At 40.9% G+C, this 144,179-nt stretch overlaps 2 protein-coding genes across 2 annotated transcripts in view; both read right to left on the bottom strand.

Moving 5' to 3' along the window:
* Positions 1-48,442, bottom strand: part of GNG2 (G protein subunit gamma 2) — a 57,008-nt gene extending 8,566 nt beyond the window's left edge. Inside the window, exon 1 of the mRNA XM_070931669.1 lies at positions 48,332-48,442. The gene's annotated coding sequence lies outside the window, so the exon portion shown is untranslated. The remainder of the gene's footprint in view (positions 1-48,331) is intronic.
* Positions 48,443-69,963: 21,521 nt separating this feature from the next.
* FRMD6 (FERM domain containing 6) lies at positions 69,964-132,911 on the bottom strand. Its single transcript, XM_070931668.1, has 14 exons — positions 132,746-132,911; positions 98,099-98,349; positions 93,829-93,919; positions 92,575-92,654; positions 89,778-89,854; positions 87,556-87,742; positions 82,489-82,644; positions 80,192-80,257; positions 78,142-78,210; positions 77,247-77,421; positions 76,056-76,394; positions 73,880-74,014; positions 72,554-72,645; positions 69,964-70,646 (listed from the first exon to the last, which is right to left on the bottom strand). The coding sequence occupies exons 2-14, from the start codon at positions 98,195-98,197 to the stop codon at positions 70,362-70,364; spliced, it is 1,851 nt and encodes a 616-aa protein (XP_070787769.1). The 5' UTR covers positions 98,198-98,349; positions 132,746-132,911; the 3' UTR covers positions 69,964-70,361.
* Between the last annotated feature and the right edge of the window lie 11,268 nt (positions 132,912-144,179).

The raw sequence follows: 144,179 nt of genomic DNA, 5'->3' as shown, positions 1-144,179 counted from the left end.
CTGATTGAGAAACCTTTTATGGAAGAGTAAATGTATTTGAGCAGAACTGGGAGATGCATGCAGATTCCCCATCCATTAAAACCAATTTCTCCCCCCCCCCAAGTTTTAGAGTTGACAGAAGAGGCAACAAGGATGGAATTCTGTTGTTCCTTATAGAAGTTAAGCTTCAGATAGAGGTTTGGGAAAAGCTAGTGTACTTCATTCAGCAGAAATACAAATCTTCGTACTTTTACAGCTTTATGGCAAGAACAAGCAATCTTGAGGCTACACAAGAGCAAAATCGAATTAAAAGATGGAGGAAGGAGATCATTGAGCAAGGAATAACATTAAAGGAGGATATGGCTGAAGGATCTGATCTCCCTTATACTACTTGGAGGACCCCAGTGGTGGAATTCAATTTTTTTTATTACCGGTTCTGTGGGTGTGGTTTGGTGGACATGGTGTGGCTTGATGGGCATGGCAGGGGAAGAATACTGCAAAATCCCCATTCCCTCCCCACTCCTGGAGGAAGGATATTGCAAAATCTCCATTCCCACCCCACCCTGGGGCCAGCCAGAGGTGGCATTTGCCGGTTCTCCGAACTACTCAAAATTTCCGCTACCGGTTCTGCAAAACCTGTCAGAACCTGCTGAATAGCATCCCTGGAGAACCCTGAATAAATTGAGTGTTAGAGCGCCTAAATGTAAAATTAATATGCTCAAGCGGAGGCTCATAAGCTATTTGAATGTGGAAAGACACAGAGCCCGGCTCATCTGCTGGTATGTTGGCTACTAAAATGTACCAATAATGGCTTATTTTTGGCCAATGACAAAGCCAAGAAGCCGGCTTCATTTTGGCAGTTTAAAATTTGATCTAGAACAGGGACGTCAAACTGGCAGCCCACAGGCTGGATGTATCACGTGTAGGCCACACCCATCTCAGCTTCGTGAAGGGAAAAACATCACAATACATCATGTGACAGCAATGTGACATGGCAAATTTTGACACCCATGATCTAGAAGAAGAAGAAGCACCCATGGTGTTCCAGATGTTAGCGATTTCCGGCAGGCCCTGCCAATGTGATCAACACTAAAACATATCTGGACAGCTGCAAGTTCTGTTCATCCAGTAAAAGACTTCATGAGAGATCACAGACTTTTCTGTCTTTTGGTACCTTTTAAATTTAAGTTAATATATTGTTCCAGCTTATGGATAGGTAATGTAGTTATCAGCTATGCAATAAAACAGCAAACACTTTTTTTTTTTAAATTTGATTTATATGCCGCCCTTCTCCGAAGACTCAGGGCGGCTTACAATGTGCTCAGCAATAGCCTTCATCCTTTTGTATATTTATACAAAGTCAGCTTATTGCCCCCACAAACTGGGTCCTCATTTCACCTACCTTAGAAAGGATGGAAGGCTGAGTCAACCTTGAGCCTTGGCGAGATTCGAACCCTGCAGTAATTGGGGTCTTAATAACCAGCTTAATAACAGGGTGCCTTAAACCCCTGTACTACCAAGGCTCTTTACTTTAGTGAACTAAATGTAAAATTATATAAAGTCAGGTTAATAACCATATAAATGATTGCAAGAGTAAAAGCATTATTTTCCTCAGTAAGAGTTTTATGAGGGTCAACTGTGATTTAAGCAAAACCTGCCATGGTACACAGGATAGCCATGTTCTGTGTTTTCCATAACAACTTAATTTTATGGGGTTTCGGCCAGAATACTTTTTTTCTGTATTCAGTACAGAACATGCAGCAGATAATATGGGCAATAAAACAGATAATGAGGGATGTTCTCTCAACTGCCATCCAGACAGGGACTGTGCATTTGGAAGTGTGAGATTTTAAAGAACTGGCTGTCACTTAGACGTTTGTTGTACCTGTAATCCTGTTAGTGCTAATGAGAGGCAAGGGACAATAATGCATTTCAAATATTGCTCGCATTCAAACTCAGTTTTTATAACGGAACAGCAAACAGGACTTTGCTGTTGGCAACTGAACTCAAATCTACTTGGACAATAATATCAAATATCCTGCTTTTAAATATCTGTGAAGGGGTCAAGATGTTCCTAGATGAAAAAACAGCTGGGGAATCTCCACTGGTATAAATGAGGCTCCTCAGCGTCCTGAACCAATGTAGATTATTCATTGGAACCTTCGCCATAGATACTGTAGTGTGCTTTATTTCATTTGGCTAAGAGTTGCGTGTTACTGTGAAAAAGCACCCTCCCTGGTTTAGTATTTGTGCAAACTGTGACAACTAGGCGTTCATTTTATTCTTCTGTTTAATTGTGTCCAGTTCTTGGACACTGCATGGACAATTCCCTGCCATTTTCAATCAATCAATCAATCAATCAATCAATCAATCAATCAATCAGAATAGAGCTGGAAGGAACCTTGGAAGTGATGAAACACCCACAACTTCTGGACACAAGCTGTTCCACTGGTTAATTGTCCTCGCTGTTAGGAAGTTTCTCCTTAGTTCCAGGTTGTTTTTCTCATTGATTAGTTTCCATCCATTTTCTTGGTAGGGTTTTCAGAAATGGATTTTCACTGCCTTCTTCCTAGGGCTGGCTCAGCGTCTTTGGGCCCAAGGCAGGACTAGAATTCACAGTCTCCCGGTTTCTGGCCTGATGCCTTAACCACTACACCAAACTGACTGTCATTGCCTTCATTACCGTTATTAGTTTACCTTCATTAGTAAACTCTAATAATTATAATTACCTTATATTAATCATATAATTATAATTGCCTTCACTTGTAAGCTATACTTAAGCAAACTTTGACTCTGCCCATTGTATGAGCCCAATCTAACTGCTGCATAATGAGCAATGCTTCAGCTTTGAATAATGAATTTCTGAGACCTTTCCAGTCATCTGAAACCTTCAGCAGAAGCTATTTTCCTGTATCTAAATTAATTATTGAATTAACTCTTTCTTGGGTTCATACATCAATTAAACGGCTGGATTTGCACAAAAATACTTTACCCCACATACACCAAAACCGAACCAATACTAATACTGTGCAAGTATATACATTAGGCCTTGATTAAACCTGGTTAAGAAAATATTTCAAATACAAAATGGAAGGCACTGGTTCAGTTTCAACACATGTGAAAACACTGCTAGGCACATCTTCAGAAGGAGAACAAATGCAGATAAAATAGGACTGTTTTTTTCCAGAATTGCAGGCTTTATATGCACAAACACATGTATAAATTGACATTTGCAAAATATAGGCTGTTAAGCAGACAACATTGTGGACCAGGACATTTGCAGGGACAATAATCCCCAAAACTCTTCTTCCATGTTCCCAAACTCACCTACTTACTGGATTTCCAGGGACATATCCTCATTATAATACCTATTGCCATTCCACTCAATTTACAAAAAAGCTCTTCAAACTCTTATCTATTTGTAACACTCTATTCATCACCAACTTCACACTGCTGACAAGTGCAAGCATTTAAGACCTAATCCCTTGCAGCCCCTTTACTTCTTCCAGGTGGAAGCACAATAGATACAGCTTCACTTTGTTCATCGACTGTGGAGCTGTTTGAATGTAACAATCCTTTCAGGTTCTTCTTTATTTAAACTCTACATATTTTCATCTTTTCAGTCTATATCACGGGTGTCAAACTCATGACGTCATGTTACCGTCGCATGACATTTCATAACTCTTTTTTCCTTTGCGGAGCTGGGGTGGGCGTGGCCTATGCATGATGCATCCGGCCTGCGGGCCGCTATATAGTTCCAAAACTCTGCTTTTTCTTAAGTAATTCCATGTAAGTTATTGGGTCATCCTCATTTTTTAAATTCCTAACAGCAAAATATCCTGAAATGTCATCCACAAGCTTTCTTGAAAGCGCAAGCACACTTATTTGAACTTTGTTTTTTTGCTTTGGAAGTTTGTGGTTAATTACAGCCGAATTGCTACCTCCTTCCCAGGGGGGAAATGCTCTGAAGTCTGCTACCTGTTCACTTCGTTACCGGTTCACTTCGCGCATGCATGCGCATTGCACACCAAACTCGCGCTTCACGCGCAGGCGCACCACAGGCACTACCGCACAGCGCTGATAAAGGAGGATCTAGAAGCCTTTTCTGAATCTTCAAAGGTAGGTAAAACAGCGAGGGGGGAGGAACAGGTGTGCCGCGCGATTTAGATTCGCTAGAAAGCAGGATTTCCTGCTTTCTAGCGAATATAAATCGCGCGGCACAGCTGATCGTAGAAAATACCGGTTTGCTTGCACCAATAGCATTTTTTTTACTACCAATTTGCCCGAACCGGTAGCATTTATTACTATTGGTTCGGGCGAACCGGTCCAAACCGGTAGCATTTCACCCCTGCTCCTTCCCTATACTTTCATTTGACACATTCACTCATAGTTAACTGAGCCATGGTTTACTCAATTATCCAAATTTTCTATTTGCATGACACATTAAAAAACAAACTAATCACAGTTTATAGCTCAATGAATTGTGTGAGCTAAACAGTGTGGTCTGAAGAACTTGAAAACTTGCATATAATTTTGGTTTGTTGTATAACAGAGTTGTTCTCCAATCTGATGCCTTCAGACATGTCACTTTAAGTGATCCATGATTGTCCCTACAGCTTCAGAAAGTTTTATCTTCTGGAAAATGAGAATTTTTTCCCTTTCATTTGGGAACTTTATGTTCTCTCTCCCTCATTCTATAACACACCTCTAGGCTAGATATCTCATTACACTGTAATCTCCCAATGCAATTTTCTTTTTCAAAATACTTGGCAATTGAGCATGCAGTTTCCTCTCACCACAGACAAAGAAGGACGTTTCTTTCTCCCTCCCCAATTTTCATCATGCTTCCAGTTCAACATGGAAACCATTCAAGCACTACGAACATGGATTAAAAACCAGTCCTCAGTATTGCACAAACAGACTGAGGGACTGATGGGAATTGCAGTCTGACCCATTTGAATGGTGCCACTTTGAGAAAGACTGTTCTTGTTTATTCGCATTTAGATTCCCATGATATACACCTGGAAAAAGATAGGAGGTGGGAAGGAAAAAATCTGCAAAGTAAGGCCAACTAATTTGGAACATTCTGTTTTAGAACGTGGACAAAGTAAAAGGACATTCTAAAAGTCTCTAAAAGTATAATAGCGATAGAGGAGATTTTCCATATTTTCTCCTGCCGAGAGGTTCTTAATGAAATGGATCTCTAGTAAACTCATCTTATATCAAACGGATCTTGTTCATGCAATGTATAAATTTGTTACAGAAATCTCTTTTTGTAATTTTTTTTCTGGTCAAAATGGCAGTGAGCATGCATGGCTTTTAGAGAAGTAAATCAGAAGAGTTAGCTGCACTGATGACAGTAGTGATGGCAGCTTGTTAGATAAGCCAGTTTACCCAATATGGCATCATCCATATGTGCTTCAATTGGGCCCAGTTCTGAGGGACACAATCCAATATTCCTGCAGGATGCCAGGTTGGGAAAAACTATACAACAGCTTTCAAGTGTGTTAAGCAAAATAAGTTGAATACTAAAGGATCCAATCTGGGTCAGTTTCTAGCACGAGTCTGAAAGCTCAGGTCCGCTGGTCCTGATGACCGACCCAGATTGGATCATGCAACATTATCCCAGGACACATATATCTGCCTTCACCTCTGAATACTACCCAGAGGGATGATTTGAAGAAACTGCTGTTCCTTACTTGGAGGCATTGTCAGGGTAATGATGATTTAAAGCTGACCAGCCAATGTAAGGCTAATGCAACTCTAAGTCTGATAATAATAATAATAATAATAATAATTTTATTTCTATACCGCCCTTCTCCCGAAGGACTCAGGGCGGTGTACAGCCTATTTAAAAACACAAAAAACACGACAACAATTAAAATTTAAAATCATTAAATAATTAGGCTCCAATTAAAATCCCAGAAATTTAAAATACCCCAATTTAAAACATTATGTTAATAGCCCTGCCTGGCGGAACAACAGGGTCTTCAGAGCGCAGCGAAACACCCGGAGGTCGGAAATCTTTCGTATTTCGGGGGGCAATTCATTCCACAGGGCTGGAGCTCCCACAGAGAAGGCCCTCCCCCTGGGTGTCGCCAGCCGACATAACTTGGCTGATGGCACCCTGAGGAGACCCTCTCTGTGGGAGCGAACTGGTCGGTGGGAGGCTATTGGTGGCAGAAGTCGGTCTCGAAGGTACCCGGGTCCTGATGAAATGTAAGGCTGATGCAATGAGAATGAATCAGCATTGGTATAGCCTCTAAGACTCTGAAGGGGTCCACACAAGTCTTTTACCCCTTTAAGAGGTGTTTATAAATTTCAGCCAGGAGAGGGTGTATTCTCTCTCCTTGTGTCCGGTATTCATTGCAGAGTCCTCTGTGTAGAGTTAAGAAGTTTGATTGCTTGTAAGATATTTTCCAACCACGTACATTTCTGTATATGTCTTGTATATAAACCGCTGTTAAATGTCTAAATCTGTGTGCTGTGTTTTGCTCCTGGGTTGTCTCATAATAGTAGTCACGCTGTAAATGCTCTGACATCTTCCTTGCAAACAGACTCTTAGAGCTTCTCTCTAATGGGGGGGGGGGATCAGTTTTACCTCAGTTTTTCCTATCTGACCTCTTCCAAATTTGCCCTTATTTGATTTGATGAAAATTGTAGACCCACATCTCTTGAGGGTGATCAGGAAAGAGAAAAGCTGCCTTATCATATCTGAATTTTGTTCTAGGAGGGATCATTTGCACTCAAAACCAGAGCAAAATACTGCTCACTGGAACAATGTTATGGGATTCCTGTGACGTATCTACAGAGACAAAGGGGCTAATTCCCAAGAAGTTGCTGACAGTTCTATATTTCTTTGTTTCCCCCTGATTTATACTATGATCTATGGTATAACATTTTGAAAACCAACACAGTCCAGGAAGGCTAGTAAAAATGAGTGGTAATGTGCTTGTTTCCATGGAGACAGCATGCTGGCATAGGATGCTGCTCAACGGAGGGGAAGGAGAGGCAGAGCAGGGGGAAAACCTTCTTAGCTAATAGGAATTTGCCCACAAAAACAGGATGTTGAATCAAGAGACATTTTGAAAGAAAGATATTTCTGATCCTGAAACTTGGGAGAAACCATGAATACCTGGATGGGAAGTGAAAGAAATGCCCTTATGGATATGCAACAAAAAGAAGAAAGTTCCATTTTTTAGAGTATTGTTCTCACAAATTAGAATATTATTCAAAATTCTGAGCAAGTGCAAATAAGGGTAAACTTTGAAGAGTTTACTGGGAGTCTGATGGCATATAAATGTAAGGAATAATAACACAGTGGGTTTCTTAGTGAGCTCTATTTTACAATTTGCATGATGGCAAATAAATACCCCTTTGAGTTGAACTTGATTTGCATATGTAGTTTTCTTGGCACCAATGTAGAAATGCATAATAAACTACATCTTGATTCCACTTTCCCTAACTCCCTATGTTAACTGACCCCTTTTGTTAAACAATTTTCGTAGGCACCTGTGAACTCATGGGATGGAGTGAAATTACTCATATATTCTGCTTTATCAAAAGGAATAGAACTCACAAACAAGCTTCCCATAAAAAGAGTTTTCTCCATAGATTTCAACTGTTCTGTTTTGTGAGAAGGGTGGTAAAAGTAAAAGATAATAAGCTCTGTGAGCACTAAGGACCCAAAGTTATTGTCTTCTGTGCAGTTAATAATTTAGAGTACATCAGATGCTATGACAAATATGGTGCATTTTCTTGACCATATGGCACATTTTCCAAACCCTCAAACGTTTCTTGCAAAAACATAGCAGCATGTATAATAACAATATATTCCGCTTCATAATGCTTTACAGCCCTCTCTAATGGTTTAGTCAGCATATTGCCCCCAACAATCTGGATCCTCATTTTACAGACCTCAGAAGGATGGAAGGCTGAGTCAACCTTGAGCCAGTCAGGATTGAACTGCTGGCAGTCGGCAGAGGTAGCCTGCAATACAGCATTCTAACCACTGCACCACCGCAGCTTTTATAATATCTGAACAAAATTGATGGATATTAATCTATTTACTAATGTTGTATATATTTTAACCCAACCATTAGGAAAGGTTTATAGGTTCAGTGCTATGGACTTTTCCTCAAATTAAACATTTTGTTTGCTGCTTTTTGCAGCACCTCAGAGACTGAAAAACATGCATTTCTGGAGAGGTTTCAATATAGGAAGGCTTTTCAAAAACCAGAAGGTCTCTTAACTGTTTAGCTGGCAAAATACAGTAAATGAAACAGAACTTTGCAACGGATGGAAGCAAGCTCCTAGCTAAACAAGGTCTGGCTAGCCAGCTAATTGATCACAAGCAAGACACTCCATATTGGAGCACCCAACAGATGCCTTTTATGCTATTTTCAGGCATTTGCAGATTTCTTCTTTGCATGTTGGCACGTAGCAAAGATTTTCCAGGCACAACAGTTCACAACAGCTTTGCAGAATTCAAAGGGAAAAACATCCCACTGAGACTGAGGGATTTGCAAATAAAGAAGGATTTTCACTTAAAAAAATCACCAGTGGCTTCTGCAGAGGAAAGGATACACAGTTCCTCCATCAACCCTCTCTGACAAAGTGGGCTATAGAATATAGTAAAAGGCACAAGCCAGTTTACAATGATTAAGGCACCAGGCTAGAAGCCAGGAGCCTGTGAGTTCTAGACCTGCCTTAGGCATGAAAATCAGTTAGGTGATTTTGGGCCCGTGACTCTCTCTCAGCCCAACCCACCTCACAGTTGTTGTTGTGGGAAAAATAGGAGAAGGGAAGAGTATTATATATTTTTGCTGCTTTCAGTTAGTTACGTAGTAATAAAAGTGGGATAAAAATCAAATAAAGTTCTTGCTGTTATTCAGGAGGCGTTCTCAAAAGCAGAAGAACTGAGGTGAGCTCCAGATGGCTTTGCTAAAGTAGATTATAGGGCACCAAGCAGAGGCCCCAAGATTTGGGGCAAGGCAGGACATCCAGCAAACTCCAGTGAACTAATTTCAGACATGTTCATGAAAACACAAGCATTTTCCAGTTGGCCAATGAAGTATTTTTGTGGGCTAGTAAGCAGGGAGGAAGAGGAAAGATTATGTGCAATATAGAAGAAGCATTGAGAAAGAAGTCAAGAAAAGAGGCAAAGCAGGAGGAGAGGAGAGAGGTAGATCTTGGGGGTAGAGGAGGGAGAGATGGTAGATAGAGAGGTGGGGAGGAGAAAGTTATGGTGGTGAAAAGTCAAACAGGAGTAGAAGTATTGCCTGTAACAATGCTCCAGCTCTAACCAGATCCTGTTCCCATTTAACTACCACTTGTGCAGGAGTCTGCAACCTTAAACACTCAAAGAGCCATTTGGACCCATTTCCCACAAAAAAGAAAACACCGGGAGCCACAAAACCCTTCCTGTGCCTGACTATTTCTTGAGCGGCCACAAAACTAGCATATGTAGTTGAATTAAATGTTCTCTTTTCTTCTGAAACTTTTTTCTTGGATTTATCTATGGTTGGCCTACTGGGGGTTGAAAAGCTCAATAAATCATGTGCCGACGGGTGTCGCATATTGGCGGTTGTGACACATATTTTGAGTAATAGGGAGCCGCAGCAGAGGGGTGAAAGAGCCACATGCGGCTCCAGAGCTGCAGGTTGCTGACCCCTGCACTTGTGGAATAACATTGGAAGACTGGGCCCACAGACCCTGCCTAGGGAAGTCAAGGTAAGAGACAATACAGCTCACAGCTGGATAGTAAATCAGGTAAGAAGCTCAGAAGAGACCCTCCCTAGTTCCTTGTGAAGGAAATTTGGAGGGGGGGAGAACTGTGTTTTCAGACTTGCAAGATTCTGTTAATGTAGCTTTACAAATAAAGTAGAATTAACTCATCTGATCATGATTCTAATCCAGAGATTACCATACCTGGTAATCCAACATATACTTGCCTGAAACCCATCAATTCAATGGTATGTACATTGGGTTAAAATGCTGTCTCACACTTATAAAAAAGAGGAGTAGTTACCAAGGCCATGAACACAATTAGAGGCAAACTTGCAGCTCTTTAAATCCAAAAAGTGGAAGATCATGGGCAAATGTTGTGCTGTCATAAATTGTTTACATATTGGAGTTTCATTTAAAGGGGAGCAACTTGCTGGAATTCTTGTGTTGTTACCTTAATAATTACTACAAGTCAGATTTATCCTTGGTTTTATGGTTTCCAAAGCAGGAAAACTGACACAGTGTGCATTAACACACACTCAAAATATAACCTGTTTTGGGGGAAAAGACCTTAAAAAAAAAGATATCAGGCCCTTCATGGGAAATCTTGCTAGTAAAATATAGCCCCAGTTAGCTTCAGGTTACTGTATATTCAGACACACAGAAAACCATTTCCTGTACTATCAGATGTACAGGATATTAATGGTTATTTGATATATATTCCTGGATTCTCTACATATAAAGGCAACATCATTTGTGCCTGCATACAAGACATGTGCTTACTTTTTTTTTCAAGAATGAATTTTGGAACTTTTATGTTAAATTCATGCCAACAATCTGAGAACTATCTAATTAGATTTTAAAACAATTTTCCTTAAATATTTTTTTTAATATGAAGATAAATACTACAAACTAAAATAAAGTAAGAAAAAGAAAAATAAAGAAATCGAAGGGAATACTAAAAGTACAAGAAAGGAAAAAAGTAAATGAAAAAACAGGAAAGATAGAAAATATATAAAGAAATGGCTTCCAATCTTTCTTACAACAGTTACACATACAATTAGAAATTTCCCTCTTATTCTATGGTTACAACTCTCTTCTTTCTATAATCTATCCTGCCTAATCACCAAAGGGTAATTAGATTCAAGCAAGTTATGTAAACTTATTTTTTTAAAATTTTTGTCTTTGTTACACTATTTTTAATAAAAAAAATTAAATTGATCCTATCCTGTTTCTGCTGTAATCCCAGTAGACAGTAGAAAATGATCTAAATAAAGGCATAAATATCTAAGTATTGTATCCTCCTTTTCCTGTTTTCCTGGCTGCTAATGTGAGCATGTTCTTGTCATAGTGAGAAATACAGACCTGCATTTCGACTACTTAGCCTGGTTCCCATAGTGACATCTAGAAAAATGACCAGAACATTGCTCCTGAACTCATGAGGAAAATATGAAACTTTCTAATTTCTAACAAAAGATTAGGATGAAGGATTTTAAGAACGTTCTCCTCTAATCCCAGCAATGGGAATATGAAGCTAGAGAGCAAAGAGAACTCTAAATAAATTTGGTCCTTCCTTATAATGATACTAGCCAGATGTGTTTTGTTATTGTTGTCGGACTTATATCCTGACTTTTCTGCAGGAGCTCAAAGGAGCTTATATTACGATCTTGTTTAAATGTGAAAAATATCTATTTAACTATGGCGGTTGTGATCAAACGTATTTTGCAGGTTTCAAACTGGGGAATTTTGGAAGATGATGATAGATAGATAGATAGATAGATAGATAGATAGATAGATAGATAGATAGATAGATAGATAGATAGATAAGAGAGAGAGGGAGGGAGATAGGGAGATAGGGAGGGAGATAGGAGAGGGAGAGGGAGGGAGAGGGGGAGAGATCAGTTATTCCTGACTAACACAGTGAGCTGAAGCCCACTGTAACTGGTCTGTTTCTCCATACAACTGCACCAGAGTCTTTCAAGAAATTCTAGAGCAAGGCTGTCAAACTCATGGGCCAGATGCATCATGCACTGGTCACACTCATGCCCAGTTTAGCTAATGGGAAAAAAGTCACAATACGTCACGTGATGATGCGACTTTGACACCTCTGTTTTAGAGCATGAAGACTGTGATACCATTCACTCATGACCCTGAATTAATGAATACTGGTTAAGAGCTAGTATTTCATAATGTGCAACAGATTTATTTTCCAAGTCAACCCACTTCAACTTGCCAAGCCATTCAGGATTACCAAGGGTTGACCCAATGCGTTTTAAGAATGGCCCAAAGACATAAGAATAAGAGAGGATTGAGGCAGCTACACAATTGAATCTAAGAGCTTGGTCCCAATACTGTCTCTTGAATGCTTTCCTGAATAAGCTCCTAATCAACTTCTTCCAATATTAAGCAGCTCCTGGTTAGGTCTATAGCTTTAATATTCTCTTCCTTGGACAAAGTTGCATCATTTCCTCCAGCTGCTGAGACTATCTTCAATCCTCTATTAATATTTTATTTTTAGAAACCAGCAAACAAAGGCAAACACACCTGGCCCAGAAGCCTGTGGGATTGGTTCCAGGATGACATCAGCCATGACAAAACAGTCTGAGTTAGTATCTCTCCTTTTAGCATGAAGCCTCCTTGACTGCTTAATTAGCAATCCATTCCACAGATGAATGAATTAATTAGCAATCGGCACCTGGAACCCATATTCACAAGAGCTTTGAATAGGGCAAAAAGGTCATGCATTCCCTTTTCACACATGCATAGCTAAGATTCTAGTTAGCTAAGTACAGACCGGGACCAATTTATTTTTTCATGTACCTAGAGTAGGTCTGATTATTTTTTTAGAAGGCAAAACTCCTGCCACAGAGAGGAGGGGGTCAAGCTATTTTCCAAAGCACTTGAAGGCCAGACAAGGAATAATGGATGAAAATTGACCAAGGAGAGATCCAACCTAGAAATAAGGAGAAACTTTCTGACAGTGAGAACAATCAACCAATGGAACAGCTTTGCCTTCGGAAGTTATGGGAGCTTTATCACTTGAGACTTTCAAGAGGAGATTGGACTGCCATTTGTCAGAAATGGTGTAGGGTCTCCTGCTTGACTAGATGACCTATAAGGTCCCTTCCAACTCTGTTAATCTGTTAAAAGAATCCATCTTTGCTTCTTTTTCTAGAGAGCCAATTTCCACATGGTTGCAAACAAACAACCAGATACCCCCCTACCTTTGATGAGTAAAATAAGAGACTAGGGAAAGCTACTCCTTCTGGTCTTAATAGTGTCTTCTATTACTAGCTCCTTACACTATGTGAGTAGGAAAAAGTTGCACAACAATTCCAGTCTTAAGTTATTATAAACATGGCTTGTACTTTGATATATTACAAAGTGCTGAAATGTACTTATAAGGTAGCTCTCACATCCTATGTTTCTAACTTCCCTCCAGACTCTTGCAATTTCTATTGGTTTTTTTCTCACCAGTTTCATTCATTTGAAGCTGCAAAGGGGGAACATAATTTATCCTTCCTTCCTTTTCTTCCTTCCTTTGATTTATAAGGCTGCCTAATTCTCATGCAACTCAAGGTGAGGTAAAGATTTTTTTAAAAAAATACAGTATAACCCAGAAGAACAGAAGTAATGAACTAGCATCCAGAGAATATGAAATGTTAAAACCCATACTATATCCATGAGTTTGCAAATTCCTCTGACTCAGAGCCAAATTTTTATGGTTTACCTGAGGGACATTAGGGATGAGTCTATATGGACCTCACAGGAAATGCTGTTTGAAAATCAGGAACCATAACTGAGAAGGCATGCTTCTGGAGTCCCATAAAGTGACATTTCTTCATGGAGGGGAACCAAACCATGCCAACCCTATCTGATTTATTAGGACAGTCAGATACAATTGAAAAAAAGATGTTCCTGCAAATAATCATACTGATAATGCAGTAGTATGAAGGAATAGGTGAAGTAGTATGTGATAGAAATCTTCTCAAGAGAGCATCTATTTGGCTTATTTATTTAAATTTATTGGTCACCCAACTCCAGTGAAGTCTGGGCAGTGTACAAAACTTAAAAACAACAAAAACAACATAAGAACAGCAGGAAATGTTAAATGAACGTTCAACAGATGCTCTATTAAGAAAACCAACAAAACCAAACAAAGCAGGGACCATTAAACAGTGACAAACATCAACCCCAGGACTGGGATCAAAGCCAGGTTCAAAGCTTTCTGAAACCCATCATTATGTCTGAGGGATGCTGTTCCAGGGTCCACAACAGAAAAGAAATGTTTCTTCGGGCCCACAAGATAGCAATATTTAATGGAGGGGATATGGAGCCCACCCACTTTGCTGGAACATACTAAGCGGGCAGAAATGATTGGAGATAAGCTGTCTCTTAGGTATTCAGGCCCTCTGCTTGCTTAACTTTATTGCAGTCATTAACCAGCACATCTGGTTCTATGCATAATGACCTAATCTACAACACTTGGTTTTTGGCTGTCACAAAAATACCAACTGCAAATCCCCAGCTCCCACTCATCCTTCCCTTGAGTTTCTGTGCAAATCTTTCCCCAACAGAAATTGCCTGAAGCAAGGTTGGATCGCTGATATAGAAAGAAGTTCTGGTTTATTTTTACTCACTTTCGGTAACTTTAACGGAAATAGGTTCTGAGTGAATTGATATTTTCCACACATGCAAGAGAAAGCATCCAAGCACTGTCATCTTTCATGTAAACAAAATTCCTGTGATCAGTCAACCACAGGAGAATGTATGATTCCCCAGAAAGGTGATGGGCTTCCCTTGGATGTGTTCCAACAGATGTTGGTTATTCATCTGTCAGGGATGTTTGTATTCTTGCATGGAACATGTTGTATTTGACGGCCTGAATGACTTCTTTAGACTCCATGATGATGCTAAGATGCTGCGATGTGTATTGTATTACTCAGGCCACATACCCATGATATACAGCACTTCGGTGGCAGCAACAGCAACAAGAAAGTAATTCAAACACTCATTGTAATAGGACTTTCCAGTCAAGTTATAATGTTAGATTCATAAATCAATAAACAAGTCCTATATTAGGATCAGGTCGTAATCTCTTTTGAAATGCAGCAGTTCTCGGTGTTTAGAACAGAGGTGCCACTTCCAGAAATCTTTATTGTAAACAGAGATGCTGATCAGAGGTGAACTGATTACCATATCGACCACTATCAGGCCTTGCTCAAGACTCATCAGGGCATCAGTGTCACAGGTCTCCATTTCCAGAGGAATAGCCAAATAACTTCGTTACTGCAATGCAATCTTAACCATTTTTCTAAAGGCTAAAAAAGCTATTGCTATTGTCTCACACACAGAGACACAAAATTTATGGAATACAGCTAATTTCATCCTTTAAGCACAGTATCACAATAGATGAGCATAAGATAAATATTTATTGGTGGGAGTGGTAAAAGGAAAGATTAAAGGAAAACGAAAGGTATCAGGTATTGACCGAGACTATTGCCTAGAGATGTGGCCATTCATAAAGCAGGACTTGGATGCCACAAATATTCTTGCATTGGTAAATGATTAATACAAGCTGGGACATAAAAGTAAGAAATGACAAAATAAAAATAAAAATTCTTAAGACATTCCACCCCCGTTATTTCACAAGGAAATTAATTTGTTTGCTTAGGATAGTAATCCTAAGGTCAATGATGGCAAAGGGAAGCTTGAAAATACAGATAGTCCTCGATTTACCACCATAACTGAGGCTAGCAATTACAGTTATAAATCATGATGGTCATAAAATGAATCATTGTGTGAGCAATCTGATTTTATGACCTTTTTTTGTGGCAATTATTAAGCAAACCCATTGTTCACTATCAGTATTTTTTGCCCGAGAAGTAAATGGCAATTTCTGTCAAAAATGTCATAAATCACAGTCATGTGTCTGTGGGCTGTAAATGCGGGCTGGTTGCAAGTACACAAATTGTGGTCATGTAACTCCAGTGGGGGTGGGAGGGTTAGGGTGGTAGCAGTCAGAATTTTGGAACCAGAATCCTAAGTAGCTTTGGGGCGGGGAGGTCTGTGTGTCCATCATAATTTCAAATGGTTGCTATCTGACTGTCATCGGTCAAAGATTACCTGTGACACAACCACAAATTTATGTATTTGTCTGCAATATTAGGTTATTCAGTATTGTGAACAGGGAGATCTCTCATAGCAGCCATCCTTTGAGAATTACAAATATGTCCTTGGCCCAAAATGTTACTGATCTTGAAAATAAGGCAATAATCAATACAATTCTAATCATAACGTCTTTAGTGCTTTTAGTATTTTTAATTGTAATATGTTTATAAAAAAGCATAACAAAGAATGTTCTTTCTGCGCCAACTCAGAAAGCTCAAACTGCCCAAGGAGCTCCTGATACAGTTCTACAGAGGAATTATTGAGTCTGTCATCTGCACCTCTATAACTGTCTGGTTTGGCTCTGCAAACCAACAAGACAGACACAGACTTCAGAGGATAATTAGAACTGCAGAAAAAACAATGGCTACCAACCTGCCTTCCATTGAGGACCTGTATACTACACGAGTCAAAAAGAGGGCTGTGTAAATATTTACAGACCCCTCATATCCTGGACATAAACTGTTTCAACTCCTACCCTCAAAATGATGCTATAGAGCACTGCACACCAGAACAACTAGACACAAGAAGTTTTTTTCCTGAATGCCATTATTCTGCTAAACAAATAATTTCCTCAACACTGTCAAACTATTTACTAAGTCTGCACTACTATTAATCTTCTCATCGTTCCCACCACCCATCTCCTTCCATTTATGACTGTATGACTGTAATTTTGTTGCTTGTATCCTTATGATTTATATTGATAGTTTCCTGATTGCTAATTTGTACCCTATGACTATCTTTAAGTGTTGTACCTTATGATTCTTGATGAACGTATCTTTTCTTTTATGTACACTGAGAGCATATACACCAAGACAAATTTCTTGTGTATCCAATCACACTTGGCCAATAAACTATTCTATTCTATTCTATTCTATTCTATTCTATTCTATTCTATTCTATTCTATTCTATTCTATTCTATTCTATTCTATTCTATTCTATTCTATTCTATTCTATTCTATTTTTTGAATTGTAAGATGCCCAATCAGTAGATGGCCAAAATGACTTCCCAAAAGCAAAGATTTTCAAATACTGTGCTCCACAGAGATGCCTATTTCAAGGTCTGAATCTCTTACATTCTGTGCTCTCCTGGTTCAAGGGCTGAATGGAAAAGTGGAAAGAACTAGGTGGTACCCAGCTAAGGTGGCAACTTTCTCCTGGGAGGCCTGCCAAGGTCTTACTCTTTACGTCTTCAGAATGGGTCTAAATCAGACCTGGACATTTTACAGCCACATTCAGCCTTTTGGCTGTCCCTGTCGGTCCCGCATGGATTACTTTTATTTTGAGCGCGACTGCTTTTTCCCCAATTTATATGTGTGCATGCCTTTGCGCCTTCATAGTTCTATTTACCATATACAGTCCTCCACAACAATCCCAGTTTCTCATGTAGCTCCTTGGAAAAATTAATTGCCCACCCCTGGTCTAAATTCTATTCCACATCTTCCAATGGATTTTTAAAGAATGCCAATTTCTTGAGATTTCCATTCTTCTGGGCTTATTTAATTTGTTTGTAGCATTTTGGCACTGTGCTTTCTTGTAATTCATATTTTTGTTTTTTATTTTTTTTTATAAGCAACCTTTTTTATCAGCAAATATGCCCCTTTTGATATTTAAGTAGGTTTCTTAAATATGCCCCTTTTTCTAATTCTATGCAAGGAGTGACCCATATAATGTCAATTAAATGGAATTAAATTGAATTACATTATACATTTGTACCCTTCAGCTCTTTTACTTTAAATACTTAGTTCATTTTCTTTAAAAGAAGCAAGCCATATCCAGGTCACCATCTCCCCACCTGGCCCCTTTCATGACTTAGTTAAAAGTCAAGTTTTTTCATTAGGCAAAGTCAGGGAAAGTATTCGTGTGTGTTGAAAAATCAAAATGGTGGCCAGTTTTGAAAATCCCACAATAGAGGAATGGATCATAAGAGTGGTGTGGTGACCTAGAGGTGAAGATGCTCACCTCCCACTAGGAAGGTTGAGAGTTGAATCCTAGGCAGCGACAGATGTTTCTCTATCAGGGCGCAATGACAAAATATATGCTGTGAACTCCACATAGACATTAGGAAGGGCATCCGGTCCGTAAACGCTCAGCTCCATTCAGTCACTCTGACTCCACCCTGAATAAAGGGATTACAGGGTTGTAAAAAAAAAAAAAGAAAAGAAAAGAGGAATGGATTGTAAAATATCAGAATTGGTGGACATGGTGGAAAGAAAACTGGCCTGTTTGGTTAGACAGAGGGAAAAGTGCTTTTGAAAATTGGAAACATTTTATGGACTTTTTGCTAAAGGAAGAAAAAAAATGAAATGATGTTGTACAGATTTAATTATTATAAAAGATGAAAATTAAATAAAGGGCTGAAGGAATTGCTGGAATAGTTAGGAGGGTAGGGAGATGATGGGTTTTTAAAATATCTGTTTTAAAAGTAGGTTGGAAGTCATTATATTTCATAACTATAGTTTTCTTCTTTCCTTCTTTTTCTTTAGATTTGACTTTTACTGTATAAATATCCTTAATAAATATAAATTTTAAAAAATCAAGAAGGTGGCTGTAATCAAAGCTGCATCAGTTTTAAATAGGAATCACTTAAAAGCAGAGGTGAAATTTACTTACCTTCCCTACAGGTTTGCCAATGTGCACTTTGCGTGCACTCGCTCTGCTTGCGTGCACTATCGTCTATGCATGTGTAAAGCCTTCTGCGCATGCACAGAGGCTTAAAATGTCACAAAAAGCAACGTCATGACATCCGCGCGGGTGGGCGGAGCCTCTATCGGTTCGCCCGAGCTGGATAGAACCGGTTGGATTTCACCCCTGCTTAAAAGCTTAAAGAGTTATGCAAAATCAAAAAGCGAAAGTTATGGAGGGACAAATGTTGTTGTGTGTCATGACATCATGATGTGATAACTTGAATTAGACTTTGTGATACAAATCCTAAATTGTAAATTCAACTTGGCACCCCCTTGTATGTTGAGATTGCACATTCCAAATTTCCCAATCAGTGTAGCAGACTGGGAATTGCACAAATAAAGGATACCAGATTGGGACAATGGACAGAAAGAAAAATCATACAATTACAGGTAGTCCTCGAATTATAAACATTTGTTTTGGGACCATTTAAAGTTACAACAGTACTGGAAAAAAAGTGACGTGACTGGGCCTGACACGATTGTCGCAGCATTCCCACAGTCACATGATCAAACTTTTAGCTATACAATTTGGGATGAACATTCTTTGAATGGTGTGGGAGTAGGAATGGATTTCCAGAGGAAAAAATTGCAAACTACAGAAACCAGGAGCACTACTCAGGTAACCCTGAGGACACAGATAAACCTCCAAGCGCTTCAATGACCCTCTAAAAGGATGCAAATGACCAGCTGTCTTCAAGGAATATAAATCCTTCCATTCCCCACTATCCTGTCAGAGCTGAAGAAGCTTCTTGGATGAGAAGCGAAATGTCTTCAAAAGAAAAAACAAGAAGGTCCAGTTGCCTCCTGAAAAAGCACCTTTGGGACAACCATGACCTGGATGACTGAGAATCTCTACAGATTCACATGATCAAAATTCGTTTGTTTGATCACCGGCATGACCTTAGTTGCAACAGCCGGGCGTCATTCCCAGCCAGCTTCTGACAAGTCAGGAAAGTCAATGGGGGAAGCTGGATTCACTTAACGACTGCATGAATCGCTTATAACTGCAGTGTTTTACTTAACAACCATGGCAAAAAAGGTCATAAAATCTGGAGTAACTCACTTAACAATCACTTTGCTTAGCAACAGAAATTCTGGTCCCAATTCTGGTCCTAAATTGAGGGTTATCTGCATTGTCCTCACATGGCTTATTACTTGAAAATCAACAGTTACTATCGGGATCATCCTCCTGAATATTCATATCATTCCTTCTGTTCTGCAGCCACAAGGCATTTTGTATTATTATATATTCTGGCAAAAAATCAGGCCATGCACCTGGAAGCAACTCATGCAGAGAGCTCATGAAAGTAAAGATTCTATTCTATTCTATTCTATTCTATTCTATTCTATTCTATTCTATTCTATTCTATTCTATTCTATTCTATTCTATCCCTATCCCTATCCCTATCCCTATCCCTATCCCTATCCCTATCCCTATCCCTATCCCTATCCCTATCCCTATCCCTATCCCATTCCCTTGCCCTGCCCTGCCCTATTCTGTGGCATCTCGGGGTATAACTTTTTCCCATGTTTATGAATGGGAAGCTTAAGCACCACTGTGCCTTAACCAGCCTTACCCAATCTGTTTCCATCTCACCAGCTAGAAACTAAACTGTGGCTATTCCAAAACAGAAGCTGCGGCCACCTCCAAATGTGTGTGATTTAGTAAATGCATCAGGCTTAATTAAACATTGCTGAGAGCAGTGGTGGGTTTCAAATTTTTTTACTACCGGCATGGCTTGGTGGGCGTGGCAGGGGGAAGGTTACTGCAAAATCCCCATTTCCTCCCAATCAGCTGGGACTTGGGAGGCAGAGAATAGATGGGGCGGGGCCAATCAGAATTTTTACTACAGGTTCTCCGAACTACTCAAAATTTCCGCTACCGGTTCTCCAGAACTGGTCAGAATCTGCTGAAACCCACCTCTGGCTGAGAGTCTTCAGTGGACTTTATCCCTGCATGATGAGACTGTCTAAACTGCTCATACCCCCACAGAAGCAGACATGTGACATTTTGGCAGAGCTGTGGAGCTGAAGCATCTTTTGTATACTTAAATTCAGCTTTTTTAAACAAGGAAGTCCACCGAAATTCACAGCATTTACAGCTTCTTGTGAGAGATCCTGTTGGTACACTCTTAGAATCTTCTGAGAACTCATTTGCTTGTACAATATATAGTAACTAGAAAAACAATTGCTGTGTTTGAAAGCGATACTGCTAAACCTGGAGAAAATATTACCTTTCTGGTTGTGGGGAAAGTTAAGCAAAACAGGGTGGTTTTTTTTCAGGTGGAAAGCAACAGAGGTTGAGTAATTTGTGTATGAGAAATAAGCTGCAAAGCGCTGAATTTGTCATAAATCTTTATGGTCACGTCCACATAGTTTATAAAAATTTAGTCTATAGTCTGGTCTGTGTGTGTGTAAGAGAGACAGAGACAGAGAGAAAATTTTTGAAAAGCTGCCCTACCTCATCACTTGGAAGTAATCTTTATTCTCTAAAAGCAATTCTAGCTCCATTTTATTACAAAAACCTAAGTATAACTTAGACCAGGTATGTCCAACCTGTGGCCCACAAGCTGCATGGGGCTCTGGATATCTATTAATGAGACCCCACAACATCGTAAACTTTTAACATTACTATGTGATTTTATATTACAAAACTATATTGTATATTTGATATGCGGTCCAAGACAATTCCTTTTCACTCAATGTGGCCCAGGCAAGCCAAAAAGTTGGACACTCAAGATCTAGATTATTGCAGATAAAGCCTAGCTTTTGATTTTGCAGTAGGAAACCTAAACCGAATCTAAATCAGAGGCTGAGCCTTTCCCTCTTGCACATCACTCTGTTCTAATGCCATTAAAAAATTTTTTTTCTATTTATTGCAGTAAAGACTGTGGTAAATGAATAACCAGTAAGAGACCATTTAGCACATGGTTCATGATGGAGCCACACACAGGGCTAAGAAGCGTAGTAGCTATTTATTCTGACAACTGGTGATTGTCTTGATATTGCCGCTGACAGCCTCTTTCCTGCCCCTCCAGCAAAACGTAGTTACTTTTTCACTTAAGGCACCAAGAGACATTATCTCTTGCTGCTCACGAATGGGTGCACAGATGGGAAATGATGTGAATGTTTGCCGGGAGGGGGGGGGGGTGTCCCTGTCCCCAATGTCTTTACTAAGAAAAGACAATTTCTGGACTACATATCAGTGGTGGGATTCTACCGGTTCAGACGGTTTCGGGCAAATCATTAGCTCCGACTTTTAGCCGTGAACGAACTGGTTCACTCCAATTTTGAAGTGGGCCTACCCAACCGCCCCTGCGTTATACTCACCTATATTTCCATTTCTGAAGCCCAGCTGATTGGCGCAGCAGATTGGGTTGCCACGCCTCAGCTGTTTTCCTTGGCAGCAATGCATAAGATGAGTTTTCTCCAAACTGCACACGTGTGCAAAGCGCGTGCTTAGCGAACCGGTTGTTAAACCAGTAAGATCCCACTCCTGCTACATACTAGCATTCTCAGGCAAAAACGGGGTTGAATACAGACACTTCTGGTGGTGTTAAACCTGCACGGTACAAAAACGTCAGATATCCTTGGTTTTGCGTCCAGCTCTAGTGACACTTTGCTCTGAAAAGAGCACACAGACGTGAACTCCTACTACACTTCACAGTCTTGGCATTTGCATTTTTCGCCTCTCTGCTAGACACCTACGGAATCGTTCTGCTTGTTGCCCCGGCAACAGCATGCTTTAAAATATAGCAATTTCTATCTTTCTGTAACTGTGCCTGTTCACCACTTGTATCAAAACCCTCATTCCTGATCACAACCCAGTTTCATGAGTTTTCAGTGTTATCCACCCAGCCTGAGATTTTGCACATGGGAATTGAAACGGGCTGGGTTGGAATTCAAGGGCACCATCCTTTTCAGAATCAGAGAATCAGGCTTGTAAGATGCAAAGAATAATAATGTATTTTAAAAGTCTGTTGTATCACAACGAAAAGGTGTTTACATGTTAGAAATAAGGGTTTTCTTCTGAATTTCTGGGGGGGGGGCGCAGTCAATTGTGAATGGAAGAAACAGGAGTTTGTCAAGAAAGTCAAGACTGTCAATCAACTTTTTATCAGAAGGTAGATGGCATCTACAGAGAGAAAGAAGTCAAAAAAGGCAAGATGGTGGCCATAATCACCTAAACAACTTTCCATTAGGAAATAGACAGGATGTCCATGGAAGAATATCAAAAGACTGAGCAGCTCCTGACCTTACACAATTAAAGCCCCAGCCCTTTTAATGTATGTTATGTTTGCAACGTATGAAAAAAGGGGTAAGCGTCAATCACACAATTGCAGCTGCCATTTTGGGTTTTTTTTCCTTAAGAAAGACTGAAAGTATTATTAAGGAGCTAAGAAAGAGAGAACTATAAGAGATGGATATGAGGGAGGGAATATTTTTTCTAATATTACTTTCCTGGGAAAAATAATAATTAGATGATTTTTATTGGACTAGTTGATCCTCCTGAAACACTTTATTCAATTGCGGCCCCCAGGCCACATGCAGCCCTGGACACCTAGTAATGTGGCCGCACAAGTTCATAAACTTTTAACCTTATTACGTGATTTACATACATTAATTATATTACACGTTATATGTGGCCCACGACAATTCCCCTTCACGCAATGCGGCTCAGGCAAGCCAAAAGGTTGGTCAGTCACCTATGCTTTTGATCAATCTTCCAATCTGATGCCTTATAGATATGTTACATTTCAGTGTCAGAATTCTTAAGCAGCATCTTGGTTTAGATTCTGAAGTTGGCCCAGTGCATCTGGAGGGCTCTTAAATTGGAGAAGATCTAGATAAATTTAGTTGCTTTTAAGGATTTTATTATCTATAGTCCAGGGCCTCTCGTTCCAGCCCAACTTTCCTAAAGCCCACAAAACCTTTCCTAAACTTTGTAATTAGCATTGAGAACACCAGCAGTGCCTTGGCAATCATATAATTCAGCACATTAAAAAGATTACAGAGAGAATGAAGCCAAGAACAGGGAAATTTATTGTGGCAAAATGGAGAAAAGAAAATATGGGGAAACAAAGTAAAGGAAATAGCTACATATACATTTACAGTAAAGTCGGTCTGACCTATATAGCTATAGTTTATCAACTTATGTAAAAATATTCCAGCAGATGTACAGAATTTTTTTCAGGAAATCTGTACTGAATGAATATAAATCTTTAGAGACCACATTTGGTTTTCTCATTTGGATAATTCCAGGAACTAAAAGGATGTCCCATATTTTGAAATTAGCAAAGCCCAGACTCTTTAAAAATGGCAAAATAGAATTTGGGCTAAACATGAGAAAAGCACCAACTCTGCAACAAACAAAACATTTGCTTACAGAAATTTTTATTTTTCTGAATGGTTCTATACTTCCATAGCAAAACGGAAGTTGACTTAGTTCTGATTTATTAGATCATTTTAAAAAAAACATGGTATTATATTTTGATGTTTGTTAGTCAAACAATTGAGTTGTAATCAGAATAGTCATAATTTTACTAAAAGTAGACCCTAAAGTCCAATGATTATAATAAAATTTAACTAAGCATGAATAATCCCAACCGACCAATCCCAGAATATTGCTCATTAAGGACATCTTTTCAGGAATGTTCAATCCAAAACAATATGAAGATTCAGAAAACCCGATTGCAGAAAATATGACTTCAGTAAGTTTCTGACTTCTGTAGTTTCTTCCCTAAATCCCCAAAACTTTAACCTTAAACTGTCTACTGTTGACCTCACCCCATTCCTAAGAGGTCTGTAAGGGGCTTGCATAAGTGCACCAGCTTGCCTACCGTCCCTGTCCTAATATTCCTTTTTTACTTACTCGTTTCATGTATTCAAATTATGTTTATACTTTTACCTGTTATCTTATATCTGCTTGACAAATAAACTTATGATATGATATGATATAATAATCACAAGGCATGTATCTCATCTGAAAAGCATTCAGAATAACTTGGCTTCTTTGGGAGATGAATAATATAAAAAAAGAAAAAGGTGGCGATTGTGTCATTTGCCAATAGGTAGTACCGTGTTTCCCCGAAAATAAGAGCCTGTCTTATATTTTTTTGAACCCTGAAATAAGTGCTTGGCTTTATTGCCATGTGCTCAAAAGTCTGATTGGGCTTATTATCAGTGGATGTCTTATTTTGGGGGAAACAGGGTACTTTAACATAGTCTTCTGGATGATTTCATCCAGTGGCTTCATGGAAACTAATGGCCTATTTGTGCTTGAAGAACTTCAGTACACCTCCTGCTCTAAGTCAACAATACTAGGTAATTTTTGTCCGGTTTCCAACCTCCCCTGAAGGCTGTAGAGAAAGGTCAGACTGCAGCTTCAGAAGGCCTTTGAGGAAATTGATTATTTTGATCCTTTCCAGTTAGGATTCAGCCTTGACTCTAGCACCAAAATAATCCTGATGACACTTGCAAATGACTTCTGGAAGGCATGGGAGTATAGTGATGCATCCATTCTGGCCTCCTTGATCTCTATGTGGCTTTCAGAATCAATGATGTTGTCCTTCTAGATCAGCTTAGGGGAACAGAATGGGAGGTACAGTAGAGTGGTGGTTCTCCTTCTCTGGGGCCAGTTCCATTTGGTGTTGGTAACTGGAAGAACTCAAACCCTTGATCTGTGATTTGTGGAGTTTTTCAGGGCTGTAAATTCTCCCCACACCTATGTAACCTCGCTAGCATGGGTGATGATCCTGATGATACTCTGATGTACATCTCCATCCCTGGTCCATCAAGTGTTGTTGTCAAAGTTCTTTCTCAGTGCTGGATGAGGAGAAAGGCTCAATTCTAGTAAAACTGAGAGGTTGTAAGTTTTAGGGCTTCCTAATATTGGAGACCTTTCTTTAGTTTTGAATGGTGTGGCATTCTCCAGGCAAAAATAGTATATCTCTGGACTCTCAACCTTTGTTTGAGCAGATGGCATTTGTGATGAGGGGAGTTTTTGCACAAATTAATTTCATGCACCAACTGTACCCATTCCTAGAGTAGGATTTCTTGCTCACTGTCACTTATAACTTAGTCACACTTCATTTGGATTATTGTAATATACCTTACATAGGGATGCCCTTAAAGACCACTTGTAAATGCCAACCAATCCAGAATGCAGCAACATCCCTCAGCACCTTGTTACATTACTATTTTGGGAACTGTACTGGCACACTGGGTTTCTGGGTGCAATTCGAAATGCTGGCCATTATTTTTAAACTCTATCATAGTATGGGGGAAGCATTTACAGAACCGTCGGTCTCCCTTCTCTCAGGAAATGTGCCTTTTTTGTTGCTCTTATTGCAACTCCTTCCATCTCCAAATCTGTTAGGTTTTGAAAGGCACTAAAGTCTTGGCTCTTCCCATGGGTATTGTGTTAACCTGTTGATGAGTCCAACTCTGACATATATTTTTTAATGGAGATGTTTTATGGAAAAGAATACTAGTTCTCAATTGCTATTTGTTTTGCTTCCATCTTTCATCTTGGGTTTTAAATTTGTCGTAAATTGCCCAAACTTGCAGTATTTTGATTTGGGCAGCCGTATAATTAGAAGCATATTTTTTTTAATGACCTGTAATCCCTTTATTTGGGACAGAGTCTAGGCGAATGCCTTTCCTAATGCCCATATTTTCTCTTTGTGCCCTGATAGAGAAACATCTGTCACTGCCAAGGATTGAACTCTCAACTTTCCAGGTGGAGGGTCAGTGTCTTCTAACGCAGAAATACAATCTAAATTCTAAATTTCAGGTAGCACTAAAACCAGTGCAAGGGAGATGGACACCAGAACATGAGTCCAAGGAATATCTTAATTTAAAATTGCTGAGAGATCCAGCAAGTTATTTTGTTGAATTTTCCATTCCACTTGCAAGTCATCAAGTCATAAAATCAAAATGGCTTCTATTCTATGCTCAGGCAGAAAGCCAGACTGAAATAGATATCAGCAATTAGTGTCTTCCAGTACTCATAGCATGATGTGAAAAAAAGCACTTCCTTTTGTTATTTGGGAACTTGTATCTTCCCTGATTAACTGAAACATAATATAATATAGAATTAAGCATTGTTGACTTTTAAGTAATCAACAGAGCTTTGCAGAGGATATGGACTGAGTGCAACAGTGCAACTGCTCTCTGTTTTTCAATCCAATCTGGCAATAGAGATTTAAGATAAACATTTACTATTTTTTGGAAAATTGCCCTCCATGATAGGTCTACTTATCTGGATTCCCAACATGCAGACATTCTGCTAAATGATAGAAAAGAGCTACTAAAACTTTGTCCCTAACTATTGCATGTCTGGATTTCTTCTGCCCAGATATGGTTGTCCTACCTCTAAGAAGACAGTTAAACAGGAATAACATTTTTGACAGTCCTTCCCTTGGAGCTTGACTCTTTGAGTTTTGAGTCTTTTGCATAGTTCTGTCTCTGAGATCTAAAAAGGGCAATTACAACACAATTCTTTAAAGCAAATATAAGAAATTAGGTAAATTAGGGACATTCTGTGGTAGCCAACTGAATTTTTGCGAAGAATATGGGTTTACCTAAAAACTGATTTTTGCAAATGCTAAAACTGGCTCTGAATATAACTTCCTATCTAGCCTTTTTTCCTCTTCTATTTTAGTGACTGGTAACACTGGTTCTTCTGTCAGGTTTCTTGACATAAAACTCAGTATATCTGATCTGGTTGTGTCCAGATGAAAGAGAAATAGAGAAAAACAAGTAAAGCATCGCAAACATGCCCAATGAGGGGCTTTATTCTTAAATTTGGGCAACGGATAGAAGGCTGGAAAAGGAAATTTCAACAGGGCAAGGCAAGTCCTATAGTCATGTTCAAAGACACAGCACTTAGCCAGCCTGTAAAACTAAGCATGGTTGGGCCTGCCAAAGATGTAGGCTAAAGTGGGAAATTTAAAAAAATGTCTGGAAGAAGGCAATGGCAAACCACTACCATATTGTTGCTAGAAAACTGTATGGATATTTCTACAAAATCAGAGTTGAGCTCAACTTAAGGCAGTCTTTTCTTAAAGAGCAGGAAATAGGTACTTGGTAAGAACATATTATTTGTGCTTTAACAAAGCACCCCTACTTTCCACAGGACACATGTATACCAACAAGGCAGATGGTTCAGCTAGCAACTGAGAACCATCTTCCTTCAAGGCACACCCGCCCACACATCAAATACACAGACTACCACAATAGAGTGTGCACTACTATAGAAAGCAGGTGTCTGGCTCCTCCACAGATACCAGCTGAGCAGACAGAGTCAAACTAGGAATAGAGCACAATGGGAGGAAGTGGCATTACAACAATATGGCAATGCGGAAGTGGCAGCTGTGGACATAGCCCTCGCAGCTACTTCCCTGCACCATGCTTCATGCTAGGCTCCAGCTCAAACCACAGAATTTGGTCTTTGGACTGCTAGCCAAGGGAGCGAGAGGGAAATCATTGGTGTTTGCTTCTTTCTCCAACAGAATTTGAGGAATGCCTCTTCCTGCAATACCAGAGAGCCAGATTGGCACTTCTAGATTGAAGCTAGCCATTTCTTCTTTAGCACAAGGGTGAACAATTAGGTACTTCTGGGCCCTGGCTGTGAAATCTTTAAAAAAACAAAAACAAAAACAAAAACAAAAACCAAACAGATTGTAAGATCTGATGTGAGAAAACACATTCTCACAAGGTTTTGAGGGCTGCATAAAATCTTGCGTAATCAGCCAGGTGCTCTGGCATCTGAAGACCTGCAATTGCTAAAACAGATCGTAGCTAGCAATATTTGATTCAAATTTACAGTTCTTCTATCCTTGGCAAATTAGTTTTCTTACTTAATAATGGTTGTTTCCTAAATTCAGTGGTAAAGAATATGCTTTACATATAAAATGACGCATCTGGAGAACTCTACAATCAGAGACACTAAAGAAATCCATTAGTCAGAAATGGATCTAATATTTACAGGAAGTAGTGATGGGCAATTCTATTTTCTCCCCAAATTTGTATTTCCAAATACTGTTACTTAGCCAGTACCTAGCAGGATACAGATGACTTTTTAAAAAGCCATACTGGATCAGAATTACCGATGATAAACTAGATGCCTATGAAGCATCTACAGTGGAATATGAATAATAATAATAATAATAATAATAATTTTATTTCTATACCGCCCTTCTCCCGAAGGACTCAGGGCGGTGTACAGCCAGTTTAAAACACAAGACACAACAATAATTAAAAATTAAAATAATTAAATAGATTTGGCTGCTTTAAAAACTCTAAAATTTAAAATACCCCAATTTAAAATTATTATATTGACAGCCCTGCCTGGCGGAACAACAAGGTCTTCAAAGCGCAGCGGAACACCCGGAGGTCAGAGATCTTGCGTATTTCCGGGGGCAGTTCATTCCACAGGGCTGGGGCTCCCACAGAGAAGGCCCTCCCCCTGGGTGTCGCCAGCCGACATAACTTGGCTGATGGCACCCTGAGGAGACCCTCTCTGTGGGAACGGACTGGTCGGTGGGAGGCTATTGGTGGCAGAAGACGGTCTTGAAGGTACCCGGGTCCTGTGCCATGGAGCGCTTTAAAGGTGGTAACCAACACCTTGAATCGCACCCGGAAGACCACCGGAAGCCAGTGCAGCTCGCGCAGGAGGGGTGTCACGCGGGCACAGCGGGTTGCGCCCATAACCACCCGCGCGGCCGCATTCTGGACCAGTTGGAGCCTCCGAGTGCTCTTCAAGGGGAGCCCCATGTAGAGAGCATTACAATAGTCCAGCCGGGAGGTGACAAGGGCATGAGTGACCGTGCGCAAGGCATCCCGGTCCAGAAAGGGCTGCAACTGGCGGATCAGGCGAACCTGATAAAAGGCCCCCCTGGCCACGGCCGTCATATGCTCTTCTAAAGACAGCCGTGCGTCCAGGAGGACACCCAGATTGCGAGCCCTCTCTGTGGGGGGCAGGGATTCACCCCCAATAGTCAGCGATGGCACCTGCTGACTATATCGGGACGCCGGCAACCACAGCCACTCGGTCTTGGATGGGTTGAGTCTGAGCCTGTTCCTCCCCATCCAGGCCCGTACGGCCTCCAGGCAGCGAGACATCACATCAAGGGCATCGTTGGGGTGGTCTGGGGTGGAGATGTACAGCTGAGTATCATCAGCGTACAGGTGACACTTCACCCCAAAACCACGGATGATCTCACCCAGCGGCTTCACATAAATGTTGAACAGAAGAGGCGAGAGGACCGACCCTTGTGGCACTCCCCATGCGAGATGCCTCGAGGTCGACCTCTGCCCCCCTGCCAACACAAACTGCGAGCGGCCGGAGAGGAAGGAAGAGAACCACCGCAAAACGGTGCCCCCTACTCCTAACCCTCTCAACCGCTGCAGCATGATACCATGGTCGATGGTATCAAAAGCCGCTGAGAGATCTAATAGGACTAGGACAGAGGAGCAACCCCTGTCCCGAGCCCTCCAGAGATCATCCACCAACGCGACCAATGCCGTTTCTGTGCTGTGCCCCTGCCTGAAGCCCGACTGGTACGGGTCTAGATAGATAGCTTCATCCAGGTGCCTGGGCAGCTGTCGTGCCACCACACTCTCAACAACCTTCGCCACAAAACGAAGGTTGGAGACCGGACGGTAGTTGGCTAATTCAGCCGGGTCCAGGGAAGGCTTCTTGAGGAGGGGCCTCACCACCGCCTCTTTCAAGGCGGCGGGAAAGGCACCCTCACTCAGAGAAGCAGTTATAATCCCCTGGAGCCAGCCTCGTGTAACCTCCCGGGAGGCCAGTACCAACCAGGAGGGACACGGGTCCAATAAACATGTGGCGGCACTAATCCTACCCAGAACCCTGTCCACATCCTCGGGAGCCACAGGATCAAACTCCTCCCAGATAATATTCTCAAGACCTACCCTCGTCTCCTCCCCCGGACTCGCCCAGTCGGAGTCCAAGCCTTCCCGAATCCGAGCGACTTTATCGTGCAGGAATTGCACAAAATCCTCAGCTCGACCCTGCAAGGGATCCTCCCGCACTCCCCCCCGAAGAAGGGATTGGGTCACCCTAAACAGGGCGGCTGGGCGGTTCTCTGCAGATGCGATAAGAGTGGAAAAATGGTTAGATTTCGCCGCTTTTATCGCCACTAGGTAGGTCTTGATATAAGACCTCACCTGTGTCCGGTCGGAATCGGATTGACTAGTCCTCCAAATGCTCTCTAGGCGTCTTTTCCGACGCTTCATCTCTCTCAGCTCCTCAGAGAACCAAGGAGCCAATTGAGATCGGCATCGGGTCAGAGGCCGCAAAGGCACGACACGATCCAAAGCTCCGGCGGCTGCACTCTCCCAGGCGGCCACCAGCTCTTCAGTCGAGTCGTGTGTCAGGGTCTCAGGGAATGGCCCAAGCTCCGTCAGGAACCTTTCTGGATCCATCAGGCGCCTGGGACGGAACCATTTAGTCGGTTCCGTCTCCCCGCGGCGGGGGCAAGCGGTAGGAAAGTCCAAGTGAAGGAGCGAATGATCTGTCCATGACAAGGGTTTAATGTCTAAGTCCCCTCTACCAAGATCATTCAGCCACTGACCAGAGATAAAAATCAAGTCCAGAGTGTGTCCTCCTATGTGAGTGGGGCCTTGAACTAACTGGGTCAGGTCCATGGCCGTCATGGAAGCCATGAACTCCCGAGCCACCTCTGACGTCTCACCCGCGGATGGAAGGTTGAAATCCCCCATGACAATAAGTCTGGGGGTATCCACCGCCACCCCGGCGATGACGTCGAGTAGCTCGGGTAGGGTCGCTGCCACGTGGCAGGGAGCCAGGTACGCAGTCAGCAAACCCATCTGCACCCCACGGCCCCACTATAATTTCTCAAGAATGGATGTTCAGTGAATACTGCCAACCTTTCCCCTCCCTGTTCCACCTTCTTGACTGGACTCGTGTTCTTATCCACCAATAGTAAGTCATTACCCTTCAAATCTGTTCTCCTCTACATGGCCTTGGGAGAATGTGGTAAATCAAGGCTGTTTCTCATTTCAAAGATCTTTATTCAGGGGGCCTTCCAACTGCATTGTAGCCTAAAATTCTTAGAATCATAGGGCTGAAAAGGACCCTGGAGGTATTAGAGTCAAATTTCCTGTCCAGGGTAGGAGACCTTATTAAATCCTGAATAAATGGCTGCCCAGTCTTTTCTTGAAGGCCTCCAGTGAAAGAGCATCCAAACTCTGGGAGGCAAGGTGTTCCACAGACAGTTCTTACTGTCAGGAAATTAGTTCCAAATTGGATCTGTCTTTAATAAGTTTCCACCCATTGCTTTTTGTCTTGCCTCAAATGCTTTGAATAATAAGTCAACCCACTCCTCCCTGTGACAGCCCCTCAAGTACTGGAAGATAGCCTGTTACCTTAATCCTTCTCTTTGTTAGGCTAGAAATATCTACCGGTAGTTTCCTTAACTGTTCATCATATGGTTTAACCTCTAGTACCCATCATCTTTTTCATTCTTTGTACTCTTTCTAGGGTTGCAGCATTTTTTGTATCAGATCTGGACACAGAATCCCAAGGGTAGCCTCACTAGTTCAGTATAGAGCATTATATCACTTCTCATGATCTTGATACTATCCTCCTGTTGATGCAGCCTAGGACTGCATTGGTTTTTTAGGTAGTTGCAACACACTGCTGGCTCATATCATCTCAAACAGCAGAATAAGCACATCTGAAATTTCCCAGAATAAATTCTTCTATTATGTCTAACTTCCTGTTTCCCAAGCCTGTAAAAGCCCATTGCTTGATGTGGATCATATATCCAACAGCAGGATGCTGAGATAATACATTTGGAAAATATGCACTGAAACCTATTTCCATGGGGAACGAAACTTGAGGAAAAAAAATATTTAGGAATGGTGATGGCTTCAATTCCTGGTTCTAATTACAAGAATTGTTATGACCTTCCTTATTCTGGCATCTCCCAGCAATTATCCCATTATGCTCTCTAGCAAAGGCTGTCTCCAAACAAGTTCATGGTTATGATTTAGTAGAGTTCTCACTCAAGACACAAATGACAGGTTCAAATGATCTTGCTTTGTACTTATGCAAAGACCTAGCTCTCTGTAGAAGATTCTTATGCTGGGACAGTTGAAAGGAAACAGAAGAGGGTGACTAACAACAAGGTAGATGAACTCAGTTACAGTAGTTATGAGTGTGTTGTTGAAAATGATGAAGACCAGGTTAAATCGTAGGCAGATAATCATGACAAAAATTTATCTATGTGGTTATTAAAAGTTAACAATTTGATGGCACATCATCCTCATCATCAAACACAGGGTAAATCAACTGGACTTGTATTACAGTATCTACTGGTTCATGTAGTATACTTTTTTTTTAGAAACAGAGAAATATGGTTTTTTTCTTTTTCCAAGTTATCTTTGCTCAGTTTCTCTTGCAAATGTCTGCAAGAAAACAACCAAGCTCAGAGAGCACCAGATTACCCACAATTCAACCCTGAACTACAAATGTTCTCTTCTATTGGTACTATCTACAACAGCAGTGTCAAACTCACGTTGTCACAGCGGTGTCGCGTGACGTATAGGGACTCCCCCCTCGCTAAAACGGGTGTGGGTGTGGCCAGCGTGTGATGGATCCGGCCTGTGGGCTGGGAGTTTGACAACCCTGATCTACAATATTTGGTAAAACTAGGCTCCTTATGGTTTCAAACTCAATCTTTTTCACCTCTTTCTAGAAGGGACAATTGTTCCTTCTCGCCTGTTGTTTAAAAAAAGGCAAACTGTGAAAATGGTAGCATGGAAACATCTCAAAGTCGCAGTTGGTGAAGTATAATTTTAAATGGGATATAAGAATCTGAAGGACACATTCTGGAATGGGCTTCCAATTTCAAACAAACCTGAGTCACTGTTACATCTATCATCATATTTTGTTTGGAAAAATGTATTGAACACAATTATTGGCTTTTGTTCTAATATATATTCCTTTTTATAATTGCTACCTATATAGGAACTATTATGATCCACGGAGTGCATACAACCCTTTCCACAACGTATCTCTTAGCAAAAGTGGGGAATCCTTTGTGGAAATGGGGATCCCTTTTTCCTTAACATGCGTCTGGCCTGAGATATTTTTCCAAGGGCTGCAACCCTGTAACAATTTACTCAAAGCTAAGTTCCTCGTAATACGACTTCCAAGAAGTTTATATAAGATTGCAGCTTTATAAAGCAATCCTTCCTCTATTGTTGAGGCCTCCAGACAAATTCCAAATCCTATGGTCTGACAGGATAGAAAAGAAAGGATTTTAACATCCGTTCTCTTCTTCCAACCAAGTTATTTCAATTTTTTTTTTCTAAAAAATATCCTCAAATTGAAACTAGGAGGAAAAAGCTGATCCATAGTTGGTTTAGGAGTGCTTTGAAGTTTAGCTTGGGGGGTCAGAAGAGCTGCAAATCCACTTTAGCATTTCTCTTGCTTCCTCATATTCCTTGTTTTTTTACATCAAAATCCTGATAAACTCAGAGAGGGTGTTATAATTTATATGGCTGTCCAAATGATGTCTTTTCCCTTACCTTCAGAAGAGGACATCTGAAAAATCCCACAGCTTCTGGAACTACCTCCCAGGACTACAGTATGTCACTGCATTTTCCATCACAACTAAAATGTCATCCTTCCTTCACATCACTACTTCCCCTCAGGAAAACATAGTGAAGCTACACAGGGCAAATTGTGCTAGATTAACTTTTCCCAATAAGGTTTTTTTGGCTGGAACGTCTGGGAGACCCCCAGTTCAAAGAGATTTCAAACCTCCCAGATTCTGGATGGATGCAGTAAAGTGACCTGAGCCATCTGTTTTCTATGATTGGATGTTTTCTTTTTACTTTGAATTGGTTGATTGATTTGCTGATGACTGATCTACTGCCCTTTTATTGTATTTTAATGTGAGATTTTCTGCTTTGGTGATGCTTAGTTCCCAAATGCTTTGATAGGAATGCTAAGAATAATAACAACAATAAATATTGTAGTATTAAAAAATAACATATTTCAGTGGTACTCCCCAGAGAAACAGTTTAGCACAAGTATTTCATGCATGTGTTCTGACCTAGGCTTCCTGAGTCAGTAAAACACACGAGTAGTCCCAAAAACCTCTTTTATTGTAACAGCTGTGAATTCTGTTCATTCACAGATGAGTACCAAATAGTTGTAAAGAGTCCTTTGGGATAAGGCTGATAATCACCCACCTTTACCTCCCTTGACACATTACCAAAGACCTAATTGGCAAAGCCACACAGAGTCCAGAATCAAACAGAGCTTCAGACTTTAAACTGAACAGAATTAACAATGTTGCTTCCTGCAAAGGCCCACGTGCCTTTGCTTCTCTTTTAAGTTTTATGGGAGGGGCCAATCATCTCCAAGCCCTACTCCCAAGTCGTCCCTTTTGTTTTAACTGTTCTTGCTTTCTGGCAGCTCTGCGCATGCATGCACTGGGAACAGGCTCCCCATTCCTCTGCCTTGCTGAGGTCCAACTCTGGAGGCTCTGGAGGCAGCACATACCTCCCAGACGGCCCTTTCTCTGCCTCCAGTGCAGAGCCCTCGTCCAAGCCTTCCCCAGATTCCAGGACTGGCCCATGTTCCTCCCCAACCTCCTCACTGTCCGACTCTGCTGCCAGCTCCGCAGGCTGCCGGCAGACCACAACAGCGTGGCGAAGAAAGAATCCACACAGAATTGAGAAAGAGAGCCATTGTGTCAATCAGACCAGAGGGTGGGGGTTTTCCCCCCCTTTTTTGAGAACTCTGGAGACTATTTTGCATGGCTGAGCCAAATTACTATAGCAACAGCATGAGTCAAGTGGGTGGATTTCTTGTGGGCTCTTTTAATGATTCATTTTTATTTATTTGTTTCTTGAAGAAGAAATGCCTCAAACATATTTTCAAACTGTAAAATTATTTTTTAAAAATCTAAATATCATAGCATAATATAGACACCTTTCTCTAAAAATCATACTCCCATAGATTGTATACCATAATAATAATTGTAATCTTTGGAGGCTTCCTCAGAATAATCCTCCCGGTGATGAATGGGTTGGGGACAGCAGGCGGAGTCAACATCTGAGCAGCTGCCTTTGGATTACAAGATAAAAGTAGGCAAACTTAATATAATTTTGTGAACTGTTTAGATAGGTAGCATCATCTTGCAATATATGAAGTAGCATTATTTTTTAAATACCATGCGGAATGTGAAGAGACGTCTTCTCAGGAACAAACATAGGAATGCATAATAAGCCGCATGAGTTAACTCACCCCCATCTAACTAGAAGGGGAAAAGTGGGGTAAATAAACTTAGGGTAATATGTCAAGAAAAACTAGATTCTAAATTAAGTAAATTGGGAGTCCGTGATAGGAAGTTTTGGAACAATTTTAAGCCTAAGCAGTATTTTACAATACTGTACCCAAAATGTTCAGTATCCAATATGATGAACTCTTCCTTAGATAATATCTTAAGGAACATGTTTGCATTCAAAAAGCCAAAAGACTTTTCATGAGGTTACAATTTTATTCTGATCTGGGAAGGGGCAACTAATTATTAGTTATCTACCTAGAACTCCTTGCTTCACCAACAATCACTGCCCCATGTTCCTTAACTGCTCTCCTTCCAGCTCAGAGCTTGATGACTGGATATCAGATTTAATTGGCAAGGAGGCAAAAATTAACATGGATGGAGTGCAGTAGGGGAATGGGACAAAATAGGTAGGACCATGAGTTATTTTGTTTTTCCTTTGCTTTATGGGGTGTTGTCTGTTTCAGACCTTAGGTAACAACTTTATTATGCTCACTAAAAACTTTGAACATGCATCAGCAACAGCATTTGCAGGATGTTTGTGTGTGTGTGTATGTATGTGTGTAAGGAGATCAATGATGACAGAGTGTTGCAATGAAATTTCTTATTGCTTTTGAACGTTTAACAAAGGGATGGGGCTTATATTGCACCATCTACTGTCTTTTTTCAGACAACTTTAACTTACAACTATTAGTTCAGACACCATTCAAAATTACAACATCACTAAATGAAGGGACTTACAACCCCTGTTCAAAATTATAGCCGCTGCAGAACCTGCGTGAACAAAATTTGGGCACTTGGCAATCTGCCCAGTTTTACAACTGACGGCACGGATGCTGCAGTGGCCCCACCACCTTCATCTCGTTCCGTTGAGTTCCTGTAGGATTGGGGGTGCTTCCTCACCACCCAGTCACGGCTTGGACCTTTACCTTTTCTATAGATCTACTTTAGGAAGCAGGAATCTGCCGCATGGACTTCCTACCTGGAAGTTCCTACACAGTATTGTCCCAGAAGTGGACACCATTTGGGGAGTGGATACAATGAATTGCAGCCGCTCTAGTATGGAGACTGCTTCCAGGACAGTGTCCCTTGGCTTCCATAATGGATAGGTACGTCAAGGGGCGGAGCAGCTGGCTCTCCTTCCTGAATGCGATCTTCAGATCACCATAAATCTGAAGATCATTAACTTTTCTATCCAATGTCAGCAATAAGTCCTTAAAGGATTTCCAGAATTTTATAGAAATATTTTAACCCTGTTCAAACAAGCCAACTCTATATTCTTTTCTTTTTGCTCAATATTCTAACATTCTTGATCTTTTATTTAATATTAAGATGCTTTTGATCTCTGTCCAAATCTCCTTTTTCCCATCTCAACCTTTTTTCCAAGATTCTAATAGTCCTTTTTGTAGTTCTAGTAATAGGTTATCCCCAGATCACATTTCAACTCATGACTTATTGCATAATCTGAAAAACCACTTCTTCCTGATTTCACTGACTAGTCCCACTTGGGTAGGCAGAGAGGGAATGTTATGCTTCCCATCAATTAAAGAACTTCAACTGGCAGGGTCAAGGCCAGGGGTCTCCAACCTTGGCAACTTTAAGACTTGCGGACTTCAACTCCCAGAATTCCTCAGACAGTCCACAAGTCTTTTTTTTTTATTTTAAATATTTTATTAGTTTTAAAAGTAAAACAATGGACATTGCTCAGCGTCTCTGGTTTCTAACATTTGCGTCTAAATCAAGTTAATAAGTAATCTATTCCTTGATCTATATACAAATTTACATATCTCCTATTTCATTATATATCAAGTATGTAGTATTTTACTTCCTAAACAACTATGCATGTATTTAATAAACCTATATTACATTCACAAATTCAATATACATTGAAATTCACAAATTCAATATACCAGTCCACAAGTCTTAAAGTTGCCAAGGTTGGAGACCCCTGGTCTAGGAAGTAATCCTTCTCTGCTCTTGTCTCTGACCTATGGAACAGCTTGTCCCCAGAGGCAAGGCTGAACCCTCCCTCCTCTCCTGGCCTTCCAGAAGACCATTAAGACCTGGCTCTGCCAACAGGCCTGGGGTCCAGGAGTGCTATGCAGCCCTGGGGGTAATTGGTGGGCCAAAGGTGCTCCCTCTGCTTTTTTAACTTTGGAATCGGCCCTTTTAATTTTGTTTTAATCTAGTTTTTAAACTGTTTTAGGTATAGCTTTTAAATCATTTTAGTGTTTTATGTGATGCAAGTGATATAGAAATGAGAGAGAGGGGGAGAGAGGGAGAAGGAGAGACAGAGTGAGACAGAGACAGACAGACAGACAGACAGACAGACAGACAGACAGAGATAGATAGATAGATAGATAGATAGATAGATAGATAGATAGATAGATAGATAGATAGATATTTTGACCTCTTAGTTAGTGGCTCTTGAGGGCTACATCTAAATTTAGTTCATTATTTTTTCTTTCCTTTTTGAAATGTTTTATATTGTCCATAAAAAAGATTTGACATATATGATATATTTTTTTCATTTATTGTTCGGATGCATTTTAACTTACTTCAAATTGTTTTAAAATTCACAATCATAAGAAAATTACAGATATACAAAATAAATGCGTAACTAAATTTCAGCCCTGAGATCTGAAAGAATTCAAAGGCCCTAAAATTAGAAAACAGATGCCACACTGGGCCCTGGCTTAGGGGATGCCCAACCCTGCTTTTGGTGCATCACCAGGCAATGCATCACATGGAAAATGACTACAGTGACATTTTGAACATGAAGCATTCATTTATGTGACAAAACAAAGTAGAATTTCTCAGCTCGGGTCATTATGTGTTCTAATTGCTCTGCTTGCATACAATACATTCACAAAACATGTACATACCAGTGGTAGGTTGCCCCTGGTTCGAACCAGTTCGCAAGAACCAGTAGTAAAACCAATGGGAGGCTCCGCCCACTGACTCAGACGTCATCATAGGTGATCTGCACATGCGCAGAAGAGCACAGGTGGGCGTGATGTGAACTGGTAGTAAAGGTAAGTAGAACCCACCAATGGTGGGATTCCGCCAGTTTGCACCACTTCAGGAGAACTAGCTGTTAACTTTCTGAGCAGTTTGGTAAACTGGTTGTTGGAAGAAATCATTAGGGCAGAGAACCGGTTGTTAAATTACTTGAATCCCACCACTGGAACCCACCCCTGCTACATACACAAATGAACTATACCAGTGGTGGGTTCCTCCCGGTTCGGCCGAGCCGGTAGCGGTGACAATATGACATCACCAAACTGGTTCTCTTTGTTCGGGAGCTGGGCCCTCCTGCGCTCCAACATTATTCTTACCTTTTATTTGGCCCCACCCCCAATCTATTCGCTGCTTCCCGAGTCCCAGCTGATCGGCTAGAAGGAAAACTGTTTAAACTCTTGCCGCGGGGCTTCAAAGGGCCGTCCTACAGCTGATCAGTGTTAGACTGATGTGTGAAAAACAAATGGGTAGACCGGTGCCTCCAAAAACAAATGAGTAGACCGGAATGCTCCAAGAACAAATGGGTCAATCAGTATAGCTCTGCAAGCAGTTAAAAGCCTGGTAGACCAGTACCTCTGCTAAATCCTAAAGAATTGTCACATGACCACCAAACCACACCCACAAAATAAGCCACGCCCACAGAACCGGTAGTAAAAAAATTTAGAACCCACCCCTGAACTAGGTCCACCCTGACTTCCTTGATCTCTCTCTGGTTTTTGATACTATCAAACATCATATCCTTCTGGAGGAATCCACAGTGCTCCCCATTCCCCAAGCCCACAGAACCGGTGTTAAAAAATTTTAGAACCCACCCCTGAACTATACCTCTTGGATTCTTAAGAAATAGCCAAAGAGGAGAGAGGGAAACCTGAAATCAAATTAGAGCAGAAAGTTATTAATCTAGAGTGCTCTCTTTTTTCCCAGGGGAAGTGGCCATAAGAGAAATGTGAGGCAGAAATCTTCATTCAATCTCTCTAGAGGCTCAGATCATTCTGCTGCCTTTATAGAAAGGTAGACCCAACACAATTATAAATAATGGCCGGGGCCCACTGAGATTGCAAACAGAGACTTCCTTTCCAGAATGTACCCTCTGGAGAAAAGGTACAAAACTTTTGTTGAGTCTGCAACAGTTGGAAAAAAAAAAGAAAGAAAAGCAAAATATAAACACAAACTTACTACACACCAACTGCATATTATTCCTTCCCCTCCACTCCAGCCCTGAAAAGGAAAGCGGCTATGCCAATTATCTGCACTCGTGACTGAGAATCAGCAATGATTCTGTAATGCACTTCCTGGTGTTCCCCACAAACAGAACACAAACAAGCAGAAGCAGATGCTGAAAGCTGCCCCCCCCCAGCTGCTGAAATGACTGTTTCATCCACAGGCAGTTAATTCTGCACCTTGATACTGTAGTTCTTGACCTATTAAGTAAGAGGAATGCAAAACTAATTCCTAGGAGGGTCTGTCAACCAGTATATATATCCCAAAGAATGGAAGCACACAGTCATCTAAAATCCCTTTTCTTTGAGCCCGGGCTCATATTACCATACGTGGTGGACATGTGTAGAAGCTAAAAGATACTGGACTAAAATCATGGGTGGGTTCTAAATTTTTTTACTACCGTTTCTGTGGGCGTGGCTTATTTTGTGGGTGTGGCTTGATGGTCATGTGACAATTATTTAGGATTTAGCAGAGATACTGATATACCAGGCTTTTAACTGCTTGCAGAGCTGTACCAATCTACCCATTTATTTTTGCTGGCACTGATCTACTCATGTATTTTTGCAGGCACTGGTCTACCCATTTATTTTTGCAGGCACCGGTCTACTCATTTGTTTTCTTTTAACAATGATCAGCTGTAGGGCGGCCCTTTGAAGCCCCGTGGCAAGAGTTTAAACAGTTTTTTTCCCTCTAGCCATCAGCTGGGACTCAGGAGGCAGCAATAGATTGGGGGTGGGGCCAAATAAAAGGTAAGAATAATGTGGGGGGGACGGGCAGAACCGGTTCGGTGACATCATATCGTCACCGCTACCAGCTCGGCGGAACCGGGAGGAACCAACCACTGACGAAAATCCACACATGGTTGGAAAAAATGACAAAAAAACACATAGACTTAAAGACCAGAGATTTTTTTTATTAGGAATTGTGCCAGAAACATACAATAGAGAATTGAGATATTTGATTGTGAATGTATTGACAGCGGCTAGAATTGTGCTTGCGAAAAACTGGAAAAATGAGAAAATACCAACACAAGATGAAGTTATTAAGAAAATCATGTGCTGAAATGAGTAAATTGACATTTGAAATTAGAGAACAAGAAGATAAACAATATTATAAGATATGGGATTTATTTACCAATGGCTAGATACTAAAACATGGAAATGAAATATGAAATATAAAATGAATGTTATAATATGTGAAAACAATTTCTTTTGGAATGCCATTGTTAGATAAATGACAAATGAGGATAATGATATAAAGATATATATCAGGTTGATAACATGAGAAATTAGATAATTTGTAAAACGAAGCACAAGGGATTTGTAACCGATCGACACACTGTTTGCAATTGTAAGGGATGATGGTTGTTTTATGTTTTGTTTGTTTAAAAATAAAAAAAAATTCAAAAAAAATATAATCCCTTTTCTTTGTTTTGCAAGTCTGCAACTGAATCAGAAAGCAGAAGTTTGTTTGTACCCAAAAGACTTCTCTTTTCTTTTCACTAGTTTTGCTTGTGATAATTGTAAGATCAACAAAAGCTGTGGTGGGCCACAAGGAAGAAAACCACGTATGAAATGTATGAATCATTGATGTACAGCAAGCAATATGAGTGGATCATTTCCCAACACAAATTGAATTCCAGCTGAATTCTTGCCAGTTGTCAGGGCATTTATTAATCCCATGTTTGGCTCTGGGACTAATTACCCTGGTTTAGAGGAGATGGGTCGTGGCTTAATCCAAGTTGTCAATAATCTGAAAAGAAACGCGAGAAAGGTTTCTAATAAAACTCATTTATTTGTTATAAAGAAAATAAAACACCTCACTAACTAAGAAAAGTTAATTGTTACATTTTTGAAAGTAATTCTCCTGCCGGTCCAAGACGGACCTTGCTGGCAGGAGAACAAAGGAAAGATTCGATGTTGCTTAATTCATGGCGAACAATGGCTCAGGGAACCAACAGCACCAAGCGCGCCCGGCTTTGCGATGAAGTAGCTTTACGAGAGAGAGAGCTCTAATTATATACATCTTCTGAATAAGTAGCCATAGCACTGAGTGCATTATTTTTGGAACAGAGTGAGAAGAAAATGTTTGCAGAATCTGAATACTTTCTCCTCCCGAAATCTGAAAGCTGGTCATTAAAAAAAAACAAAAACTTTTGTGTATATATGTGTGTACATATGTGTGTATGTTTGTATTAGATTTATGTCGCCCCTGTCCCTGCTAAAGTGACTCTGAATGTATTTGCATTTGGAGTATTTACATTTCTATGTTTCCCCAAAACCTTATTTCCTCCCCCAGCAGTACACAAATGTGTTACCAAATTCAACACCATCTAGAGTTTTTGGAGTGATTTCAGTTCATAAATCTTATAAATAAAGTAAAAAAACAACAACAAATGAACAAATCAATTAAACAACAACAATAATAAGCAGAATAAAAATGATGAGGAAAAAAAATCGAATCGAATCAAGAAGGAAGCAGTAGTCTGTATCTTGAAAATGGTTTTCTAAAATACCTCAGATTTTTTTTTTTAAAAGTTCTTTCATCTAGTGCTGGAAGGGCTACAATGTAGAGCTATACAATATAGAGCCAGGCAAGTATTCCAGACAGGAGATCCCGCTAATCAAAATCTCCTTTCTCCTATGACTTTCCCCTGTGCATACCCAGGTTTTCCTTCTGAGCAATATACATTACAAGCAAACTAAACCCAGACTGCCATGCAGATGGACCAATATTATCAGGTTAGTTTCAAGAGATAAATCCATTTTCTATTTTAATATCAAGCTGACCAGTGGTGGGTTGCCCCCGGTTCGGACCGGTTCACAAGAACCGGTAGTAAAACCAGTGGGAGGCCCTGCCCACCGCCTTGGATGTCGTCATCGGCGATCTGCGCATGCGCAAAAGCTTCCATTGTGATCCTGTTGCGAACCAGTAGTAAAGGTAAGTAGAACCCACCCCTGAAGCTGACCCTTCTACATACTCTAGCCCAGGGGTCTCCAACTTGGCAACTTTAAGCTTGGCGGACTTCAACTCCCATTGAAGTCTGCCAGACTTGCCGAGGTTGGAGACTGCTGCTCTAGCCAGCTCCGTCTTATCATCTGCTTGTCATTCTCCTTGGTCATCGCTGCATTTCTGGACCTATTAGGCTTCTGATCTGCCAAAAGGTGATAGACGGGGATCAGGAGGTTAAGGGCAGAGGATCAGGAGGGCTGAATCCAAAACCACAGAATGCAACAAGCATACATCCTGACCTCCACAAAAGCTGACTTCATTCACATCCTCCAATTATCAAACTAGAGATGAAAACTGGCTGAAATCATTTAACCCAAAGCACATACCACTGAATTGGTGGGTTACAGGCAATTTTTTTTTTCTTATCTTACCAACAAAATCTACCAATTAGATTAGAACTCCTATTTTGCATAGAACAGTTCGGAGCAGTATTTCTCAATCTTAGCAACTTTAATATATGTGGACACCCATAATTCCCCGGTCAGCATGGGACTTCTGGGAATTGAAGTCCACATTTCTTAAATTTTCTGAAGTTGAGAAACACTGCTCTATAATGACCCTGCTGAATCAGTAATGATAAGGAGAGTAGTTCATTGGCTCTAGAGGAGCGAGGCTGGGAAGGCTAGCCTAGGTGGCTGAGCTGAATTCACATCTGCATCTAAATGAACTTTCTATCCTAAGTCCTCTCTGGCTACCCATTGCATTATCAACTGCCTGTGAGGGAACATGAATAGGAACCTATGAATAGGAACTTGGACTTGGAATGAAGGAGGCGGCTTCATGTTACATGCCTGCTATGGCTAAGCCAGCCACCATCACTTGGCTTCCGCTTCCTCTACGGTAGACAGGAGTGACAACATTGGGCAGGGGGATTTTAATGAAGCTGATAAAGCATTTTGCACGAAGCCCTATGCAAAACATTGCACAAAAATAGTGATCTGTTAAAAACAGGAACATATCCCGCCATCTGCTTCTAATTATGAATCCTGTGGAGTACATAAGGAACTGCCTTTGTTCAGGCCAAACTCTTTGTCCATCTTGCTCAGCAGCGTCTTTCTTACTGGGAACAACTCATCGAAGTTTCAGATGGAAAAGAGCTCTTTTTTTAAAAAAAAAATCATTTTGCCCAGAGCTGAACCAAGCCTTTTGCATGGGAAGCCTGTAATCACATGTCAGGCTGTCAATCTGCTATCCTTCCAGCCATGGGTTTATTACTTCGCACCTGAGGACCCTGTCATTTGTTAGTGACAGACGCATTCAGCAGAAAACATACTGGATTTTTCTCTCTAGAAATCCATCCCCCCTCCCAGTTTATGCAAATTTAGCCATGTGCCTTCCTCTTGAAAAGATGTGCCTCCGAAGTAAATTACAAAAAGGTCCATAAAATGAGAGCCTCTGAAACCTTATTTGAAAAGTCAAAGGGAAAACAACAAAACAAGCATTAGGGTTTGATTTAATGCAAAGGATCATGTAGATCAGGGCTCGTCAACCTTAAACACTCAAAGAGCCACAAAGGTCCTACCTGGGAGCCCCCGTTCAATTCTGGAGCCGAGCGGAAGTCCGGTTCCCCCATAATTGTCGCCTCCTAGCGCGGCGTCCTTTTTCCTCTACCTGCTCTAACCAAAAGTCCTGTCAATTGTGGTGCTGACCAGCAACAGGGAGCCGCAGCAGAGGGATGAAAGAGCCACATGTGGCTCCAGAGCTGCAGGTTGCTGACCCCTGATGTAGATCATAGAGTGGAACTTGTAGCTTTCCACAGTTCCTTGGAATTTATCTCTTCCAATAAACCTGGAGGGCACAAAGTTCAGATATAATAGGGGCCCCAATAGAAGAGAATATCTGCAACTCGGGGTTGAACTGCGACATCCTTGATGCTTTCTGATCTTGGTAGTTTGCTTGTAGATGTTTCCTTACTCAGGTAATATCATAAGTGCTAATCAATGTGCTAGTGCCAGTGACTAGCACTGTGACCATTACTAGCCAAAAGCACTGATGATATTGAGTCAGGTAAACAACCAAGCTCAGAGAATACCAAAGATGCCATAATAGGGGCTACAGTACAAACACAGCTGTTGAACCACCAACTTCCTCACTTTAGTAGTTTATCCTGTTTCAAAAGTATATCAGCCTTATATGACTCTGGAAAGTCTCAAGCAGGGTTAAAGCCAGCAGCCTTTCCTTTTTGTATGCGTTTGGGGCTAGACTGGCTTTGAATGTGGGGATTCCTTTAGAGAGCCTGGGATAGAGCTACTCATTTCTATGAATTGGCCTAATCATTTTTTATTTTATTTTTTTTGCATGACAGTAATAGACAACTATATCAGCTATTGCCCCATCCAGGGACAGTAAACTGCACAAATCAGTTAAGAGTTTTCATGGTCTGAGCCAACGGGACAATCAATTTCATTGGGTGAATTTATTTTAAAATGTTCTGAGATACTCTGTGGTGACATTATGGGAAGATTCAGAAAGGACAATGCTGTGTCAGTTATCAGTTTAGGAATAATTACCATGTCTTTCTTTTAAATAAAAACAAAGTAAAAAAAAAAAACCACAGGAAAAACAAAACATCAAATACCGTTGTCCATAAATAAGATCTACCATGGTCTCTATCATCCACGAGTCTTCATCGCAGAGGATTTTTAATATGCCACACCCATTGAGGAAATGCCAAACTGCTTCAAAACAAAAGTCGAGTGCTGTAGCTTTCTACATTATCTTTAAACAAATTGCACTGTAATTCACTCAAGAGCCTTAGGGCAGAATAGCTGATTATATGTGGAGAATTCCACACAATCCTGTTAACATGAAAGGAACAGGTGGGTGTGGCAGCTTCTGTTATAGCACACAAATGGAGAGAAATTGAGGTAAGTTCTGCAGTTTGAAAACCTGCCCAATTTGATCCCAAATCACCCCACAAAAGCAGCTGGGAAAAAAGGTTGCTCTTTTGTGTGGATTGCAATTTTATTTTATTTTTTAAATCAAGGGCTGCTTTGGCTGTTCGCCAGGAGAAGCCACTACAGATGCTATTTTCTTAAGATAACAGGAAATTTGCAGACATAACCGCTCACAAGAGAGATCACCGGATTTGATGTCACTGCAGAAATCACTTAAATATATTATGGGTGGGGGGAGTAATTATAAATGGTTCCCCTTATGGACAAGAAACAACAGGTACCTTCTGCAATGGTTACTGATATATCCAGATGCTCAACACCATTAACTTTTATGGGTTGCCATAATGCATGATTAATGTGAGAAAAGCTAAGAGTGGAGAGAGGATGCAGAGTTTATTTCATAAAATATAAATGGATTTGTAAACTGTTTTTTCCCCTTGCAGTTTATTTCTCAGAGTTGCTGCCTTGCAAATTAGATTTCACTCCACTCCACCCTCCCTAAACTCAGTGGGACATTTCTGAGCAAATATTGCACTGCAATATTCAGGTTCCCGAGTTTCAACATCAGAAAAAAAGAGAGAAAAAGATGCTTATTTTGCTATAGTTACTTCCGACTCTTCTGGTCAACAAACCAGGTTCCTTTTTAAGAAATCAGAATTAACAGTTTCACATTTGATCCACGTCATGTCTCTTTCTTCTGAGAATGCTTTTTGAAGAGAAGTTGCCCACAAGAAAAAAAAATGAGACATTTGCAATTATTCAGTGCTATTTTGAAAAATAATAATAATGAGAGTTTAGGGGAAAATATGTTGAGAAGCTAATCTCCAGCTTTTAAAACAGATGAAACAAGAAGCAGGAAAGCAGCTAATTTCCATTCCACAAAGATTGACAGGCGGGTTTTCTAAATTCAGCCTTTGTTCTCCCAGTCTGAAATTTCTTTCATGGCCTTTTGTTAATAGTTTTGCCCCTAAGCCTTATTTCCACAATCTCAGAATTCAGCAAAGATGCACCCATGCCTGCTTTATGAATGGGAGAAGAATAAAGAGGAACGGCGGATCCATTTGCTTTCAAGAGAAACCCAGCCAGGTTGCTCATTCATTCTACACAACCACTTTAAAAAACTACTATCTACCCACTGGTCGGGAAATAAATACGAAGCCCTCCTTCCTCCTCACCCATTTGGTTATTTTACACTTGACTATGATGTGATCAAACAAAATAAGGTTTTCCCCACCCTAGTAGGTTTCCAGTCCATGAGCCACCCAAAATCTCAGCAGCAACAAAAAAAAATCCCCATAACATGGAGAAATATTTGCTGATGAAGGAGCCAATTCACAATGTTTTCATTTTTCCACCACTGCTCTGCCCCCAGCCAGCTTCTCTAGGGAGGGAAGCAGGAATAACTTTAACAGACAATACCAAGCACCAGATATTTGTAAGTGTGGGTGGAATTTCTCTTTCCTTCAACCTAGTAAATATATCTGAATCGGAATCAAACCTCTCCATCCACGCACCCACCCATCCCATCCTTATTATTATTATTATTATTATTATTATTATTATTATTATTATTATTATTATTATTATTATTATTATGTAACAATGCCTGATCTGAACAAAGAGAGCTGCAGAGAACAAATGCATTAGAGAAATTGGGGGGGGGGAATCACTCCTCCTCCCCTTCCTCCTCCCCCCCCCCATCTCGAGCGCAACGGACAGGGTTGAATTCACGCCTATTTCGACTTAGCCCTAACAACTGGACAATGCAACCCTGGGGTGACACACACTACAATGCAATTTTAATGCAGCTACGGCAGAAAGCGATTTTGCAAGGAGTTGCCACTCACTCCCATTCACACACACGCTTGCATGCGAGCCAGAGAGAGCCGGCGCGCAGGCTTGGAGTGAGTGCAAAGCATTCATCCATTTGTCTCGCAGTTGCTCTGCCTGGGGTGGAGGCTCATCCGTCAAACCTTCCTCTCTCTTATTAAGCTCATCGGTTCTCATTTCCCAATTCCTGGGTTGCAACAGCTCGGTCTTTCCCCCACGATTGGTGGCGATTTGCTAGCCCGGCGATCCGACTCCAAGCCGAATCCGCCCGCTCCATCCCCGCTTCTTTCCCGCATCTCCGACTTTCTCCGGGACCCATCAAGCAGGGAATGGGCGGAACGCAGAAGCGGCGCGTTGGAGCAGCAAAGGGAAACGCGCGCCGCTTGGGAGAAGAAGGCTTACATCTGCACCTTCTCTCCCCGGCTTCGGCTTATCTACCTGGCGGAGAGGCGATCCCGGAGAGCCGTCGGCGCAAGGCAGGCGAGAAAAACCTTCCCTCCGAGACTTCTGCGCCCTGGATCCAGCTGCGAGATGTGGCAAGGAGGCGAACTCGCCCGGGTGCGGCGCTTAGGAGCAACAGCTGATGGAGCGGAGGAGCGAGCAGCGCCTTAGCCTGCAAATAAAGTCCCACCCAGTCTTGCCTGTGATATCAGCTCCTCGTTGTACAGGAAACGGAACATCCACCACTTCCTCCTCTAGCTACTGGGGGGGGGGTGTTTTTGGTTCTTAACTGGCAGCCCCTGTGGTTGCCCAACTGGTCTGCAAGTCTTTCTTTTTACTCCAATCCTTTGCTTCTTTTTTTTAAAAAAAAGGGTGGAAGGTTTTTTTCCCCTCCCCTCTTTTCATTTTTTGAGCAACATCTTTCTACAGTCTTTATCTTGAGGCAAGCTTTTAGCAGCAGCAGAACATTACAGCTTTGAGGGGGGGGTTTGTTTTTTTTTAAATGTATTTAATGGAGTTTAGTGGAGACGCTCCAATTCTTTCGGGGATATGTGGTGGCAAGTGACATTTCTCCAGGCGTCCTCCACTACCACCACCACACAGGAAGTTTAGAAACCTTAGAAATGTCTATCTCACCCACCCTTCAGAAAGCAGGCCATGCCCATCTCTTCTATTGCTGCTGGTTGAGGAGGAAAGAGTAATTGCAAATCGAAATAGCACAGCTTGCAACCAGTTATTTCACCTCGGGAATATGGGACACAAATCACCAGTTTATTGGTTTGATGCATATAGCTGCCCAGCTCATATACGTGGCTGTGCAGAATGGAATGTAAATGGAAGAATAGAATAGAATAGAATAGAATAGAATAGAATAGAATAGAACAGAACAGAACAGAACAGAACAGAACAGAACAGAACAGAACAGAATAGAATTGAATTATTGGCCAAATGTGATTGAACACACAAGCATAAGCTCTCATGTACATGCAAACAATGAAGTAATATAAGATACCAATAGGAGAAGGTAGTAGAAAAGATGAGAAGGATAATAGTAATACAGCCATACTACATGGGTAAACATGGTGCTCAGCAGTGGTGGCATGAGGGGAAAAATGAGTTGTGTCTAGTTGTTTTGGCATGCAATGCAGGGGTGAAATCCAGCAGGTTCTAACAAGTTCTGGAGAACCAGTAGTGGAAATTTTGAGTAATTCGGAGAACCGGCAAATACTACCTCTGGCTGGCCCCAGAGTGGGGTGGGAATGGAGATTTTGCAATATCCTTCCCCCAGGAAGGGAGGGAATGGAGATTTTGCAGTATCCCTTCCCTGGAGTGGGGTGGGAATGGAGATTTTGCAATATCCTACCCCTGACACGCCCACCGTGCCCACAGAACCGGTAGGGGAAAAAATTGGATTTCACCCCTGATGCAATACCCTATAGTGGTGTCCTGAGGGGAAGAGTTAAAACAATTTATGTCCAGGGTATGAGGGTGTGTGTGATATTTTCTCAGCCCCCTTTTTGACCCATGCAGTATACTGGTCTTCAATGGAAGGCAAGCTGGTTGCAATTGTTTTTTCTGCAGTCCTAACTAGCAGTTGAAGTCTGTATCTGTCCTGTTTGGCTGCTGTACCAAAACAGACAGTTATAGAAGTTCAAGTGACAGACTCAATAATTCCTCTGTAGACCTATATCAACAGCTCCTGGAGCAGCCTGAACTTTCTGAGTTGACACAGGAAGAACATTTTTTGTTGTGCCTTTTTAATGATGGTTCTAATGTTAGATGTCCATCTCAAATCGGGGGAAATTATAGAACTCTTGAAGGTCTATACTGTTGATACTATGTTGTCTAATATTGTAAGAGATGGTAGAATAGGAGGGCTCCTATTCTCCTAAAATCCAGAATTGGAACCATAGAACTGGAAGTGAGCTCCAAGGTAATCGAGCTCAACTTCAGACAGACAGATGTCTTTAAAGGACCCCAGACAGACAGGTGTCTTTCCCCTGCTTGAAAACATCTGTGTTGTGGTCTGCCAGCAGCCTGTGGAGCTGGCAGTGGAGTTGGACAGTGAGGAGGCTGGGGAGGAACATGGCCAGTCCTGGAGTCTGGGGAAGACCTGGACAAGAGCTCTGTGTCAGAGGCAGAGATGGAGCCAGGGCCATCTGGGAGTGATGCACGGACTCCAGAGCCCCCAGTCAGACAGCAGAGAGGCAGAGGAACAGGAGGAGCCTGTTCCTAGTGTACGCATGCACCGAGCTGCCAGAATGCAAGAACAACTAAAGCAAAAGGGACGACTTGGGAGTAAGGCCAGGAGATGATTGGCCCCTCCCATTAGGCTTAAAAGAGAAACAAAGGCACTTGGGCCTTTTTGCAGGAAAGCAATGTTGCTAACTCTGTTTCCAGTCGGCATCTCTTGTTTGTTTCTGAACTTTGTGGGGCTTTGCCAAGTAAGGCCTTTGGCAGGGTGTCAAAGAAGATAAAGGTTGGTGATTATCCTGAAGGACTTTTTCTGAAGGATGTGTTTTGCAACTAATTGGGACTCAGCTAGGAATGAACGTAATTCTCAGCTATTACAATAAAATAGGTTTGTTTGGGACTAATTGTGTATTGTAATGACTCAGTAAGTCTAGGTCACAATAAATTCCCCTGGAAATAAGGTTTGTGCCCTTCTTGTTACTTTTCTGGAAAGTTTTGTCAATGGGCCTGGAGACCTCAGGTTGATTTGGAAATGATCGAGTGGCTTGTATGATTGTGTTCCTCGGTGGCATGGAGGATGGGGTTTCTGGGGTTTTTATATTGTTGATTTTTAATGCTGTATGCCACTCAGGGTCACTGTGTGTGAACTGGGCAGCCACTGAAGCTCCTGCAGGAGAATAAGAATAAATGGAAGGAGGTCACACAGAAGGCGAAGCTATGCTATTTACGGGACCGCCTGCTGCCACCAATAGCCTCCCACCGACCAGTACGCTCCCATAGAGAGGGGCTCCTCCGGGTGCCGTCAGCCAAACAATGTCGACTGGCGGCCCCCAGGGGGAGAACCTTCTCGGTGGGGGCACCTACGATCTGGAACGAGCTCCCCCCGGAGATACGGAGGATTCCGGATCTGCATACCTTCCGTCGCGCGCTTAAGACGTTTTTATTCCATCAAGCTGGCCTGACCTAAACTTTTCCTCTTTTTAAATGGAATTTTAAATTTGGTTTTAATTTATTGGGGTTTTAAAATGTCTCAGCCAAATTTATTTAATTAGTTTTATCTCTATTTTAAATTCTGTATCTACATGTTTTATTTTATGGGCTCCTTTGGTGCTAGTTTTCCCAGCACCAAAAATACCCCTTTACCACCTAGTGTGGTAGACCTGAAAAGTAGTGTGCCTTTGGAAGTTGTGGGAGCTTCATCACTTGAGACTTTCAAGAAAAGATTGGACTGCCATTTGTCCAATGGTGTAGGGTCTCCTGCTTAGGCAGGGGGTTGGACTAGATGACCTATAAGGTCCCTTCCAACTCTGTTAATCTGTTATCTGTCTCCCAAAACTGCCTGTGGATATTGAAGATGTTGAGAAGACTCCTATGGGTAGTGTTCTGTCCCCCATCCTCACCCAGACAAATGCAGTATCAAACACGCCTGCCAATAATTTATTGTATAAACAGACAAGAATTCCTGGCAGACAAGAGTTTTGGCAGCTAATTGTAAAACGTCTGCCAAGTCCAATTAGTACTCCCAAAAAGCAGGAGAGGCCTTATCTGCAGTCTGTTTCCAGAGCGACAAATTATCCACAAGAGTTTAGTCCAAAATATATCTGAGCCGAAGTGCAGGATTCATGATGTGACTCTTTAGAGTTTAAACTTTTGTCTGTCACAAAGCCTGCCGAACAATCACGCCCCCTTTTATTCCTTGTGGGGCGTGGCTCAGTGACTCAGCTCAATCCCTGGCCCTCCCACGCCTCTTCCTTTGCTGCGCACGCTTCTCCCTCTGACGCTGCCTGGGATCAAGCCAGGATTCATCATTATCACTCTCTATCAATGGGTGCTCCGAAATGCCTTCCTCCTGGCCCATCCCAGGCTGTTCCTCCTGGCCTTCGGATGGAACCTGAGGCATTGCCAGAAAGGAGGGTCCTGAAGAGGGAGGCCTTGTCAGTTCCTCCCCCTCACCTTCTGAGTCCTCTTCCTCCATGAGGACAGGCTCGGGAGTCGGAGTCACAACAGGTAGCTTCACCATGGGGCAACCAGCAGCTCTTCTACAGGCTCTTTAATTGAGCTGACCATGGCTTCCTCAATAAACTTGAGGAAGCATTGCATACAACGCAGCAAGAAAGTCCTGGGTAGCTTCATTGCATTTCTTCTGAAGTCTTTCTGCCTCCCCTTGGCTTTCTCCCAGGGCTGCCTGCAGAACAGATCGCTCCTGAAAGGCAATGTTGCTTACAGCCCTGTAAGGAATCCTATGCAAAACAGCTCCAGAGGTACCAATTGACCAATGTTATGTTCATAAAAAGGCCCCTGTACCTTAGCTACTGCAGTCTGTAAACTGTCGGGCAGCTGTATTATGGAGGAAATATTCCTGCAGGCAACCTCTCTGCCTTTCAGTGGTTCTCCTGTGAGATTTGGCGCCCAGAGAACAGTTGCTTAAAAAGTGTTCCTTCCCTTTCCTCTCCTCTCCTCTCCTCTGAGGATGGGTGACAAGGGGAGAAGTGCAGAAGAATAGCTCTTTTGTCTTGTCAGTTAGCCAGTTCTCTGATCCTTCAGAGATTGGAGAAGCGGAAAGCAGAGGCCGTTTCCTTCCCCCTCCCATGGTGGTGGTGGGCTTCTGGATTTTGGCACTCAAAAGACCAATCTGAGTCATCTCTGCTTCTTCCATGATCCATACATTGGCAAGAGAAATGGGGAAAGAGTGTTTGGCATAATGGGAGATGGCATAGTGGGGAAAGCCCTTACTCTCCTGATGCCAAAAGATGAATGGCCCTGAAAACCAATAGCTAGGGATCAGAGGAAGGCTGTATCCACAGAGCCTTAAGATGGCCAAGAGTAACACAGTTGAGTCCCCCAAATTTACCAGAATGATTTTCTTCAGACTGAGTGCTTGGCACAGTTTGTTCTGGAAGAAGTAGAAATAGCAAAAGCACATAGACTTATGCACTGCTTCACAGTGCTTTATAGTCCCCTCTAAGCAGTTTACAGAGTCAGCATGTTTTTTTCTAAATATCTCATTCCTCCTTATGCACGATCACAATTTTTCATCATAGAGGAGCTTGTTCTACTTGCTTAACAATTTTGGTTGCCATGGAAAGAAGGGAATCAGTGTTGGTTATATATTTTTGCCTCCCATAAAATACGAAGCTGTTCACTGCAGAACTGCACACTTTTGTGTTAGACTACTAGTCAAATGCTTGCCAGAGAAGAGAGTTGATTGTATGGTTGTGAAAGAAGTATATATTCACTCCAAGGGAGAAGGAGCTTTTGAGAATGAGGTGGGCTCTTTGTTATTTCTTAGATGCTGTTAGGAATGTAGAATAAATATTCAAAATGGCATAGAAGACATTTTTTTAAAATAATAATAATAATAATAATAATAATAATAATAATAATAATACACATCCATGAAGTGACATCGACAGGTTGTACCTGCCAAGAAAAATAGGGGGCAGAGGACTATTGCAAATCCATCAAACTGTAGAAGAAGAAAAACGAAGTTTGAATGATTATGTGAACCAAAGTACAGAAAAATTGTTGCAGGCTGTGAAAACGGAGAACATTATAAAAAAAACAGAAACCAAGGCAGAATATAAGGAAAAACTGCTGGATGACAGATTAAATAGATGGGAAACCAAAGCTTTGCATGAACAGCATTTTAAAAACATTGAAGGAAAATGTGACGACAACTTTACATGGGCATGGCTTAAGATGGGAACCATCAAGAAAGAAATGGAAGGTTTAATACTGGCTGCTCAAGAACAAGCACTACAAACTAATGCCATGAAAGCAAAGATACAAAAATCTACCGAAAATCCAAACTGCCGACTTTGCAACAACAAAGTTGAAACTGTTTCACATTTAATATGTGAATGCAGCAAAATTGCCCAAACTGATTACAAAGCTAGACATGACCGAGTTGCTAAATTAGTCCACTGGTCATTATGTAAAAAATACGACTTCCCTGTATTCAAAAAGTCATGGGAACATAAAGTGGAAAAATATATAGAATATGAGAAGGTGAAGATCTTGTGGGACTTTTGAATACAGACGGATTGTCTCTTGGAACATAACACGCCAGATATCACAGTTGTCGAAAACCGAAACGTACAATTTATTGACAGGAGATGCCAGAGTCGAAGAAAAAGAACTGGAAAAAATCATGAAATATCGCAACTGCCCATCGAAACTACACGGCTATGGAAGAAACATGTAACAGTGATACCCATTGTCATTGGGGCACTTGGTACCATGTCCAAGAATTTAATAACATACATCAGCAAATTGCAGCTTCCTGCAATAACACCAGCAGAACTGCAAAAAACTGCGCTACTTGGAACATCATACATCTTAAGAAGGTACTTGGTTGATGCCTAGGACACTGGCAGCAACCCGTATCAACCATTAGCACCAGTCAATGATAATTGTGATGCATTTTTGAATGTTCAGTTGACTGAGTTTCATATTTAATGAATAAAGGTAATAATAAAACAATCGTTAACAAAGCTTAAGAGCAGCATTTAGAAATTACAACATACCTACTGAAATTAGAAAAAAAGAATTTATTGGAGTAGAGGAGAAATGGAAGAGATGATTTGTAAGTTGATCCTGGGGCAATACCATATTTTTTGGACTATAAGACACACCGGTGTATAAGATGTACCAAGATTTTGAAGAGGTAAGCAAGAAATAAAGGTTTTTGCATTCTCTGGCCCCCTGTAGCACTCTGCAGGCCTCCCAAAGCCTCTGTGCACCTCGTTTTTGCAAAAAACGGGCCCGTTTTTTGCAAAAACGGGACACATGGGACGGGGCTTCAGGAGGCCAAAAATGGCTGTAGTTGTTGTATAAGACACACCAACATTTCCACCCCTCTTTTATGGTGCATCTTATACTCCACAAAGTATGGTACGTCTACACAGTAAGGACAGAGAGAAAGTCTTTTTGATGGAATGGAAAGTTCCATCAAGGTGCAGTGATTCCATTGATGATGTTTCTCCATCCATGGCGTTTGCCCTCTTTATTTTTTTTCTAGTCTTAAATGTCTTCCAGCATCATTCAGGCATTTCTATAAATGGACGAGCTGCTCTCTGTAGTATCATTTTGTGAGGAAGTACCCACAAGATAGCTTCAAAATATTACATTTGCTGCCAGGTCCCAAATCTATTTGCATGCAGGTTTTCAAGAAGAAACACACATGGATGATTTGAAATGCAGCTGTTATACAAATGATGAGTATGTGATTGCTAAAATAAATAAACTTTTATTTTATTTATTTATTTATTTATTTATTTATTAAATTTTTATACCGCCCCCTCTCCCGAAGGACTCGGGGCGGTGAACAGCCAAAATTAAAAACACACAATACAAATATTAAAATACATTAAAACAAAATTAAATTATCTTAGGCTTCTCCAATTTAAAACCCCGTTACCCATAAAATTCACCAATTAAAAAATTTTTTAACCCAGCCCGGCTTGCTGAAATAAAAAAGTCTTCAGGGCCCGGCGGAAGGTCCGGAGGTCCGGGATTAGTCGTATCCCTGGGGGCAGCTCATTCCAGAGGGCGGGTGCCCCCACAGAGAAGGCTCTTCCCCGGGGGGTCGCCAGCCGACATTGCCTGACAGACGGCACCCTGAGGAGACCCTCTCTGTGGGAGCGTGTTGGCCGGTGGGAGGTTATCGGAGGCAGAAGGTGGTCTCGTAAATAACTGGGTATTGAAGTATGAAACAGAAGAAGAACAAGTGAAAGGATCTATGATAAATGAGGTCAGAATTTTGGTTATAGCACACAGATGGGGCAATGGGAAAATATATGGTTTAAAGGATTGAAATGTACACTATGTTATGAACGTAAAGAGACCTTTATAAAATGATGTAGCATTGGTATATGATCTCAAGAAAATTATCTAGAATATATATGTGCTTCAAATCTATGTTGGAAATACATATAACAGGAAGAGTCATTTTATCATGCTTGGTGGATGTGCAAAATAGCTACAAGATTTTGATTCAAATGCATACACCAATTCAGATGATTTTAAAGATTAATATATAATTGAAACTAGAAATTCTGCTCTTGGGGCTGGTGGATAAACAGTTGGAAAAAAGTCATGAAACTTTGTTTTTACATATGATAACCACAGCAAGATCGACTGCAAAGATGTTGCTAGAATGTTTCTTTACGCAGGTCATACTTTATGGAAGGATTTATATTCCTTGCAGTCATCCGGTTGTTAGCACTTTGAACCTAATGGCTGACCTTCAGGTGCTAACAACCGGATGATTGCAAGGAATATAAATCCTTCCATTTTTACCATTCAGCCAGAATGGTAAAGAAGCTTCTTGGATGAGAAGTGAAATGTCTTCAAGAGGAAAAAAAAACACAGAAAATCCAGTTGCCTTTTGAAAAAGCTCCTTTGTGACAACTCTATGGCAGGATTCCTGCTCAGGGCACTGCTGCCAGAAATTCATTCTGGGTAGAACATATATTGAATAACAGAGTTGGAAGGAACCTTGGAGGTCTTCTAGTCCAACCCCCTACTTAGGCAGGAAACCCTAAATCCGTGATAGCGAACCTATGGCACGTGTGCCACAGGTGGCACATGGAGCCATATATGTGGGCACGCGAGTGTTGCCCTAACTCAGTTCCAGCGCGCATGCGTGTGCTGGCCAGCTGATATCCAGGCCTTCCGGTCCCACTGGAAGTTGGGAAATGGGCTGTTTCCAGTCTCCGGGGGGATGGGGAAGGCCGTTTTTTACCCTCCCCAGGCTCCAAGAAAACCTCTGGAGCCTGGGGAGGGCAAAAAATTGGCCTACCTGGCCCACGCGTGCCAAAAGTGGGGAAAGCACAGTGGGGTCGTGCACACATGCGCGGGGGCCCCCGCATTGAATTGTGGGTGTGGGCACGCACACGTGCAATCCCCCCGCGCTCTCCCCGCTTTTGGCACGTGACAGCAAAAAGGTTAGCCATCACTGCCCTAAACCATTTCAGACAAATGGTTGTCCAATCTCTTCTTAAAAACTTCCAGTGTTGGAGCATTCACAACTTATGGAGGCAGGTTGTTCCACTGATTAATTGTTCTGTCAGGAAATTTCTCCTTAGTTCTAGGTTGCTTCTCTCCTTGATTAGTTTCCACCCATTGCTTCTTGTCCTGCCTTCAGGTGCTTTGGAGAACAGCTTGACTCCCTCTTTGTGGCAACCCCTGAGATAATGGAACACTGCTATCATGTAGTCTCTAGCCCTTCTTTTATTAAACTAGACATACATATTTAAAAAGACATCCTATGCCTTAATAAAACACACCTAGTGTATTTTATCTGCTTTGAGCTTAGTGAGATGCGTGAACTCAGCATTTATGGTTTATGACTTTCTTTGCTGTATGAACTCAGGCCAACCAATTTATTAAATTTTTATTAAGTTTCTCCTAAGATCAACTTGTGTTTGGATGGGAAATCACCACAAAATCCCAGGGCAGTAGGCTATATTGGAAAGTAAAATGAAAACGAACAAACAAATTCTTGCAAAAAGGACACTACTGTAGGCAGAAACTTAATGGATATGGCCATAAAATAACCACCAATTCAAAACCATCCAAGGGCAGCTTTAGCTTTTAAAAAGCCAAATCCTTGGTAACATTGCCATCTAGTGATTGAAAGTGAAAGTGCAGAGCCTCAACTGATGCTCTCCAAAAGAGATGATGATAATGGGTCAAGTCAGAGTCGTACAGGTTTATAAATCTGGACTGTTTGGCTATAAAGAGGTCCTCTTTAACTCAGTCAATGCCCCAGGCAGTCCTGAAGTTGGAGCAGAATATGCTGCAAAATAATTGCTCTTGTTGTTGCTGTTGTTACTGTTGCAGCAGCCACTCCTCAACCTTGAGTACCTGCCTCATTCCCAGATGGGATGAGAATCCTGGTGAACATCTTTCTTAGTGTGGATTATACATCTCCTGGACACCTGTGTATCCTCAGGTATAATTGGCCTCATGGGAAAAGTCATGAAATGGGCAACCTCCCAACACCTTGGACTTGGACAACTAACACCCATTTTTCTTAATTCTACTTTGGTGATTTAGTCAAAAAAGGGACCACCAACTGTGAAATTTCATCACCTCTGAGTGGGTAAATGCTCCGTGTATGAACATGCGGCTCTGATTCAGGTGTTAGCTCAGGATATGGGATGGAATAAAAGACATTTAATTGACCAATTTAAAGAGGGGCTGTCTGATGAAAACCAAGCTCTCTGGAAAAGAATCTCATGCCAGGAAAGGTGGAAGGAAAGAGAAGAAGAGGATGGCCAGCACCAAGGTGGGTGAACTGAGTTATAGTGGTGATCAGAGTTGCAAGATCAGGTTAAAGATAGACCCATGATGGCGAACCTAGGGCACACGTGCCACAGGTGGCACACAGTGCCCTGAGGGCGCGCGAGTCGTCGCCCCAGTTCAGCTCTACTGCACATGCACGCGTGCCTCCCACTGGCCAGCTGATCTATGGGTCTCTGTCGTGCGAGGGGTGGGCCGCATGCGGGGGCGTGCATTTATTTATTTATTTATTATTTATTAATTTAATTTGTATACCGCCCTTCTCCCAGAAGGGACTCAGGGCGGTGAACAGCCAAAATTAAAAAACATACAAATGCAAAAGTTAAGATAATTAAAAGAATTAAATCATTGGCTACCCAAATTTAAAACCCCAAATCCATAAAATTTAAAATCCCAATTAAAAACCATTTAGGCTAGGCCGGCTTGATGAAATAAAAACGTCTTCAGGGCTTTACGGAAGGTCCGGAGGTCCGGGATCAATCGTATTCCAGGAGGCAGCTCATTCCACAGGGCGGGTGCCCCCACAGAGAAGGCTCGCCCCCTGGGGGCCGCCAGCCGACATTGCCTGACCGACGGCACCCCGAGGAGGCCCTCTCTATGAGAGCGTATTGGCCGGTGGGAGGTTATCGGTAGCAGCAGGCGGTCTCGCAAATACCCTGGCCCTAAGCCATGGAGCGCTTTAAAGATGAGAACCAACACCTTAAAGCGCACCCGGAAGACCACCGGGAGCCAATGCAGCTCGCGCAGGAGAGGTGTTACGTGGGAGCGCCACGTCGCTCCCATAATCACCCGCGCGGCTGCATTCTGCACCAGCTGGAGCCTCCGGGTGCTCCTCAGGGGGAGCCTCATGTAGAGAGCGTTACAGTAGTCCAGGCGTGACGTAACCAAGGCATGAGTGACTGTGCACAAGGAGTCCCGATCCAGAAAGGGGCGCAACTGGCGTATCAGGCGAACCTGATAAAAAGCCCCCCTGGCCACGGCCGTCATATGCTCTTCTAAAGACAGCCGTGTGTCCAGGAGGACGCCCAAGTTGCGAGCCCCCTCTGTGGGGGTCAGTGACTCGCCCCCAATAGCCAGAGATGGCACCAGCTGGCTATACCGGGACGCCGGCATCCACAGCCACTCGGTCTTGGAAGGGTTAAGCCGAAGCCTGTTCCTCCCCATCCAGACCCGCACGGCCCCCGCATGCATGAATATAGGGTGGGGCACATGTGGGGGGCTGCATGCACATGCATGGGGCGTGGGGCATGCAGGGGGCCCACGCGTGCATGCGGGGGTGCATACGGGGGGCGCATGCACAGGGACAGGGCACGTGCGGGGGGCATGTGTGCATTCACAGGAGCCATGCACGCATTGCATTTTGGGGGGTTCACCCATACGCATTCTCACACATGCATGCTTTGGGCACTCGGTCCAGAAAAGGTGAGCCATCTCTGGGATAGGCCATCATGGGAAAAAGAATCCTCTTATATGGTCACTAAGAACTGAAAACAACTTGATGGCAGAGAGTCTGTCAATTAAAATTAATTTCAGAACTCACCAAGGACCCCATATTTCAGCCCTGAGACACAAATATCCTCCTTTATCAACAGCTGTTTCTTTCTCTCTTACCTGTCAAATATTTGGACTAGGCCGATGTGTTTGAAAAGGTAGAATCACAGACTCTTTCTCCCTCCTCACTAATTCTGTGACCGTATTATCCATTGCTGGAGCTCAAATTCCTGCAAAATGCCACTACCTGTGTCAAAGATGAGAACTTACAAAAAGTCTTTATCTGTTCTCCTTCCTCCCCCACCATGTCACTTAATATTTTTATTTAGAGGGATGACTTCAGTATGCAGTTCATGATTAGTTATCCTGTACTCTTCTGACCATTAATGATCATTAACCCCTTCCATTCAATTCTACATTTTTGGAATGGCTGCAGAAGGTCTTCAACTAATTCTAATTTATAGAAGTAGATCTCAGAAGTTACTGACCTAATACAAATGAAAACAGCACAAATATTGAATTGCTTTTGATATCTCATGAACAATTTAAATAGGCAATAATAGCTTTTGGACCAATTCAGGTTCTAATCACTCTCTATGCAATTTATGAATAATATTTTTGTGATCTTTTTGTGTGTGTTTTATTTGGACAATATGCTTGTTTATTCTATGCCCACAGAAAACATTCAGACATTCCACACTTTGGGGATTATAGTTAATAAATTAAACTGGATTTAATTTGATCCAATTGAATGCTTCTGATCAGCCTAGACTACATTATTTTAGTTACAGCATTACCTTGAAAGCAGTTAAAAAGGATTTCATTAGCCTGTCTTCTAGTCAAACAGGCTCTGGGGATTCAGATATCTAACAATCTGAATTGGTCTCTCCACATGGCATCCTTAGTGAAGTGTGCAAACCAGTGTCTGCATTTCTTGCATCGGATGAGGAGCGCACATCTTTCTCCTTCTGTCGTGGCCACTTTTTACAGAGGCACAATTGAGAGTGTTTTAACAAACTGCATCGCTGTTTGGTTTGGTGGCAGCAATGCCTCAGATAGAAAGTCCATTCAGAGAGTGGTAAGGTCAGCCGAGATAGGAAACTCGCTTCCCTTTATTCAGGATAGTGCTTGTAAGTGTTATGTGCTCAAAGCTGTTAGAGACCCTGCACACACACTTCATGGTCTGTTTCTGTTGCTCCCCTCTAGGAGGAGGTTTTGAAGTATTCCTGACAGGACTACCAGATTCTCTAACAGCTTTGTTCCCTAGGTGACTCAGTGGCTAAGATGCTGAGCTTGTCGATCAGAAAGGTCGGTGGTTCGAATACCTAGTATAGGTTTCCTGTGTGAGCAGGGGGTTGGACAAGATGACCTCCAAAGTCTCTTCCAGCTCTGTTACTGTTACTTATGCCAATATCTGTCTGGTAAACTCGCAAGATTCATTTTTCTCACCATGTATATGTATACATCCGAACTAGACTGTGTTGCTTCTCTGTGTCATATACAGTAATATATGTGGGTATGTGGATATATGCATAACTTTGTATTTATTTATTTATTTATTTAGTCATGTTTATGTAGTGAATATAGGAAGTGGTGACCTTTTGAGAGCTGTATGCAACAAAATTTCATTTTAATGTATGCTGATTAGTGTACATTTAAAGTGACAATAAAGTTCTTACAGTTGTCCTATTCTATTCTATTCTATTCTATTCTATTCTATTCTATTCTATTCTATTCTATTCTATTCTATTCTATTCTATTCTATTCTATTCTACGATATCCAGATCCCACGGCCCTTTTGTTAAATTTTAAAATGTGATCCGGAGTTGGAGAACTACATCCTTTCCTGTCAAGTGATTGTGAACTTATGACCACAACTGGAACCAAAATTTCTGTTGCTAAGCAAGATGGTTGTTAAGCGAGTTGTGTCAGATTTTACGACCCTTTTTTGTCATGGTTAAAATGGCAGTTGTTAAGTAAATCACATGATTGTTAGGCAAATCAGGCTTCCTTCCAATTGACTTTGCTTGTCAGAAGCTGGTTGGGAAGGTTGCAAATGCGAATCACATAACCCTGGGGCATTGTGACATCGTAAATGCATGCCAGTTGACTAGTATCTGAATTTTGATCATGTGATTTTGGGGTGCTATGGCTGTTGTAAGTGCAAAGACTGGTTGTAAGCCACTTTTATCAGTGCTGTTGTAACTTTGTATGGTCGCTAAACAAATGGCTCTAAGTCAAGGATTACCTGTAGATTTCTTTCCTCGTCACTCTTTCCAACTACAATATGAAGTTTTAAACAAACTGATTTTGGCCTTTCAGCAATGGCAATTCTCCTCAAACGTGCAGAATATTTATCCAAGTCCAGACTGTCCACAAGAATTTGAAACATTTCCAAACAGCTCAGATTCACATAGCACCAGACCCATGGAGACCAATTCTTCCCCATTTTGCAATTCTTGTACAGCTGCTAATAGTTTGAATTCTGTTAAAAAGAAATGAAAGAAAGATTTGCACAGATAAAAAGAGATATGAAGGAAGATGGTCTGTAGGACGATTGGTTGGAGATGTAAAATAAATTAATGACAAAGCAGAAGTTTTGGAAAGTAAGTCAGAAATCATAAACAGAGAGAGATGGAGAAAGCTTTGGACAACTTGGCATTATTGGAACTAAGACGAAAAGAATTTTAAGATTTAGAGAAATTCCAGAAGACCACGGGGATGACACTGTATCAAGAGAAAAGACACATGAATGCCCGCTTAGAGCTTGTTCCTCACAGTCTGAGAGTCCTTCAGGTGCTTTTTTGCAAACTCCAAGTGGGCTTTCATATGTTTTGCACTGAGGAGTGGCTTCCATCTAGCCACTCGGCCATTAAGCCCAGATGAGTGGAGGGCTGCAGTGATGCTTGAGTCCTTCTGGAACTCTGTCCTATATCCACACAGGATCTCTGGAACCCAGTCAGAGTGACCATCGGGTTCTTGGTCACTTCACTTACTAAGGCCCTTCTCCCCTGATTGCTCAGTTTGACCAGGCAACCAGCTCTTGGAAGAGTCCTGGTTGCACCAAACTTCTTCCATTTGGGAATTATGAAGGCCGCTTTGCTCTTAGGAACCTTCAGTTCCCCCAGAAATTTTATTGTAGCTTTCCCCAGATCTGTGCCTTGCAATAATCCTCTCTCTGAGCTCTGCAGGCAGGTTCTTTGACCTCATGGCAAGGGTGAAATGCTCCCGGTTCGGACCGGATCGCCCGATGGCGGTAGGTGGTTCGGAGAACCGGTAGCAAAACTCCCTGCCCCCCCCCATGCCCAGCTGAGCCGTGCGATCATCAGAGGCTTTTTAAAAAAAATTTAAAAGCATTTTTTCTACCACCTCTTCGGCCAAAAAAATGTTTTTAAAAGTAAAAAAAAAAAAAAGCCTCTGATAATCGCGCGGCTCAGCTGGGATCATCAGAGACTTTAAAAAGTATTTTTTCTACAACCTCTTCGGCCTAAGAGGCTGTAGAAAAAATGCTTTTAAAAGTAAAAAAAAAAAAAAAGTTGGCCACGCCCACTCAGTCACATTACCCACTAAGCCACGCCCACAAAACCGGTAGTAACAAATTTTACATTTCACCACTGCCTCATGGTTTTTGCTCTACTACAGTATGCATTGCCAGCATGTTCTATAGACAGGTGTGGGCTTTACCAAATCACACCCAATAAATTTAATTTACCACAGATTGACTCCATTCAACATGTCGGCAACGATCAAAAGAAATGGGAGGCACCAGAGCTAAATTTCACATGTTGTTGCGAATGGTCTGAAGTGGTTCTGGATACTTTCTGAATGCACTATATGTGTGAATGATTTTTTAAATTCTAAATAGCAGAGATTTAGGTCTGTCCAGAGCCTGGCCACAATAGCTCAGAAACATACATTATACTTTTAAAGCAGGGCTGTAAAACTCACAGTCCGTGGGCTGGACCACACCCATGCCTGGTTTAGAGAAGAAGAAAAAAGTCGCAGTAGGTCATGTGATGCCACAATGACGATGCAAGTTTGACACCCCATCAATCTCTTGTGAAAGGGCAATACTGATTAAGGAAATTATGATTGTAGAAGTTCGGGGTATAGAGAATACAGAGAATGTGTTTGGAAGACCAGGGATATTTTTTACTAAGGTAACAATCAGATAAGGGAGGAAGGAAGCATATTCAGACTTGCAAAATTCTGTTATTATAGCTGTTTCAGTTAAAACAGCTTTAGACCCATACAACATTTTTTTCTTCGCTTGGTCTACCTTATAGTACAGCACTAACATCAGGAGACACACAATGTTTTCCATGTTCTCTTCTCCGATTTCCTTTCACACAGATTGACTGCCTGCCTAACAGGCAACATCTGTACAGCACTGAAATGATTTTCCTTAACCATCAGGGTTCGTAACTGCTGGTAAATTCTATTCAAATGAAGACCAGAAGACCGACAGCAATGTAAACTGACTTTTATTGTCATTTCTTAGAACTGTACCACAAAAGGCGCACCACAAACTTTCTGCATAACAAAATACATTGGCTGCATTCCTTACAGCTTGCTCAACTGCTTGCATTCCACTGTCCAAGAGGAAGAGGCCTTTCATAGAAAGGAGTAAGTCATTCGCTTGTGCTGTGGAATAGTTGTTGTCAGAAGGTGAACCCGCAGCAACAGTGATCGGAAGCCAGAGACACCCCATACCCGCTAAAGAGTTCCCAGAAATGCAAAAGTATATAGTTTTTATATATAAAAATACAATCTTGTATCATACAACTCTGTTGGACAACATCTACAACATTTAAGGGCTTCTTGGAACCTCTTTTTGTTTAAAACACATTGAGCAAGAGTTCCTTCCGACATGCGTTGATCAAGAACAATTGTTAGCTTCCCTGGGTGTAGGCCACAGCACACCATCAATGAAGTGGATACCCCTTTTCAAGATGGCGTTCATACTTTCCCACTTTCCCACAAATACATTCACATTTGGGCTATCCAGATATTGAACCCACTTGACAGATTCCCAAGTTAGAATCAACAATACCTTTTAGGCAGGGTTACTTCAACCTTCCTTAACCTGGACATCTTTCAGATGTGTAGATCTTAGCTTCAAAATTTCTCAGCCAGTCTTGCCTGCTGAGGAATTCTGAGTGGTAATCCATACATCTGGGGGATATATAGATTTAGGAGTCCTTTTTGAATGAATGGAAGCAACCTCTTATGGACAAGAGGAAGAATTGCCATGGGGAAATAAGGTGGATAATATTCTATGTTGTTGCCTATGAATATTTATTGATAGCCATATTTGCTCACCTTCTTGTCTTTTAGTTGACATAACTAGAGATGCTGCCAAGATTAGATTTTAGAAGCAGAGATGGGCAAAACATTGAATTAATTACTAATTTACCAATTATTTTGTCGTGTCTTAAATTTTCTTAAGTTTAAATTCAGCCTCTGAATGTGGAAACCTCTGAAAAGTGTCTGTCAACCAACAAGGGACTCCCGTGTGTTCTGTGGAACTCACCAAATACAGTATATTTCTTGGCACTTTTAAAACCAACTTCCTCAGTTTTATGAATTTGAGGAAAACTTATTGGTATATTTCTCAAACAATATGGACTCATGTGATCATTTATCACTAGTGCTCTTCTGGAGTCTAGTTAGATACTCTCATTGCAGTTTTCAATTACTCCTATTATGTTATAAGCAATTAAATTTACTTCGGTGATTTGGACCCCCATCTCTGCTGCTTTTAAGCCTGAAAGAGACTTATTTCAACATTATACATATTGTACTGTGTGACACCGTTCTTGAATCCATCCCAGAAACAGCTTCACATGCTACAAAGCCTCTTTCATCACACTGAACAATGACACTGGGGAGGTTCCCTCTCCCCCTGCACACACACCACAAAACAGCAACAATGTGGGCTTGACTTTTGTGCAACACATCAGGCTTCTGGATGAGAACATCTTTAAAATCAGATACAAGCACAAGACAAAAAAAGGAGAATGTGTTGAAGCAGACAACTCAAGACTCAAATAAGTAATATATGACATAAGTTTAAGGCAACCCAAGGAATGATAATATGGTTTTATTTAATACTATGTTCTTCTACCTAGCCAGCCTCATTTATCTTTTTACATGGGTCTTTATTTGATTTTAGCCTATTATTTCACAATGCAAGTAGATTTGTGGGACGCACAAATCTTAGACTGATATTACCTGGTATTTACAACAACCAATTTTGCGGTGGTATACAACAAGTGAACTTCTAGATAGAACTAATTCTATCTATCTAGAACGTCTAGATAGCAATCCACGATCCACAATTCACCAATTGTGCTTTATTTGTTTGGGCTGGGACAGCTGGAAGTTTTTCTTAGTTTATCCAGAGTGTTACACACTTTATTATTGCTGTGCATGAAGCAAAATGTTGGGTAAACTTGGGAAACTGATCAACCTCTCTGCATATACCTATGCGGCATTATACCAGGCAGCTGAAGAAATTCAGACTGTGAAATAGGGTCTCATCTTTTCCAACAAATGTCTTCCCAAGAAGAGCCTTCTTTGCATGGGCATGGATGAGTCACTCCTGTCAGTGCTCCAGATGATGAAATAAACAGCTTAAGCAAGTAGAAAGGACAATATAGCACATGACAATATCACATTACTTCAAGCTTGCATCATCCAACAAGCCTGACATGACCTACCAGACTGGGGGAGGGGAAATGATCAAAATAAAGATCCATGGCACTATGCTTCACTGAAGGTAGACAATTACCAAATTGTGTCAACCCACTGGAATTTAGGAAGAGAAAAATATCAGTGCATTGGCATTGCTATTGCTACCCAAAGGAAGCAGGAACAAGTTCACTAAAGATGTAAATATACCAGTGTCCATATGCTGGCTACATTTTATCATCATCATTTGACAGATGATTTATACAATCCTTACTGGCCCAACAAAATACCCAACCATCTGATTTCTGACACCCCCCCTAAGTGAAATATTGTATTAACTTTTTAAAAATAAATATATCCTTTGTGTGTGTGATTGTATGTGTACAAAGAGATGCATATATTTGTGTGTGTGTGTGTGTGTGTGTGTGTGTATGTGTATGTATGTATGTTTTCAGTTAGAAAAATACCATATATCAAAATATGGCAATACTATGGCTATGATTACAAAATCTCACAAAAATATTTTTAAGGCAATATGCTATGAATCTTTTTGTTTTGTTTGTAAATGCTTTTTCTCCGAATAGTGGCTGAAAATTATTGTACCACTAGAACAATTCCTGATAAAGGGGCAAACCTGCCCCTTTCCCACCCACAAACAAGTCCATGGCTGCTATCCTCTGATAGAGGAAGTTCTCCTCCTGAAAATGCTGCAAATTATGTCAGAAGATGTTATCCACAAGTCATATAAAATCTTCAGGTACCCTGGGACCAGAGCTCAGAAAAGTTAGCCATCTAGACCACTGACAAGCATCAGGGTCTTCTGGAGAACTATACTATGGTCTAGCAGAAAAAGTCACAAACCAGCCAACGCTTTGCATGACATGTTGACAGCATAGGAAGACATAGCTACTTCTAGGTCCTAAAAATAAAATCTCTCTTGGGCTGAGCTCTAGTCTTAGTGATGCCACAGAAGCATCTATATTCTTTTCATGGGAACAATATGAAAATGGTTTTCCATTTAGGGATGTTTTTGTATCTTCCCGATCAATAGAATTTCTGCTGGATTCCTACTCAAACACAAACCAGATCCCATCTTAACTAGTCTCAATCAAGGCTGATTAACTGCTACCACAGAGTAGCCTATTGCAGGTGGTATTTGCATATTTCGTTTCATAGAAGGCTGCAAAATAATTATGTGCAGATACATAGATAGCAAAATAAGCATATGTTGTATGCATATCCAAGTCTGTTAAGTGCAAGTCTTTTGTGGACCTAACCAATGGCTGAAGGGACCCTAAAGCACAATGAGAGAGAGGTAAGGAGGCAAAGATGGGCCTCAAAACTCCTGGTGGAGAATGACATCCTCAATTCTCTTGGGGAAGGAACTGAAAAAAATGTGCTGGTTATTGAGACATGTGTTTCTGACGGTCTGGCACCCTGAAGCCCACAGTGAAGAAGCAATATGTAAATATTTCTATTTTTTCCAATCTACTAAAAACAGGCAATTACTCATAATCCATTTTTAAGTTATAATAAATGCTATACTGGATGCTTTTTTGCTAAGAGTACAGGGTGGCTGGATTCATATATCATTCTTAATCGGTAGCTGAATCAACCAACTCCTGGATTTGCAGAAAGCAGCTACAAACTAAATAAGGAACTGGGTTATGAAATATGCTAAGTCACCATAACAAATAATCAAGGTTAAAACTAACCAAGCTTTTGCATGTTGTGCAGTTACTAGGAGTTGTGTTGTGCAAGACCAGTCACAGTGTTGCAGGGAAAATGTATTGGATAGCATTTTCTTCTGTCTCTGTTCTATTGATACTCATTCCTTCCCCTCAGTGTGCTTGGACAATGGAAGGGTTGGCAGTCTTACCATGGGGCCCCCTAAAAAAAAGATCCCATGGCGATCTGCTCTTTGGTGATAGGAGGATGGTAGCTGATGGAGCTTTTGTTCCAACCTATGGCAGACATAAAATCAGAGCATTCCTTTTGAAAGCCACACTTGTTCATTGATCTAACACTGGAACAAGATAGAAATCTTTCCCCTTTCCAGAAAAGGGAGAGGAACATCTCATGATACATGGAAGCAAAAGTTTAGTTAAAAAAAAAAAGTTATTGGAGTAGGGAAAGCCACGTTTGCAGTGCAGAAACAACTCTCTCCCCTTATTATGCTCAATAGCAAAATAATAATAATAAAACAAAAAACAAAAACAAAAAAGAGACTGTTTTAACCATGTGTAAAATGTGCATTCGCACAATTGTCTATACATGCAGTTTGAAAGAAAGGAAGCGTTAATTTTTCTTTTAAAAAAGCACTGAAATCAAAACCGAAACAAAACATAAAATGAGTTTTATATTTTCAAAAATACATTAAACATATACTCTTTTCTGCAATGTGCATATTTTTATATTCGCTCTCTCTCACACATGCTCTCTCTCTCTCTCTCTCTCTCTTTCTCTCTCTGAACTTAAGGTACTTTGGTCAGCAAATCCTATTGCTACATCCTCATTTCCCACCCACCCCTTTTGAAACAACAAAGCTTCCAGAAAGTTTCCCCAAACCATCTAACATCTATTTGGGGATTTTTGTTGTTGTTCACTTGCTTGTTTTGGTTTGATTTTTTTTTCTTTTTGTAAACTTTACAAAATAGCACAGAGATTCCATTTGGATCAAAAGCTTACATTTTTTTTTTTTTTTGTGAGGGAGAAGATCACAAGATGGATTCATTGCATCTCAAGTTGCTTTCATCCTCTGAGCAACTTTTGTACACAATCCTTTGGGTTAGTTATTGCTTAGAGCTTCATCTTGATGTCACCCACTGTATAGGGGGCATTTCTTTGGCTTGACATGGCACAAACGAATGTGAATGGAGAAGAAGAACTAAAGAATTATTCTCACAAGGGGAAAAACTAAACTGCAATGGTGATGCAAAAATCTATGGTATGCATAGCACAGAAGAGCCCCCGTGAGGCAAATAAAAAAACCCCCCACAAATAAAAGAGATATATCTATACTTAAAGTAAACATTGTGCATCCTTCTTGTGAATCAATAGGTCCTCCAAGTTGGCTGCTTTCAAAAGAAGAGACCGGGTCTTCCAAATCCAACTGATTTTTAACCAAATCAAATTCTGCCTCACGGCAAATTTTGATGCCGAAGCACCCGCAAATAGGATAAGCTTTTACAAAAGTGCAACAGTTTACAAGGCCTTGATTTTTTTTTTTTTTTTTAGTATCCTGGGAAAACCGTTGAGGGAGAAAATTCCTGTTTGGCACACCAAAAAAGGTTTTTGGAACTGGAAACACTGGGTTGTCTTGCCAGAGCACCCAACGACAGCATCAGACAACAAATTCTGGAACGTCTTCATGGGCGAGGTCCAAGGAAAAGTATTTGCTGGTTCTTTTGACGGGAAAAGCGTTTTGGATATTGATGCACTGTTGAGCTAAACAGCCATTACAATACAGTCTGTCTTCAGCCAATCCATGGCCACACCCAAATGTATAACTCTGTGCTGTCTCCTGGCATAGGCTTGCCAGGCGCAAGAAGTCTTTTTGGTAGAGCCGTATGTCATCCAGACTTAAGCTGTGGCGATCGGTGGAGGTCCTTGGTTTCTGGCAGATGCTCTGTAGAAAATAAGGAAAGGTTTAATTTGTCCTTCCTTATTCTGAGACCCTCAAGTTATGGAACAACTGGCTTTATGGAACAACTTACTTTATTTCTGTCTGGTAGGTTCTTTAAATACAGTTTGATATTGATCAAAATATCATGAATTTTTGTTATTGTTGTTGATGGCCCTTGAATTTGACTGGGAAAAGAATGATCTTTCCCCAAATTTAGTCTCTTCTCTGCGGAAAGTAGGAACTTGAGAAGACACACAGGCTGAGTTCAAACAGTACATTAAATTATAAACATGGGTTGACAAAGCACAATGGCTGTATTCACATCACATGTCGGTTTCAACAACATGTTGAAACTTAGGTATTGCATACAAAATTGTACAATGCTTCACTGTAAATGAGCCTTGGTGGCACAGCAGACTAAAGTGCTGTTAAATAGCACCAGCTGCCTGCAATTACTGCAAGTTCAAATCTCATGAGGCTCAAGGTTGACTCAGTCTTCCATCCTTTCGAGGTAGGTAAAATGAGGACCCGGATTGTGGGGGCAATAAGCTGACTTTGTATAAAAAAGAACACCGCTTAGGGGGGGCCAAAAGCCCTACTAAGCAGGTATATACAAAAGTATGAAGGCTATTGTTTAATGCATTGTAAGCCGCTCTGAGTCTCCGGAGAAGGGCGGCATATAAATCGAACCAATAAATAAATAAACAAATAAATAAACAAACAAATAAATAAATGACTTTTTTTTAGCTTTAATCATAATGCAACGTGTGCAAAAAACGTTTTAAACCGTTTTAAATTTAGCATAAACTGCTCTAATATCAATTGTAAACAATTTGATTTTTGTGACAGAATTGTCAAAGTCTGGAATATTTTATCTGATCCCGTTATTTCAGCCATTAACTTCCACAGTTTTAATTCTAATTTAAATATGGACCTCACTCCATATTTAAGGGGGTGTGCATAAGTGCACTGGTGTGTCTCTTTTCCCTGTCACATTTTGATTTCCTTATTTTCTTTCTTTGAATTTGTATTTTTTGTTTGGTGAAGAAAAATAAATAAATAACAAATAAATCTTACTTTGTGTGTGAGTCCTTCACACAACATACTAAGATAAAAGCTGTATTACTATTAGACACTGATCCACCAACAACCGAGTTACATTTTAGCCTAGCCTGGCATATTGTGCAAACTCAGCCAAACAATCTTCATTGACACTTTTGGATTATCTGAAAGCTTAAAGTGCCTGATAAGATGCTTGTCAAGCCATAATCCGTTGTATTTGTTTTACTTCTCCTTTTTCTGCCTACAGTTAAAGTAAAGGTAAAGTTAAAGGTTCCCTTCACACATATGTGCCCCGACTCTAGGGGGTGGTGCTCATCTCCGTTTCAAAGACGAAGAGCCAGCGCTGTCTGAAGACGTCTCCATGGTCATGTGGCCAGCATGACTAAATGCCAATGGCGCATGGAACGCTGTTACCTTCCCACCAGAGGTGGTCCCTATTTTTCTACTTGCATTTTTTATAGTGTTTTTGAATTGCTAGGTTGGCAGAAGCTGGGGCAAGTAACCGGAACTCACCCTGTTAGGTGGCACTAGGGATTTGAACTGCTGAACTGCCGACCTTTCGATCAACAAGCTCAACGTCTTAGTCACTGAGCCACCGCGTTCCATACTGTCTGCCTACAGTTACAGTATTGCAAACAGAGAAAAGTAGAAGACATCATTAAAGCATCATGTGATGCCTGAAATGTAACAAATAAATGAAAACATATGGAAGGGATTTGTCTACTATTCCCAAAACAGTGATTTTGCTTCCATTCCTGTTATGATTAGCTGCCATTAGAATGCTATGTTCTGTCATAGTCATCCACCCATTCTGTCTGACTTGGTTTTTCCCATCACAATTCACAAACCTGTGGCAATGAATCAATGCTCTGGCCACGAAGTTTTACCACTGTCTCCGAGGAGCTGGAAGTAGACGAATTCACTTCTTTGACAACTAACCCTGAGTTAGGTGACAAGAAAATAAAAACCAAAAGAGGTGATTCAATCGTCATTAAGTTTTCATGGTATTGTAGTGCTGCACAGAATACAGTACATCTGAAGTGCACTTTTTGCATCGAATTGCATTGTAAAAATCGTATGAGCCTGTTATCTTTTATCTGGCCTTTATAGAATTCTAAGTACGGCAATAATGAGTTTGATGGAATGAATACAACCTTCCTTAACCAGGTGCTCTCCATATGTGCAGACTGCAATTTCCCTGCTAACTAGGGACTTCCCATGGGTCGTGTTAACTAGGGATTATGAAAGCTTTTTTCTGAAGGATCCCGTCTAAACCATGGATGAGCCATGGAGGCGCAGTGGTTAGAGTACTGCAGGCTACTTCTGCTGACTGCCGGCTGCCTGCAATTTGGCAGTTCACATCTCACCAGGTTGACTCAGCCTTCCATCCTTCCGAGGTGGGTAAAACGAGGAGCCAAATTGTTGGGGGCAATATGCCGACTCTGTAAACTGCTTAGAGAGGGCTGTAAAGCACTGTAAAGTGGTATATAAGTCTAAGCGCTATTGCTATTGCTAAGGAAGGCTGTCCTTACCTTGAAAATTATTTGAGTGAAGATGGTCAAAATTCAGCCTGATATGGCACAGTTCGGTATATAAAATACAAGTTGTTAAAATTAAGACTGATACACCTACTCTGCTGGAAACTACTAACTTGAAATGAATGGTTACTTCTTTGTTTATCATTAAATATTTGGTATGTTGCGTGTAGTGTACCTATGTACATTTCTTTGAACCTTTTGTAATCATAATAAAAATACAAGTAGTCCTTGATTTATGACCACAATTGAGCCCATCATTTATGTTGCTAAGTGAGAAATTTGTTAAGTGGGTTTGGTCCCATTTTATGACGTTTCAGGCCACATTTGTTAAGTGAATCACTGGAGTTGTTAAATTAGTAACATGGTTGTTAAGTGAATCTGGCTTCCCCATTGACTTTGCTTGTCAGAAGGTTGCAAAAGGGACACTGCAACCGTCATAAATGTGAGTCAGTTGTCAAGCATTCAAATGTAAATCACGTGACCATGGACTTGTTGCAACGGTCGTAAGTGTGGAAAAACGGTCACAAGTCACTTTTTTCAGTGCTGTTGCAACTCTGAACTGTCACTAAACAAACTGTTGTAAATTGAGGGCAACCCATGTTAGAGTTCTCCTTTTGTTCCTTACAATAAACTCACCTGAATGTCCATTAAACTTCCTGGCCAACAGCATGTCCTCTGTGATATAAATGCAAACATCAGGATTGATGTCATCCAGAGATGTTTCACTTGTTGGCTCGAGATCTCGAGGATCATCAACCAGCATTTCTATTTCTGAAACAAAGAGAGAATAAATGCAAGGGGAAAGGAGGAGCTGGAACAGCTACATTGACAAGACTGCGGGTACAACAAAGCATAATCTTATCTTTAAAATAGACTAGACTAAACAAGACGAGACGAGAACAGAACAGAACAGAATAACAGAGTTGGAAGGGACCTTGGAGGTCTTCTAGTCCAACCCCCTACCTAGGCAGGAAACCCTATATCATTTCAGACAAATGGTTATCCAATCTCTTCTTAAAAATTTCCAGTGTTGGAGCATTTGCAACTTCTGGAGGCAATTTGTTCCACTGGTTAATTGTTCTAACTGTCAGGAAAGTTCTCCTTAGTTCTAAATTGCTTCTCCCCTTGATTAGTTTCCACCCATTGCTTCTTGTCCTGCCTTCAGGTGCTTTGGAGAATAGCTTGACTCCCTCTTCTTTGTGGCAGCCCTCGGCAGCTTTACAACAGATGAATTTGGGAAATCCAGACGATGCAAAACCACTTTTTTTTCTCTAATGGTTTAGGCCCCCAAAAAATCTAAAGGGAGAGTACAAAACACAGGGTGCCTTTTCTTTTGTTCCCAGAATGAAAAGCAGCTGCGGGAGGCAGCAATCAAATCCAGAGAAATAACAGAGGAAAATGATGCACACACCCTTTTCCTTCTGGACTCTTTGTCCCACCAGCCACAGGACAGGATGAAATCCACATGGAAAGGATTTACCCTCCATGGGCCATTTCTTCACTCATGATAACTTCCTTCTGGCCACCCAATTTCAATAAGAAGAAAAAGAAAGAAAACCTGACACCCACTGGGAGAATGCTGGCATGCTTTGTTCATCTTGTATTTTCCTGCTCTTTATTTTTGAGAATATAGCCTTGGATATTTTTAATAATACTAGGAAATATTAAAGAGATAATGACATAGAAACCAAAGCAGGAGAAGGATGCAGAGTCAGGCTATTTGGTCCTTCTAGCTGAGCATTGCCTTTACCAGGAGTTTTCAAATGTTTTCAGTCAGTGGAAATTGATAATTAAAAATTCCACTAACCTTTGATCAACAGGCAAGCTCTAGAGATAAGAAATGACTGTGTTCAAATAAACCCCATCAAGTTCTTATGCATCCATAGGTTCTTGCAGAACACAGCTTGAAAAAAAATCTGGTGTACATCAGCCCCTCGCAGCTGTGTTGGATTAATATCCAGAATCCCTTTGGCATCCTGAGAAATTATGCGAGTTGACACCCAGCCAGCATATCAGAAGGCTAGATATGCTAATTGCCAGTGGGTCTCCTGAGACCCAAGCAGAGAAAAGCCATCCCAAGGTTGTTTGAAAATCGCTTTTCAAACTTGATATTTTAAATTTTTCATTGTTTTTATTGTATTACAATGAACAAACATAATCAAATAACTGAAAAATCCAAAATGCATAAAGAAAAAAAGATATAAAAATGGATATCTATTTCTAACTCTATAGATAATATAGAAAATACAAAAACATCTACTAAAAGGTAAATAAATAAACAGGCACAAATTTACCACCCATGTAAAGTATTTGTCAGGTTCTGACGGACGCCCTAATTAAATCATGAGCCTCGAGCCAAGCTTCAAAAGAAATCCAGTTATTTATTAGGAGCTTCATATTGGCACATTCCCAAGTGAAGCCAGCTCTGACCCTACGTAATTTATGCCCCAATCATGACCCTGTCCCCCCCCCCGGTGTGTCATCAATCACATTCTCCAATGGAGCAATTTCGTGGGTTGTAGAGACCACTCCCTTCCGGCCGCTGTGGGTAACCCTGGGATACAGCCTTGAGAGAGATGAGTCTGGAATGTGCATCTATCTTTTGCTGCTGTGCTGTTTCGTTGGTTTCTCATCTCCCCCCTTGCTTAAGGCAACTTGAGAGCAGGCCAGGGATGCTTTGTGAGTTGACAGTATTACTATATTCCATATTCTGGAATTTGAATCTCAATCTAGGAATCAAACAAACCAACAAACCCAAACTCTACATTAGTGGGCAAAGATTGTCAAGAATGAACCAAATATGGACAATTACCATCCTCCTGAGAGGAGTCCTCCTCCAGGCGTTCCTTCTCACTGCTTTCTACTCCAGAGGTATGAGAACTACCATGACTGGTCATAGAGCTGCAAGCTCTCAGCTGGCGATGGACAGCAGCCACCATGAAGTCCTCCTCTGTCCCCCGTTCCCTGGGCTTTGGATCAGTCTCAATTCCAGAGGTGTGGGAGCTGCTATGGCTAGCAGTTGAGTGGCGGGAGAGACGCTTGTGCTTCACACTGCCTGAACTACTTCCACTGGTTCTGGAACGCTTTTCCAGTTGATCCATATCAAGGTCCAGAGCATCGCTGATGTAGGATTCACGATATTGTTTTTTCTCTGGAAGAATCATACATGAAAGAATGTAACACCCATACTTAATCTGGCATCTGAACTATGGGCTCAGAAATAACAGTGCATATGTATGGCTTCAATAGACTAGAATAACAGAGTTGGAAGGGACCTTGGAGGTCTTCTAGTCCAACTCCCTGCAAATGGTTATCCAACATCTTCTTAAAAACTTCCAGTGTTGGAGCACTCACAACTTCTGGAGGCAAGTTGTTCCACTGATTAATTGTTCTGTCAGGAAATTTCTCCTTAGTTCTAAGTTGCTTCTCTCCTTGATTAGTTTCCACCCATTGCTTCTTGTCCTACCCTCAGGTGCTTTGGAGAAAAGCTTGACTCACTCTTCTTTGTGGCAGCCCCTGAGATATTGGAACACTGCTATCATGTCCTTCTTTTCATTAAACTAGACATACCCAGTTCCTGCAACCGTTCTTCATATGTTTTAGCCTTCAGTCCCTAATCATCTTTGTTGCTCTTCTCTACACTTTTTCTAAAGTCTCAACTTCTTTTTTACACCGTGGCGACCAAAACTGGATGCAGTATTCCAAGTGTGGCCTTACCAAGGCATTATAAAGTAGTATTAACACTTCATGTGATCTTGATTCTATCCCTCTGTTTATGCAGCCTATAATTGTGTTGGCTTTTTTGGCAGCTGCTGTACCCTGCTGGCTCATATTTAAATGGTTATCCACTAGGACTCCAAGATCCCTCTCACAGTTACTACTATTGGGCAAGGTACCACATATACTGTACCTGTGCATTTTGTTTTTCATATACAGTGGGTGCTATGGTGAAGTCAGAAATGCACATATTGTTTCAAACTGGCATTAAATATGGGATTTCTACCTTCGTTCTCCTCTAGCTTCCTGATCTGCCTCAGGAGAGGTTGCAGGTTCATGTAGAGGCGATGACTATTGCTCAGGAGCTGCAGGAGATGCCGCGATCGCAAAGGACAGCCAGTGTAGTAGGTGAGCTTGCGAGCAGATGGCAGACCATCAGGCAGAATCTCAAATCTCTTGCCCTGCAAAGACAAGAGACATGAAGAAGTTCACCAGCACAGAGAGACTTCTGTTTAACCTAGCTTTGTAGGGCTTTTTTAAAAGTTCTGTCTCTGGTTTACAGTGTTTGTTATATAGAGTAGAATAGAATTCTTTATTGGCCAAGAGTGATTGGACACACAAGGAATTTGTCTTGGTGCATACGCTCTTGGTGTACATAAAAGAAAAGATACATTTGTCAAGAATCATAAGATATAACACTTAATGATAGTCATAGGGAAACAGTCAATATAAATCTTAGGAATACCAGCAACACGGTTACAGTCATACAGTCATAAGTGGGAGGAGATGGGTGATAGGAACGATGAGAAGATTAATAGTAATGCAGACTTAGTAAATAGTTTGAAAGTGTTGAGGGAAATATTTGTTTAGCAGAGTGATGGCATTTGGGAAAAAACTGTTCTTGTGTCTAGTTGTTCTGGTGTGCAGTGCTCTATAGCGTCGTTTTGAGGGTAGGAATTGAAACAATTGATGTCCAGGATGCGAGGGGTCTGTAGATATTTTCACAGCCCTCTTTTTGACTCGTGCAGTATACAGGTCCTCAATGGAAGGCAGGATGGTAGCAATTTTTTTTGCTGCAGTTGTAATTATCCTCTGAAGTCTGTGTCTGTCTTGTTGGGTTGCAGAACCAAATCAGACAGATATCATATAGGAGGGTCCAATTTTGGGATTATCCTACTCACCACAAATACAAGTTTTCCTACGTTGGTCCAAGGGAAGTCATAGAGCAGTTGTCTTTCACTGTTTATATTCTGAAAGAAAGAGAAGAAAAAAGATAACATGATTATGCTACACTTATCTTAGAAAGTATACGGCTTTTAAACTGAAACAATATGCCTTGCTTTCACCCACTATTTTTTATTTCATAAGTCAAAAAGAAAGTAGATGCATGAGGTTTTCAAATGATTTGCTTGACATGATGCTTGTCACATTGCATATGAGGTACTGCTCGTGCTGATTGGATTGGACTGGCTGACTAGATTTGGCAGATAACTTTTTTTCTGTTAAGAGCTGCATTACCCTAGGGCAACAGCCCCCAACCTTTGGGGCACCAGGGACTGGTTCCATGGAGAGTGTTTTTTCCGCAGACCGGAGTGGATGTGGTTTGATGTGCTGCCTGCATCCCATGGATGGGCCTTCGCTTGTTTGCGTGGCCAGGTTTCTGGCATGCCACAGACCAGTGGCGGTCCATAGACTGGGGTTGGGGATCCCTGCCTTAGGGATAGAGAGCCAGTTTGGTATAGTAGTTAAGATATCAGGTGGAAACTGGGAGATTGTGAGTTTTAGTCCTTCTTTAGGCACCCAGCTGGGTGACCTTGGGCCAGCATCTGGAATGTTTGCTCACTCAGTTACCAGCAGGATGTAAAATAATGCAGAAAGCAACATTCATTTATTCAATTTAGATTTTTTATTTCTTTTTGGAATGAAAAAATATTTAGTATAAATACTCTCTTCCAATTTTTCTTTAAAACAACAATTCCCAGCTCTTTAGGTTCAGTTGGCTAAGAGCAAGGGACTTGCTCAAAGTCATCCAGTGAGCTTCCATAAATATGGGTGGATTCAAACCTTGTCATTCATCATCTTAACCACAATATCATACTGGTATATGCTTTAGGTTAAGTTTGCATGTGAGCTACAGAATCTCAATAATGAAATTATGACTCTTTTATTTGTTGTTAAATTTGTTTGCTGCCTATCTTGCCCTGGGGTTACTTCTGGGAGGCTTACAATGAAACAATAAAAATAAACAGTGGGACTACAATAATGTGAAATTAAAAAGATGAGCAGAGGGGCATCAGGAAGCATGGGGGGGGAGGTGGAGTTTACTTATTTATTTATTCAAAATGTTTTATTCACTTAGATAACGGGCTCTGCAGAATTGGGTTCAGAGAACAATATTTTTAACAACAACAAAAATTCTTTGTACTGAGCAGGATGTAGCACTCTGGAACATTTTTCAAGTGCTCACTTTGCAAAAACTAGGCCGAGAAACATCTTCCTGCTCTACTAAGGTAAAGGCAAAGGTAAAGGTAAAGGTTCCCCTCGCACATATGTGTTAGTCGTTCCCGACTCTAGGGGGCGGTGCTCATCTCTGTTTCTAAGCCAAAGAGCCAGTGCTGTCCGAAGATGTCTCTGTGGTCATGTGGCCGGCATGACTAAATGCCAAAGGCGCACGGAACTCTGTTACCTTCCCACCAATGGTGGTTGTAGGAAAAAAATGCCTTTAAAAGCCTCTGCTGATCCCAGCTGACTTGCCTGATCATCAGAAGCTTCTAAAAGCATTTTTTTCTGCAACCTCTTAAGTTTGTAGAAAAAATGCTTTTAAAAATAATAATAAAAAAAGTTGGCCACGCCCACCCAGTCACATTACTCCCCCCCACCAAGCCATGCCCACAGAACCGGTAGTAACAAATTTTAGATTTCACCCCTGAATATATGGCATTGGGGGTGGGGGGCGGCGGGACTGCCCAAATTATTTCATTTCATTTTAAAATTAAACCTAGTATCATTGTCCTTGGGTTGGGCATTTAATACTTTTCACCTTTCAGGTTTTTAAAAAAAGCAAATTTGGAGGTTGCTGGGTCCTCATGGAAGGTTTTGAGGAATTACATAAGACCTTGGGACCACAGCTTGTGCACATCTGCCAGAATCCTGAAAAAGAAATGGTCTCAATCACATCCGGACAGGTAACTGAATTGTCTGTACCAATAAGTCAGTTACCGAAACATGTACCTGAAATATCTGGATTCCCTTTGTGGTAAGCCCAAGGGAAAGGGAAGCATCGATTTCTTTCTTGTCCTACAAGAGAGAAAATACACTTGCATTATTATCCCACATAACACATTTAGCTGACATATCAATGATAACCAGAGCTGTGCACATATTCACTAGCGATTGAGAAAAGAAACATTTCTTTGATTCAAATGAAAGAAGAATTTGGGTTTTTTAAAGCACTGCAAGAATTGGTTGGACCACAACTTTATAATCCTCAGGAAGACCAGGATGAATACGCAGGAGTATAACCTACAACTCTTCATTCATTCTTTTTCAGGATCATTCCTTTGGCACTTCCAAAATTATTTTGGAGCTTGTGAGTTCAAATGAGATCAGCATTTTTAGCTTGGAAGGTTTTCTTATTTTTATTTTGCTTTGGAGAGACATGTGGAGCTTGCTTTCCACAAAACAACTAGATGACACATAGGCAGCATCTCCTGCTTGCTCCCTACAAACAACTAACATTTAGAAATATACATCTTTTCTTTGCAAATAGAAGCTCCATTTAACAATTACAGCTGTAGTTGAACATACCTAAATACAGTGTCTAAGACGGTCAGCTGGTAACACTGAATGCAGCTGCTAAGAGCTTGTAAAAGAATCGAATAGCAGGAGGCCTATAAAAATCTTACGCCACCTTCAAGTAGGGTTAACTTTGTTGTGCAAACAACTAAACAGCTTCTTTGGGCAAAAATAATCCAGTGAATGTCAATTGAGGGATGAATGTATCACTCTAAATGGGGTGATTTTGGATTCTTAAAAGACTGCACTGTGTAATTCAATATCTATAAAATATCAATATTTTTTCAATGTCTAGAAAAAAATTGAACCCCCCAACATATACCGTATCATTATAGCCACTGCAGTGGTGATGCAGTGATTAGAGTGCAGTACTGTTAGAATGCAGTACTGCAGGCTACTTCTTCTGACTGCTGGCTACCAGCTGATCGGCAGTTTGAGTCTCACTGGCTCAAGTTTGACTCAGCCTTCCATCCTTCCTAGGTCGGTAAAATAAGGACCCAGATTGCTGGGGGTTACAGCACTTAGAGAGGGCTGTAAAGCATTGTGAAATGGCATATAAATCTAAGTGCTATTGCAATTGCTATTATAAAGAATCTGAGACTGTCTCCAGTCCTGGCTCTAATATTTGGGATGTACACAGCTAAAGAGATCCCTTGAATTTGCAACAGTCAGGCCCTACAGAGAATTTCATCCCAATGACCTTGAATAGTTCCTGCAAAGTGGAACTTATGCTGCCATTGAGCAATGCATTTCAATTATTTGAAAAATATTTAGCAAACCAACATATATCACTCTCTGGATCAGGATCTGGATAGCATATCTTCTTAAATGCAAGATGGGGAATTAATTCGGGTCTATTCCTGTTGTTAAGCCATCTTTCCTCTGAGCTGTGCACATTACTCAACTCACTGAATAATCCACACTCCCATTGTCATTTTGAAAAAAAACATTTCAAACATTTGCTTGCAAAGCAATTACTAAAGGATCATGATTACATCCAACAAAGTTAGTGCCAGTCCAGGTAACATCCTCCTGAATCTCAGCTGCCAGGCAGCACAATGTCCACAGATTTAGAACTCACCGCACATCTTTATCACCAGTTTTTGAAAAGGGGATATTAAAAAAAACAAACAAAACCTGCTCTTTCTTGACTTGCAATTTAAAATGTGCCTCCATGGCTGGGGTGTCAAACTCAAGGCCCGGGGCCCAGAACTGGCCTGCGGGGTACTTAGATCTGCCCCACGGGGCCGCACTGGAAATAGCGAAGGACTGGCCTATGGTGCACAGGCTCCTGAGCTCCACTTTTGACTGCCACGGCCTTCTGCAACCCTCTGCCAGTGAAAACGTTTTCACTGGCAGAGGGTTGCAGGAGGCTGTGGCAGTCAAAAGTGGAGCTCGGGAACCCATTTTTGTTGACAGAGCACTCGGGCCACCATAGGCGCCCTGACAGGAGCGACGTCGAGCTGGCCACATCCACCCTGGCCACACCCACCTTGGCCCCCTGAGGTAAAACACAACCCTGATGCAGCCTTCAACGAAATCGAGTTTGACACCCCTGCTCTAAGCCTACCTCCAAAGAATTTTTTATTTGATTTTTGTGATGTGAATGAATCGTATGATAGGAAAATTGTTAAAAATTACGACTGGGAGGCATCATCCCATAAAAAGATTAGAAACTGCCAAGCAGCGGTCACTTCACCCAAAGATTTGCTTGCTGTAGCCTCACTCCATACCTTGTACAATCTATAATAATGGACAGCTACGTCATCCAACCGAACAGCCTCCTTGATGTACTTGAGGTGGGCTTCAGAGGCAGTCAGTGCACATTGGTCTTTGTGCATGATGGGGATGTGTTTCAGGATGTAATCCTTCCCTCTCTTGGCCACCACCTGCCAAGAAGAAAAATACACGTTGATTATAAGGGTATGGGTTCATATCCTCAGGCACTTAGATGTTCAACTATTTATTTAGTCAATTTATATGGCTCTGGGCGACAGCGTGTTAAAATAGGTAAAAGAAATGTGTGCAAAGATTAAAATACACAGCAGTCGAAAAAAACCACAAGAATCATTAGCACAGCCAGGAGACAACCCCCTTCATACACTGATTGCAGCTTTCCCTGCTCCAGAGGTCTTGGAGGCAATGAAAATGGTGCTTATGCATTTCCTGGGACATTTTAGGCATTAAAAGATTGTTCTATTTCAGAATAACCAAGGGATGAAGAATATAAAAACAATCCTGTTGAATCAGGCTAAGGCTTGCCTTAATTCAGCATTCTGTTTCTTAAAGTGGCCAACCTCTGTGAGTTTGAAAGCTGGAGATGAGAATACGCATCCCATCCACCACCGTTTCCCTGCAAGTAATATTTGATAGCATGCAGCCCTTAGCCCAGATGTAACAGTGAGTCTTCAAGACCAGTAGATCTATCCTCTACGACTATCTGTACTAACTGACATCCATGGCTTTCAAAAACAAAGCAGAGAGGAGATATTAAAATACTCCTGGGAAGGTGGCTTAAAATGGAAACAGTGAGTCAACACAGTTGAGAGATTATTATCTTCTTACCTGGCAAGTTTACACCAACAGTTATCTTGGGAGTTGGCAGAACTTAAAAAGAGGTCAGTTCACCTACTGGAAAAGCTATCAAACCATGTTTCCATTGCACAATATTTAAAGGAAGGTTTCACCACAAGCATTTGATGCATGAAGCTGCCTTATGCTAATGTGCCACATTGCCATACACTAGTCTTTCTCAACCTCAGCACCTTTAAGATGGGTAGACTTCAACTCCCAGAATTCCCCAGCCAGCCTTGGGCCCATAATTCCAGGAATACCTATCAGTACAGGCAAATAACTGCTGGCTATGAAATCTGAGCCTGTAGTCCCAACATATCTGCAGGGCATAAGGCTGCATCTGCAAAAACCAGAAGACATCCTTCCAGCATTTGCCATGTTTTTTTCATAGAAACCCTAAATATAGAACCTACTATATTTGGCATCTAATTGTTCATTTGCTACCACTGGATTATCATTTTAATGCAATTCCTCTAGAAAGATTCCAAGATAAATTGGCCAGTTGGCTCTTGAATACATCACCTCTCTAAGTAATTGTTAAACTATTCTTACTGTTACCACCTTTCCAGGAGCGTAACGTATTATTCCAGAACATACATCTTAGAATAACAGAGAAAAGTTTTGACTTTCTTCTCTTTATATAGTTTCTAAAAGTTGCATTTTAGACTTTCCCTCTCAAAATTGTCCTGCAGTGAAATTACTCCTCCTTTCTGCTAGCTAAAAAAAGGATCAAAAATTTGGGATGCAAATATGAAGTCATTTTAGCATTGATTAATAGTATTTTCACCTTATAGAAGGAACTATGGGCTTGGTTGCCATTTTTGTGGCAATACTGTTTTGTTTGATAACATTCTACATTTTCTCACAGAACATCCTAAGAGTTTCCTTTTGCATCTCCCTATCAAAGAATTTGGTGAAAGGGATCTTTGCATAGCTCTGGGTCTTATGCAACAGTCAAATCATTCACCAAGATATTAACACCCTAGTGCTGTATTTGAGTTTTAGAGTTGCCTGTCGGAGGCAACTTAGCAGAGTCAGTATAATACAGTGGCTAGAATACTGAACTAGGATTGAGAAGATGAAGGTTTAAATTTACTCCAATCACAAAAATTGGATCTTTCAGCCCAACTTATTTCATGGGATTGCTGTGAAAATAAAATGGGATTGGGTATGTATGTATGCATGCATTTTGTTGTGAGTCATGGAATAAAAGGTAGGATATAAATTAAAAAATGTATCAAGTCTCTACAAAGGAATGCCTATGACGATTATCCAGATAGATTTGCCTACATGATGGTAACTACAAGGATGATGATATGAAGATGGGCCACATTTGGAAAGTTTGAAGGCAATAAAACAGTTAACTAACTCCTTCTCTACACCTCCTCCACCCATGTTGTTGTACTGCACCAAACAGGCATGAATGTCTCTGTTATGCATTCCCCATGACCTCACCCTCTCTTTATAACTAGAATCTATTCTGGGGATGCCCACAGCTGCTGCATCCGCCACTACCAAAAATTCCAGCTGAAGCACTGGCTGCCACAAACAATCACATAGTACCACAAGGCACCATCAGGGAAGATCTTTTCACATGCTCACAAACTCCTGTTACTCCATCATTCTTCTTTAACTCCAACCATGTACTCTCATTTCATGGGCCCTAAAGTGGCTAAGACACTGAGCTTGTTGACTGAAAGGTTGGCAGCTCAGTGGTTCAAATCCCTAGTGCTGCGTAACGGGGTGAGCTCCCGTTACTTATCCCAGCTTCTGCCAACCTAGCAGTTCGAAAGCATGTAAAAAATGCAAGTAGAAAAACAGGGACCACCTTTGGTGGAAAGGTAACAATGTTCCATGTGCCTTTGGCGTTTAGTCATGCCAGCCACATGACCACGGAGACGTCTTTTTACAGCGCTGGCTCTTCAGCTTAGAAACGGAGCTGAGCACCGGCCCCTAGAGTCGAGAATGACTATCACATATGTGCGAGGGGAACCTTTACCTTTACCTTTAATTTGCTCCTCTTCACTAACTACCCTCTTCTAGATCTTACATTATTCCAGAAACATGGGTAACGACAAGTTACCTCTCCTTCCTGAAACTATGAATGATTTCTCTGATATGGTTACAGTTAACCAATTTAAAAAATATAGCCAAATCTCTATAAACTATCTGCTTCTCCGGGGATAAATATGCAGATGAGGTAAGTTATGATCCAGAACAAGGAATCATATGCATAAATAAAAACATCTTACCACTGAAGCAAGAGTAACACTGCCTGAAGGTGGAAGGGGATGTACTCCTCTCTTAAACATCACAACTTCCATATCCTCTCTCCAACATATAGCATCATCAATATCTCCCTATGAAGGCTTTCACTATTTTGGAAGCAGTTTGAAGAATCCCAGATACAACATTCCAAAGTTTTTTTTTAATTGTGAAGATAAAATTAAAAGAAGATATTTTGTTTGGAATACCTGGCACATTCAAACTCCTTGTCAGGCTAAGCCCAGAAATGACACAGAATAATACAGAGTTCCATTTGCTTACAGACAATACAAAGAATCTTGCTAGATTAAACCCTTATTAATGGATATACCCTGGGAGATTCTAGGGCCGTGATGGCGAACCTATGGCACGCGTGCCAGAGGTGGCACACAGTGCCCTCTCTGTGGGCATGTGAGCCGTTTCCCCAGTTCAGCTCTGCTGCACATGCCTGCACGCCTCCCACCGGCCAGCTGGTCTTCGGGTCTCTGCTGTACATGCGCGGGGTTGCATGTGCATGCGTGCGTGGAGGCGGGGCATATGCACAGGGCTGCATACACATTGCATTTTGGGGGTTTGGGCATGCACATACACATTCATGTGCATGCACGCGAACTTTGGGCACTCAGTCCAGAAAAGGTTAGCTATCACTGTTCTAGGGGATAGCTATTCTGTCTCCTATCCAGCTCTGGGCTATGGAGGTTCTTGTCTCATCCTTTTCCTTACTGCTGCTCCACTGTAGTCCATCAAAGCACCCACCCACCTGACCTCTGTAGGCACTATTTCTCACACTATTTTTGATTCAGAGGAGTTACTTTCAGAAACTGCTGGGCGCTACCTGGAACTACAGTCCATAGGAGGTTCCATGTGGTCCAGAAGGGAAACAGAACAACATGCAGCTGTTGCCCCTACAGATGTTTCTGACAAAGGCTTTACTATAGACTTATGCACTGTGGCAGAGCACATGTTTTTCATATACAGACGGCCCTTGTTTAACAATGGTAACTGGGACCCGCAACTCCATTGCTAAGCAACGCAGTTGTAAAGCATGTCACACAACCGCAGCTGCAACAGTGTCATCATTGAATTCCGCAAGGTTTCAGTGTCTCACGAGATCGTCATTTGTGACCACCTCATGGCTTCCCCACCTTCTTTGCTTGTCCAAAGCTGGCCGTGAAGACTGCAAATAGACTGATGCTGTGACCATTGTAATTGCGAGCTGGTTGCCAAGCGACCAAATCATAATCATGTGTTTGCGGGGTTGCTGCAAGGATTACAACTATCAAGACCTGAAGTAAGTCCTCCTCACTTAGCATTGTCATCACTTTGAATGGTTGCTGAATGAGAAGTGTTTTAAGGGAATCCTAATTTTCTTTATAGCATCTCTCAATTCACAGAGATCCAACAGGCCTCAACAATGCCAGGCCTGAAAATTAGCTTGATCTAGAAATCTTTGCAACATACCACCAGTTACTAGAAAGAACCAGGAAGCCCTAAAGCCTATTTTACACCATGCACCACAACCTGATCTATAGTTTCTGAGCTCTTGTCCAGCCATACAACCTCTTTTTAAAATTGATCAACTGAAACAAGTTCCTTTGGTATTTCTGTCCTTTGCACAGTTGCTATGAGTCTCACAATTGCTTCAAATGGCTAAGCACACTGATAGCAAAGTTGGCCAAACAGCCATATTTCCTCCCTCCCTTTACCATTATAAAAACTAAGCAGTGGCTAAATTTCTGCAAAAACCAACCTGGCTCTGGCAAAGCTGAAAAGACCTTCTGCATTTTATCCAGCTGATGGGGACACTGGCCAACTCTGTACCAAAACAGCATCTGCTGCCTGAAATGTTTCTGGAAATGGCCAACCCCCCCTCCCCCCCGCTTGGTTTGTGTTTCAGCATTCAAAGTAAACAAGGAACATTCCCTCAAAGACAACAAGGTGGTTTTGGAAGGCGCCCTTACCCACGCAGGAAAGTATGCTTCAGGTTCAAAGTATTTCCCGAAATGCTTGTTCCTTTTGAAATTGCCTAGGTCAGCCTGCAATGCAAAGGCTGCTAGGAGGAAATAGGCCTCTTCACGTAGCATGCACTGAGAACGCAGGACTTGTTTCCTCAGATGCCAGTAATAATAGTAGCGTGCAGTTCGGTCACTGGACAAAGAAGACAAGATGAAAAAAATAAAAATAAAAGAAGAAAAAAAAATGAGCAAATGTTCAGGACATGGAGCAAATCAACAAGAAAACCAGAGATAAGGAATGCACTGTATCAGAAGAGTCTGCATGCTGGTCTCATTTGGCAGCTTTTAGATGCTTGATGTCAGAGTGCGCACAGTGTGAGTATGTGAGACAACCCAGGAGCATATACAGTAAACAGAGGTTTGTATTTAAATAGTGGTTTTATCTACAAAGAATATATACATACACGTACTTTAGTCAGACCTCAAACAAACAGCAATCAGCAAGTACAGCTTGGAGGCACACATGGAGAGAAAGATACGCCCCAACACAGCCTCTTCTTATTACAGGTTCTTAAAGTGATATCACTTTATGGCTTAGGACCCGGGTACTTACGGGACTGCCTGCTGCCACCAGTAGCCTCTCACCGGCCAGTACGCTCTTATAGAGAGAGGCTCCTCAGGGTGCCGTCAGCCAAACAGTGTCGACTGGCGGCCCCCAGGGGAAGAGTCTTCTCTGTGGGGGCACCTGCTATCTGGAATGAGCTCCCCCCGGAGATACGGAGGATCCCGGATTTACACACCTTCCGCCGTGCCCTCAAGACCTTTTTATTCCAACAGGCTGGCCTGGCCTAACCTCCCTTTTTAATTGTAAATTTTAAATCTGTCTAAAACTTTAGGGGTGTTTTAATCTGTTCCGGGCCAAATTTATTTAATTAGGTTTTTATACTGTTTTTAAATTTTGTAATCTGCGTGTTTTATCTCTTGGCTGTTCACCGCCCTGAGTCCTTCGGGAGTAGGGTGATATATAAATCTAATAAAATAAATAAAAATAAATAAATATCAATCCAAAAACCTTGTTGACTCATTGTCATTACATCATCATCGTAGCAGCTGGTCAGCTCTTAAATAATTACCCTGACAGCAGAGCATTCTAACCCTTATCCCTGGATTAACAGAATATTTTACCTGATTTAAGGAAATCTGATTTACATTAATCTGTATACAGATTAACATTATTCTCCCAGATCTTTGATAATGCCTTAAACCTAATGCATAGCAGCACCTCAAAGTGGGGAGAGGGGCTGGGGACCAAAACGTCAAGAAGGCCACTGCCACCATACCACTGAGGTTACCATTTTGACTTTTGTGTCCACCCTTTGGGGTAGGCCAGGTCAGGAAATGGACACCATAAGAAATAGCGGAACTCTGTTTTAATGAGATGTTTCTCAGATCTGGCAAATTTAAGACGTATGGATCTCAACTCCCATAATTCACATTCAGCATGTTGAAGTCCAAAGTTGAGAAACAATGATAACAGAATCTTGAAAGTCTGACAGTTTTTTCCCTTCCCTCCCTCTTACAGCAAAGAGAGTCAAGGCAGAATACCCTCGAGTTTCTTTCTTAGGCTTTCCTATTTTCCCAGGCTATGCTTATGTTTTTCTGGAGGTAGCTGTACATTTTTTTCAAGGCCATTTCAGTTCTTCCCTATATGTTGTCTTCTTGCTATGAATGCCCCCGCTGATGTGAATCTCTCCTTACCATTGCTTCATTGCTTTAACATTTATCTTGCTGCTGTTTATTCATTTTATTAACTTTCATACTGTTTTATTACTTTATCAAATTTACGTAAGCCTTGAGAGGTCTCTCATCTTCCAACGGCAGCCTGCAGATTTTTTAAACAGGTAAACAGGAAAAATTATCGTGATGAAAAGTCTCAAAAGAGTCCCATTGCTGAAGATTTGGTAAAATGTCAGTGCAACTTTTCCCAGGCTGTGGCCTCCATGTATTTATTGCGATTATATCTTTTCAGATTTCCTGGCAAAAAGTTGAATGAAGTGATCAGTAAGCTAAAATATTATTTAACTTGTGGACAATTCTGAGCGCCCATACTTATTTTTTGCAATCCTCTAGCATCAAGGCTTTGAATAGGACTCTTTGATTCCTCTCACTCTAGGTATCACTCAGTGACATTCCCCTCATTCTAGGTAGTCTGGCTTCCTGAAACTTACCTGATCAAGCGACCATTCTCCACATAATACTGCACTCGAAAGTGAATGATCATTGGGGGACCAAACTGGTCTATACCCTGCAAGAAATAGCAAATATAAATGTCAGTTTCCAGACTGAGCAAAGGGAGGGCCATGAAAAGACCTCTGCTGGATCAGCCCCAAAGTATATCTAGCCCACTGTCTATTCCTGCAGGGGCTGCTGAGATGGCCATTTGCAACAACCTCTCGCTTGTATCCAGCCTTTAAAGGATACTCCTCTTAATAAACAACAGTCAGCTACATCTATAACAGGGGTGTCAAACTGGATTTCTTCAAGGGCCAGATCAGCATTGTAGTTCTCCTCCATGGGCTGGCCATGGAGGGTGGGTGAGGGGGGGAGACACGGAACGGACGCCTCCTGCAACATTTTGCTGGCCAAAACAGGGCACGACACAGCTGCGCCCCCCACCATGTCCTGTTTTGGCTGCCAGAGGCACTGCAGGCCAGTCCTTTGCTATTTCCAGGCCCTCCCCACAGGCCAGACTTAAGCACCCCATGGGCCAGATCCAGCCTGTGGAGCTTGAGTTTGACACCCTTGATCTATGATGATGAGTAATCTTTATCCAGAAACCTGAGATTCTATTTTTTCTAATTATTCTGTCTGTTTTTATAAGGAGCACCAGCTGGAGGCACACTATGATGGAGAAACAGAGCTGGCTAAATTACAATCATCTTTGCCAAGGAGATTGGCAGAAGTGTGCAGGAACACACTGTTTACAACATTTTGTCCATCAATTAACAAGCGGAATGAGACCTTAACCCAAAATTTAGACCATTCTCCACCCCAAGTGATGCCTGAGCTTCACTATTTGCTCTTTTGTCAGGATACAGCAAAGGATACGGTGCCTGGGGGAGGGGGGAGTAGGTCAAATCTGACAGGACTCCAAATGTTAATTTCATGAGATATTCCCCATATTCCTTTAATTTATCTTGGGGCGAGCTCAAACCTTTCTGAGATCTCATTTCATAAATGAGAGCCGAGATCTCTGAAGCATTTGGCACAACTGACTGATTTATAGGTTATGTTCTTCACTGTATCATTTGTTTTGTAGTGCATGATGTTACTACATTTTAATGATAACTGGACTTGAGTCAGTTTTATGACTGAGATGGGAAATCAGACTGTGAAATAAATAAATTGTGGAATTAGAGAACAGGGAACTTTTGGTTAATATTTCATTTCTTAGAAAATTGCCTATCAACTGGAGATTACTTAGCTTCTACTTATTTAGCATCTTATTTGCTCTGAAAAAAGGAAATAAAAGTGTCTTTAAAATGGCTCTGAGGCTAAATTAAAACTTCTGGCTGTTTTATTGTAAGACTAGTGGGCCCAATGGGGCCCCAAAGCAATGCCCAGTAGTAACAATGTGCTTCCAGAGCACTTTCTTGGAGTCCTTCAGGCTTCAAGCCACAACTACTTTATCATCCTCACTATGTCCAGAAGGGGCAGGATTTTCTAAAAGATGTCAAAGATCACAACTTTAAAAATTAGCATAGGCTAATGTATTTGGTTTAATTTAGTCTGCTGCTTAAAGTAGTAGTCTAGATCCGTGATGGCGAACCTATGGCACATATGCCAGAGGTGGCACTTAGAACCCTCTCTGCTGGCACGCATGCCGTCACCCCAGGTCAGATCTCTGTGGCGTTTCTTTCGTGAGCTTCTGTTTCCCTGCAAACGATGAAACAGAAGCTCACGAAAGAAAAAGATCTTACCTCTTGCAGTGCTGCCAGTGTTGGGATGCCCCGCCTCCCACCAGACAGCTGGTCTTCGGGTCTCTGCTGTGCAGGCACCCGCGCATGCATGCATTCACGCATGTCCCCGCATTCATGCACTTTTCCGTTTGGGCAAGCGTGTGCCCGCAGTTTGGGCACTCGGTGTCTAAAAGGTTCGCCATCACTTGTCTAGATCATTCAAAAATTCAAGATGTATTAGATATAATAAACCTTAGGTGGACATCCTTGGTTGCTTTTTTGTTGCTTTCTGTGCCAACACTATGGTTTTGTGAAGGGGCAATTTTCTCAAATTTAACCTTTGCTCACCGGCCAAAAAGCTTGGGCTCCTCTGAGCTAATTCAAATCGTTTTGAAGGAGACAGTGATGGAGCTGAATTTAATGAAAGTAGCCAAGAAAGATGTTCCAAGGATGCTCTTTCCTGAACAAATCCCTTTCTAGTTGCTGCCTATTCTCTTGCTGAATCATTGAAAGTTCGATGGTGTAAAAACTTAAATCCTCCTCTTCCTCCTCCTCCCCACCACCACCACCAGGCATGCAGAAATTTGTAGTTTTTGCGATTTTCTCCATTCTCTGATTGCTTCTAAAGACATTGCAGATATATGGACAACAATAGGAACCATAAAACTATAATGCTCCAGGGGTTGATATGATTTCCCACTAAGGTCACAGATGTCCCCCACTGTAGCTAGGAATATTCAGTATTTTGGACTTTGAGTTCATACAGAAATTGTCTCTAAAAGCTCAACAGCAGCCTGTGTTTCCTTCCCCGATGCTCACTGTGGGAGAACCATGACTGTGAAGTAACCCCAATACTGTACTTGTGTATCAGATAACTGACACTGAGGTCAAGCGGCTCTTTTGCTAATGCCTCACACATAACATGTGATGGGGTGAATAAGGCTAGAGTGCATAAGCTACTAGCCACAGCAATGGCAAAGAAAGACAAGCTTGTGATGTAAGTAGGCAGCTGCTCCCTACTTCAGTCCTCCTGACCACAAAGATGAAACCAGAGTGGCACCCCTACCTTACTTGCTTCTTTCTTCCATTCTTTTGGGCAGTACTTGTAGAGCTTCTGGGATAATTCCATATATACATGCTCATTATCTGCCACAGAAAGGGACAAGAAGATTGTATTTTGTATGCAGGCTGAGCAACATTTTCTGACATTCTTTTTAAAAACAGTAACAATGATGCACTTATGACTAAGGAAAGCCAAGCTTATAAAGCTGCTTTTGTGGACGAGCTGAAGCAATTCTACTGGTGGGGAAAAAAAAGATAGAATTTCCTCATAAGCTTTTCTTCAGGAAATTGACATTTTAAAAAACGGCATTCAATAATTTATTCTTCTAACAACCTGTCCACTTTTTTAAAATGTTGCAAAAATTGTATATTTGCACATCTACTGCAAATAATATAGCAAGACTAATGACGTTTTTTTGCTTCCTTAAGAAAGTTTGATTCTTTAAGGAGAATCCTGATAGCTCAATAGTTTCTATACTTTTATTCCGACACTTCTATGGTAAAGGTCCAAGTAGCAAAGTATTATCTAACCTATTACCTGCCCATGGGAATTTGATCTTATTTCAAGGACTCTAGTTTTATTTTTTAGAGACAATTATAGTTTTTGCAAGGCATAGTCAATTTTTAGCTGCAACTTCAACTCGTTGCTTCAGTTTATAAACAATGTTATTGACCAAATTTGCATATTTGGCTGGCATAGTTTACTTAATTTATTAAATAATGAATATTTGTCTTGGTTCATGTAATGTACTGAGGTTTTAAACCAAATGGTGAGATTCTTATAGTGATTAAGCCAAAATCAAACAAACATTGATACATTTTAGTGAGACTATGAATCTAGCCTCCGATACTGGTTTCTTTAAAAAAAAATAACTTTGAATCAATACAGACTCCTTGCGGACTAATCCCTGCAATTTTCTTGGCAAGATTTCAGAAATGGTTTGCTATTGCCCACTTCTTGGGGCAGAGAGAAAGAGTGACTAGCCCAAAGTTATCCTGTCACATTTGTGCTTATGCTAGAACTAGACTTCTGGGTTTGTAGCCTTAATCACGACACCAAGCCGGCTCTATGACACTAATCTATTGTTATGTTATACTTGAAAGTATTACTTTATAATTCTTCATCAATTCAATTTTTCTGCAGCAAACGAATATCAAACAATCTTTGGGCAAAAAGCACACGTTTAGCAAAGATCAATGATCCAAACACAAAGTTAGTAGAGAATTACAGAAATAACACTGTTCCATTTGGACTTACTTTGTATCACACTGAGCCCAAAGAGATGCCCATCCTTCAGCCGTAGCAGGTCACAAACTTGGACAAGTAACTCATGGCACAATATTTTAACCTGCAGAATGAAAAGAAAAATAGTTCAGTCTGTAATTACTTTAGCAAGAATTTCAGGGGAAATCGCAAGGAAAGTTATTGTGCCATTACTCTTATTTTTTTTTTATTAAGGAACTACAATGCTCACCATAAAATAAGATCAACAACTTAGGTAGACAAAATATCACAAACTCAACTTATTCAAAGACCTAACAAACTATGGCCAAAGCAGACTGAATTATTCATATTACAAATTACATTAAAGCAAAAGTCCTCTAGGCTTTCACAGCTTGCTAACTTTTGCTGGCTCCATCTGACAAAATGCTACTCATTAGAATTCATCTAATCTTTCTTCGTCTTTTTTAACTAGTAACAAATAGAAAACTGCCTGCAATTACTGCAGGTTCGAATCTCGCCAAGGCTCAAGGTTGACTCAGCCTTCCATCCTTTCAAAGGTAGGTGAAATGAGGACCTAGATTGTGGAGGCAATAAGCTGACTTTGTATAAATATACAAAAGGATGAAGGCTATTGCTGAGCACATTGTAAGCTGCCCTGAGTCTCCGGAGAAGGGCGGCATATAAATCAAATTAAAAAAAAAAAAAACTAGCAAAATCCATCACACCAAGAAGTCCTCAAATCTTATCTTTTGCTATTTTGTATGCTTCATTTAAGAATTTGGATTTTGTGAGATTTAATTGTGAGGAGCTAGGGAGAAAGATGGCACCTGCTTCATGTATCAATTTGGTGCCAATCTTGATAAAAGAAAGTAAATAAAATATGCCAACCCACTGTGACATTATCTCATTTCCAGCAGGTCTCTCTTGATCCTGCAAGAATCTTGTCAGGAAGGCACCAAGCCAAACTTAGTAACAAGAAGGGAAAAAAGAGCAGTGTAAGCATCTCTTTAAAAAAAAAACACACAAATGAAAAGATATAGAAGAGGATACAGAGTAGTCCAATTAGGTTAAAAAAACATAGAATAAAGCTCTAATTCCTAAAAAAAAAAAAAAAATCACTGAACTGAAGAATCATTTGGCCAGGAAATGAAGACATTTTTATAAAGCAAAAATGGAGAACACATTTTGCTTAAGATGGAATTTCTTGGTTTGTGGTGTTCTCTGAGTTTGGTTTTCTTTTGGCAGATATTTTATTCTCAGACTAGGTGATGTTACGCAGTCTGGGAATGAAGCATCTGCCAGAGGAAAACTCAGCTTGGAGAACACCAAGAACTCAACATTTTATGCAACACCAAGCAATCAAGATATTAAAACTCAAAGCCAACTATTTCCAAAAACAAATCTGTTCTTATTGCTGAGCTGAGATAAACAACTTCTGGAAAAAAAATAGAGATATGGTAAGATAACAACTGCTTTCTGTTTCTTTTAATTGACAGAATGTCTTAAGGACAGTGATGAGACCACGAAGAGTTAGAAAAGTACTCTTATATTTTCAAAAGGCAATTTGTGGAAGTCAGCCATGGCAGGAGCATTTGTGGAAGATGAGTTTCAGCCGTCTTAAGACATTTGCACTGGCTAAACAATTTGGGTGATGGATAGTTTTGTCATTTGCTTTCTCAGAAGTAAATCAGATTTTTTTTTTTATCAGATAAAGCAATGCTGGATGCCTTCAGCTTAAGTGAAAAGCATCTCAGGGGTAGGGAGTAGATGGGAGAAAAAAAAAAAAAGAAAGCCAGTTTAACCCTTTTCCTCCCCACAAATCTATCAATGCAAAATTGCTCATTAACTCCATTTGTGGTTCTTCCCAAAAATAAATGATACATTTTATTTCTCAAATAGAAATCAGGGGATTTCTTAATTAATAGCAACAGCAAAACTGGGAAGAAAAGAATAATGGAAGTGTGGCTTAAAAGCAAGACTTGGTATTGAGTTTCCCCAAAAATACAGGTATCCTAGTCCTCAACTTACAACAGTTCATTTAGTGATCATTCAAAGTTACAACGGTACTGAAAAAAGTGACTTACAACCATTTTTCACATGATCGTTGTAACATATCCCCTTGGTCACATGATCAAAATTCATATTTATGGCGGTTGCAGTGTCCTGGGGTCATGTGATCACTTTTGGCCACTTTCTGACAAGCAAAGTCAACGGAGAAGCCAGATTCACTTAACAACCGTGTTACAAACTTAACAACTGCAGTGATTCATGTAACAACCATGGCAAGAAAGGTCGTAAGATGGAACAAAACTCACTTAACAACTGCCTTGCTTAGCAACAGAAAGTTTGGGCTCAATGGTGGTTGTAAGTCAAGGATTGCCTGTACAACATTTAGTCCTCTGCAATTCTGTGTGCTTTTTGTATGGGCTTCAGTCCTGTCTATGGTCTTTGAAAGCACCTACCTGCCAAAAAAAAAGCTTGACGGACAATGTTCTGGGTCTCAGGAAAAGCATACTGGAGATGTGAATGCTTCAGGAATCAAAGTAGCATTGAAGCATAAACACAAGATTGACAAAACTGGGGTAGGGTTTCCTGCCTAAGCAGGGGGTTGGACTAGAAGACCTCCAAGGTCCCTTCCAACACTGTTGTTTTGTTCTGTTCTGTTCTGTTCTGTTCTGTTCTGTTCTGTTCTGTGTTAATAACATTTTATAATGCCTTGGTAAGGCCACACTTGGAATATTGCATCCAATTTTGGTCGCCACAATGTAAAAAAGATGTGGAGACTCTAGAACCGTGATGGCGAACCTATGGCACGCATGCCACAGGTGGCACACGGAGCCATATCTGTGGGCACGTGAGCACGCATATGCGTGCCAGCCAGCTAATTTCTGGTCCCACCAGAAGTCGGGAAACAGGCTGTTTCCGGCCTCCGGAGGGTCTCCAGGGGTTGGGGAAGGCTGTTTTCGCCCTCCCCAGGCTCCAAGAAAGCCTCTGGAGTCTGGGGAAGGCAAAAAATGGGTCTACCGGGCCCACCGTGCCATCACATGCCAAAAGCTGGGTGGGGTCATGCATACATGCGCGGGGGGGCACATTGAATTATGGGTGTGGGCACGCACATATGCGACCCCCGCCCGACACGACCCCCGCTTTTGGCACGCAATGGCAAAAAGGTTAGCCCTCACTGCTCTAGAAAGAGTGCAGAGAAGAGCAACAAAGATGATTAGGAGACTGGAGGCTAAAACATATGAAGAACGGTTGCAAGAACTGGGTATGTCTAGTTTGATGAAAAGAAGGACTAGGGGGTGACATGATAGCAGTGTTCCAGTATCTCAGGGGCTGCCACAAAGAAGAAGGAGTCAAGCTATTCTCCAAAGCACCCGAGGGCAGGACAAGAAGCAATAGGTGGAAACTAATCAAGGAGAGAAGCAATTTAGAACTAAGGAGAAATTTCCTGACAGTTAGAACAATTAATAAGTGAAACAACATGCATTCAGAAGTTGTGAATGCTCCAACACTTATCCAAGATATTGGATCACCATTTGTTCGAAGTGGTGTAGGGTTTCCTGCCTAAGGAGGGGGTTGAACTAGAAGACTTCCAAGGTCCCTTCCAACTCTGTTATTCTGTATTCTGTAAACTATGAGCATCTCCCAAAACTCTTAAAGATTGGCTTTCAGGTGGTCCTTGCCTTACAATCATTTGTTTAGCAACCATTCCAACTTACAATGGGGCTGAACAAAAGTGACTTTACAACCAGTCCTCACACTTATGATGAGCATCCCCACAGCCATGTGATCAACATTTGAGTGCTTGGAAACTGGTATGTATTTAGGATGCCAAAAGCCCTACTAAGCAGGTATATACAAAATATGAAGGCTATTGCTTAATGCATTGTAAGCTGCCCTGAGTCTCTGGAGAAGGGCGGGATATAAATCGAACCAATAAATAAATAATAAATAAATGTTTCCCAGGGTTTTTGCAACCTTCCCAGCCAGCTTCCAACAAGCAAAATCAATGGGGAAACTGGATTTATTTAACAACTGCATGATTCACTTAACAACTGCAGTGGTTTGCTTAACAACCATCATAAAAGCGTTGCAAAATTGGGTAAGAATCACTTAGCTCAGCAATGGAAATTGTGCTATGGGTCCCAATTGTGTTTGTTGGTCAAGAACGACCTGCATTAGGATTGGAAGATAAACCACCAATTTACCATGATGCAATTTTTTGCTCTTACACAGGTTGTGTGCTTAAAGAAAAATACTGTAGATATTCAAGCACTGATACCGGTGACAGTTCACTCACATTGATAATGATGTTGAGGGAATCGTCATTGGGGAGGAAAATACAGACACTTCGTCGGTCCTGCATGATTCTGTTATTGTGGAAGGTCAGTTTGTTCATTGTGTTCCAGGCCCTCTCTGTAAATTGATGAGTGAGCCACTCTGAGACTGTGCAGGAGACTCAGGGGCACAGCTGTCAATCGAGAGTTTCTCTTTGTCACCCACGGCACAGCAGGTAGGACAACCCGGCATTTCTCCCCATAGGCACCATGGCTGGAAAGGAAGAGAAACAGAGAAGATGTTAGGACCCTGCATAGCACAAGGACAGGACTGGAAGATTTTGCCCATTCCGCCAAACTAAATGATGCAATGATGAAGCTAAGCTCTGCCCCCTCGTGTATGATGCAGCCCCATTCACTTTGCATCACTGTCCCCAAACTATTGCTGCAATCCCACCCCCAATAACAACTAGACACAAAGACAGTTCTTTCCCCCCGCCCCATGCCATCATTCTGCTAAACAATTAATCCTTGCAACACTGTCAAACTATTTAGTAAGACTGTATTACCATCATTATTCTCATCTTCCCTATTACCTATCTCCTTATGACTATAACTTTGTTGCTTGTATCTTACGATTTATATTGTTTACTTAGTATCCTAGCATGATTTATGTTGATTGCTTATTTAATATCCATGACTATCACCAAGTGTTGTATCTAATGTTTCATGATTAATGTATTTTTACAATTACTATGATAATGATATATCACTATTGTTGTATGTACACTGAGAGCTTACGCACCGGAGACAAATTCCTTGTATCTAATCACACATGGCTAGTAAAGAATAGAATAGAATAGAATAGAATAGAATAGAATAGAATAGAATAGAATAGAATAGAAAATTGTATTGTATTGTATTGTATTGTATTGTATTGTATTGTATTGTATTGTATTGTATTGTATTGTATTGTATTGTATTCTATTCTATTCTATTCTATTCTATTCTATTCTATTCTATTCTATTCTATTCTATTTGATTGTCATTAAATGGATCCACAGGGTTGGCTACCCTTGGTCTAGGTCGGGGTAGGGGACTGTGGCCTGTTTACTCATGCTGGTGCAGGAATTCTGGGAGCTGAAGTCCACAAGTCCATAGTTCCCCATCTCTGCTCTATGTGAATCATATACATGAGCCAAGTCACTAGGAGTCAACCTCTCCCGCCTGCAACCCCCAGAAGATACATGACTTTTGCCAGTCCATAGCGATACCATAAGCCCTATTGGCCTTAAAAATATTCCTTTGGAGGTAGACCCACTCCACATATACAGACATCCTCCAGGGACTGCAAAAGGTGTCTGGGAAGTCTTTGAACTCTGTGCTGCCTATGTTACCTATGTCTAATGAACTAGACTGGTCCACAAAAGTCATGTAAATTCATGCTGATTTTAGTCTTTGTCATAACATCCTTCACTGTTTCTATTATAATACACTGCTCAAAAAAAAATAAAGGGAACACAAGCAGAAGACATCCGAGACCTGAATGAATGAAATAGCCTTATTAAATACTTTGTTCGTTACATACAATAGTTTTGTGTTCCCTTTAGTTGTTTGAGCAGTGTATAAACTACTGTATGTAAAGAACAAAGTATTTAATAAGGCTATTTCATTCATTCAGATCTCGGATGTCTTCTGCTTGTGTTCCCTTTATTTTTTTGAGCAGTATATATTAATATGACTTTCCCTAGTACTATAAAATTGTTGGAGAGGGAAAAACATTTCAACCCAGATCAGGAACAGATTATTTGGAATATCCTATTTTGCTCCCATATGTCTACACTGTAGGATTGATCCTGGTGTCTTTGTTCCATATGTTGCAATCTTAAAAGACAAATTGGATAGCTACCAGTGAAAGATTTAGCCACATTTGTTAAGTGAACCACTGCAGTTGTATACAGCTACTCTAGTCCTTGATTTGTAACGGTTCATTTAGAGGCAGTTCTAAGTTACAGTGGTACTGAGAAAAGTGACTTATCACTGTTTTTCACAGTTATGACTGGCTGGTGTATGAATTTTGATCAGCTAACTCATATTTATGACGATTGCCGTGTCCCTGGGTCATGTGATCACCTTTTACCACCTTCTGACAAGCAAAGTCAATAGGGAAGCCAGATTCACTTAACAACCATATTACTAACTACAGGTAATCCTTGACTTACAACCACAATTGAGCCCAACATTTCTTTTGTTAAGTGAGACATTTGTTAAGTGAGTTTTGCCCCATTTTACAACCTTTCTTGCACAGTTATTAAGTGAATTACTATAGTTGATAAGTTAGTAACCTACTTGTTAAATGAATCTGGCTTCCCCATTGACTTTGCTTGTCAGAGGGTTGCAAAACATTATCACATGACCTTGAGACACTGCAACCGCCATAAGTATGAACCAGTTGCCAAGCATCTGAATTTTGATCACATGATCATGGGGATGCTGCAAAGGTCATAACTGTGAAAAACGGTCATAAGTCACTTTTCTAAGTGCCGTTGTAACTTAGAACTGTCACCAAATGAGAGTTTCATCCATCCATTCAAAATTACAACAGCATTGGAAAAAAGTGACTTATAGTCATTTTTCACACTTATGACCAATGCAGCATCCCCATGAGCACATCACAGTCACTAAATGAACCGTTAGAAGGTGAAGACTACCTGTACATGGATGGTCCTAAGGACAAGAGGAACCACGAGAATGGCATTTTTCTTAGCACTTCCTCCCAAGGTTTGTTGGACTTCCCTTGCCTAATTTCTTGCTTAGTGTGGCAGTTTGGCTATGCTGGTGATGGAGAGGAAGGTGGGGATGGGAGCTAAAGCCCCAGCAAATCTAGGTTGGGGAATAAGATCAAAACCGTGGTAAATCCTAGATTATTCGCTCATTTGGAACAGATTAGAACAAGTCTGCTCCAAACCAGTTGCTTTGATATTTCTATAATTGTCTTATTAATATTAAGGGCAACACTTCAGTTGTCAACAGCATTTCTCCGCTTTCTTTGAAAGTTATTTTCTGGAAGAAATTTAAAGCCAAGATTATTATGAGCCATTTGAATTCGGATACTTAAAGAGCTTAGTCAGCCAGCAATTCACTACCAAAACTAAGTATGATAAGCATTAAACTACTGAGTTCATCTGAAATAACAGAAAGCCCACAATTATGCGGGTAGACAAGTTATGTGATTCTGAAGTCTGCCTTCTCTACTGTGGCAATCTGGGTGGCAGAGGATTGATAATGTAAGTTTTAGGCCCAAAAGATCCATGGAGCTTGGAGAAAACTGTTAGGGCCTCCAGAAGAAATCACTGATCAGAAAATGGGAAGAGACTTTCCCTTTGAGCTCACCAGGCTTCACAACATGAATTTTAGAGTTGTCAGAACATTGCAAGGCATCACAACCTATAAGCTATCTTGAATTATGTTTGTATGGGTTCTCGACTTTTAGTTAGAGCTATGCTACAGATGACAGATGTCTAAACTCATCGCTCTGATGCTGAGCCTCGTCCAACGGATTAATCTGCAAGATCATTTATTCTACAGTCTTATATCTTAATACATTTGAGTTCTTAAAAATGGAGGTTCAGACACTACACACAACCCAAAGAAGCATGAAGAGGATAGTAGAACCATAAGGATCCTGACCTTAAAATTCCTAATATCTGGATCTGAAAGTGAGAATGACTCAGGATCAGTAAATTCCCGATGTGAGAACCAACTCCAAGAGAAGACAATATTTGTAATACATCTCCAAAATACTCCAAAGTTCATTTATACCATGAGCCAAAAAAAACCCCTAGGCTGCCACTAGTGTTTAGGTCTAAAGGTACAGGTCCTTAAAGGCCAAAGACTTCCAGACAAGGTATTGCTGCATTGCCAGATGCTTTATAAGTTGTGAATCAGCACTGAAGCATCCCATTGCTGAAACCTTGTTGTTTTCTTACATGTTTCAGATCTTTTTGTTGCAATAGAGATTGCTATCTGGATTGTTAAAGTATCTCATAGCACTTTAAGACTAAAATGTGTCGTAGCACTTGAGCTTTCATGGATTTTAGTCCACTTCATTTAGTCCACTTGCTGCTAACTCTTAAGTGTTGCACTACAGACTATTTCTTTGATTCCGACCTAATGCAAAGACAGATCAGAGTTACTAGCAACATCAAGCACACAATAGTATCTTGCCATCTGCTATAGTCTGTCCCCTTATGTCCACTTGATGGCCATGCCAGCTACACCCTTCCTTGCCCATACATTAGGCCTGCACTAGAAAGGGCTAGAGGTAAAAGCATTGAGATCAGGAGTGGGCAATTAATTTTCCCAAGTGTCCACATGAGAAACTGGGACTGTATGAAGGGCAGCACTAACATGGCTATGAAGGTATAAAGCCGTGCACTCATAGAGTTACTGTAAATTGAAAAACAAAACAAAACCAGTTGCCTTCAAAATAAAAGCAATGCAGTTGTATTACATGCATGGTGTACACTTACTTACATTTGATTTCTATTTTCTGATTGACCTCACATGGGCCAGACAGGGACAGCAAAAGGGTTACATGTGGTCTGGAGGCCATAAAATGCCCAGGTCTGATCTAGATCCTCGTTCATTCAGATTCCTTCTCTACAGAATTTCTGCTGCATGTCAACTATATAATTCTCTGGCACTTAGCATTTTGCCATTGGGGAAGTCTGTCAAGAGTGCATGCAGTGTGACTATTTTGAGATAACCCAGGAGCAAAATACAGTAAACAGAGGTTTGTCTTTCAAATAGTAGTTTATCTACAAGGAATATATACATACATGTACTAGACAAAGTCAGGCAATCAATCATCAACTATAGCATGGAAGCACACATGGAGAGAGGGATACCCTCACAGGGCCTCTCTCATATATATAACCAGTGGTGAAATGTAAAATTTGTAATTACTGGTTCTGTGGGTGTGGCTTCGTGGGGGGGGTGTTTAATGTGACTGAGTGGGCGTGGCCAACTTTTTTTTTAACTTTTAAAACCATTTTTCTACAACCTCTTCAGCCAAAGAGGTTGTATAAAAATGCTTTTAAAAGCCTCTGACGATCCCAGCTAAGCCGTGCAATCATCAGAGGCTTTTTTTTAAAAGCATTTTTTCGGCCGAAGAGGTTGTAGAAAAAATGCTTTTAAATTTTTTTTAAAAAGCCTCTGGTGATTGCGTGGCTCAGCTGGGCATGGGTGGGGGGCAGGGATTTTTGCTACCTGTTCTCCGAACCACCCGCAGTCATCGCTACCGGATCGGGCGATCCAGTCTGAATCGGGAGCATTTCACCTCTCTATACAACCTCTTAAAGTAATAACAGTTAAATAACCCTGCTGACTCATTCTCATTGCATCATCATTTCAGTATTACAGCATTACAACATTACAGCAGCTATTAAATCATCATTACCCTGACAAAGCCAAGCAAGATCAGTGTGCAATAAGACTTCATCCATGATATGGGAAGATAGAATAAGCTGACTTGTCTATATATTATTTAGACCTGGCTGGGTGGCACTGAAGATACAGCTCAGTTGGAAATATTCCCACCAGGGTTTCCAGTCCTGCAGCCACAATACCAAGGTTAGGTATAGGGAAGATGAGCAGTGGTGATCAACTGGGAGTCTTTCATAGCAATAAAGCACATTGTTCCAGATGTGATAAATTGTAAGTGCATCTGTATAGAATTGGATCATGCCATCAAGTGAGGTTATGTCATAGATTCTTTTAATTTATACTCAATTTGGCGCACTCAAGAAACAAAAGAGCTAACAACAATACAGGTTTATAGACAACATAGTCCACAAACTCACATACTATTACTATTCACTCTTATCCATCTTTCCCACTGCTACTGTTACTCCATCAACTACTTGTGATTACTGATAGAGAAAAATGTCCCTTTTTTACTGCTTACATCTCCTCCTCCTAATCTCCCCACTCCCTCATCTGTTTTGCTTTTAACTATAGCTTTTATAGTTAACCTTTCCATGCAGCCACTTGGGAGAGGGCTTAAAGAGAAGGGCGGCAAGCAGCACAGGTGCTGGCCATTTTCTAGGCAGCCTACTTTCTCACAGGCTGGTGTATCATCTACTTACTCCCCCCAATACTGACCCTTCATGAGCTACTAGACCTTGGGCTGGTATTACGATTCTCAAGAATTTTAGTTTTGCCCTGGGCTGGGGCAAAGGATCTGGTGCAGCTTGTGAGCTCAATGTCTCCGGGGTGATCATAGGCTTGTAACAAATAGTTGCAGCCCCAACATATGTGAGAGGGCACACACTGGGCCTGATCTTTGTTCAGAGCAGATGAGACAGGATCTGAAAGCAGAAGATTTTAACATCTGCCCATGTCTGTCGTCAGCTCACTTCCTCATTTAACTGCACCTCATGGACATCAACAAGGTTGGTAGACTTATTCAGATTGTTCTGCCCCATTTATTTTATTTATTTTTCTATCAAATTTCTACATTGGCCATCTCACCTAAGTGACTCTTATTGAATGGATCCAGAGAGTTTTTAGAAAGTTCTCAGGAAGTTCCTTGACAATACGATGGGCAGTTCTGTCACCATGTCTCATCAACAGAACAGAGGCAGCCAGAGTGTGGAGGAGAGGATTCCGGCCTGGCCTCTGCCTGGATTTTGCACATTCCTGAGTTGGCTGAAGAAATTATTATATTTATCCATTATATACTTGATTTAATAAATAACTAATGTCTAAATGTTGAACTTTGTATAGGAAATTAATGACTGGAATGTATTCCACTAATTGTTTCTGGGGCGCCCTCAATCTAAGTGGGTAAAATAACACTTTAAAATATGGGTGCGTTTTCTTGCTTGACACAATCCATGCAGTTATTCGTAAGAGCAGCTCTGTTGGATCAGATCCCATTCATCACCTTCTAATATGGCATCCTTCCTGTCAGGGAAAGCCAGTCCCCCACCTACAGCATCTTCACAGCCTCCCACAGCTGAAGCAATATAAAACTTCTCCTCATTGCTGTTATTTTGGTTCAATGATGGCTTGATGACTCTAAAAAGCACTGGTGGAGGAAAGATTTCCAGGTCTACTAAGAGCATGACAAAAATTAAATCTGCAGTCATATGAATTGGCTTTAAAGCAGAAGCAAAGATGAAGCAGATTTTCAGGATGCTATTTTCTGTTATTCAATATTTAACAGACATGGGGGGAAATGCAAGAAACACACACACTGCCACACTAGAATTTTGGCTACTCTGTCCCTTTCTATTTCAAATAGATGACTGACATTTGCCTCTGAGAATCTCAACTGGTTCTTTTACTTTTGTGCTGTGTCCCAGATAAAAAACATTACAGTTAACCCCCGAGATAAAAATCTGCCTTTAAGCAATGGGAGAAGAAAGATCCTAATTCATAGGGAAATATTGAGAAGTGTGCTGGCTCACATGGTTAGGATGCTGGCTTGACAATCAGCAAGCCTGCATTCGAGACCCAGTGCTATTGAGTGATGGGGTGAGCTCCCTTCATTCGCTCCTGCTCTGCCGACCCAGACGTTCGAAAGCAGGTGACCACAAATAGATAGATGGGTAGCACTTCAGTGGGCAACTTAACAGGGATATGATACGAGCCCCCAACTGGGAGTCCCCTGAGCAACAATGATGTCACTAGCTAATTCTTCAACTTGGAAGTGCCTTGGCACTTCTGACATGACAGCAAGCGAGCGAGGGGGAAAATCATCCACCACCCAAAATTAAAAAGTAAATTTAAAGCCCTCCTATATTTTTGCTTGTCGATCGAAAGGTCGGCAGTTCAGCGGTTCGAATCCCTAGTGCCGCGTAATGAGGTGAGCTCCCGTTACTTGTCCCAGCTTCTGCCAACCTAGCAATTCAAAAGCACATAAAAAATGCAAGTAGAAAAATAGGGACCAGCTTTGGTGGGAAGATAACAGCATTCCGTGCGCCTTTGGCATTTAGTCATGCCAGCCACATCACCACGGAGACGTCTTTGGACAGTGCTGGCTCTTCAGCTTTGAAATGGAGATGAGCAGCGCCCCCTAAGGTCAGGAACGACTAGCACATATGTGCGAGGGGAACCTTTACCTTTTTATATTTTATACTTCACACAGGCAGCAAAGCAGTAATTGAACAATTTTGTATGAAGGAGATACCAGGCCAACAGAAGACAAAGAGGACAAGCCTTCTGGTCTGCAATACATAGCCAACATTTCAGTACTTTCCTCATATAGCATTTATAAGTTATATCATGTCTCTTCTGCAAAGTATTTGCTACATATGCCTTTATTCTATGCAATGGATTAAATGTTCTTTTACCATCTCCTGAGATCATTTCTATTGCAACTAAGGTATTAGAAGCCTCTCACGGTCCTGATTAAAATTCTAAGGTGTCAGAAGAAAGATGACTGATGAACAGAGCCATTTCCTTTTCTATAGTGATTCTCCGGTTATATAATTTTTTCCGGGAATGAGGCTTACTGGATCTTCCATTTTTTCGCCCATATCAGGTGAATTTTAATTATATTAGCCTAAACCTCACAAAATAGCTGAATCTCCTATGTCCTCAAGTCAGGCTTAGTGAGAAATTGGCCATTTCTAATCTTTATTCAGATTTTAAAGTTTCTTGGCTTTTAAACTTAAATAATGGATGGGTTAATTTTTGGAGGGCATTTATCACATCAAATGAAACTGTGCAATTGTGTTTACTCCCTTAGTAGATTTATAATCTTTAATTCATTTCCTGGCTATCTAACCAGGTGGTTGTGCTGGGGATGACTTCATTATTAATATTAATAATAGCACTCATTATTATTAAACCATTGGTATGGTAACATCATTACTCACAAAACACCAAATGCAAACTGGTGAAATTGCATCCTGCCACATTTCTAATCCTCCAAGCTCAATTTTTCTTAAACCAGCTAGTCTGACTTTTTCCCAGTTTAAAAAAAAATATTCCAAGAATATCTATGAGGTCAATGTGAGCCCTAGATGATTTGTTGCAAGTAAAGATGTTTGGGGAGGCTTACAAGTTTTATTTGAAACATTTTTCAGCTTTCCTCTTTTTAAAAAAAAAATTAAAATATTTTAAAAGTAGTTCTCCAGTTCAATGTTACCTCCTCCTGAAGTAGAATTGTACTTAAACATACCTGTAATTTTCAAATGCTCTGAAGTAAAAAAAAAAAAAAAAAACCCAAGCTAAGGAGAACGTGGTATTTAAACTAAAGCCTGCATAGTAATCTGTTTAAAAGCCTCTTTTCTCTTTGGTAGTCAGACTACCTGCTGTATTTACTCACATTCTTCCTTTCCCTACTGAGTAAATTATAATGTCCCTGCCTTTTGCCTATGGATAAAACACCATGTCTGCCAATGGTGATTTAATAGTAACTCCAGCTACCCAAGAAAATAATTAAAGAGGAAACGACACCCCCACCAAAGCTGGCAGTGTAAACTACTATATATATAAGCAGGCAGCAAACTCTGCACTGTTTTGCATTAGTGATGAAATGTCTGAAAGGAAACCACTAAGCTCAGAGAGCACCCAGACCTCCATAATTCAACCCTGAGTTACAGATATTCTCTTCTACTGAAAGTAATATGGCTTCCAAGGCTGACAGGCATCCCCCCCTGCAGAAAGACCACATCCTAAAAATAAAACAGACAAAAGACCTTAATACATTTTTAAAAAATCAATGTGAAGGCTAACCTGTAGTTCATTAAGATATTTGATATTTAGTCGACCTAACAAACTGATATCAGGAAGGATATAGTTTTGAGAACTCTTCTTAGGCAAGTTGGTAAGGGGGAAAGAGGAGGGTAGATAATCCTTTTGATTATCTTTTTTTTTACAGCCATGTCTGTATCGGGCCAGATTGTCTGATGGAATGATGAGGAGCAAGGATTTACAAACTGAGCTTTAATAGGCACAAAAGGTGAACTTTTGGGAAAGTTTTATGGTCTGGAGATGATGAACTTTGACTACACGTTTTGAGTAGGATTGATTAGTCTTGACCCACCCCATTTTGCTTCTAGAAAAGTAACTTCTGTTCCATGAAAATAAACTGTTCTGCTATTCAGGACTGAGGAGCTGCCCACATAGCCCTACAGACAAGTACTGAGTGGTATTAAGGCTCTACAGTACTAGTCCTTTAGTCATAGATAAAATGCATAGGCTCTTAACCCGGTTTAAGAAGAACTGCAATTTTTGTAAAAGCAGCAATCCCCAAAAGAAGCTTTTAATTATATCAAATTATGTTGATGATACAAATAATTTTTCATTGCAGTCCAGTTGCAAAGAATAGTGCCAGAGCACACCTGAGCTGAACCCAAGGCATGTTTTCTGCTATAGACCTTAAAAACTGCACATCTCAAATCTCTCTTGCTGTTCTTTGAAGCTGGAGAGTGTGTTTCTGAGGCCGGAATAGAATCTCTTTTCCTCTTGTGTTGATCTTGATTCCCAGGTCCAGGAACTGTCACTTACTACTTTCTAAATAGAAGGTTCTCTGATAAGAAATTATCCTGCTAAGGATAAATGTGGCACTTCAGGTTCTAACGTGGATGCTGTCACAGTTTGAAAGCGGGAACTTGTTTCTGTATGCAAATCTCAGAAACTATCAATGGGAAGGCCTGATTGAGTAGTAGAGGTAGTCCTCGACTTACAACAGTTCATTTAGTGACCATTCAAATTTACAACAGCACTGAAAAAAGTGACTTACGACCATTTTTCATGCTTATAACTGTTGTAGCATCCCCATGGTCATGTGATCAAAATTCAGACGCTTGGCAACTGATTCATATTTATGACGGCTGCAGTGTCCCAGGATCATGTGATCACTTTTTGTGACCTTCTGACAAGCAAAGTCAATGGAGAAGTCAGATTCACTTAACAACAGCACTGATTCATTTAATTGTGTTAAGAAAGGTCATAAAATGGGGAATTCACTTAACAACTGTCTCACTTAACCACAGAAATTTTGAGCTCCATTGTGGTGGTATATGTAGGCTCTGTCACATCTACTGAAGCTAAGAAATCATCTGGTATGATAGCTTCTGCTATCTATCTCTAAAGCTTCGGGGCTTGATGTACTGAGATTCACAATGTTTCTCCAAGTTCTAGTTTTCTTTGACACCATAAAGAGAATGGAAGACACAACTGAAAAAGATTCCTGTGCAGGTAGATGCTCTATCACACCAATATCCAGCAAGTGTCTACTGATTCCTTAATTGTGAGCTATTTCTCCATTCTTGTTCTAAACATTCCATCCTCTTTTCTGAAGCAGTGCTTCAGAACCAAAAGTCTCTGCATCTTGCCATTGTTTACTGTTTGAAATCAGTGTTTGTACAAATTCATCAGTTTATGCAAGATCAGTGTTTCCTGTTTGAAATCACCAGCCTCCACAAACCCCACTTCAACGCTGCTTGTGTTGTTTGTTCAACCTGTCATCACCTTTTATTCTTGTTTCACAGACATTTCAAGTTAACTTTTCTTCCTTGTCAGTTGTGGCATAGCTGTATACCAAAAAATGTCCAAGAAAATCTGGACATACGACTCTTAGTTTTATATGCTTAATAAAATAGGTTAAGTGAAGAAATGTACAGTAATCCATGATTATGACTGCAAACTTGATACTTTTGCAAGTGATATTTGGGCTTCATGGTTCATGTTTAGTTTTGCTAGTTTTTCAATCTTTAAGGCCTGGAACTGGCATGGTGGTGATGCTATCAAAGAGAGTGGGATATTCGTTTCAGGGTTTTTCCCCCCCACTTGGAGGACTTAAGGGCAAAGGTTTGCACATTTTTGCCCTCCTGCTACTCCATACTCAGTGAGAATCAATGAAAATCAGTGAATAATCTGGAGATGCTTTCATAGCTGCAAAATGAGGATTGCAGCAACATTCAAACCATGGACATTGGTTCTTCATTTATGATGATTGATCATGTTTGATCTGTAGCATGTTTTCAGTAATTATTTTCCAGCAGAATGTCAGAGGGGTGGGGGGGGGGAGGAGAGAGAGGGAGGGAGGGAGTAAAGCGAGAGCGCTAGTGTAAACACTGTAGCTATGACAGACGTGACTACTAGTAAATTTCTGGTTCAAATCTTGTTCACAAATTCCATCCCTTTTCACTCTCATTCAAATATTAGCTCCCAATTTTCTACTGGTCTCATTTTTGGTGTGTACATATGCACACACACAAACGCAAGCAGGGAAAAGTTGGCTCCCACGGATACTGAGAAAGTTATAGTCTGGTCTAGTGAATTATTTGAAAATCATGTGAATCTCTCTTTTTCAAATAGACACATGAAAGAGCCAATATACATTTATACTGTATATCTTCAGTAGTAAACCTGGGTCTGTGACTCTACAAAACATTATTAAAAGATTGAAATCTCTAACAGTTATTTGACTTCTTTTTCATTGTGTTCAGACATGCTTCAATGTACTGCTTAGTTAGAGACTAACTATGCAAATAATAACATCCCCAGTTCAGGATATTGATGCTAATGAATAAAAGCACCAGTTTTAAAGAGACATTTTTAAGAGGCATCACCAACCCAGACAGAGATATATTAGGTAGGTCCTGCTCACAATTGTGCTTCTGATTATAGCCCATGGTGTACTAACTTGAGATAGGCAGAGCCATCTACCTGGTGTTGCCCTGATGGTGTGTCTCCCTATTTGATCAGATATGGATGGAACCAGTTGAAAACTATCCTGTTCAATACTAGAATCTCTTTCCTTTGCAGTGCTTAGAGTTTAATGTTCATATATAGAGGTGATCTTTGAACCTCTACTAGAAAATGCTCCTACCACAGAACTATCTGCTCAAGCTCACCATGTTGGAATGACAGATTGTCACATGATTAGACCTGGGATCTGTTTGCTTTAAAATAATTAAGAAATCCATGGAGGCAATGGGTTTTAAATTTTCTTTCCGTGTTGAAATAGCTTTGATAAGTGGAAGTATCTCAATTCCAACAAGCAACCCAAAAAATTATAAAAAATTAAAATCATTACATGCATTTTTTGCAGTGCAGGCTCAAGGGGGCTAGAGAGAGAGAGAGAGACTGCTGGAGTCAGGGAAAATTCTTTCAACCATCTGCTTTTCATTTTCACAAAGAAATCTTTGATTCCTTCATGCACAATAAACAGCTAAAGTAGCCAAATTCTCCCCCTCAGCAGTGTGGTAGTGGTAAGCAAAAACACTGCTGCAAACTCTTCTACAATGTTGGTGATCAGGACAGGAAACCTCCAAGTCGAGATGTTTCTTGGTCTATGTCAGGGGTTGGCAACCTTAAACACTCAAAGAGCCACAAAGGTCCTAACCGGAAGCCTCTCATTCAATTCTGGAGCTGACCGGAAGTCCGGTTCCCTCAACATAGAGCATCCTCCTAGCGAGGCGTCCTTTTTCCTCTACCTGTCTTAACCGAAAGCCCTATCAATTGTGGAGCCAACCAGTGACAGGGAGTCACAGCAGAGGATGAAAGAGCCACATGCGGCTCCAGAGCCGTGGGTTGCTGATCCCTGGTCTATGTGGATATTTCTGCTCTGATTGGGATGGGAAGAGTTATTCACTGAACTGCCCTCGGAACAGGCAAATCCAACCCATATCCTCAATATGTCTTTCAAGCCTATCCATGTTTTGGCATTGGAAATAGAATGTCTTTCCATTTCTCCCTACAGAAATGGCCAACCAACGGTCTGGTGGCAGGGGGTTGGACTAGAAGACCTCCAAAGTCCCTTCCATCTCTGTTATTCTATTTCTACTGCAGAGCCCTAATATTTGTGCTGGATGGGGCAAGGAAGCAAGTCCCTTTGGACACAACAGGGGCCAAATGAAAACCAGGAGGAATGACCGATTCTGCCCAATGAATCTGGTTATTAACAGGTCTCTGTTGATAACAGCAGTCTGGCCACACAGATAACTTCTGAGACTGGCATATTAGAAAAGAAGGACCATTCCGGCTGCTATTATCAAATGACCCAAAGTTTAGTTTAGTTTATATGCAGAGGCAGAAGGGAAAAACAGTGAGTGTGATATTTCAAATTCTGGTAATCCTAAAATTTAGATACATCTGGGTAGCATGACATAAGCCAGGGCAAATCGTGGCAAAAAAAAATTAGCTTCGTGGATACTGAAGGGATTTGACTTAGCAATTACTCAGCGGGAAAGAGATCCTAGTGTCATGTTGGAAGAATTATATGAATATTTAAACACTGCTCAAGGCAGAGGTGAAGCAAGTAAATCCAAAATGGGAATTATTAAGGAAGGCTGAAAATCAGAATGCTAGTATTATGACATAGATTTATGCTGAAAAAGTTCTTTAGAAGTAGGAAGTAGCACAGTCAGTGAGTCAGAGCACTGATTCACCAAGGCCAATACGATTCGCTTATTTGCTCCTGATGCATTAAGAAGAAGGGATGCCGTGTGAGAGGCCTCCTTCCATGGGAGCAGCTTTCTATATGCAGATTGCGGTTTCATACTAAGCATTCCAACACAGTCCTTTAAACCGAAAAGCAGGTAAGTTGTGTTTTCTAGCAGAATGAGATGGTTTTTTTTTTAAGACTGCAGAGGAGGAGATACTCTGGATGACTAAACTGTAGCTCACAAGTCCTTAAATTACGTGTCCTAAGCTTTTTATGTTAAGATCAGTGAATCAGAAGTGCTGAATGAGATCCAAAAGCCCTAGATAACACCAAGTGTTGTAATTTAGTAATTGGGAATTAGTGAATCAAAGAAGCTTTATAAAATTAAAAGAGGCAGAATTGAACAACCCTTGTTTTGAATTTCAAAGGCGCTTTGAGTTTTGCTTCTACAACTTCAGCAATGATACTGTGCCAAGTTGAACAATTTTTTTCCCTCTGCCCAAATCTGAAGCAAAGCTTAATGTCTTGAGAATGAGAAATCAGACGTTAAGACATTTATCCCTGGTTATTAGAAAATGATCTTCCAGCTTTTGACAACACTTCTTGCTGAGGCTGCCGTATCTATTCAACAGAATAAAAACTCGGATGAAAGTTTTATTTACCAATTTCTTTAAGGTGTTCTCAACCCAGTGTATTTATGTAGTAGGCCTCCAATGTACAGCTTACTGAACAGAATCATAGATAAACAGAAAACCCCAATAAATCCCATTAGGTATACACTGAAAGACTTGTCTCTTGTAAGCCAAAAGCAGTATAGTACATAAAAAGTTATCAGATCTACAGCATATGTTGGTAAGCGTGTCATCTATGGCAGGGCTCTCCAACTTTGGCAACTTTAAGACTTGTGGACTTCAACTCCCACGAATTGAAGTCCACAAGTCTTAAAGTTGCTAAGGTTGGAGACCCCTGATCTATGGAGACCAACTTTTGGCTTTCCAGATACATTTGGTTGGCCATGGTTAACACATATTTTTAAACCTTCTATACAGATGAAACACACACACAAATAGCCTGAGGGAGAAATTCAGTTGAGAGACAGCTTGCCAGTAGTCATGATTTAGACATCAATTGTGTCTTGAATACATTTCTCCCAAATTCAAACCCATTACTTTGGCCACTATATCACAATGGATCAGTGCAGTCTGCCAGTGATGTTATAAAAAATCAGGAACATCAGGAAGTAAATCCTCATTATTCTGCTTTTTTGTGAAGGCTATATTTTCTTTTTCTTTATTCTGAGAAAAGCTCCCCATTTTCAGTATTCAGATAAGAAAGGATGTTGATACTTTCTGTAAAGAAGATGATAGACATCTGTGCAAAATATCTCATGTCATGCATTGGATTATATTGCAGACTGTGACAGCCTACCCAATACAACTCCCTCCAGAATTTTTGGGAATTCTGGGAGCGACATGGCGTTCCCATGTAACACCTCTCCTGCGCGAGCTGCACTGGCTCCCGGTGGTCTTTCGGGTGTGCTTCAAGGTATTGGTTACCACCTTTAGAGTGCTCCATGGCTCAGGACCTGGATAACTACGAGACCGCCTTCTGCCACCGGTAGCCTCTTACCGGCCAGTACGCTCCAACAGAGAGGGGCTCCTCAGGGTGCTGTCGGCCAAACAGTGTCAACTGGCGGCCCCCAGGGGGAGAGTCTTCTCTGTGGGGGCACCTGTCCTTTAGAACAAGCTCCCCCCGGAAATACGGAGGATCCCGGATTTACGCACTTTCCGCCGTGCCCTCAAGACTTTTTTATTCCAACAAGCGGGGCTAGCCTAACTCTTTTTAATTGTTTAATTTTAATTTGTTTTTAAAAACAGGGGTGTTTTAATTAGTATGGGCCAAATTTATTTAATATGTTTTTAAATTGTTTTTTAAATTTTATATTGTATCTGTTTTATCTTTGGCTGTTCACCGCCCTGAGTCCTTCGGGAGAAGGGCGGTATATAAATCTAAATAAACTCAAACAAACTCAAACTGGGAGTGATAGTTAGTTCTACTACATGAAGGAGTAAGCTCTGGAATCTTTGAAGAAATGGTAATATATCATCAACATATTTTCAAATTGAGATTACTTTAGTTATCTTGTAAAAGATTAATTTGAAGTTGAAGCATTCTTCATCTCTGCCCCAGTAAATTTCAAAGATAGATGAATGATAAATTGCATGGAAACTTTTATGTTACCTACTTGTCAAAAGTAACATGATGGCAGTCACAACAATAAGAGATAAATGACTTGTGCCAGATATCAACACAACTAAATGTCCCATCACCCAGGCAGTTCTGAAATCTTGGGAAACAGAAAGAAAAAAACCTAGTTCTTGAACTGGCATCCCCAAATAGTTACTTTTCTGATTTATTATATGATCTCTATCTCTATCTATCACGGTCAGTGGCTGAAATCTAACATACCAGAAAGGTACCAGATTCCAGAAGACAACTTCAAACAACATAGTTGAAGACTCAGCCTTCCTCTTTAAGAACCATCTGAAATAACCTCTGGGAACATGCATTGCACTCTGATGATGGCATTTCTTCTTCAGTTTGGGCTCAGTGCAACAGAAAAAGCCACCATCACAAAAATGGGTTGGAAAGTTTGCCGACGTTTTCTGTATTGCATCAACTCCAAGCTGCTGAGACATATTTTGTTAGGGAGAAGCTGGGCTTCTTGTTGCCACACGCCATGCAAAACATTTTGCTCTCTCCATGGAAAAATGTTTGCCTGATCCCCAGGGATTACAGAAAAATCTGGAAAGGGCTCCTAAACAGAGAGACCACAACTGCTGATGCTTGTGCTGCTTGTGCCAAAAGTATCTTTTGCTTCCTGTTTTAAGTTAAATTTAGGAGCCTAGCTTCCTCAGAATTTAAAATAGGTATTGCAATCAGTATAGTATGCACCATACTGGATTTGTTTTCAAACAGCACTTTCTAATCCTGTTTTTTAACAAGTGGTGACAGATGGCAACAAACTAGCTTGCCCTGTTCCCTGCAACTTTTACGGGGACTTTCAACCAGGGAAGCCAAAGATCCAAGATTCAGTCCTTGTATTCATTGACGTTACAATGCTTGGATTTATAGGCCTTTGGCTTGTCATCCTATCGCTTCCAATAATGTTATTGGAATATCACCAGAATACCACAGTGTTATTCTGTAGTTACTGCCTGTGCTCTGCGTTTGTGCAAAGGTTTGAATTGAGATGCATGAAAAGGCATACAGGAGATAGGGTAAAAAATAAAAATAAAAAAGGAAACATTTGTTCTGGAACAGTTTATGCACTGAGAAGTATCAAAAGGAAGATCTTCAAGAAGATTCAAGAGATGGTTCTCAAAACATGGTGGTTCGCATATGAAATGGATATGGGTTAGCTTAATATAAAAATGCCAGAAGGCCTCTGAAGAGTATCAAGATGGAACTGAACGTGCCTTACTGGAACGGATAAAAGGGAATGAAAAGTGTACTATTTTGAAGTCACCACACAGAATGAAATTCAATGCCTGGTAGACTTCCTGCCTCAATTCTTCTGATACTGAAGCTTGGCTGGATCAGCTTTAACACACACTGTATTAAGTATGAATGTACATTGTGTGTGTGTGTATGTGTAAGAGAGGGGGGGGATTTAATGCTTTTAGTTCAGAACATGAACAATAAAAATTACCAACTTGCATTTGTTTCTTCATGTCTGAAGTCTCTAATAAATCAAAACTGAAGGAATAATAATCTCACTATGACACCCCCACCCACCCAATGTGGCAACTACATAGGCAAAGATATTTTGTTGAAAGTCAAGGATGCCAAGGGAATGTTTTCTCTACTTTTAAATACTGTTGTGCAGGAAGAGAAGGGAGATTTTAAGAAAAATCCAGAGTTATGGAAGAAAAGGATAACTACTACATCCCCATGCATTGCAACCTACAGAAAGTCTCCTTCCTGTGGCAATTATGAAAACATCAATTTCCCATTAATTAAAAAGTTTATTTAATAATTGCATTTATTATCTACCAGGGACATAAATGCAGCTCTTACATTGATTTCCTTTGCGTTCCAAATCCACATATCTTAAAGTTGCCAAGTTTGGGAAACACTGATACTGTATTCATGACAGGAAAGGAAGTTTGGGTTTCCCTCTCTAAGCTGAATTGTCTTTTGGGAATATCACAGCATGTATGCTGGTCAGAGAGTTAATCCATCCCACTCTCTCATATAACATTTCTGTTGATTGCAATGCATGGGAGTGTACAGGTATTCTTTTCTTGCATAACTGCAGATTTGTATAAAAAAATTCCTATCCCTTCCAGCACAACAGTGCTTAAAGGTAAAGGAACAACTTCCCTTGACATCCCCTTGGCTTCCTCCAAAATATCTTTGCCTAGACAGTAGATCTCAATTTGCCATGTGGGGTGGGTGAGCGTCATAATCAGTGATGGCAGCCGGTTCGTACTGGTTCAGGTGAACCGGTAGCAGAGATCACGGTTGATCCCGTCCACCCGCCCCGGCGTAAAGAAATCCTACTTAGCCACATTTTCGAGGCCAGGCACATGCACGGAAGGTATGTGCACGAGCAAACCGCATGCGTGGAAAGCTGGGTGCATGCACAGAAGGTGCGCACGTGAAGCAAGTGTGTGTGCTGCGAACCAGTGGTAAGAATATGTGAAATCCACCACTTGTCATAATGAGTTTCTTTATTATTCCTTCAGTTCTGATTTATCCAAAAACTTCCTCCCTAAGGAACTAAGAGCTAATCTTCCTCTTTCCATGTGCTATTCTCCTTGAATAGCTTGGCCATCTCCTTGAATACCTTGCCTATCCAATGACAAGGGATATCAGGGGAAAAAAAAACTTTAACTGATGCCAATAGAGCTTCTAAGTTCAATGCCATGTAGGAGAAGGATTCTAGAAATGTTATATGAGAGAGGTGGATGGCTTAACTCTCTAACCACCATACATGTTGTGATATTCCAAAGAGACAATTCAGCTTAATGGAGAAACCTGGATTTCCTTTGTTGTCCTCTATATCAGTGTTCCTCACATTTGGCAACTTTAAGACATGTGGACTTCAACTACCAGAATTCCCTAACCACCCAGGATTAATCACAGTTCAGCTAATCAATCACCCAGTTTCCAAATCCATCCAGTCAGCACTTTTTGCAATTATATGAAAGCTGAGGCTGTGACCTTCTTTATCCCTAGACTCTGATATCAAAACATAAATAGAATGAGCATTTATTTAAGATGGTGGAAACATTCTAAAAGGGAAAATTTATTAATTTTAAACATAACTGACAAATGACAACTGATGAAGCTTCTCGGATAAGAAGCAAAATGTCTTCTTTCTCAAGAAAAAAATAGACCAATTGAAAAAGCATCTTTGAGACAACTATGATCTGGATGACTGAGAATCTCCATAGACATTTTGTCTGCCTTGTTTTATTATTTTTAAAATTATACACTTTAAATAATATCTGTATTATTCAGAATGTTATTTTATGGTTTTGTAACCCAACCAGGAAATTTTTAAAAAGATTTTTCCCCCTACTTTAAAGAGGACTATTACAAAGCTTTCAGGCTAAAATCCAGTTTAAAAATAAAGAACTTCATGGAAGAACAGGAGGCTGACCTGTAGGTCCATGCCTGCATTAAAATAAGATAATTGTTACCCATTTGTGTTTAATTAATGCCCTTTTCTATTTAATGGGTAGTAATTATTTCCATTTTGGCATCTATATGAGCACATGTAGATGTTATAAAAAGTGGCATCTTTCTTGTCCTCATTTATGGTGATACATAAATTGTCACCCTAAACCCCACCCTAACCGTTCCATCAATTACAAACCAGCTCACATCATTTCACAGTTTAATTAAACCAGTAAAAAAACAACAACCCAAGAATAGCCATTACAGATACCATAATCAAACAAATGAAGAGTCCACTTGTCAAAAACAAAACAAAACAAAACAAAAACCAGAACAAAAGGAACAAATTAAAATGGAAAAGGACAGAGTAAAAATATAGATTTTTTTTTTGCTTGCACGGATAGGGTAGAGGATTTGCATATCTTTCTTTCCCATAGTTTGGCTATTTTCCCCAAAGCATCTGGAGAGAAAGAACCCAGAGGAAGGGTCTTCTCTAAAAATCCAGATGTTTGGGGACAATATCTGTCTCAAACCAGGAAGGGCGGCTTTGATCGATGGAAACTTCAGTTTTAAAAAGTCAAGAATCAGCTGTAACACACATTATCATATATCCCATCCTACAGATGTCACATCTTGCTGTCATGCAGGAAAGTGACGTATACTGACTAGAAGTCTGAAGGACAGAAATAACGGTGGAAATCCTAAGACACCCCAATGCAGCTTTTATAAAGGCTGGGACAGTGGTAAGAGAAGACACAGACGTGTAAAGCTTCAACATCAAGAGACATTTGGGTGGTAAATGTCAGCAAAGAAGCCACCCAGTTATGCTGTGCAAGAATTTGGCTCTGCATTCTTGGGAATGTTATTTACAAAGAAAAGCAGTTGTGGGAGGGTGGACTGTTTACTGCACTTTCCAACTCATGTCCTCAGCTTGCTTGCTTGTAATAACCATTAGTATAAGGACAAGCATTTAAACTGTACTCCTGTCATTCAAGTGCAAATTGGTGGCCAGATGTTTTCCACTGATTGGTCCTAAAACTTTGCAGTTAAATTGGAATTGGGAAAATAATTTTCAAAAGGGTTTCTTAATGCAGGTTTTAAGCTCCCCACCATTAAGATTTTGTGATGACTCATTACAATGATAGAAAGATGGGGTCCTTTTTTTAGCAGTAATTTCACCACTGAGGATCAAGTAATTTCTGACCACTTTCTGTTGTTCCAGCTCCACATTCATGATCAAAAATCCTCCAAAAGGGGGCTCAAGGGCAGCCCAAACTTTATTTGCAATTCAGGGCATTGTGGGTGAACTTGAACAATTGGCTTAATTGAATAAGCCATAAGTAAATGAGCAAAGGATAAGTATGCTTTGTGAATGTAACCAATCCTTCCTCCAATTAATTGAAGGCAAGCTGTTTGGAGCGCAGCTGCAAAAGTTCACTATAATAGCTGAAGCCAATTTACACATGCAAGAGAATTGGAGGGTGTAGCTGTTGCTAGATTGCACCCTGTGAGACTGTAAGAGGGATGACAACATTGCATGTTTCTGTGCTCATATTTTTCTACTCCTATAGGTATAAATAAAAAATCAGCATGTCAGCTTAATCATCACCTGTAGCATGCTTTTAATTAAGAGAAAGTTGTTTACTGTTCCATAGAAGCATCTAAAATACATTTGATATTACACCCGACAGTACGGCAGGCACTGTATGTGTCTACACAAATACACACACGTTCAGAGTGTTTTTTAATACTGATTTCCTAACTCCAGTGGCAGTGATACAATCATATCATCAGGTCATGACTGAAATGTTTATCATTTCTTGGGGACACAAGGAACTTAAGTACAAAAGTCTGTAAACTCAAAACTCAATTGTAGAACCTCTGGGCAAACTGAAAGGGAAAAGAATGTAAAGCTCTGCAGAGGTTTAGTAAACCATTTTTCTTAATTGGGGTTTTAAAAGCCTCCAAATGGCACTTCTCCAAAATTAAACATACAGAACTGTACTTGCCCATCACAGCACTGTAGGTATCATTCACATTCTTCTTCGGCCTTAGGAATCACTGTCAAATAATCTCAAGTGATAAATTGTACACAGACGATGCCAAACATGATATTTTGCTAGAGTTTAAGTCAAATTTGCAGAAAAATGACTGAAATGAGGCAAGATTTGGCAATCTGGAAATATTTTGACCCACCTGTGAGATTTGGGCAGTGTTTCACTGATTGGAATGCTTTCAAACATGAGGTCTCCCCATTCCCACAGCCCCTGCTTTGATAACCACTGCACTGTGTAAAATGAAATGAGATTATGAAGAACAATGGCTATTTGTGCAACTGTTGTCTGGCCTTCAAAGTTGCCATTCAAACTGTTATTGTCCTCATCAGAATTTTATCCTCTACTGGATGCCAGATCTGGAGAGGATAGAAAGCCAGAGACAATCTTAGCCAAGTGGCAGTTTCCTTTCCCTCCAGTATAGAAGGTCTGCCTGTAGAAGAGTTTTTTGGGACAGAGAGAGAAGCATTTCCAACAAGATTTTTTTTTAAAAAAAAAACCCTTCCAGAAATAAACAGAAGCATTCGGAACATGTGCCTGAGAGAAAATATGAGAGGGGTGGGGCTCAGGATGACATACTATCCTGCAACAAAGCTATGAGATAATGGGACAGTTATGTGACCAGTGCAATTAGGTAAGAAGTATTTGCCAGCCAGCAAAGATGGCTGATCTGGCCTCTAAGAAGGCAGTCAAGGCGGAGGAGGATGGAGAATAAATCAGATGATTCAAATTTCCTTTGAGAAAATTTTTGTGTGTGGAAAACTTCCTTTTTCATTCCAGCTGGCTCAGTAGGTGAAGAACACTGTCAAACCAATCTTCTCTGGTTGCCCAAATAATTACCTGCTGTCTTTCTATTAACAGTTTATTTTATAACATATTGTAATGGATCCTAACCAGTAAGAAGAAACTGGCCCTGCATCCCAGCTCTAGTTCACAGGGCTCACATGAAAATTACCCACAGAAGGCCAAATCTTTCCCTTTCCTGCTCTTCCCCTGATAATTCATTTACTCCTAAATTTACTGGAGATGGCATCAGAATCTCTGGAGCAGATCTAAGGGATGTCTGGTGGAAGGAAAAGTTGCCTTGCCAATTATATATTTCATCTTGTAACCACAGTACCGGACACAAACAGAAGAAAATGTGCCTGTTAATGGCAAAGAATCTCTTGCCTTATTGTTGGCAGAGAAGATAACTGTACCTGGGATTGTCCTGCCTCATTTATATACTAATAAAAGTCAAATGGACATACAGATATTAAAACTGGTGTCTATTCAATTGTGTGTACTTTCAATTGGGTGAAACGGTGCATCACAGGGCAACAATCTTTGAATCAACATACCTCAAATGAGCTAACTTACAGAATGTGTTCAAAATTTGGGACCCATGACTCCCACAGGATTGAAGTTTGGCAGTTGTGACCACTTCAGTGGTGCTGTGCCACCACACGGCCGTGATCAGTCACAGTCATGTGATCATCATTTCCAAAGCTCCCTGTCAGTTTCCTACAAGGAAAGTCAATGGGGAAGGTGGAAGTCGCTCCCACTGATTTTTTGCCCTCCTTTGGTTATTCTATGTCACTATTTAGATAAGGAAGTCTCTCTGAAATAATGATCCAAGGGTCATGGGTTGTTAGTAGCCACTGATTACAGAAAGTAGGCAATGTGATGATGCCGTATTCTGGACCTACCTTCCAATGACAGCAGCTAGCATGGTCAGAGTGCAAGGATTATGGGATTTAGAATCCAAAACCTCTAGTGAAAATCTAGTTGCCCACCTATGGTCTAATAAATAAACTAGCTGCATTCCTGGGTTTCCACATTTCTCTATCCTCTAGTAAAACAGAGGAGGAATGAGGAAACCTGTAAGCATGATGATGTCACAGCATACTTTTTATTTAAAATGTTTAAAGAAACATTGTTTGTACAACCTTCTCTTCTCTTGCAAATGATGACTGGCAAGCAAGACCCTTCTCTCATTTTGGGGTGAAGCTACTTTCTCAAGCTTTAGAGCTCAGTACAGGGATAGTCTTGGAACTGGAATCTATTAATTTCTCCCCCATTTGTAATGAAAAGCTCCATTGGCTGAAATCATCAAGCCAGGTATTGTCTCCTACAATGGCCATCTGAATGCCCCAGGGAAGCCTAGAAGTGGAATAAAACAATAGTACCTTCAGCACAAATTTAAAAGAAAGCCACTTTTGTTACGATTGTGTGCTAGGCTGCTTAGATGCAGCTCTTATGCACCACAGATAAATTAGCAAGTGACTTGTTTCCAAATCAGTCGTGTTGAACACAGGCAATTTATCATTAGAAGCGTGTATCAACTCCAATGAGACAAAGAGTCTATTAATCCAGAAAATATGCTTCCACGATTAGCCAGCCAGATGTTCTCAGAATACCCTTAAGATCTTAAAGCAACAAATCTTCTAAGCTGCTGCCCTAAAATGTCATTCAAAACTGTACTACCACTAGCCATAGACGTAGAATTGAATTATAATAACTAATGCCCTGGATAATCTCAACAAAGCTAGATAAGGGAGTACAAGCCATACCAGAATTTCACACCCAATATTTGAAGTACTTTTCTTCTTCTTTCTGGATCTACCATCAATTAATTTCACTGACATATCATAAATTCTCATATTAACCAACTAAGTGAGAATGGTATATTTTTATTCATTGTTGCCGCCTTTCATCAAAATGCTCCATAAGCCTCTTACGGATCTGTGTGCAACATGTCACATACACAAAAGGGGAATGGTTTTCGTTCTGGTGATACAATACTGCTTTCATCAGACAGGTTGGTTTAACCATCCCCTCCAGATGCTGCTTTGTGCACCCACAAAGAGACCCATTTTGAGTCAGGATTAAACCACTTTTCCATACCTATACTTAATGATCAAATTATGGTTGAGGCAAGTATATATTTTTCTCCTACAAAAATGGCTTCCACTTTCCATCTTTGCCATAAAAGGACCTGCAATGCTATTTCAAATCTTTCACGGTACCACTTTTGAGCTGATTTTATTGTTGAAATGGTAGACAGTACAAGTGCTAATTTTTGTTGCCCTTCTTTTCTACACTTTCATTCTGAAGCTCTTTGGCTGTCCACACTTCCCAATCTGAAAAAGCTTAGTGGGAGAAGCTTCCTCTTGGTGCCTTCTCCTGGAGAACTGGATTGAAGTTTGGGAAGCTAAGGAAGCTGCAGATTGCTGGAGAGATGATTGTAGGTAATAGGACATCTATGCATTAGGACTGCCTGCTCCACCAATGAGAATGTTTTTTTAGAAAAATTCAGGGGAAAAATTGACATTGCACTAATTTAAATTGCATTGCATAAACAGTAAACATAAATCAGCTTTCTTGTGTTAGCAACCTCCAATTCTGTTGTACCACAATTCTCATTGTTCCCAGTCGACATGGCCACATTGTATGCAGATTACAGTTGTTGTACTTCAACATATGAGGAAAATAGAAAATTCAGAATTGCTTGTGAGGTCTGTGGAACAGTTTTAAATGTTCCACTCCTCCCTAATCACATCCTTTGCCCTACCAGACTGTTTATTCATTTAAAGTCCTCCTGATCACTACTTTGGCTTCTCAAGAATGGCACCATCAGGCTCCTGTTGTCTTTTCTTTTGTTTAGACTCCACTGCCAGGAGCACTAGATGTCAGATCTCATTTTAACTCTTTGCTCCCCTGATCCCAACTGAAGCCAAACCTACCAGTTGCTCTGGGCATGGAGGCATTGCTGTCAACTCCAGCGGGAATTAACATGTTACATGTTCCAGTTAGGGACATCTGAGATACACAATGGAACAGATTAAAAAGCTTCCAGCCTTAAAGCTTCTGTAGAGATGACCTCTCAGATGAAATGTGTGGAGAGTTATCTGAAACATTGGGAAATCCACCCACAATGGAACCTATTTTATTCACTTTTTCCTTCTTGTCAACCCTCCACCCTAAACCAAACTTCCATTCTTCTTGGAGTAATGACTTGCTTCTTAAGACTATGGAAGTCAACGCAATCTTATTCACCTAATATGCTCCAAATGTGTTGGATAATATCTTCCCTCAATTCCCACAGCACAGTCAACTGATGAAGACTTTTCATCAGCCACTTAAAAAAAAAGTAAATAAAATGGGTATATTAAGTCTACTGGACATTTACATGCTGAAGAGAGATCTTAAAAGCTATATTGGACTGCAGGTTGACTCAGAATCAACTATATAAGCAAGTGGCTAAAAAAGTAAGGTAAGTAAGGCTTCCAAGTCACAGAAAATAATTGTTCTAATATGTACTATCAGTTTAGCTCCCACTTCAAGTATCCAGATTTGATGTCCCATTTTAATAAGGATCTCAAGAAACTGAAACTAGTGCAAAAAAGGCTAATGCAGATGATCAAAGGCTATATCTGCCCAGAAAAGATGGACCTACATTGTATTGACAGAGAGCACTTCAAGAAGAAAGAATTATTAAGAGAACAGTCCTAACATTTTGTCTTCTAGTAAGGTTGTTTACCATGCTAACCATAACATGCTCTCAAAATTCCTGGGTTGACCAGCTCAAAAACCCAGAGAACTCTATTACGGCATATCCCATGGTTAGGATTTTTCCAACTTTGGTCTGATTATGTTATATTGTATATTAGACGCAATCCATTGAAAAAAAGTCACTTATATTAGCAACATTTCAGATATAGATATGATGAAATTCAGCTGAAATAGCTGTATTTGGAAATCCACCCCAATTCCATAAATACTACCATAAGGCATCCCTGAAAGATCACAGTATCAAAGCTTTAAAATTACCTATATTCAATTTTTAAGGCCCATTTTAATTCCTGCCTGACTCAAACTACATTGCCTATTGCTTCACATTTTTCACTGTGAATACTGGTCATCACAAAAAAATGCATGAAGTCAAAGCAAGTTTGGTGTTTCAGGGCTACGCAAATATGCTGAATTTATTAGGCAGGGGAGGGGAAGAAAACATGGCAAAATTCCATGCTAAAAACTACCTTTTTCCAGGAAGTAAAAACATCCTTAATAGTATCCAAAACAAAGTTTAATAATAAACCAAACAAAACTTTCTTCATCTTCAAAATCTGCCCAGTTTCCAGCACATGTAAAAAATAAAATGGAATTGTGATCATTTGAAATTGACATATTTTCTACATCTGGTCTGAATTATTCTTTCATAACACTGCCTTGCATATAATAAGATAATTGCTTGCAGATTTTTTCTTCTTCTATAGAACTTTCTCTTAAAAAGTAACGTTTAAAAGGAATGGAGATGGAAGATAAGTTATGCCAGAGAATCTGGATCTTCCATCGTTTAAGCTCCACCAGGCCCTCTTTTCAAGGGCCCGGAGTCTCACCAACATGGAAATAGAAATGACATTCATTGTTTCAGGCTGTCTCTCATTATATAATGCTCTGATGAAGATATAGGTCCAACTCTTTATTATTTGAAAAGTCTGAAGGCCAAAAGAGAAGAGATTACATAATATAAGCCACATGTGCTTCTTAGTTCAACACACACCTAGAGAAAAATACATGTCAGTATTAAAATGATGCAATTAAAATGAGCTGCTACAAAATAATGTATTTGGCTCACATGAGCACAGGCTTGCTGCCTTTAAAATATGATATTCCTTTTCAGTGGAAACTTTTTTTTCTACATGTATCTGTATACAGGAATTTCAAACTGGTACATTCCTAGCATGAATTACATTTACTGTAGAGTTTTGACCAATTAATAGCACTGCTTTTCTGCACAAAACACCAACCAATTTCAAAGCTACTTCTACAGCAAATGCACTTATCTCCTCTTACAATACTGCTACAGAATAATTATCTCACCTTCTCTAGGTTACATGGCAAAAAAAAAAAGCTCATTGGCTAATTAAGCACATACAAACTTCTAGCTTTTGAACATTTGGTTGGCAGGCTCTGAATAAAATACTTTGCTGACAAAATAACACTTTTACATGGGAAATCTTTCCTTTCTATTCATTAAGAACTTTTTAAAACCATGATTGATCAATCCAATAAAAACTGCAATCCTCACACTGCTGTCTCTGGCTTAGTATCATATGAGCTTCAGCAACATTTCCCAAGCAAATGCCCTTCCAAGTATGCTGGATTTAAATTCCCATAGTTCCCAGCCAGCATGGCTAGTACAGCTGGACCATACCAAGTTACATAAGAATGTATTGCTGGAAGACATCTTAACCTATAAGGCAGACTCACTCGGAGAGCTTTCTTACTCCAGTCCTTAAGTACTACTATCTAACACTGCATCTTTTGACTTTTTCAGCTTAGTGCATGAGCCACATTATTTTCCAACCTTACAATATACAATCTGTTCCCCCCCCCCTTTCACTTCTCTGCCTATCAAAAACCTGGACCTCATCTAACAGTGGAGACAATTTTTTTCCAAAAATGGGAGAATTGGACAGTACATGCTTACTTATCCTTGTTACCCAAGTGTCACATGAAATCTACAAGATGCTTACTAGAGTTCAATCTGTTCCTCCTTTCTCAAGCAATTCTTCTTTTGTTCCATCTTAAAACTCTTGACTGTGACAGCCTCAGAGCTTCAATATTGAGTTTTTTCCCCTTTTCTTTCCTTGCACCATCTAGGTTTTTGCAGCATCATGTCTGAAAAAAGATCTGGATATTTCAAAATCTTACAACAATTTGAATATATTCGGTCTTTTAAAATATTGCCTGATAATAGATTTTTGGATTCTTTTATGAATCAGAATAGCTTAATTATTCTATTTCTAATCATGTTGTGATTAGGAAAAGATACCGAACAAATAGTTTGGGCTAAAGATTAGGGTCCTAGAGTAGCATTGAGGAATCCTGAATTCTAGTCCTGCCTTAGGCAGGAAACCAGCTGGGTGATTTTGGTCCAGTCTTTCTAAAGTCCTGGACAATGGCAAATCATTTCTGAAAATGCTGCCAAGAAAACTGCATGGACTTGTTCAGATAGTCACAGCATGCGTGCACACACACAAACACAAATACAGAGGATGACATACTGTTTAGAAGATCCCAATGCATGCATCCATGTTTTAGTAGGTCAATGACATCATTGTGACATCAGCAACAACAAAAGTATTCTCTATACTCATCTAGCTTAGCCACAAACACAACTTACAAGAGAAGAAACAGACGTTTCATCAACATAAGGCATTTGCAAATAGTAGTTTAGATTCTTCATTCAGTTCTGGATGCTATTTTTCAGTTATAAAAAAAAAAGAGAGCAGAAGAAAGATATATGGAGACACATAAACCCAGCATAGCTATTACTTCAAAAACTAAAGCTGGCAAAATTAAAGTAGTTGAGGAAACAGGTGGAATCTTTGCTCAACTCCCATGCACCCAAATGGACTGAACATGGTATACAGTACCTGACACTAAACAGAAGCCTTTTGTGATCATGCGATATAACACAATATTACTGATAAACTGCAGAGACGGGTGAAGGCAAACCATTTCAAGATCAAAATGCTCCATTTTTGAGTTTGGTCCAACCATTCCAGGAGTGTCAAAACACCTCTTTTATAGGTATCATCTGACAATGGTCAAAATACCCATTTCCAATTCAAAACAGCTCGAAGTCTACATCTGAAATGTATCTGGAATCAGAAAAAATCTTTTTGAACTCAAAACAGCAGTTCAGTCTGCACAATGCCTTGTACACCTCTAACAGGATTTACTCACGATGTGTTTGTTTCTCTACAGTCTTCCTGGTTTTAGGTTACCTCTTTGCTACCTGGTTTCACGTTTCTTTCTTACCACCTTTTCAGGTTGCTTGTTGTTTTCCCAAACAACGCGCCATGAGCACAAAGAGCTGCTTACGCAGCAAAAAGCAATGCAGTCATGAGCAAAAAAACCCAAATATGAATATATTGCTGGTCCCAAAAGGTAGCAGCAAGAAAGCCACACAGCAGACATTTTTATACTACTGAAGCTCTCAACAATCGAGAAAGTCTGTGCGAAAACTTTGAGGTACATTGAACAGCAGTATAATGGAGGATGCTTAGCAGTGGCACTTATGAAAACAAATGTAAGGAATGCTTCTCCATTTTTGTGTAGTAATAAAATTAATCTCACAAAGCAGTTGTATACTGGAAGAGACTTTTTATATATACACCCCGCCCCCGCCCTCCCCCGCCATGATCTGACTTTTAGCAGAGCAACCTGGATGCTTAACTAAGCATGCTGGGTAAAATTGTGGCTTATTCAGCAAATGACTAAATCATGGTTTCTCAATCTGTAATAGGTCCATTATGCATCTGAAATAGGAAGACATAGGATGCCAGTTTTCTAGAATGTCCCAAGGATCTTTTGTGATTATGCAACTTGAAATCTTTCGGACAAAAGGCCAGAGATAGATTTTACACTTTTGACAGGCAGATCTACTCATAACCTTGTTTGTTTTTCTAAAGACCTCTGGATCCACATATGACATCCTACAATGCAGAGATAGTGAGCACAGGACATTACTACTTTTAGATGCCAATAGAGGAACACATTGTGAGGGGTTAGTTCATTTTCATTAAATAAATAACAAAGGCAAGAATGGCCAGAAATCATGGGTAGGTTAGGATCATATTGCATTTTTCTCTTTAGAATGGTGTGTAGACCAGGGGTCTCCAACCTTGGCAACTTTAAGCCTGGAGGACTTCAACTGCCAGAATTCCCCAGACAGCAAAGCTGTCTTTGCTGTTCTGGCAGTTGAGGTCCTCCAGGCTCAAAGTTGCCAAGATTGGAGACCCCTGGTGTAGACCACCTCCTTCCATAGCAGAGATTCTGTCAGGGTTCAGCTACTGAGAGGTTGACTGGTTAGGTTGCAAGTCTTCATTGTTTCTGGCTCTCTCGGGAATAATTTGCATGTCAATTCTAAGATATCTCAGTGCTCAGGACTAAGGACTGTCCTTGAACCAATGAATTCCTAGAGAGCAAAAGAATGTAAGAACAATGTTGCTGGGAGAAGATCAAGGTCTTTCTAACTCAGCAACAGCTATCCAGCATAAGACACTTCTCAAAAACTGGGGGCATGACTATCACAAAGTGTTGTATCTTTTTATTCTTGATGAATGTATTTTATTCTCCTTATGTACACTGAGAGCATATACACTAAAGACAAATTCCTTGTGTGTCCAATCACACTTGGCCAATAAAGAATTCAATTCTATGAGCATAACTGTTATCACACAGAATCTGGGGCTCAATATCAATCAGATATCCTCCCTTGACAAGTTTGTCTATATACACTAACACGGTCATAAAGAAAAGGCTTAAGGAAGAAACAAATGGCAGGGCAGTGAAATGTAATAAAGACATCTTGACAATTCTATTAAAGTTGTAGTACAGGTAATCCTCAATTTACAACCACAACTGAGCCCAAATTTTACGTTGTTAAGTGAGAAATTTGTTAAGCGTGTTTTGCCCCCATTTTACAACTTTTCTTGCCACATTTATTTAAGTGAATCACTGCAATTGTTAAATTAGTAACAGAGTCATTAAGTGAATCTGGTTTTCCCATTGACTTTGCTTGTCAGGCGGTCGCAAAAAGGGATCATATGACTCCGGGACACTGCAGCAGTCATAAATGCGAGTCAGATGTCAAGCATCCAAATGTAAATCATGCGACCATGGGGATGCTACAACGGTCATAAGTGTGAAAAATGGTCATAAATCACTTTCAGTGCTGTTATAACTCTGAACAGTCACTAAATGAACTGTTGTAAATCAAGGACTACCTGTGTATATAAAACAAGCACAGTCACCATTGACAAATGAGAGAGTTGGTGTTAATGTAATTGTGAAAACACTAGCAATTAAAACCTAGGACGTAGGACATTGTTGATTAAGTTCACACATTGTACTAGGTGACAGCAAGATTTACTTGTATTGGCTTAGGATGTTGCATGAACTTTATATTTTCTTCAATACATCATGGCTCAGCTCGATGGAAGAACCCCACCTGGTGTCTGCATAATAACACCCTAATGCACAGACCCGGACTTCTTCATCAAAGGCTAATCTACCATTTTCCAGGTGTCTCTGTAAAATGTCTTAGTTCAACATTATCACATCTTTTGATGCTAAACTGAAACAGCTATTTCTTCAACAGATGAAAAGGGTATGCTGGGAAGCCAAAGTGGAGTGGAACTCAAATGCAGTTTTTCTACAGTTTTTATTCCAAGAGCAGTAATGTTGGTTCAGATCTGGGCCTCAATTACTGCTTCTAAAGACTATAAGGTCTCCTACAGTCTTAATACTGTATAAAAAATCTGCTTGGTAATTGTGACAACATTCTTGCAAAGTAGGATCAGATGAAGAACTAAAGTAGATGATGCTTTGGTCATATCCAATCAGCAGATCTATAGCAGACATGAAATTAGAATAATTTCCATTAAGACTAATGCTGAGCTCAACACATTCCCATTTTTTCACCCACCTCCACTTCTACAAGTAAAGGTAAAAAGCCTAACCTCCCTCAATATGATGGACACAAGGTAAGTTGGCCTACAATTCCCATGAATCTCTACCAGCAGGGCTAATGTAGTGCAACAGTGCCTTTGAGGCTATCAAACTGCAAACTTTTAACTGTAATCTAGTTTGCTAAATAAGGGTGTTTGTACTTTTATCTATAACACTTCAGAACTTGGCTATAGTCTCATAGTTCAACAACCAGCAAGTTGAATTTGAATCTAAACACAGAATGAACCCCAGAAATACTAATAGAAGAGAAAAGCCTGTTGCAGCTCTGCAGTGCTGAGGTTCACATATGAGCTCTGAAAAGGACACCCTCAAATACAGATTCCTCTGTACATTTCGGTGGAGTCCTGGGTGATCTCTGAGCTTGGTTGTTTGCTTGCAAACACTTCTCTACCTGACTAGGTAACATCTTCAATGCTAATGAAACATCTGTAAGCAAATAACTAAGCTTCGAGACCACCCAGGACTCCATGGCTCAACCCTGAGCACCTCTGAGATAGGGACCTATTACAACTACATGTAAATGTTCACCCTTATCAAACATCCCTCCAGAACTCTACTATAGGACCTGTCTCAGAATCTCTACTAATCCCTCAGGGCAACACCACCCATCTTTCTTATCTCCAGACTACCAGAGTTACCCAAAGCAAAACTGCTAAGATATTAAGCATGGTTGGGAGAGAAAAGTATTCAGGGGAAAAAAGAATGAGGTGCCTGGATGCCATTCTAAATCACGCACACACAAAGCTGCTTATTTTGATTCTGTCTCCACAATCACAACACAGTTATACATACTCAAGTCCCATCCTAGCTCTGGAAGGAAAAACACTGACTTCAAGGCACTGTTGGGAGCTCACCCTTTCTTTCAAAGAAACTGAATGAAGCAAGCAATTGAATTCCAGCATTAAAGGGGAGGCCATCTCGGGTCTCCTCAAGCCAAAGGAGGGTTTTGTCTTTTTTTTTTTTTTGGCCAGCTCTGGCCGTTTGTGGGAAAGTCCAGCTAAGTTCAACCTGAACTCACCTTGCGTTGCAACTTTTGTGAGAAGAGCTCCTAAAGGTTTAAAGTTAAGTATCTCTTTTTGCTTTGCTTGCGACGTTCTGAGAAGCTTCTATTTCTGCCCCGTAATTTTCCCAAGCGAGTGGGTGGGGGGTAAATTGTTCAAGCATATAACGTATAATACGTATAATAAAACGTATAATACTCGAGTCCCGGCACACCGACTTGAACCATCCAAAGCTTCCAATCAAGGAAACCTTCATTCTCGCAGCTGGAGCAAAGCGTCCTCCTGCCCCACAGCTGCTGGACAGCCCCCCCCCCCCGCGCGCCCTACACTTCCCCCGTTTCACACAATCAGATTCAGACAATCCTGTGTCTCAAGACCCCCGAGGGCTTCCTGCAATCCCTCCTCCACCACCACCACTCCCCAATTTCTCCCTCCAATGGTCCTGGCTGACTGAGGATGCTAGAAGTTACCGTCCGCGCATCTGAAAGGGCACCAAGCCGGAGCCCGCCAAAGAGGAATCGGGCTGGCCTCCCCTTTTCTTTCTGGGAAAGCCCACTCCCACGAGAATCGCCGCGTCGTCTCGGCAGCTTCCCCCACCTTTCCGGCCGTTATCAAAAAGCCGTCAAAGTTTCCGCTGGTCTCTGAGGAGACTGACCCTAAATCTTGCCGACACCGCGCGCCCCCCCCCCCTCCACCCGCAAGCCTTGCCCCTAGTTGGAGCCCCTTCCCAGAAAGGAAGCCTTCCCCGACGCTTCTGCCCCAGACACGCAACCCAGAAGGCGCCCCCTGCGCGCGCTTCGCTTCCAAAGAAAACCGAGTTTGGCCAGGAAAGCGCGGCGGGGGCATCCCGCTCGCCCTGCTCTTCCTTCCTTTCTCTCTCTCTCTCTCCCCAGCCCGGGCTCTGCATTCCTGTTCAAAAAAAAAAAAAAAGCAGCGGCTGAACGGCGCAGGGATTCCCCAAGCAGCCCACCGGGCGAGCCGAGTTCTTACCTCCGCCGGAAAGGAGAACGGCTTCCTAGGGCGCTACTGCCGCGCCTCCTCCCCGTACTCTCTGTGGAGGGAGCCTCGGCTCTGCTTCGCTGCTGCGGCTTTTTTTTTCTTTCCTTTTTTTTTTTTCGCCTTCCTCGCTGGTGCTACTCTCGCAGCTACAACCGCTCCTCCCTTCGCCCTGTTCTGGAGCCGACTGGAGCCTCAATCACAACACATGGAAAGAGCCAAGCTGGGGACCGTACCAAGAGCCGCTGATAGGGGGTGGCCGGTGCTTTGCGCTCCGCAACGTGCTCTCTGCTGCAGCGAAGCGGGCCGAGCGCTGCCCCTGGGCGTATCAAGACCGCGTCTGAGATCCAGAACCTCCTAAGCTAGCACTTGGCTAGGGGGAGAAGGGCGCCAAGTGGGTCTTTTTTCTGTGGCTCCCCCTCCTCTTCCTCCCTTAGTACAAACCCTTCCCCAAGCATAACATTCTCTCCTAAGAGAATGAGCGTCATCCACAGCTATGCAGCAGCTGGGTAGGATTCGCCAACCTAAGAGGAAAAGATGCCTGAGTCCGAGATGGTCGCCTTCGATCCAAAACTTAAGAACCTTCGGGAACTCGACTCTAGGATTCGGGGTGGTTATGGAATCAGGAGTGAACGATATTCTGCAAATGCTCAGAGGAACTCTTGTTACTGGTGCTCCAAGGCCCTTTAGGGATGGTGGTGGTAGTTCGATTGTCAAGGAATGTGATTTTGAGTTGTCACAAACAAGTTGGTAGACCTGCGTGTGTGAATATAATCGCTATGGATATAATAGTTGCTATGAACAATACGTTTGGGGGTTTTAAAATACGTGTTTGTAAATAGGTACCGTGAGATGAGGAAGTACAAAAGTATGAAGGCTATTGCTTTTTTTTTTAAAATTTGATTTATATGCCGCCTTTCTCTGGAGACTCAGGGCGGCTTACAATGCGTTAAGCAATAGCCTTCATACTTTTGTATATTTATACAAAGTCAGCTTATTGCCCCAACAAACTGGGTCCTCAATTTACCTACCTTAGAAAGGATGGAAGGCTGAGTCAACCTTGAGCCTGGCGAGATTCGATCTTAATTTAATTGCAGACAGCTGGTGTTAAATTACAGTGCTTAGTCTGTTGAGCTATCCAGGCTCCTACAATGCTTAATGCATTGTAAGCAGCCTTGAGTCTCCGGAGAAGGGCGGCATATATAAATCGAACTATAAATGAATGAATGAATGAATGAATGAATAAATAAATAAATAATAAATAATAAAGTGGGCCAATTAAATGAGTGATATCTAGAGTGGTACCACCCAGGGGTGAAATCCAGCAGGTTCTGGAGAACCAGTAGCGTAAAGTTTGAGTAGTTCGGAGAACCGGCAAATACCACCTCTGGCTGGCCCCAGACTGGGATGGGAATGAAGATTTTACAGTATCCTTCCCCTGGAGTGGGATGGGAATGGAGATTTTGCAGTATCTTTCCCCTGCCACGCCCACCAAGCTACACCACGCCCACCAAGCCACACCCACAGAACCGGTAGTAAAAAAAATTGGATTTCACCACTGGTACCACCAGTGGTACCATTACTTCGAATTGTTTCACATGCCAGGTGTGTGCAATTTGCTTTTTATCTGATTGAGCCTTACCCGACTTTGCAACCTCATGTTGGTTTGCATAAGAAATCATCAGTAGGCAAAGAGTCTCTGCAGAGCCCGCTATACAGCCAAAGAAAAGGGAAGCAGCAGAGGAGAGTTTGGAGAATGTGTTATTTAGCACATGGAAACAACCTAAAGGGCCAAAGTTGTATAATTTATTCTATGTTTTACACATACACATACATGATGAATGTATTTTTACAATGCTTATGATAATGATCTATCACTATTGTTGTATTTACCACACTGGAGACAAATTCCTTGTGTGTCTAACCCCACTTGGGCAATAAAGAATTCTATTCTATACAGTATTTGTGTTTTATTTATATCCTACTTTATTATTTTTACAAATAACTCAAGATAGTGAACATATCCTGAGGTTTCCTGCCTGAGCAGGGGGTTGGACTAGGAGAACTCCCGGATCCCTTTTAACTCTCTTATTCTGTTATATCCAACACAGCTTCCTCTTCCTATTTTCCCCACAACAACCCTGTGAGATGAGTTGGACTGAGAGTGATATCCCAAGGTCACTCAGCTGGCTTTCATGGCTATGAAGAGACTTGAACACACAGTCTCCTGCTTTCTAGCCTGGTGCCTTAATCACTAGACCAGCGTTGGCGAACCTTTTTGGTACATGCATGCATGCCGGTCAACTGGTCTTCTGGTTTCTGGTGCACATGGGCATGCGAAGACCAGCTGGCTGGCACACATGTGCGCACTGGAAACCGGAAGAGCAGCTGCCCGGTGCACATGCCGGGAAGATGATATTCTGGTTTCTGGCGCATGCATGCACACGGGCCACCTGCTCTTCTGTTTCTGCGTGCATGCGCGTGCAAAGACCAGCTGGCTTGTGTGCATGCGCATGCTGGAAACTGAAATATCATCTTCCTGGTGCACACATGTGCACCGGGCAGCTGCTATTTCGGTTTCCAGCACCCCCGCGGATGTGCAAAGACCAGCTGGCCGACGCACCAGAACCTGGAAGAGCAATGGGCGACGGCTCACATGCCCAGAGAGATGGCTCTGTGTGCCACTTCCGGCCTGCGTGCCATAGGTTCCCCATCATGGCACTAGACCAAACTAATCTTTTCAGACCAAAGATCAGCCTTATAAGGTGGGTTTCATGCCTAGTAGGAATCTGAATTCATTTGGCTGGAACTGGTCTCATCATATCTGAATCAGTGGTGGGTTGCCCCCGGTTCGGACCAGTTCTATAGAACCAGTAGTAAAACCGGAGGGAAGCTCTGCCCACTGACTCCGACATCATCAGAGGCCCCGTTGCAAACCGGTAGTAAAGGTAAGTAAAACCCACCCCTGATCTGAATTCTGGAATAGCCTTTGTAGGGAAACCCCTTTGACTGACAAAGTTATACAAAGCCTTTTTATGTTTAGCCTCCTCACTCGTTACATTTTATTTTTAATGTCTTTATCAGAGCAGTAATTGCCTTACTGTTTTGGCTGTTATTACATTATATTTCACTGCATTTCTTATGCTACTGTTTTGTGAGAATGCCTTTTTAATAGCCAGAGGAAACCTTGAAGCATTTTAACCAAAATAGTTTTATATTTAATGTTCTCTAAAATATTGATAAACCGGAATTATCCCCTTATTGCAGAGAAGATGCTGAGAGGAACGCTCCAACCTTATATAAATCTACTACTCTGGAGTAAGTCTTATGTAGTTGAGTGATGCTTGCTTTCAGGGAAGAAGATAAAGCGCTGCAATTTTATGTTATAGTCTGTAAACCTAAGTCTGAGAATAAGTCTTGTTCACACAGGGAGGACTTGCATTGGCAAAAGCTGAGCGGTGAGGCTACAAAACAAATTACTGCAAAGGGACGGGATATTCACCAAACTCAGCAGTATGTGTTTCTCTGTACTGACTCAAAATGCTGCATTTGCAAAGCAAGTTTGGTTGTCAACCATGATTGACCAACTATTATGGCTCAGCCAAAGACAAGCAAACCGTATAATGTTATAGAGTGCTACATGAATCAGATCATTACACTATAACAGTTTTGTTCTGATTTAATGTGTTTTGTGAACAAATCTATTGCAGTTTCTAAGGCAGAGCTTACGGAATAGGAATATTCTTAATTGGCCAAGTAGTGATTCGACACACAAGGAATTTGTCTTCGATATATAAGCTCTCGGTGTACATTCAAACAGCAAGGTGATAGGTCATAGATCATAAATTAGCACAGTGGTCTTACTCTTTGAAACTTTGCAACTTTGAAATAGGTGGACTTCAACTCCCAGAATTCTCCAGTCAGTATGCTTAAAAGTTCTTAAAGATTTTGAGGCTGAAGAACACTGGTTTAGCAAGTGTGAACACAGCTGCAGTAAACTGTAGAGGCAGAATAAGTCAGTAATTCTACTGTATATGGAGAAAGGCAAAAAGTGATATATTTATAGGAAGCTAAGTTTATGTGAAACAGACAGAACTGTAAGGAGGGAAACATTAGGCTGTAACACAATTATTAAATATATGTAAGTTATAGGCGTTCTCTTCAAGATTATTCTTTTCTTCTTTCCCTCTAGACCAGAGATCTTCAAACTTCTTTCCCTCTAGACCAGAGATCTTCAAACTTGGCAGCTTTAAGACTTGTGGACTTCAACTCCCAGAATTCTCCAGCATAGCTGGATGGAGAATTCTGGGAGTTGAAGTCCACAAGTCTTAAAGCTGCCAAGTTTGAAGACCTCTGCTCTAGACAATCTGCTCCCCCCCCCCGTATAAAAATTTACAGTGTTAAGAAGGGATTGTTTTTTATATACTACTGTAAAGGCCATGTTACATACCCAGGTCTGTCCACATGACTCCCAGGACATCTAGATAAATCCTGGCTATTTACCTGCCTACATGGGAACTATAATAATTGGAACTTAAAATCTGTAGTTGGTGCATCTGGGGCTACTTTACTTTTACTTTTATTTTTATTTGATTTATATACCGCCCTATTCCCGAAGGACTCAACGGTGAACAGCCAACAATAAAATACATACATACAAAATTTAAAAAGCAGAGATAAAATCAAATTAAATAGTTTGGCCCAGACAAATTTAAAACCCAATCAATTTAAAACAAATTTAAACTTTGACTATTAAAAATACTAAAAAATATTAAAAATATTAAAAATGTTTAAAAAGAGGGAGAAAGTTAGGCCAGGCCCGCCTGGTGAAATAAAAAGGTCTTTAGAGCGCGGCGGAAGGTGCGCAGATCTGGGATCCTCCGTATCTCCGGGGGGAGCTCGTTCCAGATGGTAGGTGTCCCCACAGAGAAGGCTCTCCCTCTGGGGGCCGCCAGTCAACATTGTTTGGCCGACAGCACCCAGAGGAGCCCCTCTCTATGAGAGCGTACCGGCCGGTGGGAGGCTATTGGTGGTAGTAGGCGGTCTCGCAAGTACGGCTAGCATCCATACCCACCAGTAGTGTTAACAATAGAGACAACAAGAAAAGAAGTGATGAGTTATGCACTTGATTTAAAAGGAATGACCACTTAATTCAATGCCAGGAACTACCAGATCCTGTAATGTTTGCATTTTTAATACATTCACTATGATGAAATCTGGCACATAATAGGACGCAGGTGAATAATAATGCAAAGTGCTTCCTACAGCGAAATCTCTGTATCTGGAAGTACCACAGGATCTTAGCCCTCTTATTCTCCACAACTTTCTGTGGGATCCCCCATCTAGACTTAGAAAGTTCTAGCCCATGTTCCGTAAAATGTTTCTGTACACAATGCCAGCCACTTGGTTGTGTGGTTCAGTGCCTGCATCTTATAGCTGGTCACTGTGTTGGTCTGTCTCTGAGGCCTCATTGCATAATCTGCATCTCAAAGAAATTCTATTACTGGGTGATTACAAAGAAGTTGTGGCTCTTAGCTTTGATCATGATTCCATATTGTTTTTTTTTTTTTCATTTTCTCCAACATATTTCCCTGCATATAAAGCCGATATAATGGGCTGGGTTCATTCATTATAGTAAGTCAAAAGTTCAGTGTATTCTGGACACCCAAGCAATGCAGTTTGTAAAGCATGGGGTTTGACTACACTTATATGAACCAGCTAAATATGGTTCATTCAGCAAATAGTGTAAAACAAACTATAGTTCAGAATGATGTGTAAACCTAAAGATTCAGTTTAGCGAGGGAAATTGATTCAAAGGAATATGAGGCAAGAGAAGGGTAGTGCTTTATACATTGTTAAAAAGTTGGCATAGTATTTGTATATAGCTGTGATCTTGCTGTTTCTCTCTCACATGGCAAACCTATGGCACACATGCCCAAAGTGGCATGTGAAGCCATGTTGCCCGGCACTCACGGCCTTGTCTGTTTGTCTTCTGGGTTTCTGGTGCGCATGCGCGTGTGACGATCAACTATCCTTTGTGTGCATGGCAGTGCTGAAAACCAGTATGTGCATGCACACCAAGCAGCTGATTGTCGGGTGCGTATGGGCGCCAGAACCAAGAAGTTCAGCTTTTTTGGGAGCGTGATCCATTTGCGTGTGCGGCAGTGCCAAAAACCAGCCTGCACATGCACGCCAGCCAGCTGATCATTGGGCGCTAGAACCCAGAAATTCGGCTTTTCTGGAGTGCGGCCCTGCCGAGCATACATATGCGAGCGCAACATTTATGTGTTCGCCATCACTGGTATATGGTAAGAGATACTAGATAAAAACTTAATACGGCTTTGCTACGCTGTAACCACTTGGCTTTAGTAAAGTGTACTTTCATTAGTGATGGAGTCAAGAGTCTTTCTTTTCTAACCGACCAAGTTGGGAGGGCTGACACTTGTGGTAATGATATTGAAACCCAATTTCATTTATATCCTATCTTGCCTTTCCATTCACATGGGCCTACATGGCAGCCAAGACTTCCTACCATCCTGCATATAGGTAATCCTCGACTTAGGATCACATTTGATGCCAAAATTTCCATTGTTATGCAAGGCAGTTAGTAAGTGAATGGCACCCCATTTTATGACCTTTTTTTTTTTGCCATAGTGATTAAATGAATCAGTGCAGTTATTAAGTGAATCATCCGGTCGTTAAATGAATCTGGCTTCTCCCATTGACTTTGCTTGTTGGAAGCTGGCTGGTGATCACATAATTGTCCTAAATACTTGCCAGTTGCCAAGTGCCTGAATTTTGATCACAAGACCATGGGGATGCTGCAATGGTCATAAGTATGAAAACCAGTCATAAGTTGGTTTTTCAGTGCTGTTGTAAATGGTCACTAAAGAATGGTTGTAAGTTGAGGACTACCTGTACCCTGTTCAGTTCCAAAAAAGACTATGAGCAGGTTACGGTAATAATAAAGTAAAAAAAATAAAACCCAAACCCAATGATAATTGATGTCCTAATCAAGAAAACAGTCCTAACACTTCCTCCTGTAGTAAGTAGGGTAGCCATACCCATTAATTGCAAAAGAACATTAAATTCAGTGGTGGGATTCAGCCAGTTCGCACAACTTCAGGAGAACCGGTTGTTAACTTTCTGAGCATTTTGGCAAACTGGCTGTTGGAAGAAATCATTAGGGCAGAGAACTGGTTGTTAAATTACTTGAATCCCACCACTGATTAAATTGTTGCAAAAAATGATTTACAATAAATCTGTAGCCTAAATTCTCAAGCATTCCACATATAAGTAGTAAATGAAAAGAGAGCAGATAGAGATTACTCATGTTCAGGAGCTCAAGAGCTCAAAAATACAATTGAGCGGGTCTAGAGATATTTCACGAGAAGAGTACTCCACTACTCACAATACAATTCCCTTCAAATTTTGGGCTTGGACAATCTGGAACTGCGCCACCTACGGTATGATCTAAGCACAGTACACAAAATTATCTGCTACAATGTCTTACCTGTCAACAACTTCTTCAGCTTCAACCTCAATAATACACAGGCAAACAATCGGTACAAACTCAAGGTAAACTGCTCCAAACTCGATTGCAGAAAATATGACTTCAGCAACAGAGTGGTCAACGCCTGGAACGCTCTACCTGAGTCCGTTGTTACAGCCTCAAACCCTCACAGCTTCAACCTTAAACTGTCTACCGTGGACCTCACCCCATTCCTAAGAGGTCCGTAAAGGGGGCATGCATAAGCGCACCAGCGTGCCTACCATCCCTGTCCTACTGTCCCCATTTATTTGTATTTCTTTCTTTCGTTCCTATCCATGTTTATATTTATACCTGCTATCTTGTACATATTTGACAAACTAATAAATACAAATACAAATACAAGAGAACAAGCAGTTTGGGCACATCACTTGGAAGAAAGACAGAGTCAGAAGCTCTCTTCTTAACAGTCCCCTCTATAAAAGAAAAGTTACCCTGAACTGAACTCTAAATGATGAGTTTAGCATCTAGGCTTAAAAAATCTCAAGAATACTCTGGTGATAACAGCAGATCAGCCTTACTGGCTGCCTTGGCACAATAGGCAGGACCCAATTACTCAATTAACTTTTTTTTTAAAAAAAATAATCTTTATTTACATTTTTCATTAAAAACAAAGGAAAAACAACACATCACATAAATAACAAACAACACAACACAACAGCAACAAACAAACATAAAACAAAAAAGCAAGCATATCTATAAGCAGTACCTTAATAGCCTAGTATTCAATTACTCAATTAACTTTGATTCCCTTTTTTTTTTCCTGCGAGAAAGGTGGTTAGAGTTTGCATGAAACCAGACAGTTGGGTTAATTGAACAAAGGCTCAGGGCTAAAATGAATTTTGGATTGTGATGTGAATGCAGGGCAGCGCCTACCATCCCAGGCAGCAGCATTCCTATGAATTAAGGAATTAATCTCTCCTGTGTGCAGAGTGAGCAGCAGCTAAAATCTCAACAGCAAGGCCCACCCTGAAAGAGGTTCTCCCATCTCTCCCATCAATAGATGTTCCTATTCATTCCATTCTATCTGTCATACATTCACCAGTTGCAAATATACAGCTGAACGTCTAAATCTCATATGTACAGAAAATTGCTTGGGAGTTATCATTGAGAGTAGCAAACAGAATCTCCTATGTTATACACTGTAGGCCAACCAGGAAGACTGGATAAAAAGCTTTCTTGGTCAATTTGCTACACATTCCATTCATACTCAGATCATACGCCCCCAACTTCCTTCAGGCTAGATAGAAGATACAGTTTTTCGAACTATTTACATGGGATGCTATCATGACTTCGCTCAGACTGGACGGGTCAATGTTTATTGTTCCAGTTCTGGGGGATAGTTGACAAGGATTTTAGAAGTAGAATGAATGCCTTAAGTCTCTGCGGTACCTAAGTCACATGTGTCTTACATACACCTCAAACATCCCACAAAAACAATATTTTCCCTCTGAAGGGTCTCTGGAGGCTGTAAAATAATTGGTGGGGCTTGTGGATTGTGTAGTTGTGATTCAGAGGGGGAAAAAGATGGATTATATTCCAGTTTGCCATAAGAAAGAATGAATGGAAAAGATCCCCCAATTGTATAGAATAACATGCATAGGATTTTTTTGGGAATGGTGACACACCATAATGAAGATGCCCCATATTGTTATATTGGTTTACAATAGAGTGACTGTACCATATTCTGACTTTTCTAGAAAATTATAGCATCAATTCAGGAAGGCAGTCTTCCCCAAGCATGCTTTCTCCAACCAGCTCATGCAGATTAGTAAACATAGAAATTGAAGCCCAAGACTTACAAAATTTACGAGACCGCCTTCTGCCACCGATAGCCTCCCACCAACCAGTACGCTCCCACAGAGAGGGGCTCCTCAGAGTGCCGTCGGTCAAACAATGCCGACTGGCGGCCCCCAGGGGGAGAGCCTTCTCTCTGGGGGCACCTACCCTCTGGAATGAGCTGCCCCCGGAGATACGGCGGATCCCGGATCTACGTACGTTTCGCCATGCCCTAAAGACGTTTTTATTCCAACAAGCCAGGCTGGCCTAACTCTTTTAAATTGTTTTAATTTTTAAACTGTTTAATTATGGGTTTTAATACAGGGGTGCTTTTAATTGTGGGCCAAATTAATTTAATCGGATTTTAATACTGTTTTTAAATTTTGTATTTCTTGTGTTTTATCTGTTGGCTGTTCACCGCCCCGAGTCCTTCGGGAGAAGGGCAGTATATAAATATAAACAACAACAACAACAACAACAACAACAACAACAACAACAACAATAATAATAAATGAAAGCTCTAAAAATGTGACCTTTTCAATAGGCCATACAGCTGGACAATGGGGTGTTTTGTTATTGTTCTTTAGTTGTATTTTTTTGTTTGTTTTAATGTATTGCAGGTCACCTACGCTCATTTTGGCAATTGATATCAGTTAGTCAGCCTTATCACTTGAGTTAGTAAATAGATTAACCAATGAATAAATACATCCAGAGGACATCAGATTGAGGATGACTTGATTAAGATAAACCTTGCCTCACAAAAGCAAGGCCTCTCTCTGTGGAGTGAGCTAAGGGTATTCATTAGGCAGAAGACCCACTTCAGACTCTGTTCTGAACCACAGCAATCCAATTTCAGCAACCTCTCCATCCATCTTTGAAGTGATTGTTTTCACTCTAACATCATATAACATTTCGACAGAGGGAACATCTTAGAAAAAACGAAGCTCCCCCATAATTCTACCACCATTTACTTCTTCTGCAAAGGACGTATCTAAAATGTCCTTTCCTGTGATGATGATTTATTCTTAGAGACGGAGAAAGCTTTAGGATGAAGGGGAGGTTGGGGTTAATTGGTCACAAAGTGATTCATGGCTCCCCATAGAAGTGGGGAAAGTAATCTTTTAGTGAGAATTCCAGTGGGGAGGTGTGTCCTCTGAGTATTCAAACAGCAATTTCTCCAACTCTTTGAAAAAGTGTGAGAGAGGGGACATACACATGCATATGAACACAATCCATATTACAGATAGAATGAAAATAAATTTTCACTCCCAGCAAATAACTAAATACTAATTTTAAAAAACTTGAATATACAGGCAGTGGCCCTCTGCCTACTAAGCCCTAGCAATGCACGATGTGCCAACTTTCCACAACTGAGTTTTTTCAACTTGTGGGAGAACGAATACCATTGTAGCTGGTATGTGTGTCAGGAATTGTAATTTGAACATTTTTGGAGACTCTAAATTGAAAAAGATTGGAGTATAGGTAGTCCTCATTTAGCAACCATAACTGTGATTGGCAACTTAATCGAAGTAATTGCTAAGTGAAACCACAATTGTGCTTATGTTCTTACTTCAGTTTTCCTTTGCTTTACCGACCTGTGAATGTCACAAATGCAAGAACTGGTCACAAAATTACTTTTTCATCTCTGTTGTAAAAGTCTGAAAAGGTTACTAAGTGGGGCATGTGTACAAAAACATGACAATCCAATGTTTTCATGCATTTTTTTTTAATGTGACAGGACCTTTTTCAGGGATGAATTTGCTTCCCCTGCAAGCACACTTTGGAGCAGTGGAAAGTAGCCCAGGGTCTTACCTCAGCTGACGGAGAAACAAACCTAACTGATCAACATTAAGAAACAAGCTATGATAGTTTGCGCTGATGTCACTAGTACTGATCAAGATGGATGGGGAACAAGAAACATGGTTGAGAAATGAACAGTTAGAGTTTTAGCCGTTGAAGAGGTTTGCTTTTGTTAGAGGAGTCCCTACGGGATTCTCATCCACAGTCCTTCTATCTCTCAGCAAAACAGAGCTCAAATGACAACCAAGGGAGCTGTTTTGGCTATCATAAAACTGATGGAGTCTAGGTCACACCGAAATT

Source organism: Pituophis catenifer, unplaced genomic scaffold (assembly GCF_029215685.1).
Source record: "Pituophis catenifer annectens isolate HBS135680 unplaced genomic scaffold, rPitCat1.0.hap2 SCAF_1, whole genome shotgun sequence".
NCBI classification, from domain to species: domain Eukaryota; kingdom Metazoa; phylum Chordata; class Lepidosauria; order Squamata; family Colubridae; genus Pituophis; species Pituophis catenifer.
Note: the sequence above shows the minus strand (reverse complement) of the source record. Positions and strands in the feature narration are given on the sequence as shown.

Bases quoted from the DNA above. Each gene is read 5' to 3' on its own strand.
- FRMD6 (XM_070931668.1), bottom strand. From the start codon at position 98,197: ATGAACAAACTGACCTTCCACAATAACAGAATCATGCAGGACCGACGA. The intron at 78,211-80,191 runs GTACATGTTTCG...TCTTTCTTTCAG, and splicing joins AGGGAATCCAGATATTTCAG to AATATAAACAGTGAAAGACA. The intron at 72,646-73,879 runs GTGAGTTTATTG...CACCTAACTCAG, and splicing joins GAAGTTTAATGGACATTCAG to GGTTAGTTGTCAAAGAAGTG.